This window comes from Halichoerus grypus, chromosome 5, assembly GCF_964656455.1.
Source record: "Halichoerus grypus chromosome 5, mHalGry1.hap1.1, whole genome shotgun sequence".
In the NCBI taxonomy this organism is placed as follows: domain Eukaryota; kingdom Metazoa; phylum Chordata; class Mammalia; order Carnivora; family Phocidae; genus Halichoerus; species Halichoerus grypus.
The window spans coordinates 55,548,769-55,682,983 of record NC_135716.1 but is presented as its reverse complement, the minus strand read 5'-3'; the positions used below and the strand labels follow the sequence as shown (position 1 = coordinate 55,682,983).

Here is a 134,215-nt window from a genome sequence, read left to right as displayed (position 1 = left end):
GGAACTGGGATGGAACCCCAAAGCCCTGCCCCACCGTGCCTGGCTGGAGGCCGAGAGTCCTGGGCCCGCACTGGCTCATTTTCTTGCCAACATGTATTTACGACTTAACCACTGAACACCAAAATATCCTAGGCATGCTACCTAAAGATGTCATGTTGCAGATACTCAAACTAAAGAAAAAGATCATTTCACTTGCAAATAGTCTTCTTAGAGTTATATGCAATGAGCTTGGGAGTCCCTACTCTGTGCCAAATATTCTACTTTATGTGTCTCATTTCATTTTATCTTCACAAAAACCCTCAAAAGTAGGTGATGTGAGTCTCCCCGCTTTTTGCGAGGAGGAAGTGGAAGCTCGGTACTCTCCGGAGGACGCAGCAGAGCTAGGATTTAGTGTCAGGTTTATCTAAATCGAAAGTACTGCCCCCAGCTGTCTTCTCTTGTTAAGATGCTACTTCTTATAGTATATATGAATGTCTTAAATGTGGTTGTATATTCCAGGCCCCCATGTATATGAATTATATATGAATCCAAATATGCCAGGCTGTTTCAACTCTGCTACCCTCCACCGGGGAGGCATTCCAGATTGTGCATGCTCACACCTCCAGACTCGTTTTCCAGTTTTATCTCTTCCTCACCCATTACACGATCTGCATTCCGGCCAAATCTGACTGTTCATTTCTGTGATCTGCACATGCTTCACCTTACTCCATCTGGCCTTAGCTTGGATATATCAGTAACAGAATCCAACTTACAAACTCAGATACGCAGACATATCACTTTATTTTTCTCGAATCAACTTAATTTCCCTTTGGATCCCTCTTTCTACTGGCACTGAGAGAAGTTAATAGAAGTCAAGCAGGAATGACTACATAATTCGCAGGGTCTAGTGAAAAATGAAAATGCAAGCCTCTTGTTCAAAAACTAAGAATTTCAAGGTGATGAGAGCGGAGCATTAAACCAAGTGCTGGCCCCTTCTGAGTGGAGTCCTCAGTGACTCATCGGGCACACATACATGAAGCTAGCCCGACAAGCCAATTTTGGCTGCCTTTCCTCTCTGTGGGTATGTCTGAATTCTAGGAGGCTTACCTAGCACACGTTGGGGGTAAGAGGCATCTATCCTTGGGGTCCACTGTCTGTGCTATCTGCTGAGAAAGCCCGTCTTCCTGGCTCTTCATCATTAGTCCAAGCAGATTGCCTCCTTCTCATCCATGAGGATGAGACCTTCTGCCACGACTGCTCCAATGCCCAAGGGAGGAGCATGGACTCCACCTCAGATCTACACACATCCACACTCCCAAAGCCCCAAATCTATCCAAGGGTATCACACCCACTTGGAACTCGGCTTGGGAGGAAACGCAGGACCTCCTGTTGTCAGGAGCCCCAATAGCTATGCACACCCATTATCTACACCTGTTCCCCAGTCGCGATCCTGAAGCATCCCTGCTCATCCTGCAGATTTGTACCTTATTCAAGTTTTTTCTATGCCCTCAGTCCCTGGCCTTGCCCATCAAGGCTCAAGCTATCCAACTTGTGGAAAACCAGGAAGGCATTCCCTTTTCTCCCTCCATTCTGAAGTAAAGAATAACAGTAAAGTTGTCCCAACAGAGGAGAAGTTATGTAGTCAAGGTGGGAAGAGAAGGTGAAAGTGAAATGCTGGGAAGAAAAAAATTAGCTGATATTTTAAATATGCTATCCAGACACACATATTATATTCTAGGTTTGTCAAGAATACGTGTTGTGCGTGAACCCCCCCCCCCAGTGGGTAGTAAACTCACCACCTCCTTAGATACCCTATCCCAGTTTCAGAAACAAATTTTATTACCTTAAATATCCCCTTCAACCTTTAAAAAATGTAGTACACACACACACACACACACACACACACACACACACACACAGAGCCATGGAGATTCCAGAGGCTCCCTCTTAACCACTATTCCCTCCCACTTCCAGAAGCAGCATTTTGTCTTGATGTGATTTCCATCTATAGGTACCAGGGTATGTGGGATAAAATGGAACAAATCTTGTCATTTCTACCAAATGATGAGAAGGCTTCCAAACTTGAGTCACTTATCCAGTTATCATGGTCACTTGAGTTCCCCTTTGCTTCTCTTCTAAAGCCCTCTCCTCACCGAGTGCGCACGCGCACATACACACATACACACACACAGATTGACGTTTCTTCCTGTGTCTCTCTCTCCCTCCTCTCTCATCTTTACTTTCTCTCTTGCTTAGCATAAAACTTACCAGTCCTCAACCCAACCCTTAAACAATAATTTAGTATATTTTGTTAGTACATTAATATTAGACATAGCATATATATACTAATGTATATTAATTATTACCAGACCAATGAATATTGGTTATTATTATGATGGTCTACCACTATAAGAATAGTAATAACAAAAGCTAGCACTTACTTAGTGTTTATTATATATGCCCATTATTCTAAAGACTTTATGTCCATTAATCCATTCTCATGACATAATTCATGGTACATATGATAAGGGCTTTCTGTGATCCTGGGGGAGAGCTGCACTGTGGTTTAGCTTGAAGAGTGGCCACATCCACGGAGCCTCTGTCCTCAGGCTCTTCGGAAGCCTATCCATCCTTGGTGGCTAGAACTCTCCTCCTCACCAAAACAGAGGAGGCGGGTCACACAATCTCCTGGTGTTCTCTCCAACATTCATAATGGAAATTTTGCTTTACATGTGTAGTCTTTTAAGTAACCATTTATCCAATGCCTAGCTAAGAAATTAATTATGCTAAAAATATCTGCTCAATTATTTCAACAATAAGTTCCCTGCATTGGAGCTGGGTTGGGAGCTGGGAAAGGGAACACGGGCAGCAAATGTCAGAGAGACACATGGGGGAAGAAACTAAAAACGGAGCTGTGCTGGGCTGGCACCCTTCTGAAAATGGCCCCAGGAGGCAAGAAGCCCTAGAGCAGGAAAGCTCCTCTGGCCCCAGGGTTGCCCCCCTGGTAGAGCAGCTTAATGGAGGCTGTGTTAATGCATCGAGGGAGCAGGGCTTTGCTTCCTAATCTGCACTTTGCACTCAGCGGCATGCGCACTGCAGGCATCCCTTCATGAGGTAAACATGAAAATGAATTGCTCGCTATCAGGATGAAGTTGGTGCTTGACGTGTGGAGGTGTGTGGGGGGGAGGGGGAGAGTTAAAGCTCTCTTAGGGGTGGCAGAGGAAATCTGGATTTGTGTCCTAATAACACACTGGGAACAGGATTCATCACAAATGCCCTGTTTTTAGAAGTTGCTACGGAAACACCAAAGTTCCCCCTGAAGAAATGGGTAGTTAGAAATCTGGGAAGGCTAAGATGATGGGGTGTTTCATTCATTCACTAATTTAAAATAGTCACAGGATCATAACAATAATCAGAATCTGGGCGCTTTCCCTTTCCAAAGGAGTTTTTATATATTTGATTTTGCTTGTGTTACTTATTTGATCTTAAAGCTGCACGGAACTCTAAGTCAGGGAAATATGACCACGCGGCTCGTTTCCCCAGGATAACCATGGTTTCTGTCTGTTGTTCTGTGGGTAATTATTAAAAGCATCTCTGACACTCTGGAATAGAATTCTTGTTGGGACAATAAATAACAGCCACTCCTGGGTGAAGGAGATTTAACCATGTGCCAGACGTCATTCTGTCAAAGCTGAACTCTGCTTTAATGCTCAAAAGTCTGCTCAGGTAGCAAGAATGTGACCTAGAAGTGCATCATCACCATCCCTTGCCTGGTTCTTTTTGGTCCTTTTTCTCTCCGACACCTAATTCCCCTTGTGCTTCTGAACTCCGTTGATCGCCAGCCTTTGGTGCTCTTCTCTGCGTCTTCCCACTGTACCCAAATCATCACAGTTCCCGACATGGATGTGTGTCCTGACTCCACGGCCTAACTTGAGCTGGTTCTGAGCATCTGCTTGGGACGGCTTACTGCTGTTCCAACCACAGACTTTCAGCGGGTCACATGGAACAAAAAGTGTATTGCCCACTCATGCGATGGTTCTACATGAGACTTCTTGGTCCTGTGGTTCTTCTGGGAAATTACTTTCCAAATGATGACTGCTTTCATCTTACGGCTCTCCTGTTCCCCAGGGCCAGACGGTCCTATGCTTTTAAGCCGTGAGAAGAGGATGACAAAGAGAATGGAAGGAGGGTCTAGAAGTGGTCGGTAGCACTTGTCCCTGAATGCTATTGGCCCAAATTTAGAAAGATAACCTGTCACTGGCTTAGTTTTTTTGCACAAAGAGAAAAGGAAATAGAGTTTGGTTTCAAAGTCTCCTAAAGTTGCCCTTTCTGGTAATCAAATACCCATTTCATTCCTTCTTTCACATGTAGAAAACGTCTCCTCCTGGTGAGGGAGAACTCCAAGTCACACCAATCCCTTCACTCGCTCAAAGTCCCGGTTTCTGAGGAATGAGCAGTGCTCCCTATCAAGTTCAGATGCGACTCCTTGTGGTCTGGGGATGCATGAACAAAAAAGATAAGTGATCTATCTCCCACGACGGTGCCCAATATACAAACAAGAAGCATGGGTAGGATAGGCACAACTATCCATTTGGAAAAAGGAAGACTGGAAAAGGCAGCAGACACCGGTCCATAGCAACTCATTAGGAAGATCTGCTTTCCAAATTATTGCACAGGCAGTTCACCAAATATTTTACCATTATGTAACACAGAATGCCAGCTTCTCAGCTTCTAAGAGCTCATTCTTCTTTGCCCATGGTCTGACCACTGGACCAATGCCACATATTTTAGGTTATGCTATGGCAGCTCACATCTTCAAGACACAAGAGTAGTCAAAAAGGACTACCCAGGCTTATAAACAACTGCAAAATTTCAATGCCTAAACAATATAAAGATTTTGTTTTTAATTTATGGAACTGCTTTATCATCAATGGTCTTGATCAGATGATTCTCCTGGGGTCTCTCCTCAAAGAGATGACTTGGGGTTCTAGGGTATTTCCTTGTGGACCTGTCATCCCCCGAGGATTTAGAATCATTTATTTCCAGTTTTGTGGGTCGCTGTTTTTAGGGAAAAAACCTGATTTTTAGGGGCAAGATCTGGACGTGGCTCACAACACTTCTACCACCATCCCATTAGCTAGAACACATCTCGATCACCTCACTTCACTGCAAGGGGAGCTGGTAAATACGGTCAAGCTGCGTACATACATGAGAGGAGAAGGCACTTATCAGTTCACTGCCTCTCACCTTCTTTTTGGCACTTTAGTACCTGTTCTGCAATATTGGACTAGACCCCTTAAACACTTCTTCTGCACCGAGACCTCCACATGGAGCTCTGTCAATAGGTGTTGCTGGAAGGACATTACAGCTGGAAAGCAGCTTCTCTTCCTGATCTGGTGGGATGGGTTTTGCTTTCTCTGCTCCTGCTCCACAGTCCCCTGGGTGTGTGTGGTGACATCCAGCAGTGGTGTGCCCCAGGTGCACACAATCCCTCAACAACCTTGCAGCCCCAGCGTAGGACTGGTGACTACCCCCAGCATCCCTTCTGGTGTGGGCATCACACACTCCAGGCCTTAATGCTGGCAGCAAAACCCAACTCTCTCTGAGCACCTGCCTACCACCCCCAAGTCATCTGCACCCTGAAGTGTGGTTTCCTGCTCTTCTCTGACGGTGGGTCAGCTCTGATCTGGACAAGCCAGCAAACTCCTCCACCACCCAGTTGACTGCAATCACACTTCTCTGATGAGTTCTGAAAGCCAGGCTTGGAATTCCACATTGATCCTTCCTTAGACGCTGTCCCTCCATCCTCGGGTGTCCAGCAGATAGAGTTCTCTTTACAGCTTTGTAGTTTACTTCTCTATTATTAATTCTTTCTAACAAACTTCTCCTGCTCAAATTAGTGCATGGTTTTGGCCTTCTGGTTGGACGTAGGCTATTACACACACTGGGTTTGACGCGTATAGAGCATTTCTGCCTAGTCTGACTCACACACGGGGGCCCCAGACTGTTCCTGTCAAATTCTATAGCACGAAGCGTATTTCATGGAGAAGAGAACTGAAACCCAGGTCTTCTGGTTCTAAATCACCATAAAGGATAGGAAATCATATGGGACACGGCAAGTGAACTTTTCAGTAGAAAAAAAATCAAGTACAAAACATCAATATTATTTCTAAAACATAATGGTTCCCCACCAAAGATATTTAGGATGATAAAACGATTTATGCAAATTAAACATAAAATAAATCATCGTATAAAAGATCAAAAGCACCTTTTATTGACACTGCCAGATTTAGCCGTCCTAAAATTACTATTTTTTCCTTATCGATTTCTCTCTGTGGCTAATTTTTGTTATTGAGATATAACTCAGATACCATCAAACTGACTCTTTTACAGTGTACGATTCAGTGGTTTTAGTATATTCGCAAAATATGCTAATATCACAACTGTCTAATCCCAGATCGTTGTTATCACCCTAAAAAGAAACCCTCTCTCCATTAACAGTCATTTCCCTTTTTCCCCTGCCCTCAGCCCCTGGCAACCACTATTTTCCATTTGTATGGATTTACCTCTTCTGGACATTTCCTATAAATGGAATCACATGATACGTGGCCTTTGTGTCAGGCTTCTTTCAATTAGCTGAATACATTTAAGTCACATGCATGCTGTATGTGACTTTTAATGTTTGATTTTTATAATCAGTGAAAACACAGTATATTCTTCTCTGTCACCTATGTTAATAAAAGTAGGACAGCCATCTAGTTTTCACTTGTAAGGAAAAGGGAATAATTATGGGGGGGCGGTTAAAAATCTTGTTTTCACAAAATCCTAAATGTGAGCAAAAAAGAAAGTGAAAAATACCTCCAATCCTGCTTTTTAAGCTTTCTCTCATGGTGTACTGCTACTAATAATCAACACTTACATAACACTTCAGAATTTCAACACATTTTTATATTGAATGCCAAAGGTAACACCTACTGCAGGAATTATATGCTGTGCTTTAATTCCAGGAGACTAGAAGAATCATATAAATAGCACCACTATTTTTTTTAGTTGTTATTATCACACATCCTAAATATAAGTTAATAAAACCGCTAGTATTTCTGTAAAAATGCTTCTGTGAACAGAGATTGGCAAAAACTACAGAGGAGTTTGCTTTTTGCATTTTTCGAAGAGAAAATCTTAAAGTTAATTATGAACAGTTTCTAAAACACCAGCATGATCTACCGTTACTTAGATGTTTTTCCATAATATAAGAAGGGAGATGAGATGTGATATAAAATGCCATCATCACAATCATATCTAATGTTTTTTTTTTCAACCCTATCTTCTGAGGTGCTAAAAGCTATTCTCCAGCAGTAATAAACGTCTTGCCTGTGTTTAGTTAGAATCTTTGCAATACTCCTCTGAGATATGAGGTAGGAATATTATTACAGCTGGGGAAAGAGATGATGGTAAGTTAAGTGACTTGTCCAAGGAGACACAATAAATCAGATGTAGGCCTTGGGAATAAACCTTGACTTCCCTTTCAGACTTTTCTCTGTGATACCATATGGCCTTTCTGAGCCCCTGGAGGTTTTCTCATTAACCCTGCAGTTAATTTTCATGTTTTATAAGGCTTTTCCCAGATACATAAATATAATCTTCTTTAATACAATTTCTCAGTCAATGTAAATTAAAGAAATCCACTCCTAATAAAGACCAGAGAGAATCTACCTTATCCACAAGAGATAGGAAACCCAGCAACTTAGAGTAATGACTTCCATCTGCCCCTAGTAACCGATACAAGGTTATCACATGGCCTAGCTTATTATCCTGATTATTGGGGACTGATACATAAATACGTTGGGACCACTGTCTGTAGTTTTTCAATAATGGGAACAGCATGTGGATGATATAATATGGACTCCAAAGATTTCTTCATGAAGTGTAAGTCAAGAAAGATGCTTCTTATTCTCAGTGTTAAAGAGATGCCTTTCCTCCCATATTCCATCTATCATGCCTCTGGGTAGTGAGTTAGATGTGGACAAACTAGATTTAGACAGAGCGACAGCCATTCTTCCCAAGATACCTCACTTCACGAGGTATCTGCTCCTCAGAATCCATCAACTCTGCTGGCCTCAACACTGTTCTTCCGCATCTCAGAAGAATAGATGCATCTCATGAGCCACAGTGACTCTATTCTCCTTCCTGGCTGGGATGGACCAACTGTGTTACATGTCACCAATGTGCACATCGCTGCTCCTTAAGAACATCGCCCACTCCCTTTCGTGGTTGTTAGTTCTGTACCGTTTCCCACCCTAGCACCCAGGGTGGAGAAGCCAGCTTTTCACTTCCAGATAGGGGTCCTCTTCTTAGGTCCTGAGCCCAGAGAAGAAGCCAAGATTTAGTTGACATTATAGTACTATCTTCAAACTTATTCCCAACCACAAAGAAAACAACGTCTTACATCACTAAAATAGAGTAACTAACAGCTCAGGAATTTTAAAAACATTTTATGTATTTATCTGAGAGACTTGGGGGCGGGTAGAGTAAGAGAAAGAAGCAGGCTCTCTGCTGAGCAGGGAGCCAGATGTGGGACTCAATCCCAGGACCCTGAGATCATGACCTGAGCCGAAGGCAGACACTTAACCGACTGAGCCACCCAGGTGCCCCTACTAACAGCTCAGCTTGAAGCAAATATATTTAGGAAACTTCTAGGAAATCCCAACAGCTCTATCCAAGAACTATAGGCAGGTACTCAGCCTACATTGTATGACTGATGGAGTTTACAAAAGGGCCCTTCCAAGAATAAAAGAAGATTCTGTCCTGAGTATAAATTGCAGCCTCAATGGCATCAAGAAATTAAAAAAAAAACAAAAGGATCAAGTTTCAGGAGGTCCTATTATACTCATATAGACTGAATGTATGGAGCAAGGTGTCCTATTGTTTCAGCCAAAGAAACAGAAACAAGAGGAGATTTTAGATAGATAGTTAGGTATATGTCTATATTTGGACACACACTAATTTTCAGAGTGCGGGTCACGAAGAGCACAGCACGGCCAGTCAGTGGAATCCTTCCTGTCTCCCAGTGCAAACATTTGAACGAAGGTGTCCAGGCTGGCAGAGCATAAGGTCGTGGAGGCAGGAAGCACAGCTTTTGCTAGTGAATCACTAGAAGGAATAGTGAGTCTTGGTACTGCCATTTCCACCTCTTGATCCCTGGACCATGAATACTGGCTCTGAGTGAAACAGCCCCATGTACTGGGCATCGATTTAGAGCATATAAAGCTTCCTGGAGAACATTACCTAAGGCTTGCAAGGTATTACCATGTAGCTAGCGCTGTAACTGGGTCTTTAAAAGGCCATTGTGCTGTTCTGTCAAGCCAGCTGCTCCGAAATGGTGGGATACGTGATAAGACCAGTGAATTCCTGAGCCTGGGCCTATTGCCACACTTCTTTTGCTTTGAAGTGACTTCCTTGATCAGAAGCAATTCTGTGTAGAATACCACAATGGCAGATAAGGCATTCTGTAAATCCATGGATGGTCGTTTTGGCAGAAACATTATATGCAAGGATGGCAAATCCATGTCCAGAGAGTGTCTATTCCTGGAAACAGACACACACCATATACACATAGTCATTCTCTATCCTAGGGATAATCAACTGGCCTACGCAGTGAAATCATATGGGCCACTGAGGTCAGAGAGTGGGCTATTTCTATATGATGGGAAATATAGACTATGGTCACTTTGAATGAGCAGATTCCCTTTGATCTAGAGTAGGAACATATTCCCATAACTTACACTGCTGAGAAAAGTTACAGTTACAGAAAGAGCTACATTACAGAAGAATTATTGTTTTGTATCTGGAAACTATACTCTAGTACCTTAAAATTAACTGCAGAGTCAAACAAATTTCCCCTTGCCTAAGAAAGACCAAACTCAGAAAAATGTCTTAATAAAAATAAGGGTTCATGCCCAGGCCTATCTTTAATTTCAGTGTATACTTGGACAAACGGCTTTTTTTTTTTTAAAAGATTTTATTTATTTATTTGACAGAGAGAGACACAGCGAGAGCAGGACACAAGCAGTGGGAGTGGCACGGGGAGAAGCAGGCTTCTTGCTGAGCAGGGAGCCTGATGTGGGGCTTGATCCCAGGACCCTGGGATCACGACCTGAGCCAAAGGCAGACGCTTAAGGACTGAGCCACCCAGGCGCCCCACAAATTGCTTTTATTGAAATGCTTATGTAACATTTCAGTCCTCGTATGAAAATAAAAATAATAGCCATTTTGTGTGTATGACCCCCCCTTTTGGTGAGGATTAAATAGGAAAATGTACTTATTTAAAGCTGAGCTCAGAGCAGAGACCATAGAAACTGCTTAAGAAATTATAACTAAAAGATATAGATACTCACCTAATTTCACAACAATTCTATAAAGTAGTGTATAACCAGTCCTTTTTTATGGATGAAGAGACTGAGGCTACAAGAGATCAAATGTCTTGTTGAAAGTCAGAAAACCCGCCTTGAAGAGATGCACCATGATTCCCATCCAGGTTTTCCTCCTCACAAATAATGTTTATCATGGGTTGAGTTTGTGTGTGTTTGATTTCAAGATAAACTCTCATTGTAGAAAATTTTATTTATTTATTATTTATTTATTTAGATTTTATTTATTTATTTGACAGAGAGAGACACAGCGAGAGAGGGAACACAAGCAGGGGGAGTGGGAGAGGGAGAAGCAGGCTTCCCGTGGAGCAGGAAGCCCGATGCGGGGCTCGATCCCAGGACCCTGGGATCATAACCTGAGCCGAAGGCAGGTGCTTAACGACTGAGCCACCCAGGCACCCCTCATTGTAGAAAATTTTAAAAACACACAAAGAACAAAATAATTATTCTTTATTTCCCTTCTATTTCTTATACAAAAATTATATATAAATTTAGATGGTACTGTTAATAATAATGATAATAATAGCTAACATTTATTGAGTCCTTCTATGAACCAGAGCTTTTTCTAAGTATTTCACATGGATTAAACCACTTTGGCCTTGACAATGACTGTGGAAGGTAAGTAATATTCTTATCTCCGGTTACCAGTGAGAAACTTGAGGCCTAGAGAAATTACCCAGCTTTCTCAAGGTCACCAGCCTAGTGCTGGGGGTGACTCACACTTGAGTTACTAGGCTGGAAACTCTAGTACAGACATATTCTCTTACATTGGAATCATATTCTGCATACTTATTTATTATAAATTAGTGACTTTTCACTAAAATATATGTTAATATCTTTTCATGTCATTAAGTAGGGTTCTCCATTGATGATGCTTAATTGGCAACATACTATTTCAACTTAAAAAGTATGTCATTATGGGCGCCTAGGTGGCTCAGTTGTTAAGCGTCTGCCTTCGGCTCAGGTCATGATCCCAGGGTCCTGGGATCGAGTCCCACATCGGGCTCCCTGCTCAGCAGGAAGCCCGCTTCTCCCTCTCCCACTCCCCCTGCTTGTGTTCCTGCTCTCGCTGTCTCTCTCTGTCAAATAAATAAATAAAATCTTAAAAAAAAAAAAAAAAGTACGTCATTATTTATTCAGCCAGTTCTATATTGTTGGACGCGTACTTGTTTTTTGTTAACACTTTGAGTGGTGTAACATTCAAAGAATACCTTTGTAGATACATTGTTGTGTGCATGACTGGATGTTTATATGGGGCCAGCTCCTAGAGCAGAATTTCTGGATCATTTTTAAAGGTTTTTGTTACAGATTTCCAGCTTGCATTTCAATAAGATGATATTGATCATCTCTCCCACCAGCAGTGAAGGAGAATACTCTGAATCCAGGTCTTCTGATTCTTACTGAGGTCAAGCCTGACTCTGATAACTTCTGCTTAATCCTGCCACTTGATGACAGAGGACAGGTCTGAGTCCAACCCCCTAAGAGCTTTCTGTGTGATGCCCTTTTAGTTCAAGTCTTATCCCCCATTTGAAGCACATCTATGTGATTATTTGTCTAAATCTAAAGGAACAAAATGTTACATTATTGGGAGATTCAGATGGGAACCCTTATCACCAGATGCCAAAGGGAGACTTTCATTCTTAAACCCACTTTATGCATGTGTTTGAATTGAAAAGGGCAAAATGCAAACTTTTGAATATAATAGATAACTCCACTACATTATAAGTAATCTGGATTTATTATTAATCTCAAGGATGTCTTTTTTTCCCCCTCCTGCCATAAACCTCTATCCAGAAGAAGCAAAGGCACCACCAGCTTCTCAGGGTATCCACCGTGCAAGTCAACTCAAGGTTTCTCTTGAAGCTGTCTGCCTCTAAGTTGTTTGAGATTTGTAGTCAAGGACTCTCATCAAATATTGTGATGCAATTAATGATGTTTGATAATTTTGCTTTATAAAAAATATTATCTTTACAACTAATGCCTATGCAAACCAGGAATTCTTTATAAACTTCTTAAAGTTAAAATTGAGAAATAAGGCATCTGCCAACTAGGGTAGATAATTCCAAGTGTAAAAATTGAGAAAGATTAGAATTTCCCCCATTTTGCTCCTATGTAAATATGTATACGTACAAGATTTACCCACTAGTTCCATGAAAAATTTGTCTCTTTTTGCCTCTCGGTGCAAAGACCAACACAAAGATGAGAGATAATACTCCAACCTTAACTAATGTTTCACAAATTACAGTTAATCACTTTAAAAAGAATGAAGGTTGAAATGTGAAGGAAAAAAAGAAAAGATTCCTTTAGGGCGATTTTTTTTCCTGTCAACATAAAAGTGGATGGATGTAGGCACATCATCATCTGGGAAAGTGTACTGAGCTAGAATTTGGGAAGGCTTCCTTGGAAGTTTTTCTCTTGCTCTTGACGTTGTACATTCGAAGCACTTCGGGACCTTGGGGAAAATTCTCAGGACACGGCATCATCTAGATGCCAAAATGTATTTTTTTATGTCCGGTGCTCAAGCCGCTCATGGAATGATACTCAAGAGTCTGAGTTTCCTCCAGCGTGGCAGTCTCTAAGGCCGGACATTTAGGAGTTAAAAGAGGGGAGGCCAGGGTGCAGGGACAGCTGGAGATAATTACTTACAATCAAAGGACACGCAGAAAAGCAGCAGGAACAGCAGGGTGAGGTGTTCTGCCTGGCTGGATTATAGGAGTCATCTGGACAGAGGCAACTGGGCTTAAATACTAGTAAGGGAATTTTGCACTGTTTGATCTTATTTTAAGACCTAAGAAAGAGATTGGGATTGGTTTGAACCTGGTTTAAAAAGCCCAAAGGTAGACATTCCTGCCATAAACAGCTTGAACTCTCTTGTCCTGTAAATGGGGATATAAGAAAGATGTGTTAGGGCCAAGAAGGCTTTGTATATTAAACACAAGATCAAGTTTTACTTCTAAAATTCTGAAGGATAATTTTGTACTCCTCTTTTCCAACATGAGTTATTAGTCTAAAATCCTGGACATCTGACTTCGTTCTTTGTATTCTATTTTCTAAGATCTCTACATAACACATCCCGGCTTTCAACTTTTTTCGTCAGTTCACTTTTTCTGCAGTCCTAAATTATATTTCAGGGCTGCCATTTTCCTTCAGAGGGCCAAGATTCATGAGGCAAATAAATATTTCTTCAGTGAGAGAGTGTATTGTAGCCAGCACTATTTTAAGGAGATATCAGATCTCTGAAACCTTTAAATTGGATTTTCTTCTCCAGATACATATTTTTTTCCATTTAATAACATGAATAAAATGGATTCACTGCATTATATTCAGTACCTAAACCTTGACTCTTGGAAAAACCTTTCTCTGATGAACTCCCATCCGAAACTGTGAGCGTTCTTCTTTTGATTTATCTACAATGTTAAGAAGTAAGCTCCAAACTTTACAACATTGGGTACTTTATCAGGTAACCACAGAATTAAGCATACCAAGCAACTTGAAATAAAGCATGCTTACTTCAAAGTTGCTGGCATTAGATGTTACAAGATAAAATGGGAAAACGCCTCATGTACACATGCCTGGGGCAGGACTTAGACAGAAGGCATAAATGGTAGCCTTTTCATTTATGACACTGAATTTGTGGGGGGCAAAGTTGCATGGTGAAAGTCCTACAACTTTGAAACACAAAAGCACTGTCAGAACCGAAGATGTGTCTCCCTTCCTTAGAATTTGCCCGTGGATCCCCGTTGTTTGCAGGATGAAGTCCAAATGCCTCAGAATTCATAGCAGGACTTCATGGTATATTTCAAGCTGACCTCTGCTTCTTCTTCTTCTTTTCCCTCATCTTTGTCCCGTATGCCCATGCTCCATCAGGCCCTAACAAGTGTCATCTGCCTTCTGACCCTTGAGCTTTCGATCCTGTTATATCTCCAAATTCCAATACCCCGCCCTAATTGTACAATCAGGGAATTTTCTACTCAATACCTCAGCAACCTTTCCCTCCCCAGCCCAAACTCTTAACCAATGCACAAGAGGCTTTACCCTTTTCATCCCCTCTTACTAAACAAAAATCCACACCTTACTTTTACTTACCCTGAGGAATGAATCGTTCTTTTATTGGTGCATCCGTAGTAGTATGTACATTTCTCTGTAATTCATTCGTCCAATAATTCAGGCACTAATTCATTTATGCATTTGGTTTTAGGAAGTGCTTATTATTTTCTGTATAATGATGGCCAGTCCATGCTCTAAATTCTAGGAATTAAGCAGTGAAGCAAACAGACCGATGATCCCAGTGCTTATAATCTAGCCACCACCTTCAACTTCCTCACATAATGTTATGATTAGCCACTTGCCTGCCTGCTGTCCTTGGAGGAGGGATACTTTCTTAATAATCTTTGAATTCACAAGGCTTAGTAGTGTGGTCGATACTTATGAATACAATAATATATCCAGATTAATGCTCACCATGCACTAAGTAGCTCTTTTCACGCTTTCCGTGAAATTTCCCATGGTATCCTCACAACAGCCTTGTGAGTTGAACACTTATGAGCACAGAGGAGGCAAGACACCTGTCTGAGGTCTCACAGTCCTTAAATAGCAAAGTCAGAAATTGAATGCAAAGTATGGCTGACTTCCAGGGTAAAGTGAGTAAATGAATGAGTGAATGAATTAGTGAATGCAATGCTACAGAAAGAAGACAGTTCTTTGCCCAGTGTTCCAGGTAAGGTGGACAGTTAGTTGTTGGCCTAAAGAAGAACAGTATAAGGAGTGAAGTTCTCCATTCTCAGTGCAGAGGAGGGAGAAGCAACTGGCTTCATGTGCTTGAAGAATTTGAGGCTTATGCTAAAAAATCTGTCTCATGTACTTCATCACTAAAGCTGGATCTCTTTGAAGTAGTCAAAAATGGTTAATTCACTCATTTTTTTATCTCTTCCTAAAAATAAACAAAGAAATCCCTGGTCTTCTCATTTTGGAACATTCTGGAATTGCCCATATGAGAAGCTGTTCCATTTCACATTAGTGGCCACAATTCAGTGTCGAAATTCCTCCCAGGACTCCACCCCTGGAGTACATTTCCTTATACACAGCATATAGTTTTCACATCAGATCGTAACAAATACACTCTCTAGTTAGTAAAAAATCTTTTCCGCTTTTTCTCTTTAATGCGATTACAGACATTTAGCAACGGTTTATGAGAATGGATAAGATTTGGAAGTGTCTCGAGCCAGGGAGAGGAAACATCCAAGCACGAAGCACGCAGGCTCCCAGAGCTGCTCCCACAGCACCAGAGCTGGGCCTGTATTTCCTGATACATTTCCAAATTCTCACCAGAAAAACGGAGCTTCTTGCTGTATATCATTGCTCTTGGAGTCACTATTCTTTGTTAAGCAAAACTGCTAACAATAATAGGAAGAATTCATTTCCCCCATTTTGCTTTTAAAAGTGGTCACAGAAACAGTTCCACTCACTCCTTCGACATAGTTCACGGATTACTGACAGAAGATAAAATTCCTTTTTATCGGTTGATATTTTCATGTTTTGCTTTTAGCGCCTCTACATTATTTGTTAAATATAATAGTCAAGTTATTTTTATGAAAAAGAATTTTCACAGGGGGTTAGGGGCCACCTCCTCTGCCCTTGGCTTGGTGTTTCTCTGCGGAGATGCATCGTTAATGTAATATTCCAGACTCTCTGCACCCTCTCATTTACTTCTTCTGCAGGATGAAGAAACTTCTCACGCTGGTGGATTTGGAATGACTAAGCATGCTTAGCTCTGTCCTTCCTTTTTTCCTTTTCTTGAAGATGTGGCTGTCTGAGGATAGTAAGCACTTTGGTCTGTGTGAGTTTGAATAGCTTCTCACAGAGTTGGAAGTTCACAATCTAGCTAACCAGATGCAGTGACTCTGGACTCAGAAGTTGGACAGAGGGGTGTCATTTGGGGCCTATCCAAACCTCAGCATTGGTTTGGAACCACTGACAGATTATGCTTTGTAAGGCAGAAAAGTTTCTGAAAATTAGGTCTGAGAAAGAGCTCTGAACAACATATGAATAGGTTGTAACTTTAGACCTTAGCTCTAAAATTCAATGACAAAAGGTTTTTCAAATTATAAACTCCCTTTCTGCTTCTTTCTCGGTCATCTTTGTATTGTAACATCTGCCACCACCTTATCTAAACAAATATGAAGGTAAACAGTGCAGTTGTATGGGAGGTCTTGAGTTCTTAGGTATTACATAACTAAATTTGAGATGACATTACTATTAGTATTCCAGATCCAAACTAAGAAAGGACTTGGTCTGAACATAAAATTTGCTTTACTTACACTTGAATTCTGAGAATAAAGAGTTTTACATCTGATTTTGTTTTTCTCTAATCCGGCAATGTGAAGAATGATTAAAGCAAGAGTTTACATGTGGCAGAGCAAGGTAATGATTTGTGATATGTTCCCAGTCAAACATTCTTTCTTCCTCTCTTTTTTCCCAAGAGAAATAAATTGTCAGACTTTGAGAAGGTGGGGTTCTAATAAAATTCTTCCTGCATTTCATCTGTTGCTGCTTCTGGTAAAACACATCACACACACACACACGCGTGCACGCGCACACACACTCGCACACTCACACTCACACGCACATGCACATGTTCAGCAAAGGCTAGGATTTCTGGAGATTATTTTCAGAGTTTCTGTCTCACCTAAAGCACATATTCGAAAATTCTTCTGGAAAGGTTATCAGAGGCAGTAAAGGATGTGGACACATCACTATGTAGGAGTAATGGGGCATAAAACCAAATATTTATTCTACCCACTGAGCACCAGCTATAACTACAGTTTAGGAAAGAATTCCTCGGTACCTGTCTCTAATGGTGAATGTACCTTCCAGATTTATCAAATACGCCTGGTTTGAAGATTAGTTCCCAGCAGGAGATTCCTTAAACTGAAGAGTACTTTGAAAAAGGTTTATTTGATCCTCATCTCATCTTTACTTAAGTATGGTTAGAAACTATGGTAATGTATTTTAAGTAGAGGCTTCATTCATTTTAATGAGATAAAATGCCTATGGTGGTCTGATAATGTTGGAAAGATATTTATTTACAGCTCTATGGTCATTCTCTTTGAAAAAAGACTATTTTACAGTAAGATTTAATCAGTTTCTATAAAGAAATTACTTGTAATGTTACTGACATAGTAGGTATTAATTCTTTCAGTTTGATTTCTGGATGACCCAGTTAAGACTTGAGTCTCTTTACTTCTGTAGATTATTACTTTCTTTACTTCTTAAGGTTTGGTAATACATGGTATCTTTTTACTCTTTCATTTATTTCTTTTTACATGGTATCTTTTAAAAATTTAATCTTCTAAACCTGTATCTACTTTCTTTCAGTACAATCACAAGGAACTGGCTAAAAATTACCCTCCAAAAAGAGAATTATCGAGTCATTAAAATCACATTAGCGAAGTATATTTAAAATATGAAAAAAAGTGGTATAGAATGTGAGAAAACAATTTATGCCAGTCCACATGACTTCATTATAAACATATATATGTATTATTAATGTATAAATAAAATTAGGAAGAAAGACCCAAAATGATAAAAATTTTTGCCTGATAGGGTATGTGTGATTTTTCTTTCAAAATGTTTTAATATTCTATTTTTGCTATTTAAAATCTGTTGAATAAATATTACTTTTGTAATAAAAAATATCATTTTTGACTCTAAACTAAAGAAAGTTTCTGGGTGGCTAAAAAGGCAGCTTTCTGCCCCAGCTCTTACAAACTATATTAATTTGTCTCATTATGTTTGCTTTAGCCATGCAGCCACATAAAATAACATTAACAGATCTTATTATTTTAAGTATTAAAATTTTTATTTAAGTGTGTACTACATGTTGCCTTTCCCACCAACTGTTTATTTAAGGTATTTTACAATAAAAATAATGAAATGGTAAAGTCAAAACAGAATGGGAAAAGAGGACACAAGTCTGCCAATCATAAAAGCCAAAATAATTTCTGTGCTTCCATCTCAACTTTGTCTCTAAGGTTTTCTTCTCTTTGTAAGGAGGAAGATGGTTTTGAAGGAAATACACTTCTTGTAGCACTTCTATTGAAAGAAATAGCTCAGGTGGGAATCTAACCTTGGGTTTGATAATCACAATTATTCAATGTTATCAAGAATATGCAAAATTTGCTATTGCATTTAGCAAAAATTTACTTTTATTTAAAGAAAAGGGCAAAATATTAAAATGAATCTTAACAAAGGCAAGTTTCTTTTGTTGGCTACCCTGATGAGCTGTTTTATACAATTTTCTGGTTTTCTAACTTGATCCAAGGATGGAATTTGGAAGGATGGAAAGCACATCACGTGTAAAATATCAGCTAAGTCCAGCTTTTGATTGTAATTTTGTGGCTAGAGGGCTAATAGTCCATATGTGTTGGTGAAGGACAGATTGATAGATAAATGGCAGCGTTATAAGAGAGCACATTCTCAACTTCCTTATTTACAAATGAGGAAAGTCTAGTACAAAATTGCATAGCATGATAAGAAACAACACCTCATTCATCCATCCATCCATCCATTCATTTTTTTCTCTATTTAACAAATATATCTGTTAAGATGTTTTCATCTGCAGAAAACATAATATACATATAAAAGTGGCTTAAAAGATGGAGTTTAGTGTTTTATATAACAAGAATCCTGGTGGTAGGGAAGTTCCTGGTTGGTTAATTCAGTAACTATAATTTCATCAAGAGCCTATGTATTTTATGTCTTCCTGCTATGCCATCCTGAACCAGTGACTTTTCTTCCTGGGTGACCCCTTGTTTCATGACTGCCTGGTTTCAAGATGCTGCCATCGTGCCAGGCACCACATCCTCACACAATCACATCAAGACTCAGAAAAATGGCATTTCTCCTTGTACGTCTTTTTGTCAGGAAGGAAAACTTTCACTAGAAAGTCCCTGGTGGACTTCTCCTGCTTGGAAGTAATCACATGCTCATTCTTAAATTAATTGTTAATGGGATGGGGGAGAATATTACCATGATTGTCTTGGACTAATTAAAATTCACTCTGGGATGTAGGAAGAAACTCCTTCCTTGAATACCTCACAAAAGGAAAAGTGAACAAAATTGGGATTCTGCCAACCACAAAACAACTCATTGGGCCTCTATTCTAGCTAGTTCTCTGTTAGTCGTAGGGAATACAGGAGGGAGAGAATGGGTTCAGGTCACTTTTCAAAGAAGATGCAGTCTAGTGGGGAGAGGGGTAACTTGTCATTATCAAGAGAGCAGAATAGCATTTTGGATGAGGAAAGTGAATAAGCAAGCTGCAGTATTGTGTACGTGTACATATGGAGTGCTTGGCTTTGTTGCTTTAAAACAATGACTGCTTTAAATCCACCGGAAACCACTTTAAATATCTTAGACAACTGTTGAGTGAAAACCTGAAAACTGTATTTACAGCTGACCCTTAAACAACACGGGTTTGAACTGTGTGGGTCCACTTGTACACAGATTTTTTTTCTCCTCCTTACCATTTTCTTGGTAACATTTTCTTTTCTCTACCTTACTTTGTTGAAAGAATACAAGTATATAACACATATAACATATACAATATGTGATAATCGACTATCAGTAAGGCATCCAGTCAACAGTAGGCTATTAGTAGTTAAGCTTGGGGGGAGTCAGGGCACCTGTGTGGCTCAGATGGTTAAGCGTCTGCCTTCGGCTCAGGTCATGATCCTGGGATCGAGCCCCATGTTGGTCTCCCTGCCCGGCAAGGAGCCTGCTTCTCCTTCTCCTTCTGCTGCTCCCCCTGCTTGTGCTCCCTCGCTCTGTCAAAATGAGTAAATAAAATCTTAAAAAAAAAAAAAAAAAAGTCTGGGTAGGGATAGAGAAGGTTTTCCAAATTAGTGATTCTGGAGTGTAATCTTGAAAGCAAAATCTGTCAATACCAATAAACACAAAAATCTCATGGCTTTAATGCAGCAAAGGTTTATTTCTTAATTATGCTACAGGACAAGTAGATTAGATATCTTTCCATGGTGCCTCTCTTCCAACAGTGATTCCGGGATTATGGCTGCTTCCAAATTGCAACTCTACATCTTCGAGTTCTCTCATGTGGCTGGGAGAAAGAGATGGAGAATGAGATGAGATGTAAGTACCCTGACATTTATTTGCTTTGACTTATAAATGATATCTCTCACCTCCGCTCTAGATTATTGATCAGAACTAGTCACACATCCCAACTCAAGTGCAAGAGCAAAGGAGGATGTTGACCAGTTGGTGAACATTACTCTCTGCCACAGTTAGACAAAGAGTATCGAAAAAGATAAAAAAGAAAGGGTTAGCAAAAGTACAGAGGTGAGAAACATCATCATCTGGGCCAGGTGGATTTTGGTTTTCTTGAATATGATATGAAAATGTGCAGATGATAAGAACATAAAAGAACAGTCATGACCCAGATAAATGAAGGTCCCATAGATGTCAAGGGTCTTGGGTTTTATTGTACAGGAAAGACAAAACCCTTAAAAATTTTTAAGTAGGTTTGAACTCTGGGGACTATGGTCCCTGAGAGGGACAAGATTGAAAGCAGAAATACCTGTTATGAAGTAATCAAATTAGGAGTCTGTGAAGACCTTCATCAAAACCTGGGCAATATAATAGGGATAAAAGAAAAGGACAGATTTGAAATACATTAGAGGCAAAATCGGCAAGAATATAAAAACTGATTAAACATCGGACACTGAGAAGAAGTGAAGAATAACTCCCAGATTTCTACTGTGGGTAAAAGGTATTATCAATTTAGACAAAGATTATTGAGGGAAGACTTTTGAAGAGGGGGAAGATGAAGAAGTTTATTCTGGACTTTTAAGGTTGAGTTGTCAGTAGGAAAGCCGGATGGAGTCAACCAGCAGGAGTTTGGATAAAGGTCTAAAGTTGGGTCCAAGCTTGAGATGAAGGTGTGGGAAACATAAAAGTCTGGATGAAAGATGAGACCACAAGATGAGGTGTTTTGCCAGCTGTGAAAATGAGATGAGCAGGGGCTCAGAACCATGAGGAACCATGAGGAACACCAACATGTGAAGGGTATGAAGAAGAAGAAAAGAGCCCATAAAGATGAAAGAGAAGATACTGCCAAGTGTATAATGAGAGTAAGAAGTTCAGGGAAGGCAGAGTTTCAAGGAGAGTGTGATCAATCATCTTAAGTGGTGTCTTGAAGAAATCCAGCAGGATAAGGACTGAAATTTTTCATTGAATTTGGTGATTAGAAGTGCCCAGTGATAGTTTTACCAGTAAAGAGATTGGTAAGAAGGAAAGATTTCAATGGACTGGGAATTGCTGCAAAGTGGATAAAGTGGAAACACTTCCCCTTGAGAAGTTGAGGGATTTGCTCCTACCACACAGCCGGAGTTTGAGTTCAAGGTGGGCAGAACTGAAGCCTGAGACCAGGTCAGGAAGCTTCTTTATGGCAGGGCTGGACCCAGACCAGTTCTCAGGATCCAGATAGTCACATTCATGAAAGCACCTCAAAAAATAAGTGCAGTCTTTCATCACATTTTCTCATTTTTATGACCATGTAGATGAGTTGCTGAGGGGAATTTTCTAAGCATGTATTAAAACACACACACACACACGTTTGAAAAAAAAAAAAATGAAGAGATAGACCATTAAGGTGATTTACTTTAAAGGGTGCTGAGCATAGCACAGCGAACTAGTAACAAATGATACCCCGCTAAATCCCAGTGCATTTTAGACTTTTAGGGAGTACTTAATGGGACCAAGCAGTCTTAGTAAAGTAAAATTGGATGGATGCATTTTTAAACAGTACCCCATGTCAACATAATTCTATCAAGGGATCTTTTCCAATAAGCAAAGCACTTAGCTCATATTTAAGCCATAGTTAAAGAAACAAAATTCTTAGAGATACAGTTCCCAATGTTTCTTGGGGGGTGGGGTCACAGAATTCTTCTCATGATAGTGGTCCTAAATAAAGGGAAGACCCTGGTTCTCATAGCATGTTCTGGGAACATTAAAAAGCTGTATGTCTCTAGCTTCATGGGGAGTGGAGGGAGATAAAGCTGACCACGGAGGCCGGAACCAGATAATGAAGGGCTTTATATATCATGCTAAGGAGTCTGGACTTTATCTTACGGGTTAGCAGAGAGCTATTAAAGACTTTTAAGTAAGGGATTATCATGATCAGATTTCTATTTTCTGGCAGCTACAGTGTGGAAGAGAACTGAAGGAAGACAAAGGATGGAGACAAAGAGACCAGTTAGTTAAGTCCTGTTTATTCTCATTCTTTCCCTCTGCCTTGAAATGCCTACATAGCAAGACGCCAGACCCGTTCTTCATATGACCTTTCTTACCAGGGGCCTCACCGGCCTGGGCTTTTACTGCCTAACACAGTGACCACATGTGCTTGTATGTGCCCATGTACACGTGTGCCACGCACACACACACGCACACACACACACACACACACACACCCGGATCATGGTTTTCATTCTGATCCTTTCTAAGCAGAGCCAAGACTTCCTGTTGTATTCAGGTCATCCGCAGGTCATGTTAAGGAACAACAGGATATATCATTGTATGAAGAAAAGATCCCTTGTCTTTTGGGAAGACATGGAAGGTCCATGGGATTTGGGCAAGGGGTGGGGATAGAGTTGTGTGAATGTGTGAAAATTATAGTCCAGCTGCTTAGATGAATTAATGTAAAATGTTCTAATTTCTATCTCTTTATAGTATATATCTCATGTAATGCATTGAAAGGTTGCAGAATTCTGAAGGGCAACAAGAGAAAGGAATTGAAGAAGAAAGGGTATTAAAGAGTATACACACACAAGTAAATACTTGTAAAACTGTATCTTGACCTTGCCACACATTTGTTACAGAAGAGGAGGCAAAGGAAAATGGAAACTCACTTGCCCCAGAAAAAGAGAAGAGTAAATACATGTTAAATTCAATAAAATGTTTGCAAATGATGATTCAAAAGCAACAAGCTTAAAGGGAAGCGTAATGGAAATTGCCTATGTATCTGGTTCTAATAGTGCAAGTTTAATAACTGCAGGAGAACAACTAAATTATAGACAGTCCTTGTTCATCACTGTGTCTTGAAAGGTAAGGAATAATGCAGCCTAAGTGAATTGCTAAAAGATTTTATACTTAAAGGAAAGTAAACTGATACATGTGTGGTCTTTAATGTCAGAAGTATTGTCTTTGGAACATTTTTTTTGATCCCCTGGAAAACAAAGTAATATCTGTGGTTTTTTGCCTTCCTCATCTTAAAATATAGGAGAGAAATAGAGATGATCTCATCTAAACAGCAAAGCGGAAAGAGGGAGGACCACTTTATACGTTTTTGAATCACTGAGATATTGTTGAATATTGCAGTTTTGAAATGTGACTTAATCACAATGCTGCAACTCTCATTTCCGAGGGAAACTATGGCATATGCATATGTCTCTGAGATTAATGAGGCTGTACTGAACCAAATGGTATCAATAGCTTTGTCTGCCCTCCTGGGAGGACGCCCAGGGTCCATTTCATAGCCTGGTGATATCCGTGAGGTAGTGAGTCATTGGTGGCATAGGGGAAGCATGGAATCACAAAAGAGAACATCCAACGCTGGAGCTACTGGTGGGCATTGAGGTCGGCAGGCTGATGGAGACAAGATAGTGAGAGTCAGCTAGATTATGGGTCGTGCTAGGATTTAAAGGTACCTCTTTCACTGCTCAAACACTGAAAGCTGGATCCGCTTCGGTTCGTGGTGTCAGTCTGATAACTCTCCTGTTCACATGAGGTAGAGCACTAATCCTAATAGGGGTTGCTTCCAAATAGTTTATGAACTTAGCGCTGCTTCTACGCTCTAACCTCAATAGCTGAGAGGTGATGGGGATAAGCTGCTAGCTTTCAGAGTGCCAGATCTTTGCGCCTGAGACATTTCTTCCTTCCTTTCCTCCTAAGGCCAAGACACTTCGTCTTCCAAGTGTCCGTACTAATTAAATGCAGTCCTAGTATGCCAGAAATGTTTTGAATGTAAAAGATTAACGAGAGAGAACACTTTTGTGAAAGGAGGGAATTGAGACAGGAGAGGCCCTTCCTAGTTGGCATGGGTTTAAGGGAGAGGTAATCTTGAGGTCTTAGGAACATGAGCAGTGCAATTTTTTTTTTTTTTTTTTAAGAGACACTTGGCTCCGATGGGAAAGAATGAACAAAATATTTCAGGGACTGTGGCAGTGGCCACCCAGGAAGGCTCACCGTGATCCTGGGTGACAGATGAGCTGTAAGTGGGCTGTCTGAGTAAACGAGGGCAAGATGAAGCCATCCTAGATCGGCCCCTTCCGGCCATGTTCCTTCTTGTTTCGTTTTAGAGCTCCGCATAACGGGAACCCGCTGACCATTTTGACCTTTCCTTCCAGATTTGGCATTTAGAGGAATAAATCAGAATCAGCGCTGCCATTATGTTCCAGATGTGGTGTCTTTAAGACAAAAGGGAGATCGTTACCGGCAGTTTTAGCACTCGGGACAATAGAGCACTGCTAACTTGGAACAGAAAGAATTAATCAGTAGGAGAAACTTGGTGTTCCTGTGGGCAACACCAGGCTCTGCAAATATTTTGACTATTACTTGTTCAATCAGCTGGGCGGCGGGAGGGGAGGAAGGAGACCAAGATTTGTGTTTTGGTAACTTGCCAGCACTTCGATGTCAGCTAACCTTTAGAGAAGCAGAAAGAAGATTTTTTTCTAAATACATTTAGCAGTGGTCAGACTGATGAACATATTTAGAGACACTGAAATGATGTAATAATGGCAACAATGTTATTTTTACAGCATTAGGAGGAAAGGAGGACCACTACCAGCTGCCAAGCTCATTGGTCACATTGATCCCTAATAAATCCTGGGTGAGCCTGCCCAATATTAGTCATAGGAGTTAATCCCTGGAATCTGTTAGGACTTAAGACACATTACTTTTAGCTGGGAGGGTAAGAGAAAATATTCTGGCATGTGCTAAGCGGAAGAGTAATTTAGTACACTTTCTTAATATTTTGAAAAGCTGTACTGAGGCAACGTTTTTTTTTTTTTTTTTTGTGTGGGATGGAATGAATATCTTGTACTCTCAAGAGAAAAATGGCCATCTCTCATCAGAGAAAAATCAGGGAAGGGAACCCAAAGGAAGAGAAACTTTGTAAAGTTCACATTTTTAAGAAAAATTATTAAAAAAAAAAATACACGTAGGGGCACCTGGGTGGCTCAGTCGTTAAGTGTCTGCCTTCGGCTCAGGTCGTGATCCCAGGGTCCTGGGATCGAGCCCCATGTCCGGCTCTCTGCTCAATGGGGAACCTGCTTCTCCCTCTCCCTCTGCCTGCCGCTCTGCCTACTTGTGCTCTCTCTCTCTGTCAAATAAATAAATAAAATCTTGAAAGAAAAAAAAAAAACTACACATGACATCATCTCCACATACTCCGAATTCCTATTTGCCGAAGGCTGACAAAGGCACAATGCCGCCAATGAAGACGGCTTTCTCTTTCTAATATATTTTCAGCAGTGGCCCTCACATCTCTAGAAGCAGTAGATACTATTAATATCAATGTTCTACAGAGGAGCAAACTGCCATTTACTATGATCAGACAGCTGGTTAATTGTGAAACGGGGATGGCGCATCAGGCCTATTAGACTCCAGAGCCTAAGATCCTAAATAGGAGGCTAAACTGTAGAGAACTTCACCTCTTTGCAGGTGTTGGGGACTGACATGGTGGCCAGGGGCACAGGGGTTGAAGTGGGACAGGTGTGGGCTCTTCTCCTTACCGGCTGCATGAACTGAGTAGGCTGTGAGCCTCATCTGTGAAACGGAGGTCCGAGTGCCCTTTCATAGAGTTTTTGTCGAGATTAAATTACATAACATAGAAGCAATGTCCCATACACCATATGTGCTTGGTGAGGAATAATTGCTTTTTAAATGACAATTATTGGAATATACTTACTAATTTTACCTATTCTTTGACCAGTGATGCCCAAACTCGGGCCCTATTCTAGACCAATTAGGTTATTATTTCTGACCAACAGTTCATCTTAGAATATGAATTCTCATCTATCATCCCTTGTGATTCTTAGGTTCAGGCTAGTTTGGGACATAATTCTTTTGGGTTTTTGGTTCCATTATCTCTACCCCAAACTAGCCAACTACTTAAGTTATTTGTTAAAGGCAACCCCATGCCTCTGCACTCTCTAGATCAGCCCTGCAAATTACAAATGACTCTTTATTTTCTCCTGGATCTGTAAAGATTAGTGATGTTGTACCAGTACGTCCGATAAACTTCAGCTCTGGTTCTCTCTGGCACCGAATTATAATTGGTTAAAAGCATCTAGGAGAAAGATGGTCTGAGTCCTTCACAATGAAATTACAGTTGATGTGCTGAGACCCAGAAAGCATAGCCTCTACAGAGGCCTCCCGATCATCTGTCAGTCATTTGAAAGTCAATTCAGAATTTGCCTATTCCAGAAATTGGCACTAACTGCACTTGATTTCAACTACTTACACATTACTCTCAGAATTTCAATTGTGAGTCTATAAAAATTATTGGCTCTTGGTGACATGACAAAGGCTCTTAATAAGGAGAGTTTAGTATCGTTCTTTAACTAGACTGTGTAGTCCTCAGAATCTGGGCCCACATCTGCTACATATAAAGTGTGGGTGAAGGATATCAGAGAAATAGAATTTACACTCCCTGCCCTCAAGGAGAATGTGATCCAGCAGGAAAGATACGCGGCTCTGCAAATATTAAGCAACATTTTCCAACTGGCTGTAAATTATAGTGCCCTGAACTCAACAAGTGAAAGAAATATTATGTTCAGGATCATCATCAGCTCTTTAAGGAGACTCACACCTGAGTTTCATATAATGTTTTCTCATTTAGAGAGCAAAGCACGTCACTACAAACATTTGCAGGAAAGGAAAACGATATTGTCTTTTAAACCACATCTCTGTCCAGAACTTGTTCCCAAAGTCTGATCTTTTCTAGTACATGAACACATGATGCTCTAGTCTAGCATTTTTCAACTGTGGCTTGTGATTTATTACTAGGTCAGGGAATATATTTAGGGGCCATGACCATCATTTTTAAAACATGAAGTAGAATAGAAAATATCAGAGACAGCAGACTTAATACAAAAAGAGTTTATGAAAATTGTGATTTCCTGTAAATGTGCCAAGTCACAAAGTAAAACGTATTTGCCACTATGACTTGTAGTTGAAAAGAGTTTGAGGAACAATGCGTCTGGTCAGCACCAAGGAAACTAAACAGTCCCAGTAAGACTACAGAAGAGTTTGATGCTTGCAACACATTCTTCCACTGAAGAGAATTACCTCATGTTGTGGTAATATTTTCTGTGCGAAGTTCAAAATCCTGGAGAACAAAGTATCAGTCATGTAACTGCCCAAGCCATACTGAAGACGTGGCTTAGATGAGCGACCACAGTGAGCTTCCTAACCCTTCACACAAGAAGTGTTAGTGGTACCTGCCACTTAGTTGCATGCAAAGCTAGATAAGTACAGGTTTTGTCAGGGGCAGCACTGCTCCAATAAGCTCCAATCAGCTCACCTCATGACAGACTCTCTGGACCGGGGATCCAAAGAGAAAGAACTCAGAAGCGTTCCTTCTGGCAAACTCACCAGTAAGATACATCTCACTGCCTTACCAAACAGAACAAGAGAGAAGTCCCGATGAGTAGTCTGGATAGGGAGGGTGATGAGGAATAGAGCTGTAGAATGTTATTCTAGTGGAAGAGCCCTGGGAAACACGAAGCCATGGAAATACAAAGGCTATTAATCCCCTACCACACTCTTTATTCTCGGACAGTAGTGTTTGAGATAGCACTGCCTTCTCCAACTCACCTGCCATAGGGTAAAGAGTCTCATGGTCAGCCTGGGTGAGGCAAACCCACCGGGGTAAATAAACAGTAGCTTCTCAGGGAGCCCTATCCTCGCCTTAAGAAACTATGATACCTCATATGAACTACTCTTTCTTTGTGTCCCCTTCTAGAACCTCTTTGGGAAATTATACTTTTGTATGCAGAAGACTCTGAATGGAGACACAATATTAACTAAATTAACTCTAAGGCCCTGCTTATAAAAATTTACTTCTTGAACCATGTCCTGTCTCTAAAGATGCCCAGCCACATTATCTAATTAGCTCACCTGAACTGTACAATGGCAAGTACAAATGTATTCCAAATAACAGAACATTATTATATCCAAATGTCTCCAATTTTAGCATAAATGCCTTTATTGATTCCCAGGAAGAAATCATCAAAAATTAAATTTCTGGTCTTTTCTACATAAATCGAAGATTAACAAAATATAAGTGAATCAAAAGTGAATAAGTTAGCTGCCTCAAGTTTGAGATAAATTTATTAAATTCCAAAAAGTAGCCCCATCACCAAATTTTCATAGTCTAGTCATTCATAGCCAAAGGCAGCTCACTCTAATACTTGAGTAGAGCTGGGGTTTCTTTACTACTTCCATCTTGGGCTGCCTTCTACCCAAATAAAATTCCTGTAAGCCTCAGAATTTGACTTAGTTTGACATCAGTATTATCAGTCAGGATAGAAGCCACTCCACGTTAGTTCCATTAAAGTATTATTTATTATATGGAATTAGAAACTTATACAATAACCATTTCTAGGGCTGTAGGAGATAAGATCAAAAGGCCACTTTCAGGAAATCTAGAAGTGTGACTCACGGGAAAGTCACAACAAGCAAAGCCAAATAGGTAATTCTCAAAAGAACCCCCAGAAGCCATGGGAAGCCACCACCATTGTTCTGAGCTTCCTGTTTTCAACAGCTTCTCTTCCACCTTCCACTTCACATTAATGCCTCTCACTGTCCAAAGCGAAGGGTCTGAGGACTATCCCAGCACTTGTCCTACATGCAGGCAAGTTTGAAACACAAGCAAACGGCCAGGTCTTGGAGGCCATTATGCAAGTAAAACATCTTTCCTAGATGCCAATACTGGGTAGAAATTTAGACCTTGTGACAGCTACCAGGAGAAACTCAATAGGTTTTGTTGCCAATAAATCCAGTACAAATATATGGGATTTATGGCTCGTGAACATGAAGTCAATAGTGAGAGCTCTCCCATTCTGAATCTGATGCAGGTATTTACCATACTGGAGAATAAATGCACCTATGCACAATGTCCTCTCTCAGAAAGTAGCACTTACAATATCATTCCTTTGTTACAAAGTTTAGAAATTTTCTGTCTTCTTTGGGTCATCTTTCTTTCCCATCATATTTAAATTCCCATTTTGTATCACCCTTTGGCCTCTTCGCATTCAGTACCCTCTTGCTGAACACATCATGTCTTCTGTCCTAATAACACAGGCTCCTTTCCAGTTTTTTTTTTTTTTAAGATTTTATTTATTTATTTGAGAGAGAGAGAATGAGAGAGAGCACATGAGACGGGGGAGGGTCAGAGGGAGAAGAAGACTCCCTGACGAGCAGGGAGCCCGATGCGGGACTTGATCCAGGGACTCCAGGATCATGACCTGAGCCGAAGGCAGTCGCTTAACCAACTGAGCCACCCAGGCACCCTCCTTTCCAGTTTTTTTTAAGACATGTTTTTTAGAGCAGTTTTTGGTTTACAACAACAAGAGGAAAGTACAGAGATTTCCTATGTACCACGCCCTCCTCACATGGGCATAGCCTCCCCATTATTAACAGTACTCACCAGAATGGTACATTTTTTTCCCCAAGGATGAACCAGCATTGACACATCACAATCAGCAAAAATCCTTAGGATTCACTCCTGGTGTTGTACATTCTATGAATTAGAACAAAAGAATAATGACATATACAGTATCCATCATTACAATATCATTGAGATTGAGAGTGTTTTCACTGTCCTGTCCATCCTATTTTATGAGTTATTATTATTACTCCTACTGATGACGAAAGGAAGGCCTGTGAATCTACCTCCTCAATTCCATTTGTTTTGTTTTTCCTGGACAATCATCTCCGGCAGATGGCTGAACAAAATTGATGTTGGAGTTTTGAAAAGCATGTCCCCCAACACCTAGGCAGGCCCAATACTTTTGCCATGCATCCTTTCCTGGGGCCTGGATTTTCCTCAGCTCTTCATCTCATTGAGTCTTGAATAACTCAGAAACTTTAATGTCAACAATAATATCTCCTTCTGCCCTAACTTTTCTGGAGCACAGAGACATGTCTCTTGTGTTCTCCCTATCCCCAAATTCATTCCAGGGAGACTGTGTTTTGTTTTCGCAATTAATTTAAACTTGTCCCTTTCTTTTTCTACCACCTGAAAAGCTCACTCTCTTTGCTGGATCTGCCACTTTTCTTTTCAGACATTTATTTTTCTTTTTTTTTTTTAAAGATTTTATTTATTTATTTGAGACAGAGAGAATGAGAGAGAGAGCGCACGTGAGAGGGGGGAGGGTCAGAGGGAGGAGCAGGCTCTCCGCCGAGCAGGGAGCCCGATGCGGGACTCGATCCAGGGACTCCAGGATCATGACCTGAGCCGAAGGCAGTCGCTTAACCAACTGAGCCACCCAGGCGCCCCAGACATTTATTTTTCTAACATACTCCTGGGGATTGAGCCTTGCTCCACAACCACCAGCACGCCTGTCCTGTAAGAAGTGTGAGTTCAATCAACTGCAAGTCTGCCAAAAGTATACACTTTTCAGACAAATGTGTCTACTTCCTCCACTCCATCCCCACATTGAATGATCCCACCCAGGATGCATTCCCTCATCAGATGCCCTCTAACCTGGCACCAAACTTGAATATAAGATGGAGTAAATCATAGTGCTTGAGTCCGGATTCTGGGACTAAACCAAACGAGTTTGAAGTTTAGTTACTTTATGTACCTGATATATATTTTTGGGTAGATCATTTAAATAACTGTGTCTCAGTTTCTTTAGATGTAAAATCTGATTATTAATGTTCTTCTTTTGTGAGATTATTGTAAATATTAAATGAACTTGGATGTAAAATTCGGAGATTTGTTCGTGATACATAGCAATCAATAGATGTTATCTTCCCTGTGTCTTCTATTATCCATATACTTTCCAGGCATTCTACCTCCTAAGACAGAGAAGAGTACCTACAATCACTGGAGCCCCTTCAGATGTGCTGACTGATGCCTTAAACGTGATCCTCTAGCCTTCTGTTATATACCTACCAGCTAGATAACAGCTGATTCAAGCCTAAGGAAGTGAATATTTGCAGTCTTAAGGATATGCCTCTCCCTGGTTTTCTGGACCCAGGCTCCTCTGGGGAGAATCATTCAAGTGAGTTTCTGGAGATCTTGCCACCCTTCCTCTGATAGTTTTCTTTGAACCCCAGCCACCATTTTGGATCAAGTAACAGCTGAAATGCTCTTCTCTGATCGCATCTGTAAGGACAGCTACACCCAGGTGCTTCCCCTTCCTCCTTCCCTATTTGCCCAGACTGACTTCCAAGGTCCCTTTTCCCTGTTCATTTTGGGCTACCTTCTTCCCTAAGAGCTTAGCATTGCCCTTAAGAAAATCTCTCTCTTCCCCTTCATTAAAATTTCTTTATTTCTCTTTCATTCTCCCAACGATCATGTTCTGATAGTTTTTAAAGCAATCCAGCTCTTCCTTGTTACCCGAACAAATTTGGTTCCTGAGGACAGATATTGCTGGCACAGACCGTTTTAATTTACCTTCTTAGCTTGGGTTTGAATAAATTTCATCTCTCCACCTCAAGCAAAGCTGGTTCATCCCTTTTTTAACAAGGACTCCTCTACCGGGGGGCTGTTCGTTGATGCAATCACTAGCCCCCTGAATCTGGAGCCAGTGCCCTGAAGGCAATGGGTTGGGCAGAGCTCTTTGGAGACAAAACAGTGTGAATACATGTTTTGAGCTTTCACACTTCCACCCCCGACACTAAACGAAAATGGGGAAAAAGATTGACTCAGATTCCTACCTGGACCTGCTACGAAGCTCTGTTGCTCAGATGGAACTTAACTGCTTCTGAAATGTAACATGCTAGTTTGAAGGCCTTGATGAGAAAAAAAAAAAAAAAAACAGCAATGGAGTTAAAATCCTTCCACACAAGCAGTGCCTAGAAAGCCTGCACAGTGATATGTGACAAAATGGCTCTCTTTTTCTACGATTTGCTCATCCTTTATTGGGCCTCACCTACAATATTAGGCCGAGCTGCCCCTGTGTGATTCATGGGCAGCAACAGTGACACGTATGGTCAAGCCTGGACAGCCAGCTTACTGGGGTCTGTCCCAGCTAATAACTGGCTGTACCACTGGAAAAAAATAGCCACATATATGCTGCCTCAGTATACCAAGGTACAACGCTACAGGACCTAAATATATTAAGTACTAAGTAATTAAGTCTCCTTGCTGTCCCTTCAGAAGCAAAGATTAACCCATGTTATTTTGGTCCCTAAATAGCAGTCCCTGTGTCCATCTCTCAAGGTTAATAGACTCCTTTCTTCTCTTGAGACTTTCAATAAATAATGTTCTGTAGCCATAGAACACAGATGAAGATCAAAATATTAGCTTCTTACTGATAAAACCTGAGCTGAAGGATATGGCTTAGGTGTGCATTTTCCTCATTCTTCAGTCACATGGTCACAGGAAGCCGGGCCACCCCAGGACACCCCTGGAAAAGCCTCCTGACCTAAGAAGCTTAGCATGCACAGAGAAGAGACCAGAACATAGACTTTCCATGGGCAGGTAGCTTCAAAGAGAGAAGCTGGAATTACCTTGTATTCTTCCAACTTGCCAGTCAGAAAATCCCATGAGAAGGCATAAGTCAGCGGGGGAGCGGGACAGTCCAAAGGTATGAGTCTTCAAGAAGTTCCCTCGTGGGAGCATGAGGCCAGATTAACACTTTAGACTTGGCTTTCAAAGAATTGCCTTAATAGTAAAGAAAGGAGAAGCTGGGTAGAGAACTGCTCACCAAATCCCAAGAACTTTTCTGATATTCTGACCCAGTAACTAAACGTAAATAATGTGGCTAAAGTCAGGGTAGACATTTGTTTCGCACTGCAATGTTTGTGGTACGGAAAACAAGTCACATTGACCATCTAGAGCTAATGTTGATTTTTATTCTTGCCCATTTGTAAGGCATATCTTACTTTATAAACTATAGCGTTTTTAATTCAAGTTAGAAAATAGACCCTTGGGATTTTTAACAATAGCTTTGCTGCATATTTTAGTAAGAATCCAATTCATATGTAACATTTTTGAGATTCTTCTTGAAAGTGCTTTGAAAACGTATGATATTGTACAGAAGTATGATATTGTTTTCTGCAAGTTTAGAGCTTTATACAGTGGCTTTTGTTCTAATAAGCCATATTTATCCCGAAAGGTAGACAAATGGGCACCTGCAGTTTATAAATAGTGATTTTGGAGTGCCTGATCTGCTTCTGAAGTTTTGACTGTCCTGGCAGGAGACTAAGCTTGATTAGGGTGATGGGGTTCACTTTTTTTTTTTTATTGTTGGAACATGAATGGAACCCCTGCTTTTTTGAAATAAGTAGGAAGCATCAACAATCCCAACTACCTAACTCAATTACTATTTTCATGTTTGTATTTTCCCTTCTACACTCCCTCTATTATGTTCTTTCTCAAGAAAATAAATTAGTCTTATGTATCCTTAAGAGTATTTCTCAGCTGAAACCATTATAAAAATCTGTATTTGAGTTATACACCAGCTGATTTCAAAATATTTTCTACCACATATGGCTGATAGGATCATATATGACTGGTGTGTTTCTTTTTCAATAAACTTCTCTTCATTCAGGCTGTCTCGTGAAATCCTCGGGCTCCTTAGGGACCTCAAATGCTAGTTGTGATTAATGTCCAGTTGGAGCCCTTCCCATACCATCTCTTTCATCTTCATGGGAGAGTACTTGAAAAGGTACATAAACTTCCCTACCATGTAGGAGTCATTCTCCAAAATACCATTATCTGGTATTGAGCTTTGCAATTAATAAACTTAGGTCAAAACATCATGTTTAATTTCATTTGTGCCATACAATCATTCTTTAATAAGTAAAAATAACTTTAACTTGAGGATTTCCTTGAAGTGAAATATTGGGTAGACAAAATGGATCCAAAATCTCAATCACTTTTATGTGTCCAGACCAGATTACTTTTTCCTGGGGCTTTTCAAATAAAACAAGTCACAAACAAGGTGATTTTGTTAAAAGGGACTGGGGTCTGCTCAAAGGCACATATGAGTTCAGAATGGAAGTATCTAAATATATGTCTTCTGGGTTCCCTGTTGTTATCAATGTAATCTCAGAGGTATCTGTAAATCAAATAATAATGAGGGGCAGAGGGAAAGAGAGAGAGGTGGAGAGGTGGGGAGAATGAGGGAGAAAGAGAGAAAGAATGACAGACAGTTTTCTACTCTTGGGTTAGCAGATTAGTGGGCTCTCAAGAGCCCAGAAAACTCTTTTCCTTAGATAAGGGAGTTGGCAAAATAGCTTCTTTGTAAATTCTACACTCACATTCTGACTGGTCCCGCATTAGTCTTACCATTCTGCGCAGTGGTTGACGGATGCTGCTATGCTGTTCTACCTGACCCACTGTTGGAATAAATTATCATCACGGTCCTGTTAGCAGGCCCAGGACAAGATAGTGCTATGACAGGTATAATACAGGAATAATGTAGACCCAGGTGTAAATAATTAAAGTTGTAATTCAAGCACAGCTTACCGGTGACATCATTTGTCAATGCCACTAGAATCCTTCAAGGAAATTACAGCTTTATATGTAGAATTTAGATGTACACCGTTCATTGCAACCCATGAAAAATGTTCCCATTAAATGTGGGTGCTGGGTACATTAACATCAAAGGGCAGGACTAGATTCGAATAACTGAGCCCCTATTCTCTTTTCTTCTTCCACCAAAGTGAACCCATATATTGCTTACTTCTAGACTCAGTGAACATAACCTTAGTTTAAAAATGATTGTCCTCTTTTTGGAGGGCAGGTCAGAGAACAAAAAGCAAGGTTAAAAAGGTGAAGAGGCCAAGTGGTGGGCACAGATGAGTTAGTGAGTCGAAAAATAAAAGCTGATGTCAGGTTGCTACTATATATCAGAAGCTACCTTTAGTTGCATCCGTATTTTTTGTCGAGATTTACATCTTACTGGATTGGGGAAAATGTCAAAGGAGAACTTGGCTTTCTGTTAACATTGTGAAGTGAGTAAATTGTAAGAATGTAAGATAAATTATGCCAGAATATGGCTATTTCAAAATAGCCTTGGTATCATGCACAATAGGAAAAAAAGAGGAAAAAGTAACAGAAGTTGGAAAACAAATTCTTCTAAATAGAGTTGAAGGGTGGGGTCTATGCTTGTCAGTTTTTACTAAACTTCATAAATCTGAGATGCCTACCCATAGATTGTTTCAGTAGAAACTAATCTTGAAAAAGTGCAAAAGTCATCCACACTCTTTCAATCTATATTCCTCTCTCTTCATTTATCCCTCTGCCTCTTGTCTTCCCCCCAAAAAAGTATCCTAGGCATGTCTCATGCAGAGAGAAACCATATGTTTATGGGGATTTAATAAGACAACATTACATTAGAATGACATATCTACCACTGTCTCAAATTTTCCGGAGGACGATTTAATATCAAAAGCTTTAAAAGTATGCATATCCTCCGCTTCTGAAAAAGTCTACTTCTAGAGATCTATCCCAAAGCTAAAGGGCCCACAAGTGTTGGTCATTTGCAGCATTCTTTATAGAAAGGAAAATTGAGAACAATGTAAATGGCTGACAATAAGAAGTTGGTTCTTTAGGTTACGACAAATCTACCCACAGAACTATCTGCAGCCCTCAATGTGCCATAAATGCACAAAAATATCTAATGACATGAGAAAATCTTTGTAATGTGTGGGGTGATGAAAAGCAGGTTAAAAACAGTTTTGTACAGTATGGTCTTACCTTAGTCTGTTTGGGTCGATATAGCAAAATGCCATTGACCGGCTAGCTAAAGCAACAGACATTTATTTCTCACAGTCCTCATAGCTGGGAAGTCCAAGAACAAGGCACCACCAGATTCAGTGTCTGATGAGGAACTGCTTCCTTTGTTCATGGACAGCTGTCTTCTTGTTGAATCCTCCCATGGCAGAAGGCTGAGAGAGCTCTCGGGGGTGTCTTTTATAAGAGCGCTAATCCAATTCATGAGGACTCCACCCTCATGACCTAATCACCTCCCAAAGGACCCACCTCCTAATACCATCCCACTGGGGATTAGATTTCAACATACGAATTGGGAGGGGGGGGTGGACACAAACAGATTTCAATTCTGCAAAAGAAGCAACATACTTAATATACCATTTTAGATACATAGAAGGACTTCGGAAAAACTGTCCTTAAATTTAGGGATTATGAGTAATTATATAATCACAGTAACTTAATGAACAATGTTCTCTGTACCAGGCTCTCTTTCAAGTGCTTCACACACACACTATTTAATTTATTGAAATTCTTCAAACAACCAAGAAGATAGGCTTTATTGTCCCACTTCGAAGATAAAATCAGGTACACAGAAATTCAGAGTTCTGCTCAAACTAACAGTGGTAGACGTGGGGTGGAACCTTAGCACTCTACGCCGAGAACACATTTTTAATTACTATAGTATAGCAACATCCCAATTTTTATTCATTTAGGTTTTATATCTTTCTCCAAATTTTTCAGGGTAAATATACATTATTTTATAACCCAGAAGACTAATCAAATCTTATTATTAAAATCATATTTAAAAAATCATATTCGATATTGTAAAGGAAAAGAGAAAAGCTCCTAAATACTATGCAATAATATTTCCATTTCAAGAAATAGATGTTCAGAAACCAAATTGATGGATTGAAGTTTCCTTAAATTTCCTTTTGAGTTTTAATAAAACCGTGTAACCGATGAAATAACAAATGACAACATTTCTGCCTTACTAATCACCTGTTTATTTTTCTCTATAGATGATCAACCCATCCAAGAAACATGGTATTTCCATAATACCACTGTGTCTGTGCTTGGTTGCCATCTTTCCCCTTTATTTTCCCTTTCCAAAGAAGCCTACACACCTCATGGAGACACCTGACAACTTGTTCTCCTTATAAATAAGGAGAGAACAGAGTACAGAAAACAACACCATTGTAGAATTAAGTTTATCATCCTTCTTTCAAAAAGAATTGGTCACAATTTGCTTTGTTGGAGCAATCTGTCCCTTGTTACAGATTTATATTGCTCTGTGGGACTGTGTTAGAAAAACATTATTATTATTAGCAGTAGTAATACTTGGCAGCCAGTCAGCACATTTCATCGAAGACTCCAAGAGCTTAGCCATCAATCAAACTTGCCTTGGTGTGCTCCTGGGAGGAGGTGGTATTATTTCTGTTTGGAACAGAGGTTAAGTGACTTGCCCAAGGCCTTGAAGCTAGGGAGGTTCAGAGTTGGGAATTAAACCCTGGAGACTTGACACCCAGCATCCCACTCTCCTTCCTAGAGCACATGCCCTCTGCCTGTCTGAAAGATGTAGGGATAAAGAAAGCATCTAATAGAAAAATGTCCTGCTCCCCAGCATGCATTCTTATGCTCAAGCTTTTCTGGCATTAAATTAGAAAAGCACAAGTAATTTCCTCCAGAACTTGAGCTGGTACTTTTCAGTTTGGGCGCCTGTTTCATTCATTCCTTCATCAAATATTTGTTTAGCACTACCAGGCGTTAACAACAATTCTGTTGTTGTGAGCAATCCGGCCATGACCTGCAGGGAGTTTTCAGTCCAGCAAGAAAGGAAGACTAATAAACAGACCATTGTGATACTGAGTGATGTTGCTTACCGTTTACGACCGTGTCATGGTCCACATTTGAAATCTAAAGTCATATACGGTGTATATATATAACCTCAAATTTGGTACTTTAATTTTAAGTGAAGTATAATAGGTGATAACCCCTCTCTATCATTTTTTAGAAGTTACTAAGAAATTTTAGAATTAGAACATGACTCCCAAGGGGCAAAATTATTTTTGTCATTCCCCTTTGCTGTAATAGAAAATAACTATTAGATTTAAAATTCTAGTATTGGATTTGAGTTCAATACTTTCTCTGAGAAGAAGCAGGAGTGTGCAGTATTCCTGGTGGTTGTTGGAAAGTTCTGTGTTCTCATCGGGGGCATGGCTCCATGGGTACATACATTTGTCAAAATTCATCAAATCGTGCACTTAAAATGTTCACATGTGTTGTATTGGATATGAAATTCATCTTAAAGTTTATTGAAAAAGTCTGACGTAAATGTAACATTTAGGAAATATAAATTTTTGAATTAATAACTGAACCTAATTTTTTATTTTTTATTAAGTTTTACATTTTAATTCCAGTATAGTTAAGATACGGTGTTATATTAGTTTGAGGTGTACAATATAGTGATTCAACACTTCCATACAACACCCTGTGCTCATCATGACAAGTGCCCTCCTTAATCTCCATCACCTGTTTAACCCATTGTCCCCCCCACCCACCCCCCTCCAGTAACCATCAGTTTGTTCTCTATAGTTAAGAATCTGTTTCCTGGGGCGTGTGGGTGACTCAGTCAGTTGGGCGTCTGCCTTCGGCTCAGATCATGATCCTAGAGTTCCGGGATCAAACCCCACATTGGGGTCCCCGCTCAGCAGCGGTGTCCACTTCTCCCTCTGCCCTCACCCGCTCATGCTCTCTCTCTCTTTCTTGCATTCTCTCTCTCTCAAATAAATAAATAAAATCTTAAAAAAAAAAAAGGGTCTGTTTCTTGGTTTGTCTAAGTCTGTCTGTCTCTGTTTCTTTGTTCATTTGTTTGTTTTTTAAATTCCACATATGAGTGAACTCATATGGTTTTTGTCTTTCTCTGACTTATTTTGCTTAGCATAATACCCTCTAGGTCCATCCACATCATTGCAAATGGCAAGATTTCATTCCTTTTTATGGCTAACTAATATTCCATTGTGTGTGTGTGTGTGTGTGTGTGTGTGTGTGTGTGTATCACATCTTCTTTATCCATTCATCTGAACCTAATTTCTAATAATAAAATAACACTATAATGCTTTTTTGCCATAAGATGAATATAAAGTTAATACAACTGAAGATTGACTTTCGTCCTCTGCCCTGTTCTGATCTCAAAGAGGGAAGAGGAATGGGCTAACGTGTTTTATCTTTTTGTATGCTCTTCTGTGTGTGGGTATGAAAGATAGGAAAAAACTCATGATGACATATGGAACTTTTCAGTTCAGAGTATTGGTCTACACTATAATTTTCACCGTCTGTATTCTAACACTTCATCTTGTCGTAACAGATAAACCCCAAACTATTTTTACTAACCTTTGTTTTATGCATCCCATTATTTTACATGACTACATTTTATATACTCCACTAATTGTTTATTGGTTTTTTTTATTATTATTTTTACTATGCTCTCTTTTATGACTCTGGAGTAAAATTAATCTTTAGTCAATTTAGCGTTTCTTTTTTCTCTGGTGTTATGAATCCTAGATTCTGGGAAGCTTCTTTCCCTAATTGCCAAAGCACGGAGAAGGGTAACTGCTGATGTCCAGTGAGATGCCCTCATTCCTGCTCTCTTTGTTTGCTCTTGTTGCATGGTCCTCTATCTGTGACTGCACGATTCCTTCAGCTCTTGTCCCCACCCGGCGGCAGCCCTGCACCCCTCCCCTGGCATGGGAAACTCAACAGGACTACCTATAGACGTTACAGTCTCCAAGATATTCTCTGGCCACATAGAATTACTGTTCTTATGTAATGCTAAGCAGCTGGTAAACGATGTGAGGCTATTTTGAGTCCATAGGCTTAGACCTATGCCACAACTTAAATACCTGTCATAGCTAGATGGGTAAAGAGGTAGGTGGATAGTGGGGACCATGATGACCTGGAGAACAACTTGTCCTGTTGGAGGAGGAGGGTGTTTTCAGTTCTGGTGAAATACTTCCATGTGCAAATGTGGACAGATGTTCACAGATCTTCTGTGTTTTCAAGAAAGTAGATGGAAGGTTTTAATGTGAAACTTGCCAGGTGCAGGCCATCTCTAGCCTGTGGATGGCCATAATTGTTTTCTATTGCTATTGTAAGAAATTATCACAAACTCAGTGGCATAAAACAGTACGAATATATTATCTCATAGTTAAGTAGGTGAGAAGTTGGCCATGGATCTCACTGGGCTAAAATCAAATGTGTTGACAGGCTATGTTCCTTTTTGAAGACTCTCGGTGATTCTGTTTCCTTGCTTTTTCCAGCTTCTTGAGGTCACCCACGTGCCTTGGCTCATGGCTCCCTTCTTCTGTCTTCAAAGCCAGCAATGTCATCCCTCCCTGGCTCCTTCTCTATTGTCACAGCTCTCTCTGACTACAGTTGGGAAAAGGCTTTCCACATTTAAAGACTCATTTGATTATATTGGACACATGAGGATAATCTCCTCATCTCAAGGCCTTTAATCAAAGCTAAATTTCCCAGGTGCCTGGGTGGCTCAGTCGATTAAGCATCTGCCTTTGGTTCAGGTCTTGATCTCAGGGTCCTGTGATTGAGCCCCACATCTGGCTCGCTGATCGCAGGGAACCTGCTTCTCTCTCAAATAAGTAAATAAAATCTTTTTTTTTTTTAAAAAGCTAAATTTCCTTTTGCCATGTAAATTAATGTATCGATAGATTCCAGGGATTAAGACGGTAGCACTGGGGGGAAGGGTTATTATTTTGCCCACCACAGGTGCCAATTGTGACCTCTGACTTAAATATTCTATGACATCTCTACTTTGGGATTCTTTCTACTCCTTAGAAAAAGGCTATGGGCTTCTTCTGCTTTCTTGTTTTCCTGGCCCTACCAAGTTGCTGTCACTCTTGCGCAAGTGAAGATTTGTGTGGAGCGATTGAGGCTTGGGTTCCCCAGTCCTGGGACCTGCGGGCACCTATTGCTTCCATACCAGGAGGGGCTCTGGTCTTGGGGAGCAGGGCAAAAGTCTTACTCCGGCTTCATCTGAGTGCCTTAAATCCCTGGTGAACTTGGGGCTAGGCTTTGGAAAGCTTACTTCAAAGAAAGTCACAGTTTGTTTTTGCCTGAAGGTTATGGATATTACAGGGCAGCAAGGTTTGGCTGCCCTAATGAAAAGAAGATCACCAAGCAACAGAAAATACTAAGGGGATGGATTAGTTAAAATCTGATTATTTTGTAAAGAATTTTATTTGCCTCTATTTTCTTTAAATGTGAGATTTGTACATGTGTGTTCAATAATAAGTAGACAACAATTAACTATTGAGGATGAGATTTAAAAAAAAAAAATTAACAAATATGTTCCCTGAAGGTCCTCTGTTTTAATCGTAAAAGCTTAGTTTATGTTCAATTTTCTGTTCCGCTTGAATAAAATGCTTAATTATCATGAGTCAATAATAATATATGAAATTTATTTTCCCATAATTTATGCTATTATGTTAAGCTTAAAGTCTCATAGAAAATAATAAATCTATCACCTTAACTCCTTAGAACAGGGTAATTTTAAATAAATTAATATTATTTCCTTATTTCCTTTTAATATTGGAAGGTCTATTTGCAATACTTTCCAATTTCCAATTTGCTGTAAGTCAATATTACTACTAACACTACCTTTAGGATGGTTAGTGATTAGAGAACAAGATTCAATATTTTATTTCAATTGCAGTTACTTATGAGTATGTGAAAAAACATTCAACCTCATTAATAATTAAAAGAGGCAAATTAGAACAAGGGCATATCATTTTTCACTTGTTTGATAAAGAGTTTTCAAAAGACAATAAAATCCCAATTACCTATTGTGTAAAATAAATTAGGAAATTATTTATTTTGGATGTCATTATGACAATAAATATTATAAAAGTTTCAAAGTGTATGTGTTGGTTAGAGTGTCAGGTAGGTCCCCAAACATGTAAGAGCTCAAACACCATGGAGATTTATTTCTTGTACATGTTAACAGTATTGAGTTAGGGACCATGTGAGTAGAGCACTTCTCTACACAGTCCTGCCAGCACCCAGGCTGACAGAAGACTCACCAACTTTATTTTTCTTATTTTTAATTTTTTAAAAGGTTTTATTTTATTTATTGGGGGGGAGGGGCAGAGGGAGAGAGAGAGAGAGAGAATCCCAAGCAAACTCCCTGCAGAGCATGGAGCCCGACGCGGGGATGGATCCCAGGACTCTGTGATCAGGACCTGAGCCGAAATCAAGAGTCGGACGCTCAACAAAATGAACCACCCAGGTGCCACTCACCAACTTTAAATATAGGGCTTCCAAACTTGTCCCAAGGAACACTGTCACTCCAAACAACTGAAAAGGAAAAAAATGTATGGAGAAGTATGCGTAAGAGGTTTGTACGGGTCACTGTTGCTCTGACAATCATGAACTGAAGCTCAATTTCATGATTACGTACAAGTGCAGTGTAGACAGGGAAAGTAACCTGGCTGTGTCCCAGACAAAGAGGAGAAGATGGATTTTGGTGAGCAGGTCAAATTTGCTACTATGTTATGTACCATATGTTTGATCCAGCATTTCTACATTTATCCTAAGAAAACGTAAGTTTCAATCTTTGAACTACAAAGTTACTCATTAAAGCAATGTTTATAATGGTGAACAACTGGATACTGTTTGAAGGTTCAGTAATAAATAGTGTACTGATTAAAAATTCAGGATGATGTATATATCATCAGAAAGAATGGAATATTGTACAAGAACAACGAGAGCATCAAACAGTGCTATGGATAGATATTGAACTATTCACATAGAAAGCTATCTGTAGTATGTCATTAATTTTAACAACCAGGTTATGAATCGTATGTAGAGTTTGAGCTAGTTTTCATAACAACATAGACTGATGTGTGAAAAGCATCCTGGAATAACATTCACCAAGCCTATCATAGTAGTTACCTCTAGATTGTGGGACAATAGGTGTTTTTATTTCCTTTGCTTTGCATATTTGTTGCTTCTTCTTTTTATATCTTCAAAATTACCTCGTATTTATTTTGTGGGCTTTTAGATGAACAATTAACATTGGCTCTCCTGTAAAAACATCTAAGCACATTACGTTCATTTGTTTTGCATAGGTTACACAGACGACCTAACCTGAGAACCGTATCTACAGCTGGTTACCTGTTGGCTCCAAGGCGCTCTGCCCACGAGCACTACCTCGAGCTCTGCGGGCAACATTTGCCCGTGGCAGGCTATGTCGCCACGCCGTTCTGCTCACACAGTAACCGAAAGTACTTCAAAACTGTTCTTTTGACTTGGGCTAACTTGTTCATATGATCAAAAGCAGAGTGTGCTTCCAGGAGTTCGCAAGCTTTTTTAACCGTAGAACGTAACTAATTTTATAGTAAATTCTCAATTAAATGTTTGTTGGTTTAGTATTGAAGTGTTCCGGCTTTTAATTTTCACGATCGGCATGGTCGTTTGTCCAGAAGTCTCATTTGGTAAATCAGAGAAGAGTCCTTGTTTAATGTTTTCAATTTCTTCCTTGGAAAAAATGCTCTAGAGCACAAATATATATTTATAAGTGAAAACATTAGCAATTTAAAAAATCGTAAGCCTTGGAGAGCAATAGCTTAAATAGCCATTGAGGATCTATTAACATTAAATCATTATCCTATCTGCAAAGAACAATTCCCTGCTAAGTTATAAAGATCAGCAAATGGGGCTTTGGGGGGGTGGTGCTCCACGGTCAATCTCCCTGAGGCTTGATGGGGCCTGCACGTTGCACGCTGCTCAAGGGCTCACAACGAAAAGGCCTGTATCAGGGCAGAGATCCAGACTTTATTCACTTCAGCACACTGTGCACTCTTGCGTGACGCCGTGTCTTTCTAAGCCCTTGAAGGAGAACTATCCTTAATAGCACACAGGCTCTGTTTGGTTTTTGCTGTCCTGGATGTTATTTAAGTGTGAAGCTGCAATACACTTTATTAAGCTTTTTTCACAGTTAGAATCAAAAGATTTCTTAGTATAGCACTGAAGGTTAGGATGAACATGAACCACTTATTGACTTGGCCAGGGTGTTTGTTCATTCAATCATTCATTCATCCATCCATCTATTCATTCACCACATATGCACTGGTTTCTGATTATATGCCAGTCATTATACTAAACTCAAGAGATGCAAAAGTGAACCTAGGGGACCTTACCTCTGAGGAATTTACTATCTGGTGGTGGCATCATTTGAAAAATGGTAATTAACAGGGAACGGAAGCATGGACAAGGCCCGCTCATGAAATTGCTTGCTTCTCAAATGTCTAGATGACAGGAAAAGTTCTCTGGGGTCAAGCACCGGGCATTATCCTAACTGAGTTCTAAGGTTTTTGGAGCACAGTTGTAAGAAAATGCCCAGTTTTAAACATTCTCTAACTAATGTCCCTGGTTTCTTTTCAACCCTTTACCCCCAACATCCTCACCTCTGTTTTATTTAGCTTGAAACTCAGCCAGGGAGCTTTCACGTGAGTCCTTAGCTCACCCAGGCACCGAGTAAGCTCTAAAGCTGCACTGTCAAAATAGATGAAAAGAAGAGTGCAGAGCGCAGAGTATCTCTAGTGTTCTGATGATACTCCAGTATTTGCATTAAGACAGCATAACTATTTTTAATCAGAATTCAGAAATTCCTTGTGCCCAGCCTGATTTTTATAGGAATACCCAAAGAAATTTGGTAGAAGTATCTTACAGAATCAATGGGAGAAGATGGATTGATCTTGGCTGGAAAGAGTCGAAATAAAAACTACGAGCTAGCATAGGTCATATATTTCTGGGCATTTTTTTTTTTTTTTGTAGGTATGTATGATTCTATAAAATCGAATTTGATGAACTCTTTTTAAAGTGACTTCTAAAGAATGATATTCTTTCTTGCGCAAAATACAAAGGATCCATTTTTTCCTCCCTTATGAGTGTAACAAGTAAAACAGAATGCCAAAATATTCTAGTTAAAATGCACGATGTCAGAGATTGAGCTTCATCGCTATTATGCTAGAGCAGCATGGTACCTAAGAACAATGGAACTGGAATGAACTCTTGCAGGCTTTTTTGAGCACAGTGCTTTTCTCAGCACTGATTTCCCTGATTGACAGCAATACCGGCAGTGGGAAGGAGTTTATGGGTATCATTAATGACAAGCAATGGAAGATTGTAGGTATTTTCTTTTTGTAAGAAACATTCTGCCTTTCAAACTAATATGGTTTGAGGACCTTTGCTAAGATGAGGTTCATAGAACTTAAAATGGAAACCTAACGTGCTCCATTACGCCCAGATGCAGAGGCGGTCTTACAACTTTTCTGAGGCTAGCTGGGTGGCGGTTTATCAACTGCAAGCGTGACAAAAATGAGAGGCCATCATGAGCATTTCTTGCTCCCCCCTTCTTCTGTGACTGGTTACCCAGACAAAGCTCTCCTTGATGTTGGTGGTGCTGGGTCAGTATTAAACACTGCACTCAATCTGATTCTCGGCAAATGAGATCGTTGTTACAGAGAGAAATGATGCACTTAAATTCCAGGAGATTACATTAATGTTACCATAAATGGAAAATAAAATTGTCATTGTCTTAGAGGAGCAGAGAAGAAAAAAAAAAAAAAAACCTATTTATACCAGACACATCATAAAATTAAGTTACCCCACATAAAATATGAATGACTTGAGTCCCAAGAGAAAACCATTAAATATAGGCATATGCAAAGCTAGTTTTGACTGTAACAGAAATGAAGTGAACTCAGGATCTTCGTGGGCCATCACGCAAAAGTAGAGTTGCTAAATAGACTGCCATAATGGCGGAGCAGCCCATTTCTGAGAGGCCAAGGACTCTTTACTGTGGAAAATTTGGTGACAAAGGGAAGGAATAAGGGGATGAGAGAGGAGGTTCCAGGAACACCTGTGCTAAGCGCCATTTCCCATTGCCTAGGTCTAACTGATTACTTTTGCCCTTGGAGAAGGCTCCCAGCTCAAGAATTTGTTAAGGAAATAGACTAAAAAATTAAACCTGCATGTTAACTATTTACAGGGTTGCTAGCCCAGAGAAATAGGATGGGAAACAGACAGCCCCAGCAGAAAGTTTGAAATGATCTATAAATCTCAAACAGGAAGTCTAAGGCTCACATTGGGCACAGCATACTCAACTTTAGAACTGAGAGAAAGAGAGAGAGAGGGAGAGAGAGAGAACATCTTTCATTACTTCTCTCAGCTTGTTGAAAAAAAATTGTAGCAGAAATTTGACACCCATGGTAAAGGCCTATTACTGAGGAAAAACTGTTGATATTCTCTGCTTTGTTACTCTGTTTAAACTATTAGCTACTTTGCTGAAGTAAAGAGGGTTTTATGTTCCAAACATACAAACAGGGTCAGAGGAGAACTCAAATATGGGCTCTTTCTTTAGTCTTAGGCAGGTCCCTTAGCCTTTGTCAATTTCATCTTTCTACATAGCTCATTGGAAAACTATCCAACCTCCCTCAACAGAATTCTAATAGCCTAGGGATACTCATGCCATCTTCAGGGGTCATCTGATACTGGGCGATCAGGCAATGTTTGAGGAGCTAGTCTTAACTCTACGGGCATTGTATTATTGGCCCTAGGCATTTTGCACTCTGTATTCTTGTGTGCTTGCAGAGGCAAGTTTTGAAATGGTATAGCAGTTCCCTACTGAGTTGTTATCAAATGTTGGACGTTCTTTCTACATGTAAATATGTGCTGAGATTCAGCTGAGCCAGTTACATTTTATCCATGTTTTCATTCATTGAAATAAATTTTGAGAACAAACACTATGGTGGGCAGTGTGTTTGATAAGGGATTAGAAGAGAAAATATGTTGCCAATCTTCAAGGACGTGACAATCTAATAGAGGAAGCAGATACAGAAATTAACATTACTGTGTAATATGATCAGAGCTATAAAGGGTCATGTGAAGTGTTTTCAGAGTACAAAGGATAAGGAGTAGTAGACTTGATCTCAGGAAGTTGGAGGAAACTGCACAGAGGAAGCTGAATAGACATTGGAACTGGGTTTGAAGAGTGAGGTAGACAGAGTTCACTCTGTGAGAGCCATGTGAGGGATGCTCTTATATGAGGTCAAAGGGAGAACAAGGACCCAGAGGAATGAAAAACATAGGGTGTTTACAATAATTGGAGATTTTTAATGCGTGAAATGGAGAGTGATAAAGAGAGATTGGAAAGGTAGGTTGGTCTTGAGCTTAAATGCACTTTGAATGCAATTCTAATGCCCGGTCTCAGCTTGTTAGCTCATTGTAGAATCAATTCAGTGACTCACTTTCCCAAGATTGCACTCTTGCAGTTATATTATTTCCTCTGAAACATAATTGTTTTACCTTTCTTCTGGATCATCTATCAATATATATACATGTACCAACATTTACTTTCTAAATAAAAATCCTGTCTTTGAGAGAGAATGAGATAGCATGAGAGGGGGGAGGGTCAGAGGGAGGAGCAGACTCCCTGCTGAGCAGGGAGCCCGATGCGGGACTCGATCCCGGGGCTCCAGGATCATGACCTGAGCTGAAGGCAGTCGCTTAACCAACTGAGCCACCCAGCCGCCCTAAATAAAAATTCTTTCTTAATGCTAGGTTTTTCCCTACTCATTCCTCTGAGCTACTCTCTGTATCTGTCCATAGTTAAACCTACCTTTACAGATATTTCTCAAAATTACTTCTTTTATAAATAGTTTAGCCTTTACTAGCTGTTATGGTTACTTTTATGTGTCAAATTGACTAGGTCACAGAGTGTTGGTCAAACATCATTCTGGGTGTGTCCATGAGGTTTCTGGATGAGAGTAACATTTGAGTGGATAAACTGTGTAAAGCAGATTTCCCTTCCTAATGTGGGTGGGCCTCATCTAATCAGTTAAAGGCCTGAACAGAACAAAAAGGCTGACTCTCCTATAAGTAAGAAAAAATTCCTCCTGCCTGACTGCCTTTGAACAGGGGCATCAGCTTTTTCCTGCCTTCACATTATAAGAAACATCAGTTCTTCCTGGGTCTCAAACCTTCTGGCTGTTAGACTAGAACTACACACTGGGCTCTCCCTGGTCTCCAGCTTGCCAACTCACCCTAAATATCTTGGGACTTGTCAGCCCCCATAATCATGTGAATCAATTCCTATTGGTTTTGTTTTTCTATACAATCCTGACTAATACACAAGCTAATACTCTCTGAGTCTCTGTTTCTTCATCTTTATAATGGAGTTAACAATATTATATACCATTGGGTTTATTATAAGAAAATATTACTAAACTGTCTACATGTGTAATACATGTATTTATAGTGCTAAGAGTCTGGTGAAAATAATTGTAAGCTTTTATTACTCTGTATTTTCTGCCTACATTACTGTTTGGGCTTCTTTTTTCACACTCTATGATTATTATATTAGACACCTCTCAGGGTGTGCCTCACATCTTTTTGGATCACTTTTTCTTTTTTCCAGTTATTTCTAGGCAAACAGTTTAGCAATGTGCAACACAGCACATTTACCTTACCTGTACCAAGTGTCACTTTCCTTTTAATAGCTTTATGGAGGTGTAATGGACATACGATAAGCTGAACATATTTAAAGTGCACACTTTGGTAACTTTTTTTTTAAAGATTTCATTTATTTATTTGACAGAGAGAGTGAGAGAGAGAGCGTGAGCAGCAGAGGGAGAGGGTGAAGCAGACTCCTGGCAGAGCAGGGAGTCCGATACGGGACTCGATCCCAGGACCCTGGGATCATGACGTGAGCTGAAGGCAGACACTTAATTGAGTCACCCAGGCGCCGTCAAAAGTTGTTTTAAAAGAAGTCCAAGAGTTGGGGCGCCTGGGTGGAACATAGACAAGGGAAATATAACCCGGAATAAGGTGATGGAATGCTTTGAGATAAATACAGGGTGTCTACTGTTTTACATGACATTTATAATCAAGTGGCCAAATAATAAAATATTTGAGCTTTTGAGGCTGAATAGGATGTTAGATTATGTTACATAAAAGCATCATTACATCCATGTTTCTGCCCACTTGACTCTACGCTCCCTGAAAGCAAAGATTTGATCTCGTTCATCATATTATCTGTTGTGCTTAGCACAGTGTTTGGAAATCCACTGGCACATCATAAATGTCTCTTGATTGATAGACTGAGCATCTTGTAGGAAATCAGTTTTAAATTCCCAGACCCCATTTGCAAGGTTACCCTTCTCAAAAATAAAAATGGATTTTTTTTATTATGTTATGATAATCATCATACATTACATCATTAGTTTTTGATGTAGTGTTCCATGATTCATTTTTTGTGTATAACACCCAGTGCTCCATTCAGTACGTGCCCTCTTTAATCTCATCACCAGGCTAGCCCAACCCTCACCCCCCTCCCCTCTAGAACCCTCAGTTTGTTTCTCAGAGTCCATAGTCTCTCATGGTTCGTCTCCCCCTCCGATTCCCCCCCTTCATTTTTCCCTTCCTACTATCTTCTTCTTTTTTTTTTTTAACATATAATGTATTATTTCTTTCAGAGGTACAGGTCTGCGATTCAACAGTCTTACACAATTCACAGCGCTCACCATAGCACATACCCTCCCCAATGTCCATCACCCAGCCACCCCATCCCTCCCACCCCCCCGCCACTCCAGCAACCCTCAGTTTGTTTCCTGAGATTAAGAATTCCTCATATCAGTGAGATCATATGATACATGCCTTTCTCTGATTGACTTATTTCACTCAGCATAATACCCTCCAGTTCCATCCACGTCGGTGCAATTTGAAAAATGGAATTTAAAATTGGTAGATTTCCACATCAGGAGCATAACATAAAAACAATAGTCAATGACTAAAAAGTGTTTGGGTTGGAAAACAGAAATAAATCTGAAGCAAAGAAATTTATCAGTAATAAGCAGTGGCAGGAATTTTGCAGAGGGAACTGCAAAAAAAAACCACACACACACACACACACACACAAAACAACAACAACCAAAAGACAAAAAACATGTCTCAGTAATGAAAAGTAATCCAAACGGAAAGATTCCAAATGGAGTCTTAGAAAACCTAGAGATACTAATAAGTGCCCTGTACAAAAACCTCCTAGACTTGTTTAGGAGAACTGCGTGGGACACATAGAAGAGTTTCAGCCAAATTTAAAGACAAAAAGAAGAAAGAAACATAGACTGCCCAGAAGGAGATCTTTCTCTCTTTCCAACTTACTTGGGTAAGAAGTTGTATTTATTAGGGAAGAATATGAAATTCTTATTTGAACTAAATTTGATGTCATTATAGTTTATTTGCATGTAATTTTGCCTCCTTATATTAAATGCAACTCCTGTTTTGCTTCTTTCTATAAAGTCCCAATTATAAGTATTCCAAGCTCAGGTACCAATATAGTAAGATGTAGGCTCTTGAGTCATCTCACATGACATTAAACCAGGTGGGCATCACAAGGCTGAGAAAAACAAATAAGTAGGATCTCTTGGGGCTATCATAGTAATCAGATTTATTTCAGACTGGAAGGAGGTTTGTCTCTTAAGACCAAGGGTTTTACCTGTGGTTCAGGAATCCAGGTTGGACTCCATGTCCACCACTTTCTTACCAATATTTTTAACTTCCTTGCTCAATATTTCTTTTGCAAATGTAATTCAAACCTGGATAATTTAATGTCTTCTTTTACTCTAAGAGTATCCCCAAAGAGATGTTATTTATCTCTCACTTTCTTTCACCCCTCCACAGATTCTTAAGGTCCAGCTACATCAAAATGTTTACTGTTCTTCAATTATGTTCACCCAGTCTCCCCGCCAAAGGCAGATTCTCACACTGCCTCCCAGAAGCCTGCTGGTCTCCCAGGCCTGGATGAGTGCTCATCAGTTGTGTTCTTTCTAATTTGGTGCTTATTACAATGAATAAACATATATTTATCTTACCCTCTAAGTAGACCGTAAGTGTATGTGGCCAGGACCCAAGACTCTATTACCCATCTTTATATTCCAGAATGGAATACCAAGCCTTGCTCATATTGAATACTCTATACTCACTGAAAAGAAATGAATAGTCATGAACTTTAATTTTCCTTATATTAATGATTAAGTGAAAGGACTAAGCAAACAATCTTACTGAAGCTGAATAACTTGTATCTTGCTTAAGAGTTTTCTTAATCAGCACCCTCTAGGGTCTGAACCTATTTTTATTTTTGTACCAGTTAAGTACAAAGTTAAGTAAAGAATAAGGCCAGACAGAGAATACAATAAATTCTCACAGATTTCTTATAACCTCCCACTAGGAAACTAATAAGCTGAGGCAGGGGCAGTGGTAGTAAGGAAAGAATAAAATATCCTCTGAACAATGGCTCTACTTAAATATTTCCTTAGTAAATGCCACAGCATTTGGGAATTCATTAAAGGGAAGAACTCTTTTCTATATGTTAACTGCAGCTTCAGCAATAGGAGAGATAATTAAGAGATTCTTTGAATGAAACCCAACTTTCTCAGCAGCAGACTAATAGCTATGATTTTCCTAAAAAGGACTTTCCTAATAACCTGTAAGCTTTCCTAATCCCTGGTTCAGGCCTGTTTTCTGTCTATGAATAAAAATAGAATAGTTCTAGAACCCAACTCGAAGTGCTTAAAATTTAGAATCTCCTTTAAAGGGGAGACAGTTTGGTTAATAAGTCTCTTCACTTGCTGAATATTTTTTCTTTCTATCCCCTATTTCTTAGCCATACAGGGCTCCAATTCAAGATAGAAATTTCTAGCAATATGCATTCATAATATTTACCCTAAGATTGGGATGTATTTTAAAGAACTTACATAATTTAATTTAAAAAATCATTTGTAAATATGGGTGCTTGGGTGGCTCAGTTGGTTAAGCATCTAAGTCTTGATTTTGGCTCAGATCATGACTCATGGGTGGTGAGATTGAGCCCATGCCAGGCTCTGTGCTGGGCTCCAACCTCAGCAGGGAGTCTGCTTGAGATTCTCTCTCTCCCTCTCCCTCTGTACCCCCCCTCCACCCAGGCTTTTTCTCTCTCTCTCTCTAAAATAAATGTCTTTGAAAAAAATCATTATACATATTATTTGAAAAAAAACAAATTTCAGAACAATAGAATACATTTTGAAATAAATACATAACATCTGAAAAAAATGTAGACTTCAGATTTATGAGATCTCAATATTGGGAAAAGTTTATGAATTTATTTGGTTAAAACATTGTTAGCATTATATGACTCTATGGAATGTCCCAGGTATAGAAAATGAAACTAAGATGTTAAATAATTGTCTGGATACAAAAAGCAAAGCATTGCATGATTAATTCACATTTCTCACAGATAATTTATCTGAAGATAAAAATTTAAAATGCTTATATATCGATGTAATAAAAGCAAAGTGAAGGAGAAAACAAATAATTATGTAAATGCTCCAAGCTCCCATAGAATTTCTACCTACAACATCTAAATTATTGGGCAAAAGTATTTTGGGTTGCCTGATAATTTCCTCAGGTCTTCATTTTGTGAAATTATACCTCTATTTGCCCAATCTTAGCAATACTAATGTAGAAGGGGGTGTTAGAAATTTATATAACAGCATTAAGAAATCATATGCTATAGCATGGTAGGCTAAGAACTATAGATATTCCAAGTGAACTTGTTCACAGGTAAAACTATTTCTAACTTCAGGAGATCTTCATGATAAAACAAGAACCTCATCAAAGAATGAGAATTTCTTCTCTCAAATAAGTTTTGAGATAGTAGCTACACTTGGGGTAAGCACAGCATATATATTGGGTTGTTGAATCACTATGTTGTCTACCCGAAACTAATGTAACACTGTGTGTCAACTACACTTCCGCTTAAAAATTTTTTTCCCCCATGAACTTTATATTAAATCAAATTTTAAATTTGGCACAAATGCCAAAAGATATTTGAATACTTTGATCAACTTCCAATTTTTGAAAGTAGGTATTTGTATGTATATATGGATGTGCAAATGGAAAATTTTATTCAACAAATGTTTGATTATATACAAACATTTGATTTTGACCGTATACAAACATTTGTCGAATAAAGTTTTCCATTTGCACATCCATATACCTACTTATAAAAATTGGAAGTTGATTAAAGTATTCAATCAAATTAAGTGATAAATAGTAAAGAGATTTAATCAAATCAAAAGAACTTTTAGGGGGTAGAATGCTTCCCTTTTGTTCACTGAGGACACTAGTTTTTAACCCTGGCTACTCATGAGAATTATCTAGGAGATTCTAAAAGTTTGATGCCTAGACCACACTAATTAAATCAGAATCTCTAAAGACAGGCCCTAGTTGGTTTTCAAGTTCTCCAGGTGATTCCAGTATGGTGTGATTTCAATGTGAGACTCATTGACCTAGAACTAGTAAGAGATAATGAGTAGAAGTTTTCAGTAATTCAACAGGTAGAATCAACACAAGTGGAAGGAGCAATTAAATGGCTTATCCTCTTGACCTAGACATTCAACATGCATTCTCTAGAAGCTGTCAGTCTTTCAAAAGCTCTTGCATGACCTTGAACAAGTCACTTCAGTTTGTGCCTCAGTTTCTGATCTGTGAAATGAGGATTATCATATAAGTATTAAATGAATTATCATGTGCAAAGTATTTAATAAGAGTCTGGCAAAATACAATGTAAGTATCATATAGGTGTTTATTTATTCATTTTTTTTTTTAACCCAAGCAATATATGCACCACGGGGGGAGGAATGAAAGCATAAATATGCAAAGAAGAAATATTTATATTCCCAGAGATAATTGCTCTTTATATTCAGGGCATATGATTCAGCACAAATATTTATACTTAAAATCGTAATATCTGGAGTCAGACAAAACTTTTTGGAATCCTAGCTCTGTCTTGGTTTTGTGAATGCAAACCATATAAACTGTCAGTGATTTTCTTTGGTATTATATCATTTGACTGTTTCTTTATGTGTTTGCATATTATGTTTATTTTTAGTTTCCCCACCACAGAATGTTAAAGCTCCAAAGAGACAACAGGAACATTGTCTTGATCACCCATGCAGAGCCCCCAGTCTGCAAAGGTGTGTAAAGCCCTGCCTGGGAACACGAAAGAACATGAACAGTCAACAAATATTTGTTGACTGAATAAATGCTTAGATTAGACAGGTATTCCTTGTCCTCAAGATTATATAATTCTGTACCTAGAATTTTATTTTTATTTGAAATTTATCACATAATTTTTTTTTTTTTTTCCCTCAACAGTAAACCAGCTGTTTCAATATCACTTGTTGAATATAACTGTGGCTATTCCATTTGGATTGCCACCTTTATCATATTTCACGTTGTTACATATATTTGGTTCTGTTCTGGGTTTATGCTGTTGTACTAACCTGTCTGACTGTGACTTAATTGACAGTAGCTGTATACTGCCTTTCATCCCAGAAAGAGCATATCCCCCTTATTGCTCTTCTTCAGAATGTTACTGTCTATTCTCACATGTTTCTTGTTCTGGACGACCTTTAGAATAACTTAGTGAAGTTTAAATATAAATTGTTTCAGTATTTTTGGAAGAAATTAGAACTCGATTCTTATTTTACACGTTACACAAATATTAATTCAAAATGAATGATAGAACTACACATAAAAGCTAAAAACATAAGAGCTAGAAGACATATACTAGAAGAGAATATAAGAGAAAGTCTTTAGACACGATACCCACATCATGAATCATAGAAGAAAAACATGATAAATTAGACATCAAAATTTGACTTTTGCTTATCAAAAGATGCAATTAAGTAAATGAATGAAAAGACAAGCCACAGACAGAAATATTTGCAAAACACATTATCTGGCCAAAAAATTGTATCCAGAATTCCTAAAGAGCATTAAAAAGACAAAAGAATAACCAAAAAATGAGCATTTAAAAGAAGATATATAAATAATCAGTAAATACATGACAAGGTGTTCAACATCTTTAGTCATTAGGGAAATGCAAATTAAATATACAATTACATAGCACATCTTTAGAAAGGCTAAAATTAAAAACACTTAATAAAGAGGGGGATAAATGGAAATCTCATATAATGCTAGTGCAACTTCAAAATCAGAGTCACTCTGGAAAATAGTTTGATAGTCTCTTATAAAAGTTAAACAGAGGGGTGCCTGGGTGGCTCAGTTGGTTAAGTATCTGCCTTCAGCTCAGGTCATGATCCCAGGGTCCTGGAATCTGGCCAGCATCCAGCTTTGCATCAGGCTCCCTGCTCAGTGGGCAGTCTGCTTCTCCCTCTTCCTTTGCCCCTCTCCCCACTCATGCTCTCTCTCAAACAAATAGGTAAATAAAATCTTAAAAAAATAATTAACAGAAAGTCCATACAAGGACTTACCTACTAATATTCACAGCAGCATTATTCATGATAGCCCCAAATTAAAATAACCCAAATGCCTGTTAGCTAGGAAATGAATAAACAAACTGTTGTCTATTTATACAATGGAATATTATTTAGGAATAAAAAGGTATGAACTACTGATAAATGCAATAATGTGGATACATTTCAGAATCATTATACTAAGCAAAAGGAGTTAGACACAAAAGACTACATTTTACACCATTCTATTTACGTGAAATTCTAGGAAAGAGAAAACTGTAGCAAATGAAAGAAGCTGTGAAGAGGAGGGGTTGACTGGATGAGGGCATGGAGGAACTTTTGAAAGTTCCAAAGTGGGATTGTGGTGGTGGCTGCATTACTCTGCTTTTTCACCGAAAGTCATCAAAATGATGACTGAAACAGGTGAATTTTGTTTTATGTAGATTACATTTTATTTATAGGTCAATAAATTGTGAAAGAATTATCTTTGCATTTTGCTATAAATTGATGAAGAATTGAAGTTTAGAAATACATTACACAGATATAAGATATAGAAAGATAGATAGATGATGATAGATAGATAGATAGATAGATGCAAATATTTTATTGTTTTCTCCATAGACAGAGGTTTATTCCTGGATAGCTTGTATTTCGCTTATTATTTGATATAGACTTTATTTTCTGTCATCTTTTAACTTATTAGGAATTGAAGTTTAGTGGTGAAAGAAGACATTTTTTTTTGCCAAGGAACTTAGATTGTAGTTAGTATATAAGAAAGCTATTGAGTTCATTATGTGACCAATTTAATGAAATCTCTTGCTACTTCTAATGGTTTTTCAGGTAATTCTCTTGATTTTTTTTTCCATGTGGATAAATCAAATCATTTTAAGATTAAAAAAATTGCTCCTCTCTTTCCAGAATTGTAAGACCTCATTTCATTTTCTGATTGCATTACTTAGCATTTCCAGAAAGACGTTAAATACCAACGGTGAATTGAGTACCTTTGCCTTATTCTTAACTCTAAATGGAATTACTTTCTATTCCAACATTAAGCATGATGACAGTTATTAAAATGACATAGATGTTTATATGGGGTTAGGAAACTATTCTTCAATTCCTTTTCGCTAAGATTTTTTTTTTTTGTAATATGAATATATATTAAATTTCTCAATTGCCTTTAGATCATCTATCAAAATGATCTTTGATTTTGCTCCTTTGACCTATTAGGAGAATTAATTATATTGAATCCTAATACTAAATTATAGTTGAACTCTCTTTTTCCTATACTGCTTGGTTTATTTGCTATCATTTCATTTAGGATCTGCATCTATTTTCAAAAGGGAGATAATTCTATTTTTTGTTACTATCTTTTCTTAGGTTTTGTTAATAAGGTAATTCTACTATTACATTTCTTATTTATATTGAGTTAAAAATTTCCCCTATTACTCTAAGGAACATTTAAAAAAAATGGGATTTACTTTTTTCTTGGAAGTTTTGAATAATTTGATTATAAAAAAGTGAATCACATGCCTTTTGAAGAAAATTCTTTTACAGGATTTTAAATATCATGTTTATTGATCTATTTAGACTTCTTCTTTTGAACTTTTTTTCTTGACTCAATTTTGGGATCTATATTCTCCATGAATATCATAAATTTCTCAAGATTTTCAAAATTATTATTTAATTTTATTTATGACATTTCCATATACTTAAAAAATCTGCCCAATAACTTTGGTTATATCATATCTCTTTTTTCATAATTTTTTATCTGTTCCCTCTCAATCTCATTCATTTTCTCTCTCTCTCTCTGTGTCACTGAAGAACCTCATCAGATGTTTTTTTCTTTGATTAAAAAAAAAGCTTTTAAATTTATTAATTTTACTTTTTTTTGTTTTCTGTTTTATTTCTACTTGTATCGGTAAGAGTATATTTCCCTCCAAATATATTTCTATGTGGCCGAAGATTTGGAGCAGAAGCTTTAGCTCACCTTTTTAACTAAATAATGGAATCCTGATATTAATTTGGGCAGCAATACGTTTTGTCTGAAAACCACCTTCTTCACTCTCCTTTGTAGTTAAATGTGACCATGTCCCTAAACCTGGCTAACAAGAAACGTAAATGAAAGTTGTGGGTGGGATTTCAGGTAGGCTTTTTAAGGAAGTTAACTGTGGACTTTGCCTTCCCTACTTCCTCCTGCTGGAATTGTGAATTTGATGGCCAGACATCCAGTAGCCACCTTGTGACTTTGAGACGAATCAATGTTCAAAAGATTGTAAAGAAGGATAGCAGAAGGAACGTGGGTCTTTAATGTCTTATGAGACCTTCATACTGGCCTTGGAATGCTTACCTCTGAAATTTTTTCAAATGAGAGAGAAATGTACTTGTTGCTATTACCCTGTTCTCACCAAGATCTATTCTCAACATAATAGCCTCATTTACTTTTTTAAAGGAAAATCAGATTATAGTTCCCTTTTGTCCTACTTCCTACTATTTGTCTCGAATTTTTGTTGTTGATTATTTGTATTGGCTCTTTTTGGTTCAATATCTTTGTTAGTAATATCTTTGGCTATCCTTTAATATTTTTGGTCCTTTTCTGTCATTTGGTTTTAGGTACAACTTGTAAATTGCTTATTATAAAGCGTAACTGTTTTTTTTTTCAATCCCCTGTTCACTGAGAGTTGCTTTTATTGAATACTTAGTATATGCATTATGCCAGCCACTTATACATTTTTTTTTGCTTTAATCCTTGAAACAATCATGGATTTTGTCATAAACTGTCAGAAATACTCTTATCACCATTTTGCAGATGGGGGAACTGAGGCTAATAAGGGTGAAATGATTTGCCTAAGATAAAGCATCTGGTAAAAGGTGGAAAACATTTGAATCCAGCAATTGCTTTGCTGCCTCAGAAAGCCCAAGACTTACACACATGTATTATGGGAAGTACTGTTTTGTTTATATTTATATAAATATTTATAATTATCATATGTATGTGATATTTTGCTCAATACTTTTTTATCTTTTGTTTTGCTCAAATTTTCCTTTAATCTTTGTAATGAGCTTCATCTCCTGAAAGCTTGTACTAATAGATATAGTCAGAGATTATCTGGAAGAGAAGGACTAGTCCTTTCTAGACCAGAACAGCTTGGAATAATAACATGGTTGTCAAGATGTTTACTATTTCATGTAGGAAAAACCAATGAGACATTAAAGTCTTATAAAGTGAAATATAAGCAAAATATAAGGGGAAGTCTCTAATTATTGTCGAATTTGTGAGCTAGTAATTTAAGGTCAATATTCACTAACCACTAAAAATCTGTGTTCTTTTTTCTTCAGCATATGTGCCACAGATAATGCAACTAGTGTAGCTTCTTGATTCCCCCCCTTCTTTTTTTTAAGATTTCTTGTAATTCAATGGTATTCTCACACTCATACACTGAATCCCTCTAGAACATTAAAATGGAGGTGCCATGAGGTCCCTAACCTGCATTTAGTGAACTGAAAATATAGTAAGAGTACGTAAATGGGATAAAGAACAGATAGAACAGATTCTTGGAGACTAAATTTTTACAAGCTTATTGTTTTGGCAAATAGGCACTTACTCACTAGACATAGGTGATTATCAATTTCTTCCAGGGACAAAGTCATAAACTCTGCCTTCATATTTGTCAGTGATCTGCCTTGGAGACAGGGAACTGTTAACCTTGAAAGTGAATACACACTATTTACATTCTTACATAAATCTGATCAAGAAATATAAAGGAGAGGAAAAGTTTCAGCTCAACACACACAAAAAAACCATATATAATGTCACTCTCAATCTTTGGCATCAACAGAATATCTTGCAAAATATTACTCATGTCACTCTGCTTTAGAAATCTCAAATAGCATCTTCTTTTGCATATAATTTTGCTTTTGGAGGAAGGAGTCAGATAAGAAATAATTAGAAAAGAGAAGAAAACTGAACATTGAGATTGGTGTATGAAAATTATGAAAGGAGATCAAGGTGACAAGAGAATATTTTAGGCAGATATAATTAATCTCAAAGTGTATTTCCCTAGATTTGGCTTGCCATGCAGGTGTGACCCCAGAGTTAGAAAATTTTTATTTATCTGAAAAGATGATGTAATAGAAGGTGTATAAACCAACCTATTTAAGCTCAAAAACATTTTGTTGTTGAAAATGTTAAAAAAAAGATCACCTTTCAGAGTTATTTTGCAATGGAATTGACCTAGAATGAAGTTTATGACTTCCAGAAAATTAAAATTATTAGATTTTATGTTTTTAGTTTATGACAGTTTCAAGTTCTGGTGACAGCCACATTAAAAATCAGTACAGAAGACTGCTTTTTACTCATGAGTAAAACAAAGAGAAAGATAATGCAATGACTTTCTCTTCATTCTCTTATGAGTAGGATGAAAGTGCAACTTTTCTTTGAAAGTAATTATCCTAAACCATAGCCTAAAAAGTTTTGAATTACATTTTGAAACATTAAATGAATACAAATGATTCCAGATTTAAAAGACAGTGTTTTTACACAAGAAGAAAATAATCACTGTCAAAATGTCACCAACATTCAACTCAAGCATCATATCATTAACGGTATTCCCAGACATGGGGGCAGGGGCACTATAAGTATAAGTAAGATATCCTATCTTCAAGGAACTTTCAGTGGGGGAGACAGAGCATGTGTAAGTATAAATCAAAACAGATAATTTCCCAGACTTCTTTGCAGGTGCATTCCCCTCCATGCCAACCCCCTCCCCTGCACACAAAAACTCACACCTTGTAGATTTTTATGTGGTGATGTTCCTTAAGGATGGGTCCTTGGCTCTTATCCCCTCTAATACTATATATTTTCTAAGAAATTACATTTTTAGGCCAATGAATCTCAAATTTATGTCAAACACAGACTTCTCCCCTGGTCTTAAGTATACCTTAAACAGAAGTTTCCCCAAACTGAAAGGATCTTCTCCCCTAGACCTGATCTTCCAGTGTTCTGTCTTCGTGGATGGTACCACCATTCATTAGGCATAATCCCAAAACATTGACATCTTCCTCTCTCTTACCCTCCATATTAAACCATCTCTAAGTCTAGATGATTTCATGATCTCAGTATTTCTCAAATATGTACACTTCTCTTTATCACTACCACAACCATAGCCACCAATTCTCACCTGAGCTACAATAGTTTTATGAATGGTTAGGCTGCATCCAGTTCTGTCATCCTCAAATAATTTTCCATATTACCACCGGAAAGTTCTTTACAAAACTGTGTCACCTCCCTGCATAAAACTCATCAGAAGTTTTCCATTTCCCTTAGAATTAGGACAAAATCTGGATGGACGCTCCCTATCACAACAGATTCTTTTACATCATTCAGCCCTTGCTTTCTGCACTTCAACCTCTCTTTTTTTCTATTCCTTAAATAAGCCATCGTCATTCCACCATGAAGCTTTTTGCATTCTCAGCCCCCCTACCTGTGATGTTTCTTCCCTCTTCATCCAGTTAACTCCTAGTAGTCTTTCAGATCTCAGTTTGCCTGTCAATTCCTCAGGCAGGTTCATCCCAACTTTCCAGGAAAAACTAGTTATGCATTCTCCCAAAACACTCCCCTCTCTTACAGAGCTTTTTTCTTAGTTCATGTCACTTTTTCCTTTTATCCTTATAAAGAAAAGGAGAGGGGAAAAATCTGGAATGGTTGCCCCCTTCTGTTATTCTGGAGAGGAATTCCCAGAAATATAAGTTTAAATTTGAACCTGCCCTTCCAAGTTTTTATGGAGGAATACTTGTCAGAATAGAAGAATCAACTATACATATTTTTTAGCAGTTTGTTAGATAGATTTATAATTTTAACATATTTAGAAAGATAATATGCCAGCTTCCATTAGTTCTCTTGAACCAAGCCCTGCAAAGATTGAGAGAAAGCTTGCTTAAAGATTCAATACGGGGCATCTGTTAAGATATTAGGACTGGAGATAGAGACTCAAGAGTAATCAGCACAGAGGTATTCACTGACACCATATATATGGAAGAAGTCTCCTCCGGACCAAGCACAGATGGAGAGGTGATTATGGAGGAGTGGATGTGGGACAGACAGAAAGAAAGGAGTCAGTGAAGGACTTAGCAGGAGCAGTCATAAATGTAGGATGCTGCTCATATGCGCAATCAGAAAGGTACAACACCGTCATGAAAGCCAAGGGAGAGTTGCGAATATAGCAGGATTATTAATAGCAGCTTTTTATAGAGAGATCAAGCTGGATGAGAACTGAGAAGTGACCAATAGATTCTAAATGACCTTTTAAATAATTGTTGCAATGATATTTTATGGGCGGTCATAAGATCTTAAGGGATTAAGAAAGAAATGAGATAGAGGAAAGTGAATTCCATAAGTAATGAATATTTCTATGAAATATTTAGTAGTGAAGGGAATAAGAGAAACAAATGGGAAAATTTTTATTAGAATAGGAGACAATCAGACTTGTTGCCAATGGGGTAGACGACATGGAAGATGCAGGAAAAGGTAGATAATTGATGGAGCAAGTATCAAGACACTTGGGAAGTGGCAGTGTTCATAAAGTGGGTTAAAGTGAGTGTCAGAGTTAGCCTAGAAAGTAGGGACTGCCATTATAAGTAAGTCTGGAGAGAAGTAAGTGATAGAAATTAAGAGAATTTGTACCTGAGGATCTTCATTTTTTCTATGATGTACAGTATGGGTTGTAAATAGGGATATATGGATGACTTAAGAAAAGCAGAAAAAATATGAAATCATCAATGTAAAAAGAGTAGCAAGTTAACCAATTAAATGAATTAGTGAGCAGCATTGGTCCAGGAAAGGCTGACATATGTCCTGGTCATCAAATAAATCAGGTTTAGTGATGTTACTTTTTGACAACCTCATTCAGAAAGTCAGGGAATTAAAAAGAGAAAGTAGATTTTAGGTTTGTCCATGTTTATTTATTTAACCACCTAATATTTATTGTTTTGCCTAATTAATGACTTAGGAAAGCATGGAAACTCTACTTGGGAAACTAATTATACAGTGGCATTAGTACAAAGTAAAGTAGTCAAGAAAATTTTGAATACTCGTGAATAAACAGTTGAAACTTTTCATGAGGATCGGGATGAGTAGGAAGGAGAGTAAAACCAGATTGTAAACAGATCAGGAACAACTGGAATGTCTCTGCAAAATCTGCATTGATCAACACAATGTCTAGCAGAGAATAGATTTTATTTTATTATTTTTTTTTTTTAATTTTGAAGTAAGTTTCACACCTAGCATAGAGCCCAATGTGGGGCTTGAACTCACAGCCCTGAGATCAAGACCTGAGCTGATCCACCCAGGCGCCCTGAGAACAGGTTTTAAATAAACACTTGATCAATAAGTTAATGAATGAGGTTGGTCTGATGAAAATTAACAAGTCTGATATAAATGATGATGAGAGTAGAGAGAAGTTTGACCTGGAAGACTGGATGGAATTACAGGGAAGACTTGGTAGTAGTGCAGGATTGGCCATGGGAAGCTCAACAGGAAGGGTCAAAGAATTTAGAATTTAATATTTAAGACTAAAAGATTCTAAAAATTGTAGGTACTAAGGTGTGGCTGAGTTAAAATTGAATAGGGGTAAAATGTGTTGGATTTAGTCCAGGAACTGTGATATCTGAGTATTAGACCAGTGGTCTACTGGTTTCAGGAATTCCATGCATGAAGGGCAACATCCTGAAGTTAATTAAAATCATCATGGTAAGAATAGGAATAGAAACCTACAAAAAATAGGGAAGAAAAATTAAATGATTCCGGGCAAGCAAAGACTAACTGGCAACAAGAAAAGGTGGATTTTTACTCTACCTTCTGGTTCTGAAATATAAATTTGGGGCAATGAACCATCTTAATTTGAGAGTTACTGGAAAAGCTGGATCATCTGAAGGAATCCAGTTGTCCTTTACAGTGGGGGAGCTGTGGCAGGCAGACTAGTGGCCTCCCAAAGATGCTCACATCCCAATCACCAGAACTTGTGCATATATGACCTTACAAGGCAAAAAAAGGACTTTGCAGATGTGATTGAGTTTAAGGATCATAAAATAGGGAAATTATCTTGGATTATCTCCATGGACCTGATGTAATCATATGAGGCCTTGAATGTGAAACATTTTCTAGTCCTGGTCCAAGATGATGGCATGGGAGGACCTGACATCCCATTGCTGGTTCTGGGAAGTAAGGGGCCATGTGCAAAGACTGCAGACAAAGACCTTCTGTAGGAGCTAAGGTACCGCTCAGCTACAACCAGCAAGGAAGCAAAGATCTCAGTCTTGCAAACTGTACAACAGTGAACTCTGTCCAGATCCACATGAGCAAGACACAGATTCTCCCTAGAGTCTCAATATAAGAACACAGCCTGCCAGCACTTCATGTTGTCCCTGTGAGACCCATGCTGGACTTCTGACCTACGGAACTGTGAGATAATGAATGTACATCATCTAAGCCACTAAGTTTGTGGTCATTTGTTACAACAGCAATAAAAAACAAACACAGGGGCCATTATAGGAATAAATTGAGACTTCAAGTAATTTACTGACAGAAGAATGGGCATTTTAAGATTTTATTTATTTATTTGACTGAGAGAGACACAGCGAGAGAGGGAACACAAGCAGAGGGAGTGGGAGAGGGAGAAGCAGGCTTCCCGCTGAGCAGGAAGCCCGATGTGGGGCTCGATCCCAGGACCCTGGGATCATGACCTGAGCCGAAGGCAGACGCTTAACGACTGAGCCACCCAGGCGCCCCAGAATGGGCATTTTAGAAAAAACACTGAAAATATTTAGGAGGATATTGATAAAAGACTTCTCAGATTTCCAAAAATGTGTGGATAATTTACTTTTTAAGTGCCATACACTCTTTGATAAAGTTACTTGGGGGGTAAAAGATCTCAAATTATATGCGTTAAAATAAAAAGTAAGTAATATGTCAAATGTGAAATGTCAGTTTGACAATTAGTTCTAAAAAAGGTTTATAATCTACTAATACGATCAAAGTTTAGTTTATTATTTTACTTATTATTAATACTATCAAGCCCCACAACAAATCATTATTTTTTATAAAGAAAACCTTTTTTTTTTTTGTAAAAATAAAATGGGGTTAGTTTCCATTGCTATGGAAGATTAACAAAATAAAAAAATGATTGATTTCTTGGCTTCCAGTCTGCTATTTAAATCTTGAAATGGTCTAGAAAAGACTTAGTCTTGGCTCAGAGTTTAGTCCAGCTCATATGGCAGTCTTGAAAATTTCTCAAGAAAAAGGAAGGAGAAAACAAAAAATGTCTCTTTGTACCTTTCGTGATTTCATAGCAAAGATAAATTTGAATCCATCCATTTCCATTCTAGTCCTACATGCCCCACTGGTCTGGGAAAATTGTTCCTGACAGAGGGATGAAAACAAATGAGAACTTGCCTGTGTTTTGCTGATGTGCAGGAGAGATCTTTCCCAGAATTTCCTTTTGGCGAAAGCAGATCTTTCGATTTACATAAAAGTGACTGTGTTTTTCCTTTCACTTGTACCCTTTTGATTTACATTCTTCCTTATTGACTCACTTCTTCCTGGCGTGTTAAAAATCACTCCTCAGATTCTAGAATGACTGCAAGTCCTTTTTGGCTCTTCTTCAGGACGTGCTTCTTCATGACCACACTCATTCTAATCTTAGCTGTTTTACCCCCCATGACTGGCCTGAAGAATGGGGCTCATTTGGGGCTGCTCCCTGTGGACTTATTCTCTTCGCCTGTGGGGGAAGTAAAAACATATTTATGGCCCAAGACCCTGAATGGCATTTGAGTGCCTAAAATATTTTAAAATAGTCTTATTTTTCTAAAAGAGATCAAATGTATTAAAGTTTTAGGCTACTAGATAGTAAAGTGTCAGTTTTTAAGAATAATGGATAAGGATGGTTTCAGGAAGACTTACAAACAAAATCAATTCATTTTTAAATTTAAACTGTACATTTAAACTGATAAAGGAAAGCAGAAAGCAATAATTAAAGGCCCATAGGTTTGGGGACTAGATAAAACTACCTTAGGTGTGAACACAAGTTCTGTAACAGATTTACTTTGTAACCTTGGACTTAATATTTACCCTTTATTTTTGCTGTTGTCGCCATCTATAAATGAGGATGATGACACCTACCCTACAAGGCAGGTGTTGTAAGGATTAAAACACAGTAAGTCCAGACACATTGAACAACTGTTTGCCATCCTGTATGCTTGTTGAGAGTGAGAACCGTTTCTTCTCACTTTGTTTTTCCCATGCTAAATAAAACAGCCGTCTGGTAGAAAAGCAAAAGATACACATTGAATGACTGTGAATAATCTAGAATAACAGATCATTGGAATGAGTGTATTCCTAGTAGGAGAAGCTTACCTGTGCCTTTTCATAGAATGAGATTTACATGATTCATGGATAGCCAATATTTGCCATTAGATTGCATTCCAAGTTGAGCAGAAAGCCACCCAAGACCTTGCTGAGCAATTAAAGGGGCAACTGGCCTGGGACTAACAACCCTTATAAAAATAAATAGAAGTCAATAACAATGCCAGTCCCTTTATACTCATTCTTTTTTTTTTAACTCTAGAATCAATGGATCTAGACTATTATCCATTTTATATTATATTGCCTTAAGAGCTTATCTTATACCATGGAATCTTCTTTCGGTATATTGAAATACAGTGAATATATTTGATAGGGCAGTTTGGAAATTTGGGGTCTTGATTTTTTTTTTTTCTCTGTGAAACCTCTGATCCCAGAATCTGGAAAAACCTAAATGCTAGACTTGAGCAAACTTAATTGAAATGTGGCTTCAATTTTTACTCTCTAGTTCTGACAGTTCTTAAAACACGCTATTAACTTATTTGGAACCCTAGTGTGAGAGCATCTTTGAGCTGAAACTTGGAGATCTTTTAATAAATAAAGATGGTAACTCAAAGAATGAGACAACATTATCCCTGATCAGGAAAAGATTTATCTTGAAAGTAATATTATGGATTATTACTAATATTTTTAATGTACTTTTTATAGCCAATATGGCTTGCTGTGGATTGCATTCAACCAAAAATGACTCATAAATATTTTAAGGTCTTATGCTTTGAGGACAGTCAATCAAATTTAAATAAAGCACATGTTTTAAAGTGGCATATTTAAAACTTCAGCTACAAAAGGTCTTCTTTTAGCCTTAGAACGGCATCATGCTTTCTTTAGTGAAGCTAATTGCACCAGGGAACAAATATGAATCACTCTTAATTTTATTAATCTATTTATATTGCTGCTCTATCTGAATCATCAAAATATGATGACGATCAGGCTTTTAAGAAGTCTGATGTTTTGCTCTTCTTTGTTTTGCAATAGTTTAATAAATTCATATTATATATTACTTGGGAGAACCTAGTATGAGTAGGAAAAGTAATTAAAGACTCGTGATAGCAAACATTTTTATGCCTGATAACATAAACCCAACAGATTTAAGTGATTTAACAAAATATTTCATTTGTTATTTTGTAGTAATAAATATGATGAAAAGAGAATCAGATTAATTTTAAAAGGAAAACAGAGCAAATTTGTTTATATCTAATTAAATTGATTCATTAGCTATGCCATTATAACTAGCCCACTAGGAAAGCATTGTTAAATAATTAAATATAGAGTCACTCAATATTATCCTATTGCATTGTTTTAATCAATCATCTATCTACCAATAATGTAGATAGATGACAATGGGTTAAGGACCCAGGACGTAGAAAGCTGACAGGATTTAAGGGGCAGAAATGGTGGAAAAGCAAGGAAGTAAGTAATGAAGACATGATTCAGTGGTGAAGGCAGAGCTGGTATCCTGGAACCAAGTCCAAAAGTTCGGCAAAATACAGGGAAAGGGACGAGAGGAGAGCTGTAACTTAATATTAAAAGAAAATGTGCCTTGGAGATTGACATACATTGGTTCAAATCTTAGTTCCACTGACTGCTTATAGCAAGACCTCAGGGTAATGCCAGAGCTTGTTTTCTTGTTTGCAAAATGGGATTAATAATGTTTGCCTCTTATGGTTATTTCATGTTTACCCACCATTAGGCATTATCTTTGGACTGATCTCTCTTCTCCAGGAACTTACATTTTAGTAGACGAGAATGTGTACACAATTAGTAACAACAGAGTGTTATGTAGGCAGTGGGTATGTAAGGTCCTCAGGCAACAGAAAGATGGGAGGAATGAACTCAGCTTGGGTAAGTGGGGGGAAACTGCACAGAGAAGGAGACACTTACCACTTATGTACCATCATTGATTCTCCAAGGTTGGCACCTGTCTTAGTGTTTGAGTGGGCGCCATAGAGTAGGCGGCTTAAGCAACACAAATGAGTTTTCTTGCAGTTCTGGAGGCTGGAAGTCCTAGACCAGGGTGCCAGCACGGTTAGGATCTGGTGAGAGCTCTCTTCCTGGCTCGAAGACTGCTGCCTTCCCCCTGTGAGGTCACGTGGTCTTTCCCTTTGTGTGGGCTGGCATGTGCGCTGAGAGAGCTTCCTGGCATCTCTTCCATTTTGTGTAAGGCCTCCAATCTTACCCAGTTAGGACCCCACCCTTAGGACCTCATTTAACTTTAACTGCTTCCTAAAATCCCTATCTTTAAATACAATACACATTGGGGGGTTAGGGCTTCAGCGTAGGAATTGAAGGATGGGGGAGAGCCAGTTCAGTCCACAGCAGCACCTGGTTAGAGGTAGGTACCAAGACTGTGAAGAACAAGGGACAATGGGTACAGAGTCCACAGAGGCTGAGCAGAAAGAATACAAAGCTCAGATGAGTACTCTAGCCCACCAGGAATTCACCAGAAGAAATATTCTTCACAGTAAGGTGACAATTTTTCTCAAACTAGGAACTGTTACATATTTCCTTTTTTTTTTTTTTTTTTTAGGGCAAAAGACAGTCTCTAAGTGTGGTTGTCTAAAGCCTTGTGGTGTAGCTCACTGGGAGCACATGGCAGAAGAAATGATGCTGATATAGAAATAGATGATAGAGAAATGAGAAGAACTACTGTCTCATGCATCTTTGATTCTTCTGTGGGGCCTGATTCACTGGCAGATGCTCAATGTCAGTTTAATTAACTTGACAGGAAAACCCAGATACATTAAAACAAACTTGTGTTTTTGGTCCAATGATGACAGAAAGTATCTTCTTTTCAGAAAAAGAAAATTAAATTGCTGCTTAATATTCCAGAAAAGGTGAGGTATTTGTTAAAATATCTAAGTTACATATTCCACAGAAGCTCACAAATGTTGAACTCAGTGAAGAGTGGGTGCAAACAGAGTGCTAGGATATAAATTTCATTTCCACCTTCTCTTCTGTGCTGAAGAGGATTGCACTGTGCAGCCTTCCTTAAGTTAGACTGGACACATGACCGAGGGCTGGCCCATAAAATGTGGGCAGATGTAATACAAGCCACTTGGCAGGCTTGGCTCTTAAATATACCTTGTATGGTATATTTACCTTCAAACGCTTCTTTGCTGCTAGAGGTGACACCCTGACTTGGAGACGACTTGCTGCTTATTCTGCTTATAAGACAGAGGAGGCTCATTTAACCTGAACTGGTTTTGTGTAAGGGATAGGAAGTCTACTGTGTTAAAGCCACTTAGATATCAGTATAGGTTATCTTATGCTGACTAATACATTGCCCTTTCCATGTGTGAGGAAAGTTGTTTTCTGTTCTGCTTAATTCTATTTGATTTTTGTTTTCAAAAATATGGGTCCCAAGCTATTAAACTGATTTAATGACACCCTAATGGGTCCTGATCTGTAGTTTGAAAAACACCCATTTTAAGACTGTTAGAGTTCAGACAAGGTAATGGGATGCTTGCATTAAAATGATTGAATCACAGGCTTAAAGATTTAGACTCTGGAGCTATGGTTCAGATGCATCACAATTGGGTGGTTCCATTGTCTTTCTAGGTAGCTAAAAGCCTACCCCAGCCTTCTCATCGATTGGTAACAAAGAACTGTCTTTTTCAAAATGAGGCAAATACTATTAAAACATCATAAATATTAATGAGATACTCCATAGAAAGAACAAAGAAAACGAGATACCAATTTTGAAATGATTGGGTTTTTGTTGTTGTTGTTGTTGTTTTTCTTTTTGATCTGTGATGGCTCAGACTATTACATTTTCATGCATGGTCCTCTTCAATCTAGGATTCCCAGCCTTTCACTTCTTATTTCTAGCTTCCTGGAGCAGCCTGGCTGTGGCCCATCCCCAGGAATTACTACCTGTCCAGCTGCTTTTCTTCCTTGAGGCTTGACTCCTTCAGGATAAACACAAAGCCAGTTGGGTGCTGACCTTTTAATTAACTCAAATACTAAAGTTCTCTCTAAGAAAGGTTGTTCACTCTCTAGACATCTGTCACTATGTAGCAAAATCGTTTCTCCCTGTGTTCATGGTACCCTCAACCAAGGAACTGTTTCCTGAAACTTTTGAAACTGCTCTCAAAGAGAAGAATGTTGTCAAGATAGCACCTTCACCTCCTTTTGGTTGTTTTGATACTTTGTTTGTTTTTTTTTTAAAGATTTTATTTATTTATTTGACAGAGAGAGATAGCAAGAGCGGGAACACAAGCAGGTGGAGTGGGAGAGGGAGAAGCAGGCTTCCCGCTGAGCCGGGAGCCCAACGCGGGGCTCGATCCCAGGACCCTGGGATCATGACCTGAGCCGAAGGCAGACGCTTAACGACTGAACCACCCAGGCACCCGTCTTTGTTTTTTGTTTTTTTTTTTTTAACTAATATGTTGGTCAAACAAGAGGGTATTGGGCTTAGAGACAGTGGATCTCCATCCCTTCTGAAAAATGTTGGAAGTCTTGATATCTTGGTGTATCCTAGGTTTAGATCTGACTCAGCCCACCCTCCTGTCAGTGGGTTTCAAATTATTTTGAGCCCTAAGGAGATATTTTTGTCTAGCCTGTCTCTGAACTGTCAGGAAGGTTTGATGACAAGGAGCCAAGTAAGCTTTCTGCTGATAAGAACTTTTATTTAAAAATTTTTTTCATTAAGCTATCTCAATATTTCAACATAACATATTAGGAGAAAATTTTAAACAGATTCTGACCTAACTTCTTCACAGGTTGAAGTCCTCTGATGTTCCTTAGTTTGGGGGAAAAATGATTAGTAAATATTTTCACCAACATAGTTAAAAGCATGTGGTCTTTCACCAACATGGTTAAAAGCATGAGAAGATTTCATATTCCGTGGACTTGCAGAACAGGAAAAGAAATGAAAGAAAAATGCATGAAAGTATATTAAAGTATATAAAAGCCACAAAATGCGGGATAACAAGCAAAGGTACAAGTAACTGATCTTCAAGTATGGCATTGCCATTTATAACAAGGCAGAGTCTACTAAGAGTAGAAGTGATACATTTAAAGCACTTAAGGGCAGAATAATAGCAGAAACCATGGTAAAATCTGAAGTGTCATTCTGAGGGGACTTATTCTCATCACAATAAATTAATCCCTATGACTAGTTCCTAATTTGATTATTAAGTGTGATTATTGTGTAAGGCCGCTGGTTACTGGCATGCACTAGAAACAAAGATAATGATGGCTGCTGGTGTTTGGGAAGAAGGAGGAAGCACTAGTTATAAAGGAGCGGGGATCATCTGAAGTGTGCAACCATGGACATCGATGGCCTTTCCATTGCAGAAAGCAAATGAAGGACAGAATCAAGGACTCTTGAATGTAGTGTCAAATTAATTATTTTTCCTTTTACATAAAAGAAAAACCATCAGAGGCTTGAATGGAGGGTAGGGGCCTGATGAATTTGAAGTTTGGACACAATCCTCATTGGAAAAGATGGATTGGATGACTGGAGATAAGGAAGTCAGAGATAATAATCTAAACTCAGGCTGGATGTAGAAATGGAGCTAGTGGGTAAAGGATTTGTAAGAAGGCAAAAGTAGAATCCCCCAGGCTAGGGAACCAACTGAATGTGAGAATGGAGGAGGAGCAGAAATTAAGACAAGATCCCAAGTTTCCTTTCATGGTGACTGCATAGATGGTGACACAATGAAAAGAACATAGTAAAGAAGTAGGTTTGGGGATAATAATCAGTTCAGTTTTGAACCTGTTGAGTTAATTTTCAAGTTAGACCCAATTTATGATGGTCTTTGAAAAGTAGGTCAAAGAGTTCAACTTTGATGCAATAATTAGACATGAGCTACCGAAGAGCTAAATTATGGAATAGTAAAGATGATGTTAAAGTACAACTTACTGTGTATCCATATATCATGTTTAAGAAGAAAAAACAGATTAAGAAAAATCCATCTTGGAGAAGCTAGTGATATAGGCACAGTGATAGCAATAGAAAAATTTAGCAATAGAAAAATCTCCCACAGAAGGGAGATTTGATGTCATGTCATGTAAGGAACACAGAACCCCCAACTGCATAACATCTGTATCTGACTAAGAAGTTGACATCTCCGGATAATTAAATTCTGCAGGTGGAAAGCTTGGCAGGTGGACCTGATAGGGGATGCCTTTGTAAAAATTATAAAAGGCACCCCCTTCTATGGGAGGCTACAGCCCCATGTCGGGAGTCATCACTTAGCACTGGGACTGTGGCCTGAACTTTGGCTCCCATTTAGCCCTCTGACCCAGCTTCCCTTTGCAGTGTGGGTATGTATGTGGGTGTTGGTGCCAGTGGGAGGGTAGATAAGCCTGGAGGCATTTGACTAGATAAGAGAAAAGGAAGAGAGTCATGTTTTGTTTTTACTTTAAGTAGATAAAGGACTCTTTGGGGGAAGGAAGATTAGACTTTTTCTAATGACTTTACAGAACAGAATTCTGACCAGCAAGCAACTATTTCAAAATAGCAGGTAAACTTTTTAAGTAAATAAAACTACCCAAAAGCATGACTGACTTTCTCGGGAGACAGTGAACTCAATCATTGGTAGTAACAAAATGGAGTCTGGATATCTGCTTGATAAACCTTTTATAGAGGAATTCTTCAAAAATTCTTTTAAGCCTGTGATTTGATGATTACTTGCCAAATGAGCGTTATAGCCAGTAAAACTGTGACTGGAATGGGGAAGGGCAGAACTTGGTGTGGTTCTTGTAAGAGGGACATTTCCTCAAATAAAAAGATTTGGGAAAAAAATATAACAGGTCCCCACTGAACACTTAATTTTTAATATTTGCATAGCTGTATAATATTTGCTACAGTTGACTATAACTCAGCTATTAAAAGTACCAGATCTGCTTTGACCTCAAAGTTCTACCCGAATGGACTGATTATTCCAGCAGAAGTTGTGGTTGATGCAATCCTGATTTAACTTTGGCTACATTATTTGTCTGTATTCCTCAGATTTTCTAATGTAAATAATTGGATAGCCTAGTGTTTGTTTTATGTTTCTGAATTCCATTGCTTTGATTGGATATCCTTTATTATCTTGGACATCAATTTTATCTCAAAATGGAGGTGTTCGTTACGCTGAATGAGGACTTTAGCTGCCTCCATTTTGACCTCAAACTTTCTTAGTTGGGCTCTTTCCCTCTGTCTCTTGGTTCTGGAAGACCCTGGGGGCAAAGCATCCCTGGATTGGAACAGAAACTCCCCCTCAAGCAATATGGACTGCCCTGAGCCAGCGAGACCCCACATGTGATTTACTCCAAGACAGTGATGGATTTGACCTTCAATATCTTTACCCACCTTTGCCCCACATTTCCCTTGGGCAAATCTGGAAATATTTTCAGCACTTTGGAGACAGTCTTTGAGATGCTAGGCCACTAACTTCCCGGTGTTGGCCTCACTGAAATAAACTCCTTTCTTGTTTCACCACCACTCGTTACTCTGTCTTTGGATTTTGTCAGTGGCAAGTGGCCCAGCTTGGTCTGTTTGGGACCCTGGAGCCAGATGCTCTTGCTCTCCTGTTCCCTGGCTACATGGACTGACTGTAAATAAGTGTACAGGTATAAACTATATTTAACTGAAGCAAGAAAGTAAGGACAATAAATATCAAAGATCTTGTTTTTATTTAATGCGAGATTAATTAATCCAACTAATTTTAGAAAAATGAACTTTCTTTGAAAAAGAATGTGAGTAGATAAAAATCAAGTTTCTTTTCAACGGAGAAAGTGGAAAGAAAATGGAGAAAGGAAAAGAGCTCACTAAGAAAGATGAAGACGAACCTGAGCCAGCAGGTTAGTTACACAGCTAATGTGACTTCTGCCTTTTCAAAGGATAAATAGAAGGTCAAGAAGATAAAAATCTGGCTTCCCAGTTCAGGAGGTTGCTGCTCATCTTGGAACATATTCTATCTTCCAACTAATTAGCCCTCATTGGAGACTAGAAACAAGTTCTAACAGATCAGAGTGTCTGGGAGTTAATGTTTTTATTTTAGCAAAGTAAAATATTGTGTCTAGCAATTACATAAAGCGATACAGGTTGTCCCGCTCTCTGAAAAGTAAAGCATTCCCATGAAATCGTTCATAAGCCAAAATGGCATAAAATGAAGATGTAGCTACCATTTATTTATATGGAAAAAAATTTGAGCATTCCCAGACCCCACAACTAACCTCTCGTAGGCTTTTCTGATACCCTCTGACGTATCTTGCTAACAAATGCACAAAATAAATCAAGATAAGGCACAGATGCTCACAGACACACTTCCGAGCTATGCTGGCTTAGCTGAGACGCAGCATGTAGTTCCCAGGGAAGGAGCCTGGCAGTGCTAATTCTTGCTTGGGGTGCCGAAGCCTCTAGGAGGGTTTGCTTCAAAACAAATGCTGAATGCTATTTTTGCTTTTCACCTTTTTCTCCTAATAGCAAAAATTATCTTTGGATTTACTTAGCTTAGCAAAACAGGTACTAATGTAGGTCTTTCCCAAAAGCAACTGCAACTGGCATAATGTGAACTTTAGAAAATCCAGGGGATGCCTATACCTATTTTTAATGATAGCTGTGTGATCAGAATTGTAGGAAATAAAATAAAATAAATATTCAAAAGTTCAGTGCTACAGTAAACCCATGAACTCATGGAAACTCAAATACTGAATCATTTAAAAAGATGAATTCTCATTTAATTTATGGGAAACCCATTCATCAATTATCAGTTATAGGATGCCTACCACGTGACAGGCACTCCAGATGAAGAGTCTCCAAGAGCAACCACCAAACACCTTTTTTAAAAAACAGTCATTGTTGTTAGCTTGATGTTAGCTCGAAGCTAACTGCCTAAAATAATATTTCAATTCAAGTAGCTTTAAGTGATTAGAAACATGCATCTTTACGGTGTACCAGGTATTATTGAATTTGGGATACTATCATTGCTACTTAATTAAAAGTACCTTATGTCAGCATGCAGAAGAAAAATCAAAATAATACTTACTCTGCCTTATGTGGCAACCTTTCATAGTTTATTGCCATTTGGCATGAGTATAGTCTAGAATCAGGTTCAGTATTATAAAGTATGATTGTCTTAGTTATCTATGTCTGCATAACACATTACCACTTGAAGATTGGGTCTTGTCTGCCAGTTCCCAGAGCTGCAAATGCTTGAGGTATCAAAATTGTGCTGACTCTTTTAAGTACTCATTGCGTCAGACCATTGCTATGTTTCCTTAATAACTAGAAAAAAGCCTCTCTCTCCACTCTGGCCAGATTTTGTCCCTCAGGCCTCAGAACTACATTGCTTATGCTTATGTCTAATGAGGATCTTCCTAAGAACATTTCCTTGACCTTCTGCCGACAGCCGCTCCATCACAAGGATGTGTTTGTTAAATCCATGTGTCAACTGAGCTGGGGTACCCAGATATTTGGTCGAAGATTATCCTGGTATTTCTGTGAGGGTGTTTGGATGAGATTAACATTTAAATTGGCAGACTTTGAGTAAAGCAGACTGTCCTCCATTACATGGGTGGGTCTCATCTGATCAGTTGAAGTCCTGAGTAGAACAAAAAGACCAGCCTCCCCCAAGCAGGAGAGAATTCATCAGGCTGCTGCTGACCTTCAGACTGGAACTGCAGCTTTGGCTCTCTTGGGTCTCCAGCCCACGAGACCTACTTTGTAGATTTGGAATTTTTTAGCCTCTATAATCATGTAAGCCAATTCTTTATATTTCTCTCTCTCCGCATGCGCACGTGTGTGCGCGCATACACACACACACTATTGGTTCTATTTTTCTGGAGAACCCTGACTAATGTGGACAGGACATAGGGCAGGACACTCTGCCGTTCTCTCCATCATCCCTGTCTTGGCCCAGGGCATAAATCCTCTCCCTCCTTTCTGCCTCAGTCAAAACACCTCAAGTGATTCAACATGCATTGCCTAAAGCTGATTCCATAAATTCCTCTAACATATACATATATGAATCCTAGGAATACACATAATCTTTGATGTACATATTTGTATATAAATCATTGTCCCCATTTTGGACTGGTTTCCCATGATAGATACAGAGAAGTGGAATTCTTGGGTCAAAAGCTATGAGTCATTTAAGTATCTTCATTCATACTGGCAAATAGCTTTCCTCAAACATATATCATTACTGGGCCTTCATCAATAATGAATATTCACACTCATATAGTATGTTGTTATTCTAATTAGCATTTCTTTGAATGCTGGCCAAGAGGAACATAGTTTAAAAGTTTATTTGCCCTTATTATTTCTTTTTCTAAGAACTGTCTTTTTATATCTTTTTACTCTTTTGTTTTGGGGGGAAATAAAGAGGGTTAAAGACATTAACTCTGTATCTTTCATATAATTTGAAAATATTTTTCTCATTTTGTTGCTTGCTTTTACATTTTTATGAGTTTTTTTTATTAAAGAAATATATATTTGTTGTAGAAAATTTGGAAAATACAGAAAATCACATAGAAGGAAATAGAAATTACCCAAATTTCCCAGAGATGGCTATTACCAACATTTTGCTGTGAATTCCTCTAATCTTTTGTTGCGGATATATAGAAGTAAATATATACACATATTTTTTTAGGAAAATATAAAAATATTGCATAGTCTGCTTATAACATTTTCAATTTTTACTCCAGGATATATAATGAAAATCTTATCATGTAATTAATTTTTTTTTTGTTTTTACAGCATGATTTATTTGACCTATTTCCTGTTGGAGATTTTTGGTTGTTAACCAATTTTTACTGTAGTAAATAGGAAAAAACATCCTGGTAAATAAATCTTCCTATATATCAGTGGTAAGAGATTATAGAATTATAATTTCTTATGAAAAACAATGCATATTTTAAGGCTTCTGATACATATAACCAATGTGTTCTCCAAAAACTTCATAATCGTCCAGAAATATAAGAATATGCTCATTCTCTATACTCCCAGTAGCACTTGGTATGATTATTAAAAACAGCACCACCAGAAAATAACTTTGAAAATATGTTCGTGAGAATGAGCATCTCTGATGTTTTACCTTTTCTTTGATATGCATTCTTGTATTTACTCAAATAACTATGGAACACCACCACAGACCAGGCACAGTGTTGAGTTCTGAGAAATCAGTAATATCCCCTCCCCTTCCTGAATCATCATTTCCATTTCTTGGGTAAAAAGAAATTCATGACATAGACTTTTCCTCTCAAGTATCCAAGTATCTCGAGAATACATTGCATCTTCTCTCTCAACTACAGTATAGTTACTCCAATAGGGCATTCTAACCAGTGTCTGCTCTATTATGGCCAACACTCTAATGGGTGGTTCCATCTGAGTAATATTTTTTCTTTCTTTCTGATGCATTCCTAACTTTTGTTGAGATCGATGTAACGCAGAAGGTATGGACAAGCCAGTTGTACAATGAGCAATTGTGACATAAAATTGAAAGGCAGTTTGATATTGTAGAAAGAGGTGGATTTTGAGTCAGAAAGATCTTAGTTCTCACACTTGCACAGTAACCTTGGACAAATTACTTAGTTGCTTCTTTTGTGAAGTGTGACTTATATAACACTTTCTCACTGAATAAGAAATTCCAGAAGAGTACCGGCCACTGAGCAGAGCTAAGGATTTTGGGTTTGTTTCAGTCAGACCTCATTTGCCACTCAGTCTGTCTCCTTTCACCAATCTTCTCTTTTGTTTTAATATCTGTGTCTTCCCAGGCATCCTTAGTATTCCTGCTGGCCCTGGAAAACATGGTTCTCCATTGGAGATGGCCATTGTGTGCTTTCTTTTTGAAACGACGCCTTATGTTACGAACCTCTTCACCCTACTCATGTACAAACCCTTGCTCTGACCAGAACTTGTTTTCCATAGTGATAACTAATTATCAGGAAAACTGTGAGCTCTTCATGGGCAGAAAACATGTCTTCTATTTTATCTGTCTTTCCCATCCACAGTGTTTACCTAGCAGTGTCTGGCACTCCGTAGGTCCTTAATAATTATCTATTGAATATGAACTATTCATCTGAACTTAGATTTAAGGATTTATGTGTTCAATCTCAAGAGTGTTTTGTTTTTCATTTCAATGCCCTTCTTTTGTTTCACCTGAAGATGTCCTGTATTACTATCAAGACTGAACCCAAATGTCACCTTTCCTGGGAGGCCTTGTACAGGTCCCTGTGGAATGAATTAATCACATCTCAAGGCTCTCCAGGAATTTTCTTTACTTACTCTCATCATCTTCTCCTTTAGTAGACTCTGATCTCTTATTTATCTTTGGATTCCTAGTGCTCAGCATACTGAAGTAAGTGTTCAATAATTATTTTTCTGGATTGAATGGAGGGAGAAGCTATGTTTAATCATTCCTATCACTTTAAATTTCAGTTTGTATAAAGGAAAAGTCAGTTTAAAATGTCCTTGAAGAATAGTAACTAAAAAGATGAAATGTGCAATAATTGGGGAGTTCAGGGGATGAGGAGATAGAATAGGTTTTAATTGGTGGCTCTATAGCTTATGGTTACATGCATAGGGGCCAACCTTCCCCTTTCTCTGGCTGCCTCTAGTCTCTGCCTGGTGCCAGAAGGAAACCCATGGGAGGTGGCAGCACATTCCATGTAATTTATTATTTTAAGAGATAATGCTCTTCCCTTATAACAGAAGGCTCTCCATTGATGATGGAATTCCTGGGATCATGGCAGACTCATGGGCAGATATTTATGCTTCTCAAAACAGACTCAGAGGCCTCTGCAGAAAAACGGCCCTGCTAAGACAAATCCATGGGCCTTCCTTACGTAACTCATTAAGGAAGTATGTAGGTAACCAGAGCTGCAGTGGAAAGGCAGAGAGGTAAATATGGATCAGCTTCAGAATCTAATTGCTGATCTTGAAAATCTGTCACTTTGCCCTTGCAAGAACTTATAACTTTGTGTTGTTAGTAAATTTAATGATCATGCTTTTGATTCAACCTCTCAATTTAAAGATTGAGGTTTTTCTGTTTTTGTTTTTGTTTTTAAAGACTGGACTTTAATTTTCCAAGGTTTTTAGAAGATATTTAAACTTTTCCTTATCAGTATTTCTGAGAATTTTTTGTCATAGATGGCCTTAGACCATCACTGAATCTATAGGCATTTCTTCCCTCTTAACTCCCCTTTTTATACTTGAATGCCCATTCCCCATTTGTCAACTTTGAAACACTCGACCAAACTAAACTCAAGCAAGTCTTGGTGGAGGTAATTTTCCCAAGGATATCTCTCAGGGGTTGCACTGTTAATAGAAAGGTGGACATATCCTCAGTTTTCCATAGCCCTTACATTTCCCATTCACTGTGGGCTTGAAAGAATAAAAGTAAACATTGAGAAAAAAGAATTTAGACTTGGGAAAATTTTTGTTCCTCTTAATATTTCTGGTTTGACTCCAGGAAAAGAAATGAATGTTACTGTTTTCAGACATCAAGTCATTTTGGGGTTTTGAGTCTTCTACCAGTTATCCATCCATGTGTGGAATCAACATAGGCAAGAAAGGAAAGAATAGGGGACTGATTACTTAATTTTTAAAAATAAAACTGATGAGACAGCAAATGATATTCAATCCTATTAAAGAGACTAAGCACAGACCTTAAAAAAATCTTTACATTCCTTGCATTGGGATTGTGTGATATGGTTCCACAATTCAGGGAGATTGGGAATTACAGAACATCTGCAATGAAATTGGTTTTCTGTGGAAAACTGATGAATCACTTACTGCCAATGACTAGAAGGAAAAGCACTTGTTTATGCCCTTATGTAATGAATTTTTATGAGGTGAAGTTTGCTGTTTGTAAAAAATACACTTTAAGCTGCTGTAGATGTAAAATAATAGAATTCAGAATTCAGAGCAATGCATTACTGCAAAGACAGTCACTAGCAGAATATTATCTGCTTACAAAACACCAAAACAGGGCTATTACTTCTATAATGGAATTAAAAAAAATCTCATCTACCCAGTTGGATTCTAGAAGAAAAAGTATTTAAAGAGACATAGCTGAAATTGACAGCTCCAAAATTGCATGTATTTTCAATGAAAAGTTATTAATTCTCTTATTGTGCTCCTGAATTCCAACTGTGTTTTCCCTCAAAGCAAGAATGCCACAGAACATTTTAAATTAAAAATGGCACTCCTAAGATACACTACAAAAGACAAACTGGGGGTGCTGTCCTCTCTACACTGTTAAAGAAGTGCTTGTAGAAATTTTCCCACAATAATACCATCAGTTGCTCTGCTCAATATTTGTGAGGGGCTTCATGATCAAACCCCAAACTCTCTTGCCTTCTTCAAACACTTCCTAAGCAACTGTATTGTGCTGGTCACACTTTTTGGGTTCAGTGCCATGAGAGACAGAGACAGAGAGACAGAGAGAGAGAGATATAACCTCTGTCCTCTTTGAGCCCACAGTCTACCTTTTTGCTATTTGAGAAAGAGATTATCTAGTTGAAACTGAGGATTATTCTAGTAGGTTTGAGAAGGGGCTCTAAGAAATATCACATGCAATATTGGATGGGGGGGGACTTGCTTTCAAAGAATGTATTTGCTCTTTTGTATTTGATCGGGAGCAAAGCATTTTTAAAGCAATTGACCATACTGTAGTATTTTATAATTTTTGTTGACTAAAAAGGCACTTTTATAAATTGATGTGGATTTAAAAGAACAGAGGCTACTAGGAGAGGATACTATTTCCTGAATGCTTAGTGAGATGTGATTACTAGGGAACCATTGTGGACACCTCTCAGAACAGTAAAGTCTCTGGTTCACTTATTCAGAATTTTGACTATGTAGATAAAGTCTCAGCTGAAGTTCAAGTTTGCAATATGTCTTACTAGTAAACCAAACCATAAAAATACCTCAGAAATATCGGCATTTTTGTGTCTACGTCTGGAAGGAATACAGAATCCTGGGTCAGATCCTGGGTCTTGATTCTTAGTTGAGGAAATATAGGCATCTTACAGGCTTAGGTGAACTGATAATATAAAATATTCATTTCAATTGTTTTGATCTGGTATATGAGTTCTAGATATTTTAAAATAAGTAAACTACACTTACTTAAAAATACCATACACTTATTTATAAACATCAAATACTTTTGGAAAAGGGAGTGGGCACTTTTTACCTTTTTGTTGTCTACATACTTCTAAGTGGTTAAAAATGTATATATCATATGGAATCAAATTTAATATTTAATTTAAAATGTCTGAAATAATTCAGACTCTTTCAACAGTTGTGGTTGGCCAGAAAGGCAGGATTTTATTGTCATGCAAAAAATGGATACTCTAGGATATTTTAGGATCTTATTTCTCTTAAATTTACATTTTTAACTTGTTTACTAGCTATGCAGATATTTTACCTTTGAAATGAACCGAAACAGGGGCACCTGGGTGGCTCAGTCTTAAGCGTCTGCCTTTGGCTAAGGTCATGATCCCAGGGTCCTGCTCGGCGGGAAGCCTGCTTCTCCCTCTCCCACTCCCCCTGCTTGTGTTCCCTCTCTCGCTGTGTCTCTCTCTGTCAAATAAATAAATAAAATCTTAAAAAAAAAAAAAAGAAATGAACGGAAACAAAATTGGCTATGAGATTTTAAAGACATATATAACTGGTTTTGGTGTAATAAAAAAGTTTACATGCTCAATGTAGAAAGTTTGGGAAATATAAAAAAATGTAAAGAAGATTAAAGTTGAATAGCTGAATAACCCAGAGACAGTTATTGTAATATATGTATGTGCCTGCTCATCTCATGATAAGTGTCTATTTGTCTCATTTCAAGATATATATGCGTCGTCTGTGATCATATTGTATTTAATATCCAACTTCTTTCATATTATATTGTGAGCACTTTCCCATGTAATTGAAATTATTTATATATATTTTTGCACAATTTTTTCATGGTATTTATATGGCATTGAGTCAATTAAATAGCTATACTATTTTATTTCCCCATTATTGAGCATTTGTGTCATTTCACATCTTATGAATAGTGCTATAGTGAAAATCATTTCAATAAATCTATTTTCAAATTCTTATAGTTTCCTTGAGATAAATTCTCAAGGTTAATGGATATAAACATGTCCACATCCATCTGATTTTAAAATCAGCTTCACTTAACTTAGCTTTATTGGCTCTTGGATTTCAGCACAGGATGAATCTGTGAGAACAAGTTACTCCACTGCTAAACAGAAGGAAAGTGAACTACCTATTGAATACCATACTTTTGGATTTTCTGGCCGCAGGAATGACTTGGATTAGTCTTGTTTGAATTGTTCTTATTGGCAGGAAACAACTCAAGGTAGTGTTCAATGAAGCCCTTTGGACACCATGATAATGATGTTTACTTTTAAGAAAAATGACATTTTAAAACCATAAGCTTTGTCTTGAAAATATCAAGAGATAATAAGTGACGACTTGGGAACAGAAAGGCACAGTCTGTCTTGTTTCATGATTTACATACTCTTTGAAGGAATAAAAAACCCCAGACATACAAGCGAAATACTTGTCAACTTACTTGTGATGAATATAAACGTATTCTACATAGTAGCTTTAGCTGGAAAGAACCATGGAGCATCAGTTCTATAGATAATACGGCTGATTGTTTTGGCTAAAAAGTGTCTTTGGAATTGTTCTGTTGCTGAAAAAAACCGTTTCTTAATTCAGTTAACACTTCACCTATTAAGTACTATTAGGAAAACTAGCTCTTTGTTAAAAGCAAATGTTCTAAGTGAATCAAGTTTTTGCCTGTAAGTGCCAACATATTTTGAAGCCTTCCTCAAATACAACAATACTAATGTTCCTGCCTTCTTAACCCAATTATACAGAATATAAGGTACCCTTTATTGATGATCCCAGGTCATTTTTAAAACCATTATAATTATTCATTTGGTCCTTAGAGCCTGTATGTCCCTGCTCTGTCACCAGTTTATAGGGTTTTTTTTTTTTTTCATTGATACCAGGGTTTTTTTTATTATTATTTATAACTTAAACATGCTTGCTTTCATCAATTTTCTCCCTCCTCTTACCTGTATTTTCATTCTGTTGTTGAAAGTTCATTAGAATTCTATTCAAAATAAAGCAGCTTCTAAATGGGGACTCAAGGAAATACCTCAAGTAGATCTTTGGTATATGGAATCTTTGAAAATATATTTTGGTTTCCTATAGCTTTGCTTAATTCCAGGGTTCCTGACCATTTCAGATAGTGACACTGTTAATATACCACAAACCTAATAGATATGATAACAATCATCGGGCATACCAAATTGCCTTTGACTAGGTTTTCTGGCTTTTACTTATACTTCTTCATACATTAATCACAGGGATCCTTTAAAAATAGGAACTGGGGCGCCTGGGTGGCTCAGTTGGTTAAGTGACTGCTTTCGGCTCAGGTCATGATCCTGGAGTCCCTGGATCAAGTCCCGCATCGGGCTCCCTGTTCAGCAGAGAGTCTGCTTCTCCCTCTTACCCTCCCCCCTCTCATGTGCTCTCTCTCTCTCATTCTCTCTCTCTCAAATAAATAAATAAAATCTTTAAAAAAAAATAAAAATAAAAATAGGAACTTGTAACTTCTCTGCTTCCTCATACTTGGAATAAATCCAGATATTTTTTTCACCATGGCCTCCCTGGCCTGACCCTGAGCCCCCTCACCTCACTCACCTTACCTCTCTCGTCACTCTATTTCTTACTGTTCCTCAACCAGGAATGGACTCTCGTCTCAGAGTCTTGGGTACCTGCCATTTCCTTATCCTGGCACCTCTCTGCTTGGCTTTTCCCCTCTTCATTCAGATCTCTTTTCAAACTTCAACAGCATCCCTTGTCACGCTCCCTTCCCTCAGCCTGTTTTTTTTCTTCAGAGTACTTCCAACATCTGAAATTATTTTTTACATGTGTTTGTTGTCTATTATTCCACCACAAATATAAACTCTATGCGAGTAGGGGTTTTTGAGTACATCTCTACCTGCAGAAGAATGCCTGTAGGGGCTTAAGTAATTTTTGATAGAATGATGCTATTTAATTCCCATTACAGTCCTAAGAGGTAGATATTACTGAATGTCCATTTCATAGGTTGGTCAAATTGAATCTTAGAGGAGTTAAATAAACTTACCCAAAACCCACTGAGTTCTGAGGCAGGGGGTGTTGGGAGCAAGGGAGCACGATATGCCTTGAGTTAGCTTTGACTGGTATGTATTTTAGATATGATCACTGAAGCAACTGGATACATTATGTACACAAGTAGCAAATCTGACTGGAGAACAAATTACATGGGAAAGAAAAAACAATGTGTAAAAGTTTTTATTTTCCCAACGGGAGATACTCATAGGTGATGGTTAGGTTCTTGAGGCTAAAGCAGAAATGTATCATGTAGCTAAACATGACCCAGTTATACTGAACCTTGAGCCCTGAGACCACTGGGGAGTAGGAACAGAAGCAGCAGTGTCAGAGCAAGTCTCCTAACAGCGCACCGGGAGGCAGGGACCAGGTGTCAGAGCAACTTAGCCAGCAGGCCTAGGTCTCTGCAGTGAGTTGGAGTTCCCTGAGGCGGCACTTGAGTACACCAGTCAGTCATAAACCGAATGATTTTAAGTTGAACACTTCCTGCCACTAATGTGTTGTCTGTATGCTTACAAGCAAGAACAACAGAAATGGAAAACCATAAAGAAAAACAATGGAGAGACAGTATTAGATGTGGTTAACACTAGGCTGGTCACCCAGCTCCTCCAGGGATGGATGTGTTGCCCAGCTGGGGGAGTGGGGTCAGCAGGCTGCCTGCGGTAGTCAGCTCCTTCAGGGTCTGCCGCAGCTGCGGAGAGCCGGCACACTCCAGGTCACACCCTTCCCAGGGCACACAGCCAGTGACTGAGAGGTGTAGGTAAAGAGGCCTGACCACTTTGACCCAATCCAGGCCCAAGTACCTCAAGTCCCTTGCAACATGTACTTCTGCAGAACCCAATCTCGGATAGTAGGTTTAGCTGTCCAGCTAACAAAATGTCTCTCTTGGTACACTGGCTATCCAGTGACGAGCAGAACACTCATACTCCCTGACCTCCTGTGGGTCATCACTTAGCGAGGGGGTAGATGCTAAATAAAAATAAAAAATTAAAAAAACATATTGTACTAAGTGCCATTAGTGTCTGGAAAAACATAAAACCCCTACAATATTGACAACTCTATTAGTTAACATATAGGTAAAGTACTATTTTCATGTTAAAATGGTAACAATAAGGGTATTTACTCAGAATGCACTTTATCAAAATAACACTACAACAAAATTGTTGGTATAACAAAATATTTATTTATTTAATCCTTTTAAATCTGCAATCTAAGTCAACCATTCAGTTACTTATGTCATCAACTCAGATCAATGGTAAAATTAAAGAATGCATACAGACTTTTGATAGTAATAAGGCAAATGTGGACTCTAGCAGGGATCTGTTTTTTTTAGCTGCCCACCATCCACTATTCTTATAATGGCACCTGAGTTTCCTGTGGCGAACTGCCTACTCTCCTACTATGGGTCCACAAGGTACACATCTAGTAATCAAGAGTAGTACTTTTCTGTCCTGGTTCACAAATGTGTAATCCCAGGCAGACCAAAGACAATGAGGTCCTGGACTTAGCCGGAACTATTACGCAAGAAGTTCTCATTCCCAGGGGATCAGAAAGCTGGCAGAACATCAGTCTGGAGCTCCTGGTGGCCATCATTCTGCCCGAGAATGAAGCCAACAGAACCCCTCAAAAACAGGTTTTAGAGAAAAGCTTAAAATTACAACTGGGGCACTAGATCTTAAGGCTCAAAACCATAGGGTCTTATCATTGTCAGATTATGATGTTATAACACCATCTCTGAAAATAAATACACACTTATCCCAGAGTCTCTGAAATCATTTTAGAATCTAACCTCTTTTTAGGAAGTAGCAAAACGAAAGAGCATTTTTAGTAGTCTGACAAAAACTGTCCATTATTCTCGACATTAAAAATTGAATGCAATGATTTAAAGTAACACGTTATTGTTTACCTAATATGTTCAGAATCATGTGGTTTCTAGTGATTAGAATTTCATCATACTTGGCAAGGAACAGAAGACAGTGGCTGGAGAAGCACATTCCCTCATAAAAGACACCTAAACACTATGCTTAGGATGACTAATATTAAGGATTTGAACAAGTAACAGTTTTCCTCAAAGGAAACAATCTTAGTTTTTAAAGAGCATTGACTTCTGACACCTCGATTCCTGATTTCAGTGGCTGCACACCGTGTACCTCTGCGCCACACTTAGGACAGGTAAAGTACGTGTCAAATAAGAAACTACTCTTCACGCAGTAGTAACAGAAGATATGCTCACATCCTATGGTGTGAGGCATGGTGGGCCACTCTCCACACAGAGAACACTGTTTGCCGCTGGTGGCTAATGTACCGTCACTATTAGCAGCACCAGTAAGAGGAATACACCATGAAGACAACTTAGCTTTCAACTTCTGGATATCAATAAGTGGTAAGAGAAAAATCAGGAACTCAGCAAAACCATGCCAGAGAAGTTCCCTATTCATATACTCAAAGCCAACCTCACGTATGTTTTGGGGCTTGCAAAACACAGAACGGATGCCCAGGAGACGTTCTGTCAAAGTTGCAAACTTGCCCCTCTGAAGGAAAATCAGGAAATTAATCAGCCCACCTAATTTCAAAAGTCCAACTATGACATTCACACACTGCCTGGCTTTCCCAAATGATGCCAAATGACGGTTTCGAAACAGGTCATAGCAGCGCTCTTCCAGCCATGTGCCGCCAATCGTACACACAGCATACCACAGCTTCTGATTCTTACTCGGCGGCTGGTACCTCAGCTTTGGGGAAAAATCATTTTTGTACTGAATATTCAAAACGGATTGTCCCACGGTGGCGTTTTTAGAGTAGACGGTGAATCGCCACAAGAAAAGCCACAAGAACGCTTTCACCTCTGGTTCAAAGTGGGCTAACAGCCCTGGCTTAAATCCATGAAAGCACTGAGAAAACTGGGACCAAACTAGCTGCTCCAGGGCCTTGTTCAGTTCGAGTGCATCCAACTGACTTATTCTTAGCACTCTGTTTGTCCTTTTCGTGTTCTCTTCTCTGGAAGCCATGTCTTCTTTGAAGGTCTCTAGGGGTAAAGTACAATTAGGGAACATCAAACATTTGCAAGCTTGTACCATCTCCTCAACTTACACATCTAAAATTGTGATGCACAAATGACCAGGGCCCACTGAAGATGGAGCTGGCGGTAGGTGTCAAACAGCAGTGAACAATCAGTCACCTCTTACATGGAACCTTCTCTTTTTCCCTTCCCTCCTCCCTCACTCCCTTCTTTTCTTTGCTATTCTTTTTCTTTTTTTTTTTTTCTTTTTTGGACCCTCCTCATCAAAGGAATAACAGGTTGTAGCAAGTTGCATCCTTTTTCCACAAATTACATCCAAGTAATCCTCCTCGGTCAATTAGCAGGGAGATCATAAAATCCTGATACTAAGAGTGATGAAGCTAAATAACAACATGACTAATGGAGAAATACATGAACTTAATAAATACAGTGAACTCTATGGAACATTCCAACGGATATAAGTCAAGACCTCAGGTTAATTGCCAGCACTTCTACTGACTCCAAAGGTATATATTTTTTAACAAGTCATTTAATCTTTCTGAAATATGTTTTATATCCATAAAGTTAGGAGAAAAAATTAAATGAACAGTGTTTATTACGCTATCACACTATGGCAGAAAATAAATACTAGCACAAAACAACATGAATGCAGAAATGCTGTTTGAATACTCAGATATTAAGAAGATACACATCATACAGTTTTCTAAGAAAACTATGATGTAAAAATATATACTAAGACCATTTCATAAAAAAAAATAAGGAATCACAGAGGTGCTAAGGGGACAAAAATCTTTTAAAATGAAATAGAAAAAGCTGATTAGTGGTTAGCTAGTTATATCTGACTCATTCAAAACACACTTATTAAATGCCTATTATGTACAAGCCACAGTGATTAAAACACTCAGTGGCTGCTATCGTCAAGGAGTGTACAAACCAGTTTAGATATTTTACTTATTATTAAAAAACTGGTAAATCCAAACTATGACAAGAAATCTGTTTAAATTTAATTTCTAAAATGGGCCCCGAACACATGGAGCTTGATCTTGATCATGCATGATTTCCAGACCTTCAAAAGGCCTAGTGCACTAATAGAACACTAAGTTACAGAGGGAGGCAGGTGTCCCACTGAAGTTCACTGTCACTGACAGCGTGGCAGTTGTGATCTTGGACAAGTCACTTCACCTAGTTCTGCTTTATTTTTTTCACTTACAAAACTGAAGGCCAGAGATAAAATGACCTCTAGGGTCCTTTCAAATTCTATTTATGATTTTTACTAAAAAGATATTAAATGTAATTTGTTAGAAGTTAAAGGACTGAAAGGTATACCCTAAAATAAAGTTGTACCTCTTGAAACTGGGAATGTCCTTGACAATTAAAGAGATTTTTGTTTTCTGACAATTAAAGAGATTTTGCAGAGGGATGTTTTTAAATTACACATGGATCCTAGATGACTCAGTGGCAGAAGACTACATGCTTAACAAGTTCAAGTATAGGAAACAAAAGTGCCTACTGAATAATAGGTGTATACTACTGCTTTCCTCTCAATCTAGATATTTGACAGGAATGTTTCTCTCCATAAACGTTATCTGCCTTCTGGGATGATCTCACCTTTTTCCCCTTCCTACAGCTCCCTCAAAATTTCACAGCTTAGAGCTATGGCAGGGGAGATTTTTGCTGCAAGTTCTGTGAAATCCTTGCCTCATACTAGCCAGGAGCTACAGGAAAAGAGGAAGGGGGTTAGAACCGAGTTCCCTTTCTTCTCTCTACAAATCTCATCAATCCCCAAGGTTCTGCTCTTTGCCCCAAATATTTTTCTAATCCATTCAATACTCTATCCCCTGCAGGCCTCTTCCTAAATTCAGCAGCTCTCATCTCTCTGCTGGATTACATCTAATTGGTCTATCCCACCTTTTGCCTTTTTCAGTGCATTTCCCACACTGCAGTTGTTCAAACACACAAGGCTCCCAAACTACCCCAGCTTGCTTTCTTTCCTAATCGGTTGACCTCTAGTCATAAGGTGCCCCCTTCTCTTGTTCCCTAGTGAACATTTATGGTCTGTTCCCTCCATCTGGAACAGTATGTTCCTGTTCTTTACTTGAGAAACTCAGTTTTCAGTTTTTAAGTCCTAAATTTTTAATAGTGGTTTAGGCATCACTTCCTCCTGACTCTCCAAACTTGGGTTGGCTGCCTCTTCTAGTTGTTCCCTTAGCACTCCATTCTTCCAACTTCTTGGCCCTTATGTACTGTACACAGACTACTTTTTAAATCGCCTATTTCCTCCACTAGAGGATAAACCCTGTTGCAAAGACTGAGTCTTGTTACGGTTGAATCTTAGCAACCAGCATAGCACCCAGTACACGTAATGTATACTACACAGACTAGATGAATAGGATAAAGTCAGGGGTAGCTGAAGGATAGAAAATACAAATTCCTACCCAGTAGCCTTTAAAACTATTTCATATTATCATATCCGGACTATTGATTACTACCTATTTCAACACATTTGTTGTACACTGGCTGTTTACCAGTTACTGATACAATAGTAAACTGACACAGTCTCAACCCCTTGTGGAGACTACAATGTAGTGAGGTGAGGGGTGGGTAAGAATGTGCTGTATAAAATAATAAACAGGCAATTACAATAAGGTGTTAGGAGTGATATGCAAGGGGAAATCCAGGGCATTATTTCTGACACTAGACCTCAGAAGTTCAGAGAAGGCTTCAGAGAGAGCTAATATCTAGGCAGCTACCTGAAAGATTAGTAGTGTCAGCCTGGTAAAGGAAGGTAAAGGAAAGCTATTCCAAGCAGAGGGAGAGCAGGCGACAAGGACTGAAGGTGCAAGGACAAAGGGCTGGAAAGGAAGGCAGGAGACCAATAGTAAAGGCCAAATTGAGGAGCCTGTATTTTATCAAGATGTTAATGGGGAGCCACTGGATAGTTTAAGAAAAGAACTAATCAAATCTGCATTTTAGACAGCTTGTTCTGGCCACATTCAGAATGGATTTGAAGCTGAAAAGACTCGAGGCAGAGAGACCAGTTAAGATGACTGTTACATGATTATTAAAGTGATCAATGAGAAAGTCCCGATGGTCTAAATTATAAGGGTATCAGTAGGGATGGAGAAAAATAGGTATCTTTAAAGCTATGAGAAGTTAGAAGTGACACGATTTAATGAGAAATAAGCCAAGAATAACTGACTTGAGTAATTGAGTGGATGGTAGTCCAATTCTCTGAAATAGGAAACACATGCAGTGATACAGGTTTGAAGGAGAGGTAATAACCACAGTAGTGTTAGAGATCTGAGGCTCCTATGAGACAGCTAGAGCTCAGTAGGCAGTTGTATGGAGATAGGAGAGAAAATCTGGGTGGAGATTTTGAGTGAGGGGTCCCTCTCGTAGGACTAATCTACTTTAAATCTACTTGATTTACTTAAACACTAAGATCAGGAAGGCAGTGAACTAATTAAGCAAGAGCAGTAGATCCTGCCCACTTAAAACATGCTCAGCTTTCGGGGCGCCTGGGTGGCTCAGTTGGTTGGGCGACTGCCTTCGGCTCAGGTCATGATCCTGGAGTCCCGGGATCGAGTCCTGCATCAGGCTCCCTGCTTAGCGGGGAGCCTGCTTCTCCCTCTGACCCTCCCCCCTCTCATATACTCTCTCTCTCTCTCTCTCTCATTCTCGCTCTCTCAAATAAATAAATAAATCTTAAAAAAAAAAATGCTCAGCTTTCTTTTTAATAATATAATCTTATTCTCATAGTTTTCCTGTTCCAGCTAGCATGGCTGTTCATTGGTTTTGTTCACTGGCATCACGTACATCTTTGGGCTTTCAATCTTTCTATGCTGCGGTCTTCACCATCAGTCCTGCAGTCTCACTGTTCTTCTCAGCTAGTGGTTTTCAAACTTGAGCATTTATCATGATCACCTGGATTTCTTACATTGCAGTATTTCAGTTCCAGAGTTTCTGAATCAGTAAGCCTGGAATGGGAGCCAAGAATTTGCATTTCTAACAAGCTTCCCGGTGATGTTGAGAATGAATGGGCTAGTCCACTTCAAAGCGAACTTCGTAATTTTTCTGGCATATCTACCATCCATATAGCTCCATGCTGTCTGCCAGCCCTCCCACTCATTTCTATTTAGTTCTCATCCCTGTACCCACAGTGGCTGTTACAAATCTTGCACTGACTCTGGCTCTCCCTTTCTTCGGTTAAGTGGACCTTGTGAGATTAGAGACTACTCATGAATTCCATAAACTCTATGGACATCAATACATCCTGGCCCTGCTGGGTGCTTGGGATGCAAAGATAAACAAAACATCCTGGTTCTCACTTAAGGACCCTAACCAAGGTCTAGTAAGGGAAGCAGGCAAGTAAATGGACAACTAGAGTAGTAACAGAGGTATATGGTATCGCAGGTTCTCAAAGGCAATATACAACATTTTGAAACTACTCAAGAGAAAAAGAATTCCAAAATCCATTTTTCTCACTTTTTCTGCAGTTTACACATTTTCTCTAACTTATATGCATTATGTAATTGAGGGAAACAAATAGAACATTTTTTTTTAAACCCCAGAAGCAAATTAAAATCCACAAAATTATTTGCCTACATTTACCAAATCATCTCTTCCTTACCTCATTATTACCTCTGGGATAAAGTACAAACTTCTCAGATGCAACCTAGCCCAATTCTGTCTCTATCTCTGCAAGCAAACAAGCCACTACTCTCTAGTGGAGTCCTTAATTCCATGCCTCAGTCCTGACTCTGTGCCTCTTCTCACGTACCTAAAATACTCACCTTTCCTGCCAACTCTTCCCACTGCCCACAACTCTCTGCCCTTCACATTCCAACTCTATTTCAACATTCTCTGTGAAACCTTCGTAACTATCTCCAACTCCTATTATCCCCACCTTTAACTCTGACAGCAACTGTCTGTGCCACTCACTGTGTCACTCACTTGAGCCCTCACCCAACTGTCCTGTGATTTCAGTCATGTCAGTACATCTTCTTTCCATAGTTTATCTGTAAACTACTTAAGGGAAAGTACCTTATCTTATACTTATTTCTCAAAGCACCTGCCACCTAAAAAGAGACTGATTTCTAGCTCAGTTTTCCTCATGCAAAATTCTACAGTCATTCATGGTATGTGGAAATATTAACATGTGACCCCTCTACTACCATAGTGTCTACAACTCTCTATCTTCCCCAGATTTCATATTCTGTGGTCAGCAAGATAAGGGAAGATCTCTTATTGTCAAATTACCCTTGAAAGGCTCTGACCATATTAGACACGGATAGAAGTCTAACACTACCAGTTCCCTCCTCTTACCTCTCTCACATCCCCAAAATTGGACTGGATTGCTATTTCAATTGAGTATCAGATAAAATACATGGCTTGTGTTAGAGGACCAGTTATGCCAATTCATGTATCTTTATTTTTTTTTTTAAAGATTTTATTTATTTATTTGACAGAGAGAGACACAGCAAGAGAGGGAACACAAGCGGGGGAGTGGGAGAGGGAGAAGCAGGCTTCCCGCCGAGCAGGGAGCCCGATGCGGGGCTCGATCCCAGGACCCCGGGATCATGACCTGAGCCGAAGACAGACACTTAACAACTGAGCCACCCAGGTGCCCCACCAATTCATGTATCTTTAAATACTAGAGTCATAATCAGTTCTGCATTGTGGCTGATGGACATGTTATTAATTATAGACTATACCACAAAGATGGGCTCATAGTAGTTGCTCAGTAAATGTTTGTTGAATCTATGTGCAATAGAATGGGTAGTTTGGTAGTTAATTGGTATACTGACTGAACACTATATGAGAGCATCTAGATGAACTGGATGGTGAGTGAAGCCTTCTCCTCCTCAGGTTCCTTACTTGTATTTAGTGAAAAACTAAAGCGAGTGCTTTCTCAGAAGAATCAGCCATTTCAAATACTTCATTTCTGGAGGAATCATACTTAACATTTAGCAAAGACAGGAATTTTTAATGGCTGCCAGAAAAGGAGACTTAACACACTCTAACCAATCCAATATTTAACAATCCTTATTATCGAAAAATTCTTTATCCCTTCTGTTACAGTTTAACATTTTTTTTTCTTTCCTCTTTTTCTCCCCAGGCCTGGCCTCAGTGTAGATTAAGAACAGCTGGGCTCGATCTCCCCCCACCCCCCGCCACGGTAAGACTCCTTAATGGACCAAAAGACTATCATTAAACTGTTCTTTAGCCTTTGCCTTTCCAGATGAATGATTTCTCTATTTTTTTGTTTCAGGTTTTATTTTCCAACATTTCAGTCATTTTTGTAACTTCTTTTAGTTGTAAACATAGAACAGACACTGTCCATTACACACCATAGTTAAAGTGGAATATTCCTCCTTTGCTTTACATTCCTATTTAGGCAACTGTGACAGAGTAGAAAAAAAGCATATTTAAAATCAATCAGACCTGAGCTCAAGTTCCAGCTTTGTCACTTACTTGCTATGTGATCTTAGAAAAAGTCATTACCCTCATTCTTTTTTGCTTTTTAATTTTAGGGAGTGGGGTGGAGGGGGGGAGAGAGAGAGAACACGAGGGGCAGAGGGAGAGAGAATCTCAAGCATACCTCATGCTGAGTGTGGAGCCCAACACGGGGCCTGATGGTGGGGCTTGATCTCACGACCTTGAGATCATGACCTGAGCCGAAACCAAGAGTCTGATACTTAACCAACTGCGCCACCCAGGCACCCCTTCCCTCAGATTCTTCAAAAAGTTGGAAAGAACAGCTACCACACAAACAAAGTTGTTGAGATTAAACCAGATAATGTTATGAAAGTGGTCTGGAAACTGGAAAGTATTATTATTACTATATTATTGCTGCTTTGGCGAGGGATGGGCGTAAGAAGAAAAAGACTCCAAGTTGGTTTTGGCAAATTTATTTCAAAAGACTGAAATTTTCATTATTACTTATATTAATGCCTCAATCAATCTGCTGTGAAAGAACTTTTTTCCCAGGAAATACTAACTACAAAATTAAAATATAATTGTGGCAGTTAAATAGTGAACAACATGTCACTATTATGTGTGAACATGTAGGGGGACTAGGTGGAAGGGGCAGAGACAGGGTTCAGTGGAACACATCACACTCCTGTATCTTATCTAAAAGGAGATTATGGAGGGTGAATTCTGAGAGCATGGAGATGGGTTCCAGCATAACCTGCTCCCTTGGTTATTTAACCCTCATCGATATGGTAATGCCTATTATCTGGAAGGAAAGAAACTTCAGGAATGCACACTGATAATATCTGACTCTAGGGTGCTTTGCTGAACGGGGCATGGTACAAGCAGTCCAGACAGGCATCCAATTGTGGTTCATCACTAACATGGGACACTCCATTCTTCTTCCTTTCCTTTTTCCTCTTTCAGGCAGATACATTTATTCTAGAATATTGGCTTTAGAGATGGGAGGGCCCAGGAGTAGAAGAAACTGATAAAATAGAAATAACTAGAAGTTCAATCAACGTGATCATGGAATCCTTTTCCCTCCACTGCTGTACAATACTTGCCCATAATAGGTGTAAAGCACAGAAAAATATCATAAATGCCTTTAAGTCACAAAGTTATTTTCAATATAATGTAAGGAGTGTGTTTTAGTGAATCCTAATTCTCTGACAAATGGCTCAATTTAACTAATATTTTTTGAGCGCTTATCAAATGCCAGGCAATCTCCTAGGTACCAGGGATTCAAGCCAAAAATTTAACTCTCAGTTCACTTCCTTTTATTCAAGCATTTTTAAAGAAATAGGATGTTACTGTAATCAGGACTAGCCATTGATCTCTGAAGCAAAGAATGAATCTTGAAATATGAAGACACCATGAAGGATCACAAAACTTCCCAGGCAGAAAAGAAAAAAATGGCATTCAAAACACAAGAACAGGTTGTGCAAACCCCAGATACGTGCAAGCCATGAAACCTGGCCATGGTTTATCTGGGAGATACTGGGATGGGTTCCAAAAGGAGCTGCCTCCTTGGTGATTTAATTCTCATTCACTGTGGCTGTGCCTGTTACCTGGAAGCAAAGACCCAAGTCACCTGCCACGACTGAGCAAAACAGGCCGGCAGGAGAGGCTGCTGAAGAGTTAACCCACTGCCAAAAGCCCACTGTAGGGAAACCAGAATGATTTCATAGGCATGAATAATCACTGAAGAGAAGAGACATAATGAGATATATTTTTAAAAGGTGAGTCTGATAGCAGAGTTCCATAAGCTCAATAAGAAAACGAAGGCTGCAGCTCCCGGAGACCAGTTAGAGGATTCCTGCAACAATGCAAGGCCCTTAACGAAGGTGCTAATAACTTCCTGAAAAAGTTAAAGTAATGACCTGCCTCATTAAGAACTAATCAAAATAAAAAAGATTATGGCGTCTTGACATTTTTTAATCGACAATCCCCAAAGCTTTTTTTGTAAACCCTTCTTTCCTGATGCTGTTACAGTGACTGCCATCCACACCCAACTATTAGCCAGTCTATTTCTACTTACCTTCAGGAATTTAGTTTAAGTAAGGTTTAGCGATCCCCATATTATTGGTTCTTGTAGATTAGTATCTAGTTTCACAAAAGTAGGCTCCAACTTGAATAGTTAAAAAAAAAAAATACAAACTAATCTTTTTCTTTAAAGCTGGGATTGTTCAGAATTGAAACGAACACCATCAGATTTAATTCAAATTGATTTTTCCAGAATGTCAAAAACAGGCAATACCTTTTCCTATTCTGCCATGAAATCTCATTCTTTTAATACACAGTTCTATAACCCTTTCCCTTCCCAATCCCCATTTCCCAAACTGTACTAATTTAAGATTCTAAAGGGCCAATGCAGGGGGAAACATTTATGGTCCCATGCAAAGAGACTCATAAAAATAATTAATTAAAAGTGTAATTGGCACTACACAATATGTGTTTAGTGAAGGATACTACTACGTTAAGGATATGGGAAAAAGATGCTCAAGGCAAATTATCGCATCTATAGGGTTAGTGTGATTAATCTGTCACATAAATATGTTTAAGACAAAATGATCTAGCACTAAAAACTATTAAAAAGGTCTCCTGCTGACATTTTATCACTAGACAACTCATACTGCTTTTCTTTCACAGAAAAAAAAAAAAGACAACTGAAATTCGTTTACTAAGAGCAGCGATATATAAACCTATCCTTAAATAACTCATCCTTTCTTTTTATGCTTTTCATTCCCCCAAATAAAACTTTGTCATCTATATCATATTCCAAAACCAAACAAACGACTGTATCTCACTAAAGAAGGAAGAATTTTCAGAATGTATTTCAGAGCTTTTACTGAGTATAGTACAAATTATGAATGAATATATTTTATTTAAAACATGTTATTGACAGAAATCTATCAATAATAATGTGAGTATTGTCAAGGGCCTGTCAATATTAATGTAATTATGATTAAGGGGATAACATGGATTTTTAGCTATAATACCAAGTAACATCTCCTACATTGCTGCTATCAATATACACATTATTATTGACCTGTTCCGAGACTCTCAGTACTAGATGTATTACCATTAGGCATATTTGTCAATGCATGCTGCCTACAAAAACTCTACATTTAAATTTACAGTCCTGTAAACTTTGTCAGCAGAAACATGTGATTCCCAAGTATTCTCTAAGGTATCAAACCCATGTATGCACCCACTGGCAGGCTATCCTTTCTCAGATCCACAATAATCAACTAATTTTTAGTATGACAATGTTGCTGCCACACTATCCTAAGGGTTCAAGTAATCAAATGGATGAGACAATATATTAATTTTTTCCTTTTAGGTTTGAAAAACATTTAAACTAATGTTTCATATTATCAGGTTATGTGAATCAAGTTCTATAATGGAGATCTTAAGCTTTGAACCTATACCCTACTATTTTATTTCCTTTGTGTAGTCAGATAGATTTACTGTCCATTGTATTGAAATCAATACTAATAAATGGGACATGCATCAAAGAGGGATTTAACAGGACACCGATTCCCAGAACACATTTCAAACATGAGCAAAAGAGAAAAAGCTATGACTGAGACTCATTAAGACACTGTGACCTCTGGCACTGTGAATAGGCCTAGAAATCAACAACTAGAAGTTCAAATCCCACTTCTGCCACAGGCTTGCTAAATGACTTGTCACTACTCTTTTGTCCTACTCTTTCATCAAATATAAACCAAGTTTCAATAGTTTATAGATATCTAATATTATAAATCCCAATTGTACTCTTTTGGATACGGACAAGACGTGTAATTTTAAACTTCTGTTGTGGATGCTAGACTTCTAAATTACTCTTAACTTAAATGTAATCTTCATCAAAATCCAAATAGGATTTTTCTTTTTGGGACTGGCAGTGAGTACACAACAAAATGTTTCTAGGATAAACTTCAAAATCGCATAAATTGCTCAAAAAGATGAGCAACAATAAGTAACTTGCCCTAGCAGATATATAGATACATTTTTTTAATTTGGAGAGAAAAGGGAACTCAAATCAAATACTATAATCATCAAGATTATAATTAGTCTTATATAATTGAGTATTTCCTATTTCATTTACTTATTTAACATACTTATTCAAGTATCTAAAACTAACACCAACCAACGTTTCCCTCTGGTTTTTTAAACCTTAAAACAGAATCTCCAATACCTTGGTCTAGCTTTACAAATACATTTTTAAGAGAAAAGCATGCTACTCATAATCTTTTCTTTCAGAAAGTTGATACTTCTGAGTCTTTAAGAGAGAAAGCATGTTGTGAAAATAAAGAGCAGATGTTTGAGTGAATATAGGGAAAGAGAGTTAAACTGGTACTAATTAGTTCTGTATCTTAGACCAGGTTCACCAACAGGCTGTGTGACTCTGGACAAGTCATTTTATCACACTATACTCTCTAGCAGTTAAAATATATAAATTTCAAAAAATCAACTGTGAAAAGTCTACCTATTTAGAATCCTTATAAGAACTATTTTAGGAATCCTTGGAAGAGGAAGAAAAAAATAAAAGAACTGCCATTTCCAACTGCAGAAATGATAATGTTGAGTGTCAAAAAGGCTAGAGAAAAGTGGAGAAATCAGAAGAGAACATGTGAGACGGAGACACAATCATAGAAAAAAAAATAGCAAAGCATCTGGAAGACAATACCCACCAGCTTATGAGTTTACAACTGTAGTAAATATATACCACTTACCAGTTATCAAGTGCTAACAAGGGACTATCACAGCTAAGTATCCTTTGCAAAATTAAATATTAAATCATTTAATCCTTACCGATATTATGAAAGAGGTTCTTTTATCATTTATTTTAAAACAAGGAAACTGAAGCACAGAGAGATTAGCTGACTTGTGTAAAATCACACAACTATTTTAGTGTATGCGCTGCCGAGTGGCAGAGCCATGCTCCAAACTAGTGTCCTGGACGGACAAGGTGGTGATGGGCCTAAAAGATGAACATAAACACTTTAGGAGGATACCACAGGACATGCAAATGGGGCTATTTTAAAAGGCTAAACACTAAGAGATTAAGAGTATAGGCATGGGGGCGCCTGGGTGGCTCAGTCGTTAAGCGTCTGCCTTCGGCCCAGGTCATGATCTCAGGGTCCTGGGATCAAGCCCCACATCGGGCTCCCTCATTGGCAGGAAGCCTGCTTCTCCCTCTCCCACTCCCCCTGCTTGTGTTCCCTCTCTCGCTATGTCTCTCTCTGTCAAATAAATAAATAAATCTTTAAAAAAAAAAAAAAAAAGAGTATAGGCATGAACTTACAGCAAAAATTACAATCCAAGGATGAACAAACAAGAGCCACCTGAAACACATGAAGCAACTAGATCTTTTAAGTACTCTATAAATTTAGAAAAGGGCTCTAGAACCTAAGAAGAGAATTTTAAATGACTTGCAAATTATTGGCACACGTTTAATTGCATATTTTATGGCATTCAAGACAACATGGAAGGACACCTAGGTAGCTCAGTTGGTTAAGCCTCTGCCTTCGGCTCAGGTCATGATCCCAGGACCCTGAGACCCAAGTCCCGCATCGGGTTCCTTGCTCAGCGGGGAGCCTGCTTCTCCCTCTGCCTCTGCTGCTCCCCCTGCTTGAGTGCGTGCACTCTCTCTCTCTCTGACAAATAAATAAATCTTAAAAAAAAAAAAAAAGAAACAACATGGAAATATCCACAAAGGAACAGAGGTATTACCAATGGGAAAGAAATACCATGTGACACATTATTATCTGTGAGGCATTATGTTTTCTTCACACTCTTTATCTCACTTAATCCTCATAACACAGTAAAAACTATCATGTCCATTTTAGAAGACAAAAGTTAGGCTTGAGAAGATTAACAACCTGTTTAAGGTCAGACGACAATCAGTAAATTTCTGGTAAACAGTAGAGATTGTTGAACACACAAAGGAAGTTAATAATTAGTATGGATATATGGTAAACCTGGAACAAATTCAATCCCGCAGAGCTCAAAACAAAATTTTTCCCCTCAAGATCATTCACAAGACCAGACTGCCAGTCAAGCTCCCAAGACTGTAAATGGGGAAAGAAAGTAAAGGAATGTGGTAAAGTTGCCCATGCTGCCTGGGACGCATCTTGTGTACATTCTCTCTCCCTGACACTATACATGTGGTCAGAAAACCATTCAAAGAGACTGAATGTCCAATCTGAACAAAGGGAATATGTGGGTGAAGAGATGAGGCATGAACATTCATTTAACTGTTATGAACACATACTATATGCAAGACAGAGGCAATGCTAATTCATCTAACATTAGAAGGGAACGGTTATGCAGAATCAAAACAGAATTATTCTACAGCTTTTGTTTTTTTTTGTCTTAATAGTAAGAAGACAACTTGGATGAAATTTTATCTCACCTTATTGACAGGCAGTTAAGGAGGGAGAGGCCTGAAAAAAAAAAAAAAGAAAACATATTAAATAGAATAACAAGCAATATAGAAAAGGGCATTTTGATTGTATAGATGGTAAAAGATTGAAAAGAAGTTGATTAACACTGCACAATGGGAAGGACAGAGGGTGCTAGACATCCTCTTCCCTGTTTCCACTTCCATGGAGAGAAATCACAGCGCTGGCATTTGCAGTGCCAGGATTACATGGGGCAAATGGAGCAGTACAGAGCTTTTCTCCAGAGGTTTCTTCCACATTCCAAAGGAACTGAAGAGGAACACGGAATGTTTAGAAACTGCTGTCATTTCACAGGAAGGAGGTAAAGGGGACATCCAATTTGCTTCGAGGTTGCCCAAGATAATCAAGGGAGGAAAAAAAGGAGCAAGTGATTCAGAGCAGAACTTTTGTCCAGAAAGAAAGATTGTGCATATGGCATACATTTCCCTTGTGCTATAGGAACCTGAGCACAGTGAAGTGCAAGAGAGAAGGAAAATTTAAAATTACCTGATGCTGTGAGGAAAACATGGGGCTAAGACTTAAAATGCAAATTTACTAGTAATGTGATGTTGGGAAAGACTGTTAATGTCTTTAAGATCCAGTTACAGAATATGTAAAATGGAAAATATCTGTTCTTCTTATTGCAAAGATTATTATGATCTTCAAAAATAAGCAAAAATTTTATGGTTAAAATACCAGGGTAGGAGGAAGAGAGAAAAATAATTATGATTCTGATCACAAAGAATTAAATTTGAAGTTTGTATTTATTAAACAAATGAGACAATATAGACCTGTTTGTAGCTTTTAGTAATGAATTAATTACAAATGTATCTTTTACTATTAAAAAAAAACTACTAATCAAATGAATGCACACTGGATACAAATGAGTAATCTGAAACAGAATCATAATGCTAGATAAAACACAGATCTAATCTAAGACATGAATTTAAATTTCTTAACAGAAACACTTTTTTTCAAACAGAACACATACAATAGCTGGTCTTGTAAAACAGGGTTGAGTGTCTGCTTGCTTTGTCTCTCCCCTATGTGGCTCCAGGAAATTTCTATAGGAATTCTTCTTCAGAACATATTTAAAACCACAGATTGAATGCTACCCCTAATTTCTAAAAATGAAGAGAATAAGGCCACGAGGTAGGGCTGGTCAAAGGAAACCAGAGTCAGGACTAACACTCAATTCTCTTGACTTAGACTAGTATTCTCCTTACTATGTCCTGTTACTTCCATTTTCTTCCTTTTTTTTAAAAAAGGAAAAAAAATAACTGTATAATAAATAATAACAAATACATATATGTACATTTTTTTTTTTAACTTTTTAAATAATTCCACTATCTCTCTTTTTCCCAGTCCCCTTCTGACTCAAATCATTCAACTCTAATGTTTCTGGATAGAAGTAATTGATAATATGGGCAGATCAGAGGGAAGATAAAAAAAAAAAAAAAAGTCAGCCATCCCAAGTTTATTTTGTTCAGGTTTAACTAAAGATAACACATTAGGGGAAGATGTTTAGACTGCAAATTGTGGTGTGGATAAAATCTCAAACTCCCTGCAATTGCCTGTAATTGTTAAGTAAAAAATTCTCAAGGGGCATCACAGAATACCAGAACACGTTAGATGTGGCCGTTCAACAACTTGGTCTCCGGAAAAGCCCTTTCACTAAATGTGGTATTTTTGGAAAATGGAACCTAAAGAAATAAGAAACAATGACTTTTAATTTAAAGCACCAGAAGAAAAATGTCAATTATTCTCACACTCTCAGTTATCAGAAATCAATGTTAAATATAACAAACTCATCGCAAGCAATAACGTACGAACGTTCTCAACAGCTCTTCCTCCCGAAGAAAATTAAAACTGCGTCTAAGTTCACAGGCTTTCAAAAATGTTAGAAACTTAAGCATCCTCTATTTTTGTACCAAATATAACACTTTACACGAGCCATGCGATAGTAAGTAGTTTGGACACTGCATAATTTTTAAGGCATTCTTAAAAAGTAAATCTCACCACCGACAAGTGCGCGGAAAAGATTTTGAAGTGTTTTAGAAAGTCACCTCTCGTGGACGGCAAAGGAACTCAAGTCTAGCTGTGTTTGTCTTTTTTCTTTTAACGGTGCGATTCTAAGACTATTTTTAGGAGATCGGGCCTACTTCATTGCCTTTCCCAAATCAGACTCTGATTTGCTTCTTCCAGGAAAACAGGAAGCCAATAAACAGGGAAACTCAAGCTAAGGGCGACAGCGACAACGTCGTGAAACTCCATGCCCTCCCGGCTGTAAGCAAGACCTCAGGTTTGCACTCCGGCTCTCTCGGGCAGACACTGACCTTAGGAGTGTGCGAAACGCCCCTGTTCCACGTAACTTTCTCTGAGACATTCTCTGGGAAGCTTGGTTTCTCCCAGCAGAACCTGGATTACCCAGGCTTCCGGAACTAGCGGGCTTCCGGAGCGACGCAGGACCCGGAAGTGTCTGAGAAAAAAAGGGGAAATTAAACCAAGGAGAACTAAGCTTTCGAGCGTGGCGGAAGGCCCCGGACAGCCCAGCAAGAGAGAGCGCCGAAGAACCGAAGGGCCGAAGGGCCGAAGAGCCGAAGAGCCGAAGAGCCGAAGAAGACACCCGCGCGCGGTGATTGGTCGGCTGGCCAGTCTGAGGAAAACGTATCTGATTGGCAGGATAGTCGCGAACCCGTCAGCCCCGGGTCGGGGCCGCGCGTGAAGAGGCCTCGGTGTCAAGAGGCCGCGGGGAAGCCGGGGCTCTCTGAGGGCAGGATTTTCCCTGCCCTTGGACAACGCGGCGTGCGGCCAGACCAGCGCCGCCGAGTGGCAGCGGGGTGCCTCCGCAGCTCCCGGGCTCCTGGCTCGCCCTGGGTGGAGGGCTCACAGCGGGATGGCCTCTTGGCGAGGGAAGCCCTTGGGGGAGGGGTGGGCAGCTTCGGGGCAGGGGCCGTTTTGCTGCACGTGCGTGCCGAGGGTGGGTAGCTTGTTGACTTCTGCAGGCTTAGAAGGCGGGTCTTCTTAGAAGCTGCACGGCTTCGGCCCGGGAGGCCCTGCCGGTCGCCTCGACGCGCTCGCACCGTGGGGGAGTGAGCACCCGAGCGCAGCAGGGTCCGTCTGAATCACACAGGAACAATTAGAACCCGGAAGCCTGGTCGCCCAGCCCTGGGTAACTGAGTCTGAATTTCTAGGACTGGGGCCTGAGGGAAGGTGTTTTTTGAGAGTTCACCAGCAATCGTGTAGCAGCGTGAATTGTCACTGCCTACTGATTCTGTAGTATGGACCCCAGTGTCTTGGCCAGAGGGTTTGCTCTAAGCTTTGAAGAGAGGTAGGTAAACCTTCCTGCACATAGTAGGTCTTAGGAACGTTTTATTGCCTCACACCCTCTTCTCCCCAAGAGCACACAGTCCTACAACAGCTGTACCGTTAACATGTTCCAGAGCGTATTCTGTAGAAGCAGTATTACAAGACAGCTTTTACTTTTTGTAAAAATAATTTTCTTTGGAACAGAATTCATATTCTGTTCCACAGAATATGAAACATTATGGATAATAGAACGTTTATTAATGAATTTTAATACTGCTCAAATTCATCTTTACATCAAAGGTGGACAATTTAACATACCTGCAGTTTTGTCGTCTCCCGTGCGTTAAGGAGATCTTGGAAAAAGCAGTCCCAAGAAGGATGATGTTGATCGTTTCCCGAATTAGTTAAAAGTCCTTCCCAGCTCATGAACCAACAGTACAGATGAGACAGTAGTAGCTACAAGTTAAGAGGGTGTGTAGTTCACTTGGCACAGGAGGGGAGGTTTTTCTAGAGCTGCAGTTGGCTGATGCCGTAGCTGCTGGCCACCTGCAGTGTGGGTGGGCCAAACAGGCCTGAGTAAAACGCACACTGGATTTCTACGGATATAGTACGGAAAAAAAAAGAACGTAAACTAGTTCATTTTATACTGATGACATGTTGAAATGAGAATGTTTTTGAAAATTTAAAATTACGTATGTGGCTCCTGTGACACTTATGTTGAATGGTGCTGTTCTGGAGGGTAAGAAAATCTTTTTTGAAGAAGACCAAGGCTTTCATTTAGTAATTGTGAAGGAAGGCAGCCACGTTGTACTTTTCAGGTAGGCCAGCAGATATACTTGCTTCATTTAATTTTTATGGAAGTGGGAAAAAAGCACCCCAAAAAGAGTAATACAGAGGACATTTTCAGAAGGCAAGCTCTAATTCATGGAACCTTATGTATGTCACATGAACATCACAATAGCTGTTGATAATAATAAATGGACCAAGCTAGCAAGATATTTGACTTATGTTTAATGAATCTGATTAAGAATGTAAAACATGTAGAGCATTTAAGATTTTGGTTGAAAGTATTTAAAATAAGCTCCAACTTTTATCATTTAACCTCTTGATAGAGTATACCTCTTTATTTTTCCAGTGAGCTAGTAAGCTGAAATTTCAGGGAAGCTTTGCTTCCAATTTTCTATACTTAATTTAAAAATACATTTGTTTTTCATTCCTTTATTTAACAGAAGCTTGCTGGGGGCCAGGAGTATTGCTAAGCAGTGTTGCAAAGGTGAACACCCAGACATGGTCCTTACTGTCTTGGAGCTAATGAGTACCAATTCAGAGACAGTGAAAAAGTAGATAACCACAGCATGCTGTATTTGGCCTTTGAGTGTTTTACCTCTGTAAATGCAACATGTTAATTGTTTAAACCTAGAATATATAAGTTCCTGCTCAGCATGTTAATTAAGAGTCTTACTAGGACTTGGCTATGGGCTTAAAATATATTAGTAAAAAATCAAAGTATAATTAATTCATCCATTAATTATGAGAACTTAAGAAAAAAATTAGAGTATTTCTTTAAATATAAAGAAAAGATGAAAAGAATTATAATAGCATCTTATTTATGATACTTTCTTCTAGCCTTTCAGCAACTTTTAGGTTCTAAGGAATTTAATAATAGAAATGTACAGGAGACATTGATTTATGCCCCTAACATAGTTTAAAATTGCTGACTTTAAAAAGTTAAATTCATTTTAGCATATTACATAGTTCTTAAATCAATATATTGGAGTCTTTTAGGAAAAAGTTAAACATAGATCTTATGTTAGTTTACTACTGTTGCTGTAACAAATTACCACAAAGTTAGCAGCTCAAAACAACACCAGTGTATTGTCACACAGTTCCGTAGTCAGAAGTCCAACTTTGATCTCACTGGGCCAAAATCAAGGTGTCCATAGGTCTGTGTTTCTTTCTACAGGGTGTAGGGAAGAATTTGTTTTTTTGTTTATTCAGGTTAACGGTCATATTCAGGTCAATTCCTTGCTGTGGTAGTATTGGTTCCAGGTCAGCTCATCAGCTGAGGGCATGTCCCCAACTTCTACAAGCCATCCGTATTCCTTGGGTTGTGGCCCTCTCTCTTCCTCTTCAAGGCCAACACTGCTGGGTTGAGAGCCTTTCATGATTTCTCTTACCTTTTCTTCAGTTGTTTTCTAATTGCAGTCTTTTAAGAATCTAATTAGATTGGGCCTACCTAGGTAATCCGGGATAATCTCTCCATCTCACGGTCCATAACCTTAACCACATCTGCCATGTCCCTTGTGCCATGGTAAGGTAGCATATTTACAGGTTCCAGGGACAAGGGCGTGGGCATTTTTAGAGGCCGTTATTCTGTCTACTGCAGATCTTAATTGGGGCCATGTGGTATATACGGCATTTCTTACCAGTACTCTCAGTACTTTAGGATAGAATAATGTTAATAATAACAGGTAAATTTTATTGGATGTGTAATATGTTCTAGGCACTATTCTAAACTCTTTTTCTGCATTTATTCATTTAATCCTCAGAAATGCCCTAGGAGAAAAGCACTATTATTATCCCCATTTATAGATAGGAAAACAGTTGCAGAGTGGGGAAGTCTCTTGCCTAACTTCTCACGGCTATTAAGTGGTGAAGTGAGGATTTGAACCTACACAGTCTGGTTCCAGAGCCTCTGCGTGCTCTGAGCCACAATACAGTAAAAATTATTTCTGAATGTCTGGATTTACTAAACATGGTTAGTGATATAGTGATGAGTTTGGGATTCGGCGTCACAATGTCTGGATTCAAATTCTACCTTTACCAGTTACTGGATGGCCCTGGGCAAGTTACTCAACCTCTGTGGGTCTCACTTAAAATAAACTGAATTAATAATAACACTTGAGGATTAAATGAGGCCCTATATGTACAATACTTAGAACAGTGTCTTCACAAAGTAAGCTATTGCTAGCTATAATTATTGACAATTCAACATTTAAAAACAGTAGTTAATTGTAAAGAAAATGTTTCCTTTAGGTAATTTCAGTCTCTTCATAAGGGAAGATTTTTTTTAAATATAATTACAATTAAAAATAAATTTTTAATTAAAATTTTTCTTTTAATATACCACAATGCTATCTCCTTTCTCAGACACTGATTTCTCCCCACTCCAGTATAACTTCCATCTTTCTAGCACTGTAGTTTCTAGTGTTATCTGATTGTACACTGTAAGCACTTCGTCCAGACTCTACTTGCCCAGGTTAATGTCCAGATGAATTAGAAGGGTAGCAGGACACAAAATCCAAATACGCCCTCTCACCATCCATCAGCCTAGTGTTTACACAGCCATCATTGCTAACTTCTCAGTGTTCTCTTTTGCTTTATTCCTTGAGGGAGGCCCATGGCATATCCTGGGTCCCTGGCCACATTGCCTTCTAATACCACTCCAAATCCCACCCTCTCTTCTAATAATCTCTGCTGCCATTGCCTTATTTCAAGCTCTCATCATCTCTGCACTTTAAATCATTTCCTGGCAAATCTGTGGCCTCCAGCCTTCCTCCCTTCAGGTTTAATCTCTTCCCTCCTCACCAGAGTGATCTTTCTAAAGTACTAAACTCATGTTATTCTGTTACTCTCTTTCTTCAAACCCTTCAGTGTCTCCCCCACACCCCAGTTCCTACAAACATTATTCCTTTTTCTATGTCTCTTAACACTAGTTAGGTGCTTCTACTGTAGCATTTAAGGTATCACAATTGTTTTTTTAAGCACTAGTCTTTCCTTCTAAATCATGAACTCATTGATAGGGAATAAGAGATGGTTTTGGGGGAGCCTGAGTGTCTCAATAGGTTGGGCATATGACTCTTGGTATCAGCTCAGGTCATGATCTCAGGGTCCTGGAATTGAGCCCCATGTGGGGCTCCACACTCAGTGCAGAGTCTGCTTGTCTCCCTCCCCTCCGCCCCCCGCCCCATGCTCCTAAAAAAAGAGATGGTTTTGCTTGAATGAATTTATTATATTATTTTGTCATTATCTATTTACATGTCTGTCTCTTGTCACTTAAGCTGTGAGTTCTTGAAGGGGAGGCTCATTCCTTTATTCATTTCTTTTTACCTCTATGCCCAAGACAGAGGAGGTGCTTAGTAATTGTTGACTGGATGAAAAGGAAAAATAACTCGGAAAACATACAATTGAAAAAATTTTGCTTAAGCCTAAAACAGTATATAAAGCAACTTACCGGGGATATATAAGGTTATGATTTTAGAAGAAGCATAACTGGAGCCAGAGTACCTAGCTTTGAATTCTGACTCTGCCACTTACTGCAAATGCACTCTTGGGCGAGCTAATGAAGACTGTATCTTCTTTGTCTGTAAGACAGGGATGACAGTAGTAACCATCTCTTAGGGTTAACAGATCAAATGAGTTAATGTTTCTAAAGTGTCTATAATAGTGTCTACCACATAGTAAATACTCTAGAAGTGTTTGCTAAGTGAAAACACAATAGTTTATATTCTCATTGCTTTTGATGATAGCGAATGTCTTTATAATACAGTGATTAAAAAAATAGCCCAGAGTTTTGTGATTGTGATGTTTAGAGATTTTTAACTTTCCATGATTTTTAATATTTTACATTATACAGTGACCATGTATAGTCATTGGGCATTTAGAGAGTACTGTGTATGATTTCTCTCATGAGTAAGTTACATATTATCTCTTTGTATTATTTTTCTGTGACCCACCATAGTGTAACAAATTACTACAAACTTATGGCTTAAAATAACATACATTTATTATCTTATGGTTCTGTGGATCAGAAGTCCAACACTAATCTCATCAGGCTAAGATCAAGTTGTCAGCAGAGTTGCATTCCTCTCTTCAAACTCTTGGGTAGACTCCATTTTCTTGTCTTTTCCAGCTTCTAGGAGGTGTCCACATTCCTTGGCTAGTGGTCCCTTTTCTCCTTCAAAGCCAGCAATGTTGTATCTCTGACCAATCTGTAGTCACACCTCTTTCTCTGACTACAGACAGGGAAGGCTCTCTGTTTTTAAGGATTCCTATGATAAGAATTAGGTCCACATGGGTAACCTAGGGAAATGTCCCATCTCAAAGTCCTTGACTTAATTGCATCTGCAAAGCCCTATTTGCCATGTAATTTATGCATGGGTCCTGGGGGGGTTCAGGTAAGGGGATTTTTAGGGGACCATTATTCTGCCTACCATACACTTGCACTGTAAAATGAATTACCGCTAAAAGGTACATAGGTTGTGCTTTCTGAAAATGGAAACAATATTAACTAAAATGTGAACAATTGTATCAGTATCATTTATCATGTATTCCTGTGGTGGTTGGTGAGAATGGTATCTGCCTAGCATAGTGTTAAGGTACTGCAGGGCTCACTGATCAATGTCTGTTTTTAAGGACTTTTATTAAGGAGTGGAGAATAAACTCATATAGTTGAATATCTGTTAGGGGCTAAGTACTCTACAATGAATTTCAGATATATCAGTCCTATTTAATTTCCACAATAACTTTATAACATGTGGCAGGCAGCCTAAAGATGACCCTCAATGATCCCACCACTAGTATTGTATGACCTTGTGTAATCTTGTCCCTTTGAGTGTGCACTGGACCTGTTGACTATCCCAATAAAATGGAGCAGGACAATAGCAATAGGATATTATTTCGGGGATTAGGTTACAGAAGAGAATGACCCCTCTTGCTTATACTATCTCTGTTTCCCTTTTACTAGCTTTTTTGATGAATCAAGCTACAATGTGGTATGTTGCCATATAGAGGGGCCAACATGTCAAGAAACTGAGGGTGACCTCCAGCCAATAGCCAGGAAGTAACCAAGTCCCTCAGTCCAATAGCTTGTGGGTAACTGAATCCTACCAACAGCCAGAGCATGAAATTAGAAGTGGACCTTCTCTAATAGAGCCTTGAGATTACAGCAGCCCCAGTGAACACCTTGATTGCAGCTTTGTGAGAGATCCAGAGGCAGAGAACACTGCTAATCCATGCCCCAGATTCCTGACATATAGAACTTATGAGATAAGAAATACATATATATATATATTTAAAGATTTTATTTATTTGACAGAGAGAGCGAGAGAGGGAACACAAGCAGGGGGAGTAGGAGAGGGAGAAGCAGGCTTCCCACCGAGCAGGGAGCCCGATGCGGGGCTCGATCCCAGGACGCTGGGATCATGACCTGAGCCGAAGGCAGCTGCTTAACGACTGAGCCACCCAGGTGCCCCGAGATAAGAAATATTTTTTTAAGCCATTAAGTGTTGGGGTAATTTTTTATGTATCAATAGATAACTAAAGATATTAATACTGTTTTAGTACAGATGAGGAAAAAAGAACCAACATGATAAGGCAACTTTGCGGGTCTCCCAGTTGTTAGTGAAATAATGATGATTATAGCAATAAAATTAGAATTGATAGTAGCTTACATTTCTTTTTTTTATTTTTATTTTTTTAAAGATTTTTTATTTATTTATTTGAGAGAGAGAGAATGAGAGACAGAGAGCACGAGAGGGAAGAGGGTCAGAGGGAGAAGCAGACCCCCCGCTGAGCAGGGAGCCCGATGTGGGACTCGATCCTGGGACTCCAGGATCACGACCTGAGCTGAAGGCAGTCGCTTAACCAACTGAGCCACCCAGGCGCCCAGTAGCTTACATTTCTTGAGTACTTACTAGATGTTAGGCACCTTTCAAATAATTTTATGTATATCATCTTAGGTTATTACATCAACTCTATGCAATAGGTACTATAATTATCTCATTTTATAAATAATGAGATTGGAGCATGGAGAGGTTAAAGGACATTCCCAAGATCCCCAGTTAGTCAACATATTGGTAGGATGTGAACCCAGGTTGTATCACTCTAGAGTTTTCACTCTTAACCGCTATAATATAGATCTTCCTCGGCTTACTTACTTAGAGTTCTGTCCCGATAAAACCATTGTAAGTTGAAATTATCCTGAGTCAAAGATGCATTTAATACACTTAACCTACCAAACATCATAGCTTCTCCTAGCCTGCCTTAAATGTGCTCAGAACATTTTTATTAGCTCACAGTTGGGCAAAATCATCCAACACAAAGCCTGTTTTATAATGAAGCGTGGATATCTCATATAATTTATTGAATACTGTACTGAAAGTGAATAACAGACTGGCTGGATGGTCATAGAATGGTCACAAACGTGTTGACTGTTTACCCTCGTGATTACCTGGCTGACTGGGAGCTGTGGCTTGCTGCCACTGCCCACATCATGAGAGAGGATTGTACTTTATATTGCTAGCCCAGGAAAAGATCCAAATTCAAAATCTGAAGTACAGTTTCTACTGAATGTTTACTGCTTTTGCATCATCATAAAGTCAAAAAATTGTAAGTTGGACTATTGTAAGTCAGGGACTGTTTGTAAATTGTTCCTTCAAGATCTGTGTTATAAGGCAAAAGGATATGGGTGTAATAGGAAGAAAGGGAAGGGCTCTAAGAGTTTACCAGCAGTGAGGTTAATCCTGATCAGCGTATTAGGAAATGCTAGAGTGCTAGGGAGCCATCTGATCTGACTCCTGACGGCTGGGTAGGATTTAGGCTTGTGGCTGTTAGAGGAAGGAATATATTAGATGAGCAAAAGAGGTGGAAAAGCATGAGACAGATGAGAAAACACCACCTCACTGTGTCTAGAGCTGGGGCAGGATGAGGAATAGTGGGAGATTAAAATTAGAAAGGTAATTTGGAGCCTGGTTACAGTTATGTAAAAGATTATGAGTAATTTTTATTAAAAAATTGATCCTGGAATTTTTTTGACAAGTAATTTAAATCAACTACATTTTAGTTTAAACTATACAACAGAACTATTATAGAGATAATATACTAGTGAGTTTGAAATATGGAGAAACCGATTATATGGATTGTATGAAAATAAGAAATTTAGTTACAGTGAAATGCAAAAGAAAAATAGGGATGCACATGGAGCATTTTGTGTGATTAAATTTCTTAGATGTATTCAGTTTGTGTTTAGTTAAAGTAAAATGGCATGAATATCAAAATTTGCAAGACTTTTTATTTCCTTGTAAAAACAGTACTATTTGTGGTTACATTCAAAGCACATTAAGTATTTCACTAAAAATAGGGCATGTAGAAATAAAAAGTCATTATGATTGTGTTCTCAATTACCTGGGAGTAGGCCTTGAAAACACTACTATGGAAGAAAATCCTATAAAGCAGGGCTGAAAACATTATCCTCTCTTTTTCTCAAAACATCATTCAAATTCACTAGATGGAAATTTAATTTTGTGAGATGTCTGTACTGTTCAAATTTGTTTATGGTGTGAGCTTTCAATTTAGACAATTTATCATTACTTGGAGAGAAACTTTTTCTCTTAAGCCAGATTGAGTTTCCTTTCCAGGGAATAGATGAATCCAGGAAAAATGTTTCCATAGCTCATACCTAGCCAAAAGCAGTGGCCATGGAGGAACGGACTGCTCATTAAATAATGACAAAAGGAAAATATGTGTTCTCTTTTCTCATAGTTTCTCTGTGACCTTGACATGTCTCACAACTCTCCAGTCCATAGAGTCAGGCAGATTACATTTTAATTCTTAAATTTTGGGGCTGAACTTCTGTTTCACAACAGTATTAAGCAGGTGATTGCAAATATGAAATACATAGAAAGGCCTGACTTTGATTTGTGTCTGACAGTTGTGTGACCTTTGGATGGTCTCTTAACTGTCATGAGCCTCAGTTTCTTAATCTCTCATCTGTTTGACATGTCCTCTAAGATTTCTTTTTTGTTTTAATGGATTAGGAATCTAAAGGACAATTCTGTATGACTGCAGTTTCAAGCCAATTCTACACTTAAACATGTGGGCCTCTACGCTGTCTCCATGTATTTTTTGAAGCTATCTTTTCTATGTCTGCAAGTTTTCCACAATAACATAATTACATCCATAAGAGAGGCTAAGTCCTAAATTCTTAGCCTAGCCCCAATTTGGCTCCTCTTCTTTTTATTTTTGATCTCATAGTTTAGGAGAGGATACTCCCTCCACCTCTCAGGCAGACAAATTCTGTACCAGCCCTAGAGAAATAAGCCTGAAGTCATTTCCTTATAAAATCTCTCCCTTTTTTGCATGTATTTAAGTATTTGTACTGTATATCTTACTGCTATAACAGAGGGAGTTAGAGAGGAGAAGAAAAAAAAAAAGATGGCAATTATTCAACCTGACACCGTTAAACTTTGCAACCTCAGCATCCAATGCATCGCTTCATCCCCAGCCCAACTCCCAACCCTGGAGGATTGCAGTGACTCTGAGAGGCAGGGAAAATTTCTTCAAAAAGAAGCCTTGGAAACCATAAGGTGTTTCAAACAAGAGCTATTGACTCATTACATCAGAGGTTTAGAACCAGTCTGCAGTCAATATTCTTGTGTGCCTCCAAAATGTAGGAAGTAGAATAAAGATTTATATAGGTGCATGGGGATTTCACATGATTTCTAAACAGTCTGGGAAGCATCCAGAAGTCCTGATTCTCTTGAGTTTCTGAATTAATGCATTGTTTCTCCTGTAACTCATTTTAGAAGGATCTAATAACTAAACATTGCTTCTGATTATCTCTGGGTCGGAGAATCCCCTGAAAGTTGGATAAAGCAATGCTGTCAGGTTAAAAGAAGGGGCCTGGAGTTAAGGAGACTTGATCGCTTGTGTTCACCTTCTCTGTTGAGCTGAGTGCCCTTGGGAAAATGATAGAACTCCTGAGGGCCCTAGTACTGCATGTGAAAATGAAGAGTATGGCTGGATAAGTTTTGAGAACCTTTCCAGTTCTAAATTTATACCATTCTAAGGATAAGGTGCCGCTTGCCTATAGATACTTTGGATTAGACCCAGATACCAAGGTGAGTGAATGCCAAAGGGTAGCGTGCTTAGCTAGGCTTTGACATTATCCAGAGTTGTAGAAGCACAGCTTTAGTCCACTTTGATGCCAGAAACTTCTGAGGAAAAAAGTAGCACAGAGAATTGGCAAGCAAGTTAGGCCTGCTATTGCATACCATCTCTAAGTATTTTGTTTCATTGTATTCAACTTACAGAGATTTAATAACGTCACAGTGTTCTTTTTAGCCATTTTTATAGAAAGATAGTATAAAATCTCTGATTTCTATATTTATTCCTTTCAAATTCTATCATTTTAAAATTATCTTTGTTAGAAAATTCTACTAAGTTTCACTAATGACAATCAATGAAACGAGATTTTTACTGCTTGTCTGACACTATATTAATCACTTTGGAAGGATATAAACACTTACGTGCAAGTGCTTGTCTACTAGGAGAGGAGAAAAGCACAAAGAAATGAAAAGAAACAACAATAAAAATCAAAACACCTAGGACATTTTGTAGGAGAGTGGAATTAATCTAAAAGGGAAAATGCATGCTTTGGTTTTTTAATAATATAATTTTTGTGAGGACTTTGTTAAAGATTATTTTACTTAGAATCAGGTTGAGATCTTTCTTTCCCCAGCATGCAAAACTCTCTTTAAAGATAAATGTTGCAGTGGTATTTTTAATTACTGAGGCTGGGTACTTGTTTCCTCCTTACATTCACGTACTTCCAAAGGGATTTGGAACATGGAAGAGTTCTGTAGCTGTTTAGAGAAATGGGAACTTAGGTCTCTCTAATTATAAACATTACTTCCAGTTGTAGCCAAGTTCAGGCTCTATTCTCTGTAGTACTGAACCTTCCAAGTTGTGTTACATCCATATAATGTATGATCTGTGTGTTCTGGAACATCCAAGCATTGGTGAGTCTCTAGGATACATGAAGGCCAGTTTGTTTCAGCTAGCTTTGCTGTGAGTTATTTTTTTCTATGTGGTTAGTGAATTACCAAATACACATTTAACTTAGGAAATAAAATTTTGTAAATTTCTCTCCTTCCTGAGTAATTGTAGCTCAAACACAATGCAGCAATAATGTAGTCTGCATCTCTACAGGCCGGCTACCCAAAGTGGTGCCTGAGCACTACTCATAAGCTTAAGATGACCAGAAACTGCTCATTTTGTGGTAATCATGATGGATTTCCGCTCACCTATCAAAATCTTACACCATATCTGAGTGTGTTTAAGTAATATTAGTGAAGGAAAATATTTCTAAGGTATAATTAAAAAAAAAATAATGCTAACCTATAACACAATACTAATTTATAATAAAGTATAGGTGGCTCAAATTTCTGCTTAAGGTTAGGCTATTTCACTCTATTTTGTGAAATAATATTAATGACTAATATTTATATAGTACCAACACTATTCAAAGTGTTTTACATATATTAGCTCACTTAATATTCACAACTTTGTGTAGTAGACATTGTTATAATCACAATCCCATTTTACAGATGAAGAAAATGAGGCACAGAGAATAAGTAAATTGCCCCTGATCATAAAGGCAACAGGTCAGAATTTGCACTAGTTTCTCGGACTCTGGCATGCGTGTTCTTAATTACTATGACATGCTTCCTCCCAACAAATCAACCTGAACATCAGCTTCCCTTATTTTGAGGCTGGGAGCTACGTTCTGGGACTTGAGCACCTGCAGCCAGAACCTGCTTTTCACTCAATCACTCAATAATAAATGAGTGAGGTGGGAAGAAGCCAAATAACTAGCTGGTGACCAGGGCTGGCTACCTAATTTGCAGAGCTCAGTTCAAAATGAAAATATGGGGCCTCTTGTTCAAAAAGTAGGGGGAAAAAGTATCATTAAAGGTACTAAAATATAAAGCCTTTTCCTTTCCTTCATAATCTCTCTTGTCATGGTATTTTTAATTTGCCATTTAATGTTGTTCTAAGTAAAGGGAAATTAAAAGTTTAAATTATTAGCATTAATTTTGCCATTCGTCTTTGTATTGTGCAATGTCTTTTAAATGCAAATAGAAGAGCATTTGACTTGTATGTGGAATCACCAAAATTCTATTTTTTTGATAGCTTATATCTGAATATCTTTTTTCCTTATCAGAACAGTGGAAACTGCACAAAACTAACTCAACTGTTTTATGTCACTTCTTGACGTACATTTTACTAATACTTTCTACCTCTGACTTACTGATGAGTAAGGAAGGACTGAAAGAAGGATATGTGGGTTGCCCTGTTTTTCCTTTGCTTCTGTGTCATCATTTTTAATATAAAGTAGTTCACTAATACAGGGAGCTAATGTGAGTTAGAAAGAATATGATAAAGTTTCTTGGTTGTTCATATTTCTTAAAACACCATTGTTTTCTCTCTGTTTGAAGCAATTCTGGTTGGAACAGAAAGCATAGCCTCTTGGGACTACTGGTATCCTTGCTTACTCATCTGTAGACATAACACACTTACTGTGCACTTGATTTGAGTCTCTCCAAATTTCAGCTTATTATGGGTACCCTGGAATCCTGCTCATGGACCTTATGAGCACACATAAAAATTGGGAGGTAAGAAACAAAACAGGCTGACATGCATTTTGCTTTATCTCCTCTGCCCACATGTATGCTCCATTGTCCCAGTGGACTTTACTTACAAAACAAGTTCAAATATGAAATTATTGAGAATTTCATGATGGAAATAGAAGAGCTCTTCTGAGTGCAAGGCCCTGCACAGGTCACATGCCTGTGAAGCAGGCTTTTCTTTGGGCCATTAGATGAGATGGAAGCCGTACTGAAATCATTCTTCCAATCAGCCACAAACATCCCAAACATTATACTAAAGATACAAGTCACTGGCACGGGAGGGTTAGGTATGGCCACAGGTGACCAAAACAGGGTAGCCAAGCCCACAGAGACGGTGGAGGGGCACCTGGGTGGCTCAGTCAGTTGAGCATCTGACTCTTGGTTTCAGTTCAGATCATGATCTCATGGGTCATGAGATTGAGCCCTGCAGTAGGCTCCCTGCTCAGTGGGGAGTCTGCTTGAAGATTCTCTCACTCTTCCCCTCCCCCCATTGTACACACACACATAAATAAATCTTTAAAAAAAGAAGACAATGGAGTTGACTGGCTACTGCCATATCGAAATGAGGCTGTGGAGAATAAGGATAATGGAAGTTTGCCCTGTAATTCTTAATGGTTAATGACTGAATGTGAAAACTAGGGAGCTTGGGTGGTTTTCACATATTTAAAGGTAGGTACAGTCAAATGGCAGGGAGGAGAACTAATTGTGAGAGTTGCAGAGTTTCAGAGATGTTGAACACTCGGCCAAGGCAGATCTGTTAGGGGAAGCTCAGAGGCCTAGTAGGGAAAACTTGGGGATCCTGAGAAGTGGTACAGAGATCTGTGGATGTCCCCAAGAATGCTGACTCTACAGTCCCTCTGGACCCTCTAGATGTGTGGAGGTGACCACCCTTCCCTTCCATAGAAAGGGCTAGCACTTCAGCTCTGCTGGAAGATGCCGCAGAAACCTCTTCTTGTGCCCTGTTCAGATTTACCCTCATCACCTCTCCTAGTAAGTAGGGATAGGATTTTTTAAAGGTGCATGGTCAAGGAGCCAGAATGTAAGTTTGAATAAACAAGAGTATGTTAACTTGGGGGCACTTTCTTAGGAAATAAGGATGACCACCATAGCAAAGACCCTAGGCATGGGACAATGTGCTACTATGGTGGCTCTTAGAACCCAAGAAAAATAATGGCTGACTCTCAGTAAGTTAGGAATGCCTGAGTTGGCCTGGCAGATGGTAGAGAAAGGGGCAGGAATGCTTTAGAGAAGTGGGCATGTTGGAGTGGATATATTATGCAAGGCCAGAAAATCCACGATGAGATTATGTCCCTTGAGAAGGTTGAGAGGACAGACCATTCACCAAAGTCATCAGGAATGTGCTGGTGAGAAAGATATAGGTCAGTAATGATGCTAGGTAGTCACAGAGCTGTGCTCATTTCATGAATTGATGTCCTATGGGGCCCATCAGTAGTAGAAGCCAGGTGGTGGTGCTTAACCACCAGAAGCCAGCAGGCTACAATTATTTTAGATTCTGGCAAGGTCACCAGGAGTTGCAGAGATGGTAAATAAAGTGTGTGTCCCCAAGGGCAAATAATAGTGCTGCCTAGGATCAATAAGTAAGAAAGAAAGAGAGGGAGAAAGGAAAAGGGAGAGGGGAAGAGAGAGAGAAAAGAGAAAATTATAGAAGAGCAAGAGGCTGAGAATAGTCCTGCACAATAAGAAACTAAGATCCCTTGCTCAGTTCTCAGAGATAGTCAATTTTCAGGTCTGGAACCCACTGACTAAAGAAGTGTCTAGGTCCCTAAGAGGAAGAGCTCTTCAACCCCATGTAAAGTATATACCATGACACTTCTCCTATCCTTCCCCAAAGAGACTTAAACAGTCATTTATCTGGGTAAGAGTACACTGGGGAAAGGGGAATAAAAAGAGTTATGAGGACTACTAGACACAGGGTCTGAGTTGACATTGGTAACCAGAGACCAACATGTCCTCCTGATCTCCTGTTGGAGTGGGGCTATGGGGACCCGGTGGTAAATAAAGTCCTGACTAAAATCCAGCTCACAGTGCATCCACTTGTTCCATGGACCCACCCGGTGGTCATTTCCCCAGTCCTGAATGCATAATCAGAATCGATATATACTTGGAATGGGATTAACTGCCACATTGGGTCCCTGGCCTGTAGAGTAAGTGATATTATAATGGGGAAGGCCAAATGGAAACCTCTAAAACTAATCCCCTCTAACCCCAGCCAAGATAGAAAATCAAAACAGTATTTTATCCCAGTGGGGATGGTGGAGATTAGTGTCACTATTAAAGACCTAGATGATGCAGTAGTGGTGGTCTCTATTATATGTCAAGTTATTTGCCCAGTCTGGCCCCTGCAGAGACCAGATGGATCCAGGAAAATGGCTATCAACTACTATAGGTCTAACCAAGTAGTAACCCCAACTGAAGCTGCTGTTGCCAGATATGGTGTTGCTGCTAAAATAGTTCTATTAAGGCCTTAGGTACAAGGATGTGGCCATTGACTTATAAAATGCATTATTTTTCATTCCAATGATAAAAGGGGATCAGAAACAGTTCATATGGGAAAAATGACAATATTCATATATGGAAGGAGGAAGAAAAAGGCCAAGCTTGAATTATGGGTGGGTTGACCACGTAATGCCAACTCCCTCATGGCTTTGTTAGACTTTGCTTAAACTGCATAGCAGTCTAGAATGCTTCCCAGTGTTCTCCCTTTCTCTCCTTCAGTCATGAACAGACTTGTATCATGGTCTGATGGCTCTCTCAGCTGAATCTGGCTGGCTCTTTCTCTTTTTACATAGGATTTTTCCCTAATAAAATTGTTTAATGTTTAATCCTGTCTTGGCATCCAGAGGACCTAGACTTACATAGCCCTCTACCCTAGGTGTGCAGAAATGTTCTTTGATTAGTTTCCAGTTTTCTACTATTTTCCATGACCCTTAGTTCTGTCCTCTTCCATCTGCATAATTCTCCTTGACTACACCTGCAGAAAGCATTCCTTCTCTGGGGATTGAGTGATTTTCTCAGCCTCTGCTTCCTGCTTCTGAATGGTAGGAGACCAACGGACATAGTAACAAATGGTCACAATCATCTTTTAATCCAGGCTGGTGACAGCACAACTTTCACAAAAACATAGCTTTGCATCTTTAATTCTGGTTAGCTCAATTTGCCAATAGTCACACCCATGATTCTTTTTGAGACATGTCTCTTTCTATAGACTCAGTTGCTGGTAACTTAAGTGTACATTCTTCTAGGGAGAGGCACTTCTTTAGATGTCTTTCTCTGAGGCATTTTGACCAACCGAAAGATTTTATTCATTCTGCTATAGGGCATTTGCTCACACAATCCCATGTGGACCCTCATCCTGCTTGCTCAGTTTTCATTTTCTAGTTCTCAGGCTCCTTTTAGCCTTCACCTCCAACTTGCAGTATCGTTACTAGATCATTTTGTGTATGTTAGAAATACCATGTTGCAGACAATCCTGTTAATTGGACATTCAGACAATTGCTGGGTTCCATATCTTTATTTTTCCTCTCATGCATTTTCAAAATTTCTACAAACAGGCCTGTTATCTCGGTCAGCTTCTCATTTTTGCCTATTTGCCTTACCTCTCTTTGCTAGAAACTCATTCATGTTTTTGTTGTTGTTTTCATTTCTGTGACAACACATAGAAAAGAGGAGCAAAGACCAGCCCTGGGATACTCCAACATTTAAGTATCAGGGAGAAGAGGAGGATCCAGCTGAGGAGAACGAGAAGGAGAAACCAAGGAGGGAGGAGAAAAAGCAAGAAAAGGGATGCCAGGTGGAAACTAGCAATTGTGCTCAATGTTGTTGAAAAGTCAAGACAGATGTAGACTGAAAATTGACCACTTGCTTGAGCCACACAGGTCACTGGTGACCTGGACTAAAGCAGTTTTGGTGGAGTGATAAGGTTGGACCCTAATGACAATGGATTCAAGAGGGAACAGAATCTATGTCTTGTGTCTGCATTATGTAAAGAAATCTCTCCCTTCCTCTGAGTTTCTTCAATTCTGCATTTCTGCCAACCCCTTCAATTGGGATAAACCAAACCAGTAGCCAGAGAATCTTTCCTTCTCAGAAAATGGGAGAATGGGAATAATTATACGTATTTTAGTACTTTGCCCGCATCTCACCATTGGTCTGGTCTGTTTGTAGAATCCCTGAAACCATCCCTGTATTTCACCTCACCACTTGCCATGAAGGCTAGCCCGAAGTAGTTTTAGTAATGGTAACAGTTTGTCTTATCCTTTCAATTTGAAGGGTTTGTTTTCCCGTTATATCAAATGGCCGCTCAGACGAGTATTCAAGGTACAGAAATGATCAGGTTTAGTTTCAAGCTAGTTGGATAAAGAATATAGTTGGCTGGGCAGCAGCTTAGTTCTAGCCTTGATTCTAAAATAGTTGTGTGATTCAGTGAAGATTCTTGGTTGTAAGAGTATCTGGGCAGATTACTTACGAAAATTTAATCTCTAAGAAGAGAGAGCCTTTATGGTTTCCTTAGATCCATAAAAGTCTGTTCCTTACTGCTCTCAACTCTTCACACATTTTTTTTAATCGACTTAATCTTCCCAAATGTCTGTAGGGGTAGATGATATTATTCATGCTTTAGAGAATAGAATAAGAAAAGAAGCTAAGAGAGTCTACGTGGCTTACCATGTTTTAAAGTTGATAAGAGAGGGAATGACTTAGTATTGTAAGCCATGAAGTCTAGTGGCCTCTGTTTGAATCACTGCTTTGTAACTTACTAGCTGTGTGACCTTGGACAGTGACCCAAGTCCTGAGACTCAGTTACTTTAAGGGCAAAATGGGGCTAAGGCCAATATTTGAATTATGAATTGTTGGAACAATACCCGTGATAATCCAGGTAAAGGGCATTATGTCAAAGGGCATAATCCTCAGCACGTAGTATGTTTTTGATAAGTGCTAAGTTATAATAAAATATATTTCCTTTACCTTTAATATTGGGCTTGCCACTTGGCATCTGAAGCATATACCAATTACCTGTCTAGTCTTTCAAATCCCATTTTTATTTTAGAATTCTAGTTATGGGAAGATATGACAAACTATAACTTTTTTTTTTAGGAACAAATTAGTATAAGAGTAAGAGGAATTTTATCATTTTCTATCCATTTCCAATATCAAAATTGACAAATCAAGGCAGGCCAAATTTGAAAATGTGCAGAGAGGAAGATCACCACTAAATCACCTCATTTATTTTCTCTCTCAAAGATATATTTTTTAAAACAGCAGGATAAAAAAGGAAAATTGTATTAGAAAAAGGGCTGTTACCCTACCACATTTCCTCAGTGATTGATTGTATTTTCTCCCAGGAATTGAAGAAAAGGAGAAGAGAACATGAGGGTTGATTGCATCAAAAGTGTGACACGAATAAAAGAATCAAGAAATCACATATGTCTGCACAGAAGTCAACTAATAAATCAAAAGCATGTTCTTAGCTAAGTCAGATGTTTCTTTGAAACAGCATATGGCGCAATTCCAATATACTCTATATTCAGCTACCCAACAGGCTGTCTTGTTGCTTTCAACTAGTGAAAAATCTAGCAGCACAAATGTTTATAAGGCTGGTAAAACATTTTAACTTTATTTTATGCCCTGATTAGCTATTACTGGCCTGATGATTACACTGTAAAACCTAAAATCATAAATGGAGAAAATAACCTGTTGGCAGGAGTAAACACTAATTGTTACAATGTCCTATATTAAATGTGTTCATAGTTTCTTTTTCACAGTTATTTTGATGTAAATTTTAACAAGTTTTCTTTCATCTCATATCAAGTCTGTATTTTTAAAAAATTGTGGATTTAAATTTCTGCATCATTTTCAGTTGAGAGTCATAAAATTAACATATGTCATAATAATTTTAACCCAATCAGATTCTCATAACAGTATCATGTCCTAGTCAGAAAAGGATAAAGATAACTTTTAAAAATGTTATGATGACTGCATCTTACTAGAAAGGATAAGTAAATCCCAATATGATTGAAGAAAACTAGTTCACATGGATTTTTAAACTTTCAAATACTAAAAAGTCTATGACTATGTGAAGATTACTGTGGGTGGATATAACTTTGTAGCAAGGGAGAAACTTGTTAGACTGAAATTAATTGACAAGGGTAGGAGGAATTTGTTTCAGTAGATCATTATTCTCTCTATTTTTCAGAATTATACTTAATTGCCATTATATTGCAATGTCAATGTTAGTCAATGTCAAATCTGAAAACTATATTCCACCCCCATACATCTCTTGACCAAAAAATGCGACCACTCATGTTTGTCGGGCGCCGATTCTAAGTAACGGCAGAATTCTACAGGAAATTATTGAGTGCTATATTTTATCAGATCCAAAAGAAGGGGGGAGGGTAGGAGGGTATCAGTGCAAAAATTTTGGAATAGAACAGTCATAAAGGAGACACTGGTATAATATTCTAACCAATTCTTTTACTCTCTTTACTTATATAAATCAGCAAGTTATTCTGAATGAAAACCAGTCTTTCATTTCCAGTAACCACACTCAGCAGCATCCGTGGAGTTCATGAGAAGTAATGGTGGGCTCCTTCCTACATGTGGAGATTCTTAAATGTTCTGAGAGGGCCTGGAGCTACTTTGCCGGGATTCTGAAATCCAGGTTCTCTTGCTTATTTCTTCCTTTCATTAACTCTACTTATTAGTTCCCAAGGCCACTTATTCTCTCTTTATTGTCTATTCGTAGCACATAATATTTCATATGAGCATAGTACTATCAGTGGCTGTAAAACAAATAATGGAAATGCTATGCTAGGAATCCAGGTGGTCAGATGTCGCTGGGACTGGGTATACATTGCAAAAATTGCAAAATTGTAGTGAGTGTTTTAGTTGTGTGATTTTCCTGTTTCCAGTCATCAAATGAAAGAATGGAAGAAAATAAAAAAGGGAATGGTGTTAGTGAAGTGTTTCTTTTCTGTTAGACACTTGGCACACACTATCTCAATCATTTTTCTGCTTGTCCAGGCCCAGGACCAATTCTGTTCATAGTTGAGAAATATTAATGGGCTTTGGGACAGTAACTTGCTGACTCAGCATCAGGCCATCCCTTTATAAGGAAGGCATTACCCCTTGCTTATGCCCCAGTTGCAATAGGTGGTGTCATCAAGTCTTTGACCAAAATGTGACCTTTATCCATCTCCTACTTAATTTCTGCATTACTTGCTCTTCTCCCTGAATCTTACCCACTTTTACCTAACACCAGACTCCTAGATGGCTTTGTATCCTTTCCTGTTTGCTTGCTTATTCAGACTTCTCATTGTTTATAGCTGCTCCCCATTGATGATTATGTTCTACCTTCAGGAGTAGCTGCTCTATACTGGGATCTTCCTGCCATTAATTGCCTGCCTGATTGCTTAGATTTCTCTATTCGCTGCAGTTCTCCAGCATAGCACATGTGGATTCAGAATTACCCCCTTTTCCTACTTTGGGATCCATCCCCAGTTGCCTTTTCTTTTCATTCATGTTGCCTGGTTTTACTGTTAGGATTTTTCCTGTGTGCTCTGGTTCTTTGATTATGGGAAATAGGTAGAGAAATGTGGGTAGAGAGACTGGAAACATGACAGCCATAAGAAATCTTACTTTGGAGCTGTGTCTGCTTTGGAACTGGCCTCGATAGATTCTTCCATCCTCTGTTCTTTTCTAATTGTATGGAGAAGAGATTTGTGAAATCTTGATTAATTTGAAGCTAGTGGGTATATCAGTTCACAGGTAGTGATTTTAGCAGCTATTTTGAGTTTATCCACATGTCAGTAGCTGTAATTGCAAACTTCTTTCTTGTTAATTCCTGGAGTTGCCTCTCTTCTTCCCCTGCTGTGAAATTTTGTCCCTCTCCAAAACAGAACACATTTTTTTTCCTGATGTGCCAAGCATACTCATTAATTTCTCACTTAGTGATGATTCATTAATCATGGGAGGGCATATGAGCTGCAGTAAAAGCAACTCCTTTAATTTAATTTAATTTACAAACATTTATTGGGTATTTAATGTGCAAAGCAAAGCGCTAAGCATGAGACCCAAAGAGACCCAGTTTGGGTGATATGTAAATTATTCTTTTATTGGGATAAGTGTTTAATAAACTTTTCTGAATCAAATCTAATTAGTATAGACTTTATTATAGTTTTAAGTTTAGATAATAAGTTCTAACATAAACTAAACATAAAGAAACATACTTGGATCATTTCTATAGAGAATGAATAACTTTCATTTAGGTGACTTATCTACAATTCATATTCTCATGAAAACAGTGCCAAATCAAAAATTAAACCCTGCAAAATACCACTGGTTATGCTTTCTTTTTGTACTCTCTTTTCTGTCAATTCCACTATGTAGGAATAATACAGAGTAAGAATCAGGGAAATGGTTATAGAAGGAATGCTATTTGAGCAAAACTAGGATAGAGTGTGAGAGTCACTTTAACTTAATTGTGTCTTTAGGTCATAGAATCATGGAACATTAGAACTAAGACCAAGGGATTAAGTTCATATCAATCATTAGGTAAGGAGGCTCACACCCAGGGGGGAAAATGTGATTTGCCCAAGAGTGACCGACTAGTTGGAACTAGAAACCACCTTTTGACCTAAGTCTGAAGTGTTAGCTGTGACCTTTTGAATAGTAAGAAACAGAAAACAATTCAGGTTTGGAAAATTATTGTTCATGGCATTAATAAGTGAGCAGATTGTAATTAATGCTTGATCTATGGGTACCAGTGGTTTTAGTTTAATTGAATTGTCTCTCTTTCATCTCCAGAATCAGCTTCTCTCTTTGGTGGCCACTTTTCCTCCTGTGGGAACAGCCCTCATTCATGCTGCTGGTAAAAGATGTTCCTAAGTAGCCACAGAACCATGTGTTCCTGGCTTATCAACTTAATGAAAAACCTGAAAACAACACTAGTTCTTGTTATTTGTATACCATGTAGGTCACTGAGCCAAAACGTTTAGGGAATCATGATTGGCCAGGCATGGCTCACATGTCCACTCTCTTTGACCAGGGAAGCCCATCTGCTACCAGAATAAGAGCAAGGCTGGGAAATTGTTCTGCATAGACACAAACAATGGCCTTGTAGCCCACTGCGTTAGAAAAAAACCTAAAAGGAATTTTTAAAAGGCTCATATAATTAAAAGAAAACAGATATAGTTGAAGGCTGATTTTATAATTTTGGAGTATTGCAAGAAATGAGAAGATATTGATTAGGACATTGTTTGCTATATTAGATCTTATTGCAAATGTTGAATAATTTTTATCAGCATAGTGTACTCTCCCTTTTCCATAACTGTCCCTCCGTGATGCAGACATATCCTGTAATACTCCAGGTAAACAGTGGAGAAAATTCTTATGAAAGAAGTTCAGGGGCCCTTATTGTTTATATTGATTGATTCTTTGATAATGCTAATGTGTATTGTATTACAATGAATAGTAATGAGTTAATGAAGTGATGGATAATTTGCTTAGAACATTGCTACATATGTAAAAAGTACTGTTTTTTAAATAAAATATTTTTGAAAGTTTATCTTTCTGAATATAATTACTTGTTTGCCTATACATTATTAAATTCAGTCATCGTAGTTCAATATACGACATGCTCATTGAACACTTACAAAGTTTTTTCTGAATGAGCTGGCAACTAAATGACTACATAAAAACATAAACACATAGACACATTCATAAGCAAACATCTGACCTCCAGGCAAAAGGAGTTAACAACTCAACCACTTTTAGTCTTTACTTTTAATCTTTAATTCTATCTCTATGGGGTAGATGTTATTCCTATTTAAATAATAAAGTAATTAGCCCAGTATAATATTAAGAATGGAGGCTTTGTCAGATAGTATAGATTTTATTCACAGCCCTGCTTCTTACTAATTTACTTAAGCTTGCTAAGTCTTAGTTTCCTTATTGGAAATAATTGAATCTATACCCATTCCTGGCAAATAACAAACACTGCATTTGTCTGATTGCAAGTGCCAATCTTTTATCTTCTATCCATACTTTGTATATCTCAGGCTAGAGCATGCCACCACTCTCTACCATAGAAACACACACACACACACACACACACACACACACCACATGCACACATACATGCACGCATGCACAAAGGGATGTGACAATTTCTCATAAGTGATAAGTCAGAAGATAAATAAGACACATCATCCTCCAGCACCTATTTTATTCAAAAATGTCTAGGGAAAAATTAAATAATTTAACTAATAAATAATTTGCAATATTTTAAAAAAGTCAAAAGAAGTATAGGTAGGTAGGTTATGGCTTCCCATTTCCCTTTTACCCAGTTCATACCATTAATTTGGGTATTTCAACCAGATCTTAGACTCTCAATTCCTTGAGCTCCTCATTTCCAGTTACCTTCACTCCTATTTTATCCTGGTCATCCCCCTCCATGGTAATTCTCTGAGTCTGGACGAATTCTGAATTCTCTACCTCTGAAAGTCTAGTCATACAATCACATGCTCACGACTGTCTCTGTTTCCTAACTCACTCATTGAGAACTCTGTGTCTAGAAATCTCTTCTTTCACCCTATTAGCCTCCCTTCTTTACCGCCTATGGTTTAGGCTTATTTTCTCTCAGAGTAGACACTGTCAATATCCCCAATTCTCTTCTCCTATTATCCGTTACTCTCTGTGTGCCGTGACCTTCAATCTCTCTCCATCTCCCCAAACTCTATACTCCAACAGAACTAAAAGTACTGGAAGTTCCCTGAATGTGCCCTGCTGTTATAGGTTTTTGTTCCTTTGCTTGTGACACTCTCTACTTGAAATACCTGTCATACAAAGATACATGTAATTTTAAAATCTTTCTGGGAAAAGTCTCTGTGAAAACTTTTATGATCACCCCCCTAGATTAAATATATTACTCACTCATTTGGTGCCCCACAGTGTTCTACATCCATTACAGCAAGGCACACGTTATACTTATTTCCACTTATGTGATTTTTTAAAAAGATTTTATTTATTTATTTGAGAGAGAGAGAGAGAGATCACGCGAGAGAGCACAAGTAGGGAGGAGAGGGAGAAGCAGACTCCCCACTGAGCAGGGAGCCCCATGTGGGGCTCAATCCCAGGACCCTGAGATCAGGACCTGAGCCGAAGGCAGACGCTTATCTAACTGAGCCACCTAGGTGTCCCTCCACTTATGTGATTTTTATATCCACCTTCCATGGCTGCTTAATTTCTGTATGCTCAGCTTCAGTGTAGTGCCAAACATTTAGTAGGTAATTAATATTTACTGGATGAATTTATTAAATGAATTAAGCAAGAGGAAATATTGTCTTTAACTTTAATTTTTAATACTGTCTTTAATTTTAATTTTTCCAGAAGTAAGGCACACACAACTTTCATCCCCTCTCCCTGCCTTTTTCTCTGGCTACTGGGAAGGAGAGGGTCAAGTGTGAGAACAAAAGTTATTAGCTATACTAACCCTCATTATTAGTATATTTGAAGTATTTATGTTCCTCTAACTAGAGTTTACATTATTAACTTTAGGTTATATGAGTTTTAAAAAAAGTTGTGTGTGTATGTGTGTGCGTGTAGAAAGAGGTGGATAAATTATTTCAACAGGTACTATTTCAGAAAATAGCAATATCTTCCTTGACACTTTTCGATACTTATAGGTATATCAGATTATCAAAGTTTTCTAACATGCTACAAAGTAACTAAGATTACCATCTCACACAAAAGTTTTCACAGGAAGGAAAGATCATTACAGAACCAAGAGAACAAATTTTCCCCTTTTTGAAATTTATACTTAAAATCAGTACACAGAGATGTGAATATCTTGAATAACTGTAATATTTAATTCTGTAAACTTTAATTTTCTTGACAAAAACATCATCTATGGCTCCTGTAAATATCTAGTCAAACATTTAGATCAAATACATATATGGAATGCGCTGAACTCTGAAGTCTAAGGTCTGTGAACTAGATCATTGAGAAACTTAGGGGAAAAAAAATTGAGATGTACAACCTCATTACCATATAGAAAAAGACCTGTACCTCTGAAACAAATAATACATTGTATGTTAAAAAAAGAAGAAGAAGAAGAAGATCGCAGGAAGGGAAAAATGAAGGGGGCGGAATTCGGAGGGGGGAGACGAACCATGAGAGACTATGGACTCTGTAAAACAAACTGAGGGTTCTAGAGGGGAGGGGGTGGGGGGATGGGTTAGCCCGGTGATGGGTATTAAAGAGGGCACGTTCTGCAGGGAGCACTGGGTATTATATGCAAACAATGAATCATGGAACACTATATCAAAAACTAATGATGCAATGTATGGTGATTAACATAACATACTAAAAAAAAAAAAAGAAAAAAATAGAAAAAGAATAAATAAAAAAAGTGCCAAACCACTCACATAAGTCCTAAGGTTTGCTAAATCTGGTTTTCACACCAAAGATAACTAGCTAATTATGTTAAATATTAGGATGTGTTTCAAAGTCTTACAAATAATAATGAAACAGGTCTATAATTAAGATGTATATCAATTGTAGAATTTGCAGTATGTTAAACTAATAATATGTAAGGTATGCACATGTAAATTTTGTGAACTCTTAGAATGAGTGAATTCATGGTTTATTGTATAATTCACATTTATCATAAACAGCATAACTCATAGTTACTGATATTGACATTATTAATATATTTTGGATCACTAACAGTAGTATGCTGGTAAATTTTTAATAACCAACTCCCTGGGGAAAAAAAATTCTGATTTTAATGTTTGCCAATTCCCATGATGTGAATGCTCCCACCACAATGTGGGGTTACCGAACACAGAGTCAGGAAGAGAAGTGCACAGCTGGCTCTTGTGAGCTATACAAGCAGTTCTAGCACACCATTGTCAAACTCATGCTTCTGTGGATTTCCAGGAGAGGCTTAGTATTTTGATTTAGATATTTCTTTTACTAAATTGATAAAAGGAGACATTATATGTGAGGCAGATTACCTTTAGTACTTATATTTTCATTGTCTCTCTCTGAATTTCCTCAAGCAATTATAAACAATAGAGTTCAAGATTATTTGTTTATTGCTAATTAGGCCTGAATGTGTAATAATTTTCTAAGAATAATGTTAAAATTTCCAGATGCAGAATGGCTTTAACCATCCATTCTGTTTCTGGGCTGCTTGAGCATGGCTCTCCAGTTGGGGCCCGTATTCTGTTTTCCTTGATAGGTCCTAGAAAAGGAGGAAGTTATCAGCTTCTGAGCATGTTCTGTTTGAATGTAGCATCTATAATTGACAAGGTGTAATCCGTCACACATTAACACTTACTACACTTACTTTTGTTTCTTCAGCTTTTTGGAACTTTTCCAGATGTCATTATAGGCTTTTCCTAAAGATCAAGTCTCTAAAGAGTTGCACAAAGGCTTAGATAGAGTAAAGCATTTCTTCATCTGTAAGTTGGAGACAGCATAATATTATGAATACAACCTTGATTTTATGGTCAATATCTATGATATATAAATAACCCCCTGCTTAAATAAGTAATATTTTAGTTAATGTAAGTAAAAATTGTGCAAAGTCCCTTGTTACTTAAGCTGTTTGTTTGAATATTTTTAAATATTCAAATAGTTGCAGTTCCATCTTTTACATAATATATAAGGTCTTCAGAATTTCTCAGAGTGATATGCAAGCAAATGGATGACCACGAAAAGTGTTTTAGTCAAATAAAACCTAGAGACTTTCTGAGCCATTGAAGTTTATATATTTTTATTGTATTATTATGAGTTTTCTAGAAGGGATTATATTCCAGAACATTCTAGTCTCATCAATCCTGAAAATATTTCTGCAATAAGAAAATTATTAATTGGATCTGTAGTTCCCAAAGTGTGTACCAGAGAACGCAAGTCTCATGAGAGGCTTCTTGGAAGCAAAGCGGGGGAAAGGTTACACAGTCAAGTATGGACAATGTTATATACATTATGCCCCATCCCTCCTTTAAAGAGAAAATGCTCATAAGAATATTATGGACTCTGAGAAGTCCTACAAAAAAGAAATCTTTAAAATTTGTTTTAAAGAATTTCCCAGTTATATTGACCATGGATCCTCTTTTTATATTATTCTATTAACATCCTTTTTTTATTATGTTATGTTAATCACCATACATTACATCATTAGTTTTTGATGTAGTGTTCCATGATTCATTGTTTGCATATAACACCCAGTGCTCCATGCAGAACGTGCCCTCTTTAATACCCATCACCAGGCTAACACATCCTCCCACCTCCTCCTCTCTACAGCCCTCAGTTTGTTTCTCAGAGTCCATAGTCTCTCTTGGTTCGTCTCCCCCTCCAATTCCCTCCCCTTCATTTTTCCTTTCCTGCTATCTTCTTCTTTTTTTTTTTTTTTTAAACATATAATGTTAACATATAATGTAGTATTTGTTTCAGAGGTACGGGTCTGTGATTCAACAGTTTTACACAATTCACAGCACTCACCATAGCACATACCCTCCCCAATGTCTATCACCCAGCCACCCCATCCCTCCCACCTCCCACCACTCCAGCAACCCTCAGTTTGTTTCCTGAGAGTAAGAATTCCTCATATCAGTGAGGTCATATGATACATGTCTTTCTCTGATTGACTTATTTCGCTCAGCATAATACCCTCCAGTTCTATCCACGTTGTTGCAAATGGCAATATTTCATTCCTTTTGATGGCTGCATAACATTCCACGGTATATATATACCACATATTCTTTATCATCTGTCGATGGGCATCTAGGCTCTTTCCATACTTTGGCTATTGTGGACATTGCTGCTATAAACACTGGGGTGCATGTACCTCTTCAGATCCCTACATTTGTATCTTTGGGGTAAATACCCAGTAGTGCAATTGCTGGGTCATATGGTAGCTCTATTTTCAACTTTTTGAAGAACCTCCATACTGTTTTCCAGAGTGGCTGCACCAGCTTGCATTCCCACCAACAGTGTAGGAGGGTTCCCCTTTCTCCGCATCCCCGCCAACATCTCACTTGTTAATTTTAGCCATTCTGACTGGTGTGAGGTGGTATCTCACTGAGGTTTTGATTTGGATTTCCCTGATGCCGAGAGATGTTGAGCACTTTTTCATGTGTCTGTTGGCCATTTGGATGTCTTCTTTGGAAAAATGTCTGTTCATGTCTTCTGCCCATTGCTTGATTGGATCATTTGTTCTTTGGGTGTTGAGTTTGATAAGTTCTTTATAGATTTTGGATACTAGCCCTTTATCTGATATGACATTTGCAAATATCTTCTCCCATTCTGTTGGTTGTCTTTTGGTTTTGTTGACTGTTTCTTTTGCTGTGCAAAAGCTTTTTATCTTGATGAAGTCCCAATAGTTCATTTTTGTCCTTGCTTCCCTTGCCTTTGGCGATGTTTCTAGGAAGAAGTTGTTGCGGCTGAGGTCGAAGAGGTTGCTGCCTGTGTTCTCCTTTAGGATTTTGATGGACTCCTGTCTCACATTTAGGTCTTTCATCCATTTTGAGTTTATTTTTGTGTGTAGTGTAAAGAAATGGTCCAGTTCCATTCTTCTGCATGGGGCTCTCCCATTTTCCCAACACCATTTGTTGAAGAGACTGTCTTTTTTCCATTGGACATTCTTTCCTGCTTTGTCGAAGATTAGTTGACCATAGAGTTGAGGGTCCATTTCTGGGCTCTCTATTCTGTTCCATTGATCTATGTGTCTGTTTTTGTGCCAGTACCATACTGTCTTGATGATGACAGCTTTGTAATAGAGCTTGAAGTCCAGAATTGTGATGCCACCAGCTTTGCTTTTCTTTTTCAACATTCCTCTGGCTATTTGGGGTCTATTAACATCCTTGAAACATACTTTTGGAAATACCTCCTTTACAAAACCTTTTTGAAAAAAATATTTAATTTCCACTTTTCAGACCAATATTATACAATATGTAGCCAACTTAAAAGCCAACTTAAAAATTCAAGTACACATTTCTAAATTTCTAAGGAATAACCAAAATCAACTAAAAAGACATAGATATACTAAATAAAACAATGATCCTGGAAGGAATTCATTATGTTGTTAAATTAGGGCCTTGCCTGCAAAAATATCAAAGAATTTCATGGATGAATGTTTTCAAACCTTCAAAGAACAGGTAATTCCTATGCAATTTAACTTGTTTCAGGCATAGAAAATAAAGAAAGCATTCCAATTCTTAAAAAATAAACCCAAACTAATATGACATTAACTCCAAAATCTGACAAAGACACCACAAAAGAGAAAATGATAAATCATCTCACTTATGAATATTAATGTAAAACGGTAAATAAAATCCATAAAATAAAATCCACACTACACTAAGAAAATAACATGCCATGACCAAGTGGGGTTTATTTCAGGAATGCAAAACTGTTTAGAGATATGAAATCTCGTAGTACAACTGAGTACGATTCAAAGAAGAAAAAAATATGTTATAAAATAGGAAGAGAATGATACTTCTGTAAGGAAAATTGTACATATTTCTTAAAGCAGTTGCTAGCACCCGTCTTAGCAATGAAACACTTCAAGCATCCCCATTAAAGTTGGGAATAAGACACGTAAGCCTACTTTCCCCATTATCATTTAATATTTTTCTGGAAATGCTATAGACAATTAAATTAGACAAAGGAGTGAAATAATGATTATATACATTGGAAAAGAAGGAACAATATTATCATTATTTGTAGATGATATGATTGCATAATTGAAAAACCCAAGAGAATCAACAGGAAAAAATACTACTAGAAAGAATAAAGAATCCAGTAGTGTGACTGGTCATGAAATATATAAAACAGCTTTGATAAAACCATAAGCAAAAATGTGATATAAGGTATTCCAATTATAATTGCAAGTAATAAAAAAATAACAATAAACCAAATATCACAGAATAATAAGAAATATGCAGTTTCTAAATGAAGAATGTGATTTGAATAAATGGATATGGGTATCTCATTCTGGACCACAATTATATAGTATTATAGCTATGAGAAAATTATTCTAATTAACATACATATTAATTGTAATTCTAATTAAAATCCTAACAGAATGATTCTGAAGATTGCCTAGAATAATAACCCATGAGAGAACAGGAAAATATTTTTGTATTTTTCAAATTTCTACCATAAGCAATATGATGGAAAATAATGTTAGCTGAGTAACAAAATATCCCTAAGATCGCACTGGCTTAATATAATAGAAATTTTATATCTAATTTAAGTCACAGTCCAGTGGGTGAACCTTGCTAGATGTGCCTCTTTGTGAGCATTCAGGGATCCAAGCTCCACCTCCAATCCTCCGAGCTCAATCCATTACTGTTGCTTCCTAATGTCTTTGCCCATAAACATGCATCATCCTCAGGCCAGATCTCAGACACATGATCTCACTTAACTGTTTGTGGAGCTAGGAAATGAAATCTAGCTGTGTACACTGGAAGAACATGAATAGAGCAATCTAACAACGATGTTATAATTAGAAACAAAAAAGCAGATTCTAAATACATATCGTGCATCACTGTCTTAAAGAAAAATTAACAATAAAATTAACCAAGGTGTATCAATGCTTTTAAAGACATAGATAGGTCTTCCCCTGGTAGATCTAATTGTTTTTAGCCTAATGTGTGGAAACATGCCTTAGCATTTGCACACAGCTGGGCTAATTGGAGGAGCTAAGTGGGTGGATTTTCTAGTAGTTGTTACTGCTTTATCCTGTATAGGAAACAAAACTTCACTGAAAGTTTATGTGAGCTTGGTGCTCGCTCCTACATCTGGAACTTAGAATGAACAAGGCACATGGAACTCAATCTGGTGAGTGTATGGTACTGAAGACATCTTGAGAGCATGGGTATCTTTCAGCAATTACAGTCTGTGAACACTGATTTTATATCGTATGAACTATGAACTGGAAAAAGCATGGGAGGCTGTTTCTTAAACATGTATATTAACTGTAGTCACTTCATAGTATTTTTCTGAGAATCAATTGCAATGATATATGCAAAATTACTTCTTTGTATAAAATATTATGTAAAATTGGTAGATCTTTATTTTTTCCTTAAATGTAAATTGAGTACCTACAGCAGCAGACGCTGTTCAAGGCTCTGGGTATAGTGCATTGCTGAAAATGGACACACTCGCTACTTTCGAAGAGCTTCTGGTTGGAGGTGGATGGCAG

At 38.4% G+C, this 134,215-nt stretch overlaps 1 protein-coding gene across 19 annotated transcripts; it reads right to left on the bottom strand.

Annotated features, from left to right (window-relative positions):
- Positions 1-13,167: 13,167 nt before the first annotated feature.
- Positions 13,168-102,860, bottom strand: PEX2 (peroxisomal biogenesis factor 2). 19 transcript variants are annotated; one of them, XR_013447836.1, is made up of 10 exons: positions 102,544-102,860; positions 100,180-100,210; positions 68,035-70,061; positions 65,863-66,052; positions 65,188-65,512; positions 33,162-33,315; positions 32,367-32,441; positions 32,104-32,267; positions 30,127-30,219; positions 20,372-20,517 (listed from the first exon to the last, which is right to left on the bottom strand). XR_013447836.1 is itself a non-coding variant. In XM_036123523.2 (3 exons), exon 3 carries the CDS (start codon positions 87,268-87,270, stop codon positions 86,353-86,355), a length of 918 nt encoding a protein of 305 aa, XP_035979416.1. In that variant the 5' UTR covers positions 87,271-87,287; positions 100,180-100,210; positions 102,544-102,788; the 3' UTR covers positions 85,423-86,352. The 19 variants fall into 19 exon arrangements, 3 of the variants coding, with proteins under 3 accessions (XP_035979416.1, XP_035979418.1, XP_035979417.1); XR_013447842.1 differs by lacking the exon at positions 102,544-102,860 and adding an exon at positions 102,274-102,537; XR_013447837.1 differs by lacking the exons at positions 65,188-65,512; positions 65,863-66,052; positions 68,035-70,061 and adding exons at positions 20,995-21,043; positions 24,660-24,880 and having other exon boundaries at positions 102,544-102,833.
- Between the last annotated feature and the right edge of the window lie 31,355 nt (positions 102,861-134,215).

Excerpts from the sequence above, each read along its gene's own strand:
- PEX2 (XM_036123523.2), bottom strand. The coding sequence starts at position 87,270 with ATGGCTTCCAGAGAAGAGAACACGAAAAGGACAAACAGAGTGCTAAGA.